At 33.4% G+C, this 144,179-nt stretch overlaps 8 protein-coding genes, 1 long non-coding RNA gene and 1 pseudogene across 23 annotated transcripts in view; 8 read left to right on the forward strand and 2 right to left on the reverse strand.

The window, feature by feature from the left end:
- Positions 1 to 3,883, reverse strand: part of LOC112028520 (TMV resistance protein N) — a 19,131-nt gene extending 15,248 nt beyond the window's left edge. For 11 of the 12 annotated variants that reach the window (XM_065770144.1, XM_065770146.1, XM_065770145.1 and 8 more), the window contains exons 1-2: positions 3,490 to 3,882; positions 2,889 to 3,394 (exon numbers count right to left, since the gene is read on the reverse strand). In XM_065770144.1, the coding sequence (XP_065626216.1) occupies positions 2,889 to 3,388 (500 nt within the window). In that variant the 5' untranslated portion in view covers positions 3,389 to 3,394; positions 3,490 to 3,882. Of the gene's footprint in view, positions 1 to 2,888; positions 3,395 to 3,489 lie in introns of all 12 variants that reach the window. The other variant, XM_065770152.1, reaches the window with a different exon arrangement.
- A 13,231-nt stretch (positions 3,884 to 17,114) lies between these two features.
- LOC136066196 (uncharacterized) lies at positions 17,115 to 17,459 on the forward strand. Its single transcript, XM_065770106.1, has one exon. The coding sequence runs from the start codon at positions 17,115 to 17,117 to the stop codon at positions 17,457 to 17,459; it is 345 nt and encodes a 114-aa protein (XP_065626178.1).
- Positions 17,460 to 25,918: 8,459 nt separating this feature from the next.
- LOC136066210 (uncharacterized) lies at positions 25,919 to 27,157 on the forward strand. The gene is made up of 2 exons (XR_010627659.1): positions 25,919 to 26,540; positions 26,639 to 27,157. It is a non-coding gene; the product is annotated as an uncharacterized LOC136066210 (long non-coding RNA).
- A 19,482-nt stretch (positions 27,158 to 46,639) lies between these two features.
- LOC112021048 (uncharacterized) lies at positions 46,640 to 53,491 on the forward strand. Of its 2 annotated transcripts, XR_002883836.2 has the most exons (3): positions 46,640 to 46,842; positions 50,968 to 53,068; positions 53,178 to 53,491. XR_002883836.2 is itself a non-coding variant. In XM_024053614.2 (2 exons), the coding sequence occupies exon 2, from the start codon at positions 51,056 to 51,058 to the stop codon at positions 53,000 to 53,002; it is 1,947 nt and encodes a 648-aa protein (XP_023909382.1). In that variant the 5' UTR covers positions 46,640 to 46,842; positions 50,968 to 51,055; the 3' UTR covers positions 53,003 to 53,491. The 2 variants fall into 2 exon arrangements, 1 of the variants encoding a protein (XP_023909382.1); XM_024053614.2 differs by having other exon boundaries at positions 50,968 to 53,491.
- Positions 53,492 to 63,482: 9,991 nt separating this feature from the next.
- LOC112021049 (protein tesmin/TSO1-like CXC 2) lies at positions 63,483 to 70,132 on the forward strand. Its single transcript, XM_024053615.2, has 10 exons — positions 63,483 to 63,866; positions 65,290 to 65,447; positions 65,588 to 66,350; positions 66,913 to 67,397; positions 67,578 to 67,652; positions 68,437 to 68,617; positions 68,700 to 68,795; positions 68,874 to 68,940; positions 69,347 to 69,503; positions 69,584 to 70,132. The coding sequence occupies exons 1-10, from the start codon at positions 63,816 to 63,818 to the stop codon at positions 69,927 to 69,929; spliced, it is 2,379 nt and encodes a 792-aa protein (XP_023909383.2). The 5' UTR covers positions 63,483 to 63,815; the 3' UTR covers positions 69,930 to 70,132.
- A 23,803-nt stretch (positions 70,133 to 93,935) lies between these two features.
- On the forward strand, positions 93,936 to 97,662 carry LOC112021021 (early light-induced protein 1, chloroplastic-like; annotated as a pseudogene).
- A 4,747-nt stretch (positions 97,663 to 102,409) lies between these two features.
- On the forward strand, positions 102,410 to 104,201 carry LOC112008244 (early light-induced protein, chloroplastic). The gene is made up of 3 exons (XM_024040580.2): positions 102,410 to 102,825; positions 102,964 to 103,047; positions 103,742 to 104,201. The coding sequence occupies exons 1-3, from the start codon at positions 102,661 to 102,663 to the stop codon at positions 104,084 to 104,086; spliced, it is 594 nt and encodes a 197-aa protein (XP_023896348.2). The 5' UTR covers positions 102,410 to 102,660; the 3' UTR covers positions 104,087 to 104,201.
- A 7,326-nt stretch (positions 104,202 to 111,527) lies between these two features.
- LOC112021052 (early light-induced protein 2, chloroplastic) lies at positions 111,528 to 118,699 on the forward strand. The gene is made up of 3 exons (XM_065770165.1): positions 111,528 to 112,007; positions 112,146 to 112,229; positions 118,355 to 118,699. The coding sequence occupies exons 1-3, from the start codon at positions 111,843 to 111,845 to the stop codon at positions 118,697 to 118,699; spliced, it is 594 nt and encodes a 197-aa protein (XP_065626237.1). The 5' UTR covers positions 111,528 to 111,842.
- A 12,449-nt stretch (positions 118,700 to 131,148) lies between these two features.
- LOC136061041 (protein NETWORKED 1A-like) lies at positions 131,149 to 139,892 on the forward strand. 3 transcript variants are annotated; one of them, XM_024030542.2, is made up of 6 exons: positions 131,149 to 131,292; positions 131,377 to 131,449; positions 132,046 to 132,122; positions 132,242 to 132,519; positions 133,827 to 138,064; positions 138,513 to 139,892. In XM_024030542.2, exons 4-6 carry the CDS (start codon positions 132,417 to 132,419, stop codon positions 139,647 to 139,649), a joined length of 5,478 nt encoding a protein of 1,825 aa, XP_023886310.2. In that variant the 5' UTR covers positions 131,149 to 131,292; positions 131,377 to 131,449; positions 132,046 to 132,122; positions 132,242 to 132,416; the 3' UTR covers positions 139,650 to 139,892. The 3 variants fall into 3 exon arrangements, with proteins under 3 accessions (XP_023886310.2, XP_065626259.1, XP_065626260.1); XM_065770187.1 differs by lacking the exon at positions 132,046 to 132,122; XM_065770188.1 differs by lacking the exons at positions 131,149 to 131,292; positions 132,046 to 132,122 and having other exon boundaries at positions 131,299 to 131,449.
- A 1,433-nt stretch (positions 139,893 to 141,325) lies between these two features.
- LOC111998450 (small ribosomal subunit protein eS1) lies at positions 141,326 to 143,185 on the reverse strand. Its single transcript, XM_024030547.2, has 4 exons — positions 143,073 to 143,185; positions 142,724 to 142,909; positions 142,069 to 142,269; positions 141,326 to 141,671 (listed from the first exon to the last, which is right to left on the reverse strand). The coding sequence occupies exons 2-4, from the start codon at positions 142,904 to 142,906 to the stop codon at positions 141,576 to 141,578; spliced, it is 480 nt and encodes a 159-aa protein (XP_023886315.1). The 5' UTR covers positions 142,907 to 142,909; positions 143,073 to 143,185; the 3' UTR covers positions 141,326 to 141,575.
- Positions 143,186 to 144,179: the final 994 nt, after the last annotated feature.

The raw sequence follows: 144,179 nt of genomic DNA on the forward strand, positions 1-144,179 counted from the left end.
CTCTTTATGCACATACTTCTTATTTATTGTATGCAATCTTTTATTTCTGTCTCACACTAAGATGTCGTGATGAGTTTTGTTTAAAGTGTTTCAGAAATACAGGTTGTCAAAGTCTTTCTTGTCATGAACTCTCTTCTTGCAAAATTTTTCAAAAGTTTGTGTTATGATAGATTTTATTGTATTCAACAAGTGAGTATGAGTAGAGTGATTTATGACTTCTCTCATATGTTCATTTGTTTGTTGTGGTTTTGTCACAGATTGCCGAAGGAGGCGCTTGTTAAGACATATGTGAATCATGTTATGAACATATGTAAATGTAGAATTAGCTAATCCTTTGGGTAGATCTAGGATGTGTTTAATATTTCAAGAAACAAGATTTCAAGTTCTAGTGTTAAAGCCATACAAATCTGTCCAAGAATCAAGTGAAGTGCTAGATTTTAAAGCTCGATAACTAGTATCTATCGAGATTTAAAAGGCTGTTTAAACTCAATGCTTGATAGCTCTCAACAGATAACCTATCTATCAAGATTTATGAAAATCGGTTTTTCATATCTGATTTCACTCCAATCAGTGGATACATGTTTAGGCTTTCTTTTCTCACAATCCTAAACATATATAAGAATTATTTTAAGGGCCGTCACAGTTAGTGCAACTCAATGCAAAAGTTTTTCACAAACATATTGTAACCAGAGACATATGCCTTAGTTCATCTTTCTTTTCAAGAAGCCATTACGTTTGTACGCCGTAGGGTTTTGTAACCAAGGAGTTTCATGATCTTCATTGTGTGATGAATTGAAGAACTTTGCCGCCAACATCTTTCTCAAGTTGGTGGTTAGTCACATACTTGAATCCATGCATTAAATTGGTTAGTCACGTACCGAGAGTCATGCATCAAAAGGATAGATTGTCACTACAGAACAAATCCAATTAGGTATTGAGGTAAGGATTCAACTGTAGGTTAGTATAAAGTATTGAGATTCCTTTACTTATAATCGCTTGTTGTGATAATAATAGATTCTCGAGAGTGGTGACCTTAAAATCACCCGGTAGGGTTTTTGTCTTTGAGGTTTTCCCATTCATAAACAAATTACCGTGTCAATTTTATTTTCCACTGCATATTAACTTAGTTAATGATTTGTTTGTGCTACCGCGCTATTGCATGTTAATTGGATTAATTAATTAACTTGGCTAAATTAATTGGTTAATTCATCACTAGAGGTCAATACATTCTTAACCTATCATATATGACCAAGGTTATTAGGATTGAGATCTCACACAAAATCAATGAGAGGGTTTGGGGATCAGATTGTAGAATCAGGACAAGGATCGTAATATCCTACTTTCTAATTTAAAAAAAAATAAAAACTAAAAAAATACCTATATTTATAATTTACAATTAATTTTTATAGGAACATAGAACAAAAGTACTTTAAACAACACAAAACAGATAACAATGCATAATGTTTCACATAAATAACATAAACTAAATAATAATGATTCAAACAACACCATAAACACACTCAAACATCGTGACCAAAGTTTTAGTTATCTTGACTAGGTTTTTCAGAGTAAGGTTGATCATCTTAAACAACATTCTCAACATTGTTAGAAACCACATGGCCCGCATCATCCATTGGATAATTATCAAAATCTCTTAATGTTGCATTTGGAGGTTCATTCACTTCACTTTCATTGACATCATCAAACACAAATTCATTACTAATCTCTAGTCCTTCATGCACTAGCTCTCTACTCTCTAGTCTCTTTCTTCTCTTCTCTTCTCTTCTATCTTTTGTGATTTTGTCGATTAGGTTAGGGTGCGGTGAAATTTTTTTTTTTTTTTTTTTACATTTTCATTTTTTTTTTAAATATAAATCTAGGCAAGGGTAGCTAGGTTGATCTATTTATTACGTTTTTTTTTAATTATCAGTTTGGGGCCTTTGGGCTCCATTTGGAGGCCGAAAATAAACAAGAAAAAATAATTGAATTTTCCTTAATAGCACAAGATCTTTAATTTCATTATAGGATCGCAATCTTATAAGAATCTAAGATCCAGACCGGGATCCCACACAAATCCCACTTTAGTATAGATCCTAGAGAGATTTAAAACGTCTTAATGATGTAAGATTTTAATATACTAAGGTTTGGATTGGGATCTTGATAACCATTTACATGACTAATGCTGTAGTGCTGCCTGTGTTCGATGTAAGTTTCATACTTAAAGTTTGATTTTGACTCTTGTTTAGCAAAGTAACTAGTAAGTGTATATTATATTTTATTAATTGATATTTTTGAAAAATCAGTGACCTAAGATCACTACACGTGTTGTTCAATGACGGAAAAAATCAGTACGTGTAGTAGTTATGGGCACTAGCTTATAAAATAGTATTGTGAACTTTATGTTATATTATTTTATATATAAATTTCATAATTGTGCTTTTTAATTGTTTTGTTAAATTGATGGTATTGTACTCGGATTCCCGTGGCTCTAAGTGTATTGTATTCCATTTCACTTAACAATAATAATAATTAATCTTAGAAATGATAATGAAGCTAATAGTATTAATAATGAAGATTTTAAGATATAAAAATTTGTAAAAAAAATTGTAAAATTTCATGTGTTTTGAGTTGTTTTTTTTTTTCTTTTTTGGTTTGTTTGATAATATATTCAAGTTCTTATTTTTTTTATTAGATTTTGCATAATTTAAGTTTCTTTAAAAAAAAAAAATTTAAAGCCACCGTTGTCCACTACCAATTTTGGAAAGAAATAATCAACAAAATTTTGGAAAAAAAAAAAATATATATATATATATACACACACACATGGGTGAAACTCTTAACTAGAAAGGTTAAAAAAAAAAAAAAAAAAAAAACATTTAGATACGTACCCTTCCTCATAATGCCATCCAGAGACACTAGCTGCTTTACTTAGGGCTTCCCTCCATCTCGGCATCTTCCCCATGTTATCCTTGAACTCCTTTTCATGGTTAGCTAGCGCTGTCTCAAAGTTTCCCAATTGATTACGTACTTCTCTTGGTTCTACATTATAAAAAATCGGTCGAAGTAGAACCATTTGGTCATTTTTCGAACACTCAACAATCTTAACAAGTTCGTTCAAACACCATTTGGACTCTGCATAGTTTTTAGAAAACACAATAACTAAAATCATTGACTCTTCGATTGTTTTGAGAAGTTCCGCAGAAATTTCTTCTCCCCTCGGAAGCTTATTGTCCATAAAGGTGTTAATGCCTTTTTGTTTCAAAGCCTCATATAAATAGGTAGTAAAACCTCTACGGATATCTTCACCTCTAAAGCTCAAAAAGACATCATACTTCCATCGGCAAGTGGAATAAGAGGAGGAGACTCCTTTGTTGGTCAGGAAATCCATTGGGATCTATAAGCAGAAGATTGAGAAGATAAGAGATTTGATAAAGTGGGGGAATTAAAAGAAATGGGAGAAAGTGAACGCATGGAAAAAATGAACTATACCTTTTTGACAGTAGGATCACGGTTTTGACAATTGAGTCTTGCACCAGAAGAGCCCCGGTTCAGTGAGGCTCAGACTTGATTGAAATGCTCTGAATCAGTGCGTTTGATTGCGAAATTGATAAAAGGAGTGAATTGAATCAGACAGAGAGATCAAAGTGAAATGGAAATTTGGAGTTAAATAGAAGAAAGTTTTAGAGTGAGAGTGGGTGTGGGTGTATGTAAAGGAATTGTGAGTTGGCATTTGGCATTTGTTTGACAACAGCAATGTAAAGTATCACGGGTCTTCGGCTTTCCATCCAAGAAAATTTGGGAAAGGAGCCTTTCATGTGTGAAAGCAGTCCCACGCTTTTTCAATTTCCAGGAAACTAAGAGCAGAAGTAAATGACAGAACATAATAGTTTTCTATTCTTACTTTTTCCTGACAACGCGCAATGCAATATACTAATTTATTCCATGATCCACGCTTTTTCAGTTTTCAGGGAACTAAAGGGTGGTCAAGATTGATAGCTGTTAAAAGAACTTTTAATCTCAACCATTAATTAGAGAAAGTTAAAAAAAAAAAAAGGTAACAATTTGGAAAGGGAAAGTGAACACTTTAAGAAAAAAAAAGCCTTTCATGTACGAAGCAGTTCCACGCTTTTTGAATCTTCAGGAAACTTAAAGCCTTTTAATTTTCACTTCATTTTTTATTAGTCTATTTTTTTTTTCACTTTATCCGTATAAAAAAATTATAATATTTCATGTATTTGTGTGATTTTTTTGTGACGTTAATTTATTCAAGTTATTTCTTTATTAAATTTTATATAATTTAAATTTCTTGATGATCATTTTAAAAAAAATTTCTAAAGTTACCGGTGTTGGTTCCCCACCATCACATTCATGGTGTACTACTGACATTTATGTCACATTATCACAATGAGGATATAAGCGCCATATGTCAGCCTACATTTACAGCTTCGATTAGCAAAATGTAAAGTTATATCTAATATGATTTTCGAATCAATTCCACTACTAAATAAAAGCTGAAGAATCATTAGGAAGGGGAATAGGAATGAAGGCCTTGAAAAAGAGCCTTTAAAGCAGAAAAATTCCTACGCACCTTCAGTTTTCCTAAGAAGTTAAGTAGAAATTGCAAAACAGTAACTTTTTGTTTTAGACTCACCCTCTTTATTCCATAGAAAAAGAAAGCAGTTTGAATATGCCACCAAATAAACAAAAAAACAAAAGCACTAAAAAGTAAGAAATCCCTCTTCCTTGAAGTTTCCGTGGTGCAATCTTTCCAACCAACAGTTTGAATATGCCACCAAAAAAACAAAAAAACAAAAGCACTAAAAAGTAAGAAATCCCTCTTCCTTGAAGTTTCCGTGGTGCAATCTTCCCAACCAACAGTGCCACGATGTTTCAGCTTTCCTTCCAATAAGTTAAAGTTGATTTGTTCCATTACATTTCACTCTAACGTGTAGGAAGATTCTTATTGGAAACTTGAAAGGTGACATAAATTAGTTGGGTTAAGATTGAAAAGTATTGACATAATTATTAATTGATTTTTCATTTCCAATAATATTAATAAGAGCAATGTTACCGTCAGAAACTATTTTACAATATTTTTACAAAATATTAATGTGACCATCCTCTTATTAGTTTTCATCTTAACTCATCATTAATATCATTTTTTTCATTTATTAATAATCAATTACAACATCAGCAGTTTGTAAATTTTTTTGTAAAATAATTTGTATCTCTAATATTATTCATATTAACAAATATATAGAAGATAGAGTATCAATTGTCAATGATTCTAGTCTTTATATATATATAGAGAGAGAGAGAGAGAGTATCAATTATTTTTTAATAAAGTTTCTCTCAAAACTAGTTTGGAAATAAACCTTTCAAATTTTTTTTATGTCTTTATATTAAGTGTGAATTTTAAAAATCTAGCATCTAAATTACATGTGCTTATTAAGGATAGAAAATGTTTCTCTCTTGCATGTTTGGTACCAAGGAGGGAAGGAGGAAAGAAAAGAACAGAATATACTAAACTTTTTTTTTTTGTTTGGGTTGCAAATAAAAGAGAAATAAAAAGAAAAATGTTTACTTTTTTAGGAAATGCTAACGGATGCCCTCAAGGTAATGATTAATAATTCATTTAAAAAAAGTTTTTATGGGAAAAGAAAAATAATAATTAATGTTTCGACAGTTTTTTCTATTTCCTATTAAAGTGGCGTTAAAACTTTCCTAAAATGAATTGTTAACCATTATTCTAAGGACACTTGTTAGCATAACCCTTTTTGCATTTATATCCTAATGAAATAGGGAAATTAGCACAAAAGTAATTTTTGGAGTTCAAAAAAGTCAACATTTGTGGCTACGAGAGATTTCTCTCCATTTCCACCCAAATTGGGCGGACACAAAATGTAGGCCCAGAGGGATTTGGTTTCCTTCACTATCAAGAAATTATTAGCTATAACGGAGGACCACGTGGATGTGCTGATGTGGTCCCCCCAACCAATGGTGATCTGCCATTTGGACAATTAGCAGATGTCAACTTTAAGCACGCAATAAATACAAACTTAACTCTAGTTTGGATTAATCTAACTAGCTTACCTCTTAAAACCAAAACCAAAGTTAAGCCACTAGCCACTTTAACCCAAACCACCAAAGCAAACCAAACCCACACGTTTTCATTATAATAGAATAGTTTCATTCCCTCCCTTGCATTCGCATACAGAATGCTAAATGTCATATGTTGCTTTTATTTAGCATTTGTCTCTCAAAGACCTCTAACATCCGGAATTGTAAAAGTAAAGAATTGTAAAAATTTTTCCAATACTGCTATAGTGCCATCCTACTTTTATGATGGCACTGTAGACTATTGTATTTGTTTTTTAATCTTTTTTATTCTTTCTCTCTCCTCTGTCAGACTTCTCAACTCTCTCTTTTTCCTCATTTCGTCTCCCTCTCTCTCTTAATTGCTCTTAACTCTCACTCTCTCTCTCTCTCTTTGTGCCGGTGGTTGGGCCTCCACCTCGATGTGTGGTTCGTGGGTTAGTGGATAAGTGGGTTTGGATTTCTGGGTTCCATGGTTTTTTTTTTTTTTTTTTTTTTACCGGTGCTTAAAGGAAGAGGTGGGTCTGGCTGAAGTGGGTCATGGGCTTTGGCTTTCTCAAGTCCAGAGTTTTTGGGTTTTGTTGGTCGTCGGAGATCATCGATGTTTGGGTCCGATTTTGCTGGGTTTGGGTCCGGTGTTGCTAGGTTTTTGTTGGTCATTTGTGGGTTTTGTTTTGGCAATGGTGGGTGGTGGGTGATGGGCAGTGAGGCCTTACTTGTATAATATTTGATTTGAATATTATTCTCTTTGTTTTGAATCAATTTTGAATAATTGGTGTGTGTGATTTTGATTTTTTGTGTGTTGTTGTAGATTCGGCATTGAGAGAGAGGCTGAATAAGATTATGACTTCGGACTATTTCACCACCTCGTCGGAAAATGAAGGCTCTGGTGGAAGTTGCAGTTGGAAGAAAGGTGAAAATTAGAGAGAGGAGAGAGATGGGAGAGAATAAATATGATTTTGGGATATATTATTTTAATGTGTTGCGTTGTAAAATAAAAGTTGAGATGCTAGGAATATTGTAAAATGGTATGGTATAATTGATTAAGTAGCTGTTAATGGGTTTTTCGCCAATAAGAATTCTATCTTTTGAATCCAAGTTATTTTTTCAAAAAGCACTAAAATTTTGATAGTCTTGAACTAAGTTTCACAGATCTAATTCATCATCATCAAATATCATCTCCCTACTTTTGCATTGCCGGATTGTTTTAGGTGGTTGTCCAAACTCCAACATTGCAGCTAACCATGATTGATCAAGGTATTTAACAAAAACTCATTTCACTCTTCAATGTTTATTTTTCTTGCTCTAACTAGTTTATTAATTGTTGTCTTCTATATATTTCATAAAAGTCCAATATGAGTATTCTAATGTGTGTGTGTGTGTTGTTTTCTTCCTATCTACTTTATAGATGTAAAGAGGATAATTTTTTATAAGTTTATGATATGTCTTTGTGTTAAAACGCATTCCCTCTCTCTTGTGTGTGTGTGTGTGTGTGTTTGTGGTGTTTCCTTTAACTATTTAATAAAATTCAAAAATGTGAATAGTAAAAAAATGAACTATTTCTTAGGGGTTAATAGTTTGTACACACCATTCTCATCACTCTTGTTTTTTAATATGCTTTTGATTTGAGTTCCCGTAGAAACATATTTTATGGTGTTTTATAATCACAGTGGTGTTTTATAATTATAGATATTAGAGTCAATGATGAAGACCTCCAAGATATTGAAAATTTGCTTGGAATGGTGATACACAATGAGGATGAAGCATATAAATTGTACAATGATTATGCCATATGAATGGGGTTTACTGTTCAAAAAAAACAAACTTAGATATTCAAAAGATGGTAAAAGACAACGAGAGTATGTGTGTTCAAAAGAAAGATTCCCCCAAGATAGTGACCATTTAGATGATAAGAAGTTCAAAAAATTACAAATTAGGACTAGTTGTGAAGCTAGTATCCGGTTTACAATGATAGATGGTGAGTAGAAACCACTCACTTTAATTCTAATCATAATCATGAGCTTGCAAAACCAGAAGAAAGACCATTTCTAAGGTTGAATAAAAAAAATAAATGATGCTCAATTGGGTGTAATAAAAACTTTCAAGGAATTGGGTATAAGAACAATAAGCGCACATTCCTATTTAGCTGAGGAAGTTGGAGGGTTTGAAAATGTTAGATTTATAAAACAAGATTGCTATAATGTGGTGAACAAGCAAAAGTTAATCAATGTTGAGGCTGGGGATGCTCAAAGTTTCCCTCTTCTATAGTAACTTGCCATTTTTGTTCATTTCCTTCCCTATTTTGTGTAGAACATTTTTAGATTTAGATTATTCATGAAATCTGGTATTTTTCTTATTAATTTATCACATATACAAGTTGACACTAATTATAGACTTCCAGGATGATTTGAGATATGAATTTTGTTTTCTATGGCAAACGATAGATTTGTTTTATTGAGAAATAGAATTTGTACAATGGGTAACTAAAAGAAAGAACATTCCTCTAATTCCCTACTCAAGCTCCTCCTTTGGACAATAAAATTTTATAAGCTCATGAGTTATATAGTTACAAGTTTTTCACAATACGTGAAAAAAAATATCATCCTAAACTAATCCTACCTCAGCGGAGTAATTTTCCCCATTTGCTAAAGCATTCACTAATTTAGCATCCTCATATTCAACATCTAAATGTCTGAAACCAACATTTCTACTCCATTAAATAGTGCAGAGAAATCTAGAAACCTATAGACATTGTTCCAGCCTGTTAAGGACAAGTTTACCTCACCATTCAAAGTTCAATTGTTAAGATTACACAGTTAGAAGATAACAGCCAAGATTACAACAACTCAGCTTATAGATAACATTTTAGCTTTTGTATATTTGAACTCAAACTCTTCATGTACATCTATCAAAACTAGGGGTGTGCGCAGTTCGATCATCTCAAATTTTTCTCAAATTTGTTACTGAATCGATAAATATTGGTTCTCTTATAATTAAAACTGATGCATACCACTTAGGGTTGGTTTTCCGACCTATAGCGGTGCGGTGTCTTGCGATTGATTTAATCAGTTTGGTTGGTTTGAAACATTAAAAATTCTATTTGTTTTTTTTTTTTTTTAATAAAAAAATCTGTCCAACCTGTTCACACATAAAATCTGTTAAAAAAAAAACAATAAAATCTATTCAAATTTCATAGAAACTTCATAAAAATAAATATGTTCAACTTGTTCACACATAAAATCTGTTCAATTTGTTCAAAAAAAACAGTAACAAAATTTGTTCAAATTTCATAGAAACTTCATAAAAAAAATCTGTTCAACCTGTTCACGCAAAATCTGTTCAATCTATTTAAAAAAACAGCAACAAAATCTATTCAAATTTCCACAGAAACTTCATAAAAAAAAAATAAAAAATAAAAAATAAAAAAAAAAAACTGTTCAACCTGTTCACACATAAAATATGTTCAAAAACCTATTCAATCTGTTCAAATCTGTTCACACATAAACAAACTGTCCAAATTTCATCATTTCATTCACACATAAACAATTTGTCCAAATTTCATCATAAACTTGTCCAAAAATGACAAACTATCCAAATTTTTTCTTTTCTTTCACCATGCAAAAATGTTTGGAAATTGCCTCAATAAGAATTCAACTCCCAAAATACTATCATGTAACATATATTATCATTAGTTTCATTGTGTGTGTCAGTGTTAATAACAATAAGCGTTAATTTATCCACTTAATAACGTATTACAGAACCATTTGTTGCTGTCCACAAATGCCAAAATAAAGATATACAAATTAAATTAGCATTTAAGCAAAAAAATGCTAATTGCTTATATCCTTAATGATAATCCCACCCATAAGTAACTAAATAACCACCATTAGTGAAAAGTCCACTACCAATAATATGTATAAATATAATTAGCATATAGGCAAAAGAATGCTAATTCCCGTAAGTCCTTTGTCCAGTAAGTCTATGCACTATGCATCATTCTAGAACTCCTACAAAATACTAAACAAAACAAAATAAACACGTTTTAATAACCATAAAACGTTTATCAACAATAAAATATTTATAATTAACACAAATGTGATAATAGCAAGTATACTTACATAATACTAACTACTAACTAACTCCAAGCAAAGAGCAACATATCACTTATCATCATTCAACACAATGGTGATTGGATCCTCCTCCATAGGCATTGGGCAAATCAATGCAATTTCTACGATCTCATTCAAAACAAAATGATTCTTAAGCATTGAGTAAATAAATAAACAATTGATGCATACAACAAACAAAATGAACATATATATATACACACCAGTGTCAATCTCAAAACCATCCATATCCTCCACATTATCCATGCACTCTTGAAGCTTTATTGGTCTTTTATTCTTTGCATCCTTCAACCAATTCAGGGTACAAATAAGGGTTTTAACAGTAGTAGAAGATAGTGAACTACGAAACGAATCCAAAACACGTCCACCCGTACTAAAAGCAGACTCGGATGCAACTGTAGAGACAAGAATAACTAACACATCACGGGCAATTTGGGAAAGGACTCGATATCTAGAAGAATTCATTTTCCACCACATCAAAATGTCAAAATCTTCCACATCAAGGTCCTTAGAATATTTCAACAAATACCTATCTAACTTAGATTTGTATTCCACACTATCCTCGTCCACCAAGTGTTGCTTAAACCTATCATTATAGCTTTTAATGCAATTAGACAATGAAGCATTACCAACACTTGGCCCAGAGTCCCTAGACAATGAAGCACTACTACACTACTACTACCACTACTGCTAGAATTTGAAGCTTCATTCTGACCCATTCTCTCCGTATACAACCTCTTCAATGCATCCCGAACCTTAAAGCTCATCGCATCCCCCTTGTCCTTTCCATACCATTCCCTGAACCAAAACTTGACATACTTCTATCTATACTTTGGGTCAAGAACAACAGCAACAAAAAGCATCAAATTGATATTATCTATACTTCCCTAATACTTATCATTTTTTTTTCATCTCTACCACCATACTCCTCAAAAGTGGATCCTCATCTACACTATACAATTGTTGCAATTGATATTCAATACTAATTAGCTCATTGAAGTATGTATTAGAAGTGACAAACAAGGACCCAAAAAATCTAAGTGTCGCCTCATAAAATATGCCAAGAAATTTTACAAAGGTCTTGACATTTTCCCAATCAAGATAGTTAGGAGGTCCAATGGGTTTTTTCCCATCTCCATCCGTTTCACAAAAATAAAGTTTATAATGCTCATCTTCCTCTTCCAACCTATCAAATGCTCTCACAAATTTCAAAGCACAATCTAACACAAGATAAGTTGAATTCCACCTTGTTGGCACATCAAGGGACAACAAACATTTGACTTTAATTTTCTCATTTTCAACACATTCTTGAAACTTCTCAAACCTTGCAGGAGAGGCTCTCACATACCACATCACATTCTGAACCTTGGCAATTGATTCATGAATGGACTTCAAACCACTTTGCACTATCAAATTCAAGATATGTACACAACAATATTCATGAACTCACCACCCAATATGCTACTATCTCTTTCTTTTGTTTTCTTCTTCACATAATCAATTGTCACACCATTAGATTTAGCATTGTCCGCGGTAATAGTAAACAACCGATCTATACCCCACTTCAACAAACATGACTCAACCACTCTACTTATGGTGTCTCCTTTGTGATTAGCTATAGGGCAAAAGTTCAAGATTTTCTTTTGGTAAGTCCAATCTATTAGGACATATGTGGTTCACTTGTTAAAAACATATGTATTCTTTTATATAATTGGCTAATCATTTGGCAAAACGCACTTTACTTGTAATTGGGTAGTTCTAGGTGTTTTTAATACTTCAAGAAATAAGGTTTCAAGATCAAGTGTTGAAGTCATCAAATCTGTCTAAGAAACAAGTTGAGAAAATGCAAGTTCATTAAAGCTCGACAACTGGCTCGACAGTTGTATATATCGAGCTTAAGAGAGTTGTTCAGTCCCGTGTACTCAACACCTACTCGACAGCTACTCGAAACCTCCTATCTGTCGAGGCTTAAGAAAAACAGATTTTTCTGTTCTGTTTTCTTAGGATCCATGTTAATGTGTTTGGGCATTCTTTTCTCCTAACCTTAAACATATAAAAGGATTGTTTTAAGGGCCGTCAAAGAGTACACAAGTTGCACAAGCATTGAGAAAAGTATGTTCGAGCAATTTGTGACCAGAGACAAAGTTTTGCCCTAATTCATCATTCTTGAAGAAGTTGCTGTGTACGTGCACCTTTGAGTTTTGTGACCAAGCATCTTCTTGATATTCATCGTTGGGATAAACTGAAGAACTTTGTAACTAACAACCTTCTACAGTTGGTGATTGAAGTCGTGTACTGGAATCCACTCATTGGTTAGTCACGTACTTGGGAGCCGTGCATCAAAAAGGAAAATTGTCACTATAAAACAAGTCCAATTAGGTATTGGGGTAAAGGTTCAACTGTAGGTTGGTATAAAGTACTTAGATTCCTTTATTTGTAACCACTTGTTGTGATAATAGTGGAATTTCAGGAGTGGTGACCTGAAAATCACTCGGTGGGGTTTTTGCCATTAGGTTTTTCCCATTCGTAAACAAATTACTGTGTTATTTATTTTTCGCTGCATAATTAGTTTATTGGTGATTTGTTTGTGCTACCACGCATTTGCATGTTAATTAACTTAATTAATTCAGTTGGCAAAATTAATTGGTTAATTTATCTTAAGAGGTCAATACGTTTTTGGCCTATTATAATCCCCATCAATGAAGTGTGCAGTGACTACCATGTAGTTCAAGTTTTGTATGGACATCCAAGTATCTATTGTCACACAAACCTTTTGCCCAACAAAAGCCATTCACAAAATATCCACCTTACTAGAATAAATCTTCTTACAAGCCCTTGCAATAGTAATGCGACGGGGAATAGGAAACCTAGGCTCAACTATTTCCATAAATTCTTGAAAGTCTTGAAGCTCTACTAATTTAAAAGGTAATTCATCAATAACGATCATCCTTGCCAACGCCAACCTTATCCTCTTTTCACTATAGTTTGCAACCACTAACACATTTGAACCACTTTCCCCTTCCCTCTTAGCTTGGAAAGACAAAGTTTTTTACTTATCATCATAGGGAAAATGCCACTTCTTACGCACCTTCGTGTAGGGCAATATGTCTAAAGTACCATTTTTCTTATCATGACAATTATATTGATTTTTACAATACTTGCTTTTAGACCTTAGCTTCTTGGGATCAGGACTAGCCAACTTAATGAAGTATTGTCATACTATAGATGGGTCCTTACCACCTTGTTTAGGTGGCAGTGGGGGAAGTGATGCACCAAGTCCAATTGGTGTTGCAAGTTTAGGTGGGTTAGGGTTAGTACTACCAGGAGGAGGTGGTTAGGGTCCCTAAGGGCACCAAATCCAAGTGGAGCATCGAAATTCATTTAGTAAAAAAATTTCCAACCAACAAAAACACAAAGTTTCCACAACAATGTCAAATTATAATTTTTCTAGCAAATACAATATCATATAGCTCATTCTCAATCAATGAATGTCACAACTAGATCCAATAATAGCAATAACTAATCAGTTTAGTTGCAACAAGGCAACAATAACAAACTAACAATCATTAGTCATTACTCAACAATTCATGTCACTAAAAAGTCATTATGAATTCAGTCAATAAGTTTCTGCTCAAGACCAAATTTATTTTTTCACAACCAGCCAACCAATGTATCATTCCAAATTCAATAATTAAATTCCTTCTTTTTTTTCACAATTTCCCCAAGTTTTTAACCAATATTGTATCATAAATTAGACACGACTTAATGCATAATTTTTTTCTTTTAAGTACAACTTAATGCATAAATACCACAATGATATAACTTGGCAATTCGTAAATGTCATAAATACAATGTGATAACTAACAAGCCTTCTTTCATGAACTCACAAACACCCCCCCCCAAACAAAATAAAAACCCAAGATCAAAATTTACCCTTAATCATTTTAAAATCAAACCAATTTATTCACAATTACTACCTACTACCTAAATTTTCAAGAAGTAAGATATCTACGCTAGTGTTATAGGAATTCTAACAAAAATTTAATATCATTGGAGACTCATATTTGCTCACAACTGCAAATGATGGGGAGCGTCATTTCTATGGTTGTGACATGCTTAGTAGATAACAAAATACCTATGGTACGCAAGTGATAGTACATTTGCATCAAGATGGAAAGTGCCATGAGTAAAATCATATGGAACACAATTAACAAACATACAATGCCCAAAAAAAAAAAAAAAAAAACTTCTCCACATAACAAACAAAAAGTTACTTCCCCAGAAAATTACCAAATCTTTGTCGTAGACATAAGACAAACAAACTACCAGAAATTTACTTCCGCAAGGCACACACACTATCAAGTATAACAAGACAAAAAAATTCAGAGGAGAATATTTAAATAATCAATGAAAATTACTGAGAAAATCAATTTAACAAAAAGCAGAGCAAAACTGGTTCAAAATAGGCAAGAACAGAACTTTTTACAAGCTACAAGAGTAACAAGATTATTAAACTGCAGTTTGATGTCCATTGTAAATTGGGTGGCAAAGTAAGCCCGAACCCATTTGCCCACCCAAACCCATCCATTCTAATTGAATACAAACCCACCCAATTATTAGTTGGGTTAAATGGGCATTAACCCAATTAAACCCAGTGATTATTTGCAATAACCATAAGTGACAAAATGTTGGTTTCTGGAGAAATGGTTTGGATATTTACAAGTCTTAATACCTCCATAATAATAATAGAATTTAATAAGGTACCATAATATTTTATATTTGGTGTATTAAAAAATATCTGAAAAATCTATATAGAAGTAGGATTATATTAAGGGTTGTGTTAACGAGCACCTTATGTTAACGGGCATCGTAAGATGCTCGTTAACAACACATTTTATAGCAGCTTTTCAGACTTTTGGGCAGCTTTTGGCATTTTTTTTTAATCTCTTTTGGCAATTTTTTTGACAACTTTTTCCCATTTTTTTAAGTGAGACCCAAAAAGGGAAATGTTAACAAGCACCGCACGGTGCTTGTTAACATTTCCCTTATATTAATTACATCATTAATAATATATATAATTATTATTTTGTAAACTTATTAGATATTTTTTAATATCCGAAAGCACCAGGATTTCTTCATATCTATTCATTGTATGTGCAAATGTTTAGGGATTGAGATTTGATGCAATTAACCCCCTCCATCTCACAACAATTATTTATTAATCTTAGTTTTTTACTTTTTCTCATTTTTTTTATATTCAATAGGTGAGATTTAAATCTCAGCCACTCATAGCAATTGCATCAGGTGCAATACTTAGAATATTACACATGATCTCAATCCAAAGTTCAATTCTATACTTCTATTATGTATGTAGCTAGATCTGGAAAAACTAAGGGATATCCAAGAAATGGAAATTCTTCATATCATGCATGTTGCTAGATTTGGTAGCACAAGGGGATATCCAAGAATTGGAAATTCGTAAATATAGTACCCTAATAATACATCTACTATTTGCAAACGACATATTCATCCTTTTCAAACTAAAACAAACAAATAATATATATATATTTTTTAAATCCCCAAAGAACATCAAGAAACACTTGACAACTTTTGTAACATTTAAAGGAGGATAAGAATGATGGAAAAGGGTACTAAAGAGTAAGGAGTATACAAAAAACCACAATGTATGTTTGTTCCTCGTCCGGGTCTTTTCTTTTACTAGGCACAATTTTTTTTAAACCCCATGTACACATTTATGAATCAGTGCATAATAGAATTTAATAGTCTACCATTCATGTGAGAGGAGGGAGTACGCATTTATGGTATTACGGGAGTGCACAATAATTTCTCTAGAGGATGAACCATTTGTAAGGAACACTGGAAACAAATTGCAGTCACACTTTTAATTATTTACAAAATATCTCACCTTATATAATAATTGAATATAAAAGCATTATGTTTCCATAAAAAAAATTATATAAAAATTACAAAATTTAAAACACTTTCAAATAACAAATATAGATAACTTAATTTAGAAAATCTAATAAATCAACTATATTTTGTTAGAAAATCATTTTGAGAATTGTTTGAGACTAACACTTATAAATCTGATCTAATATTTTCATTTTTCACTTAACAAAACAAACAAATTGTCAAATTTTTCAGCGCATCGCATGAGTCTGTAACTAGTAATATATAAAGATTAAAGTATAGCATCTAATGTTGTTATATTCCTGTTGTGCCATTATCATCCATATCCGTATCATCATTTTTCCTATCAATTTTTTTTTACAATGTTTATTATATTCAAACAACTATTTGGCTACTTTTGCCCACATTTAAAAATCTATACATACAATTACCGTTTCTTTCTTGGTTGACTCTCGGTATGCTGGCCATCTCTCAAAGTTTGTTCATCTTCTTCAATTAATTAGATGTTTTCACATTGGAGGCCTTCAATTAATAGTTTAATGGTTCTTATGGTATCTCCCCAAATTTGATTATCCATGCATGATGTTGTCTCTTCTTTTATTGGAGAAAGTATACTATGTTTCAGTAATACCAACTCTAGGAATGGCAACGGATCGGATTCGGGTCAGGTTTTTCCATACCCAGACCCGACCTACGGGTCTTAGCCCGCGGCCCAAACCCAACCCGTTTACTAAATAGATTTTTTTTCCTGGGGCTCGAACCTGCCCCTGTTGGGCTCGTTAGGCCCTGCTAGATTTGGGCTCAAATCGTGGCCCAACCCAAAAAAAAAATTTGAAGCACAAATTTATTCCTCTCCTAATCATGTTTCGAATCCTAAAACCCAACTCCCTAACATCATCATCGAGCCACCAACTCCTCCAAAAATGCGGTGTAAGCAAAACCGCAAAGGGAAAGTGCAAAATGAAATCAAGCCAACTATTGAAGCGAACAAGAACCAACACCAAAAAAGGCACCATCGCTACTGAATCACCCAAACCCGGAAAAGGTTTCGAGAGACAAGACCGATTGGAGCAACTATGTCTCAACGCTCCCACCCCTATTCGCTACTTAAACCCCAGAGAAAGAGCACGCGAAGCTCAGAGAGAGAAATTAGGACTCATCAACAAAGAGCACCAGCGTGAGCTCGATATCTTGAAGAAGCAGAACTGTAAGAAGTATAGTAGGGTTTTGATGAGGAGGCATTGTGCAAGGCAGGCCGCTGAAGCGATGGTGAGATGGAGTGTGACTATCCGTGTGACTGTGTGAGGTGTGAGGCCGTATGCTGTCAGCTATGTGAGGCCGTGTGCTGTGTGATGTGAGGCAGTGAAGGTGAGGAGGCGTGTGAGCTAAAGTGAGGGAGTGAGGGTGAGGAGGCAGTGATGAAAAATGAGTGAGTTAGGGTTAGTTTATGACTATATATATATATATATATATAGGGAGGGTTTTTAGTAATTTAGGAAAAACCGGGCCGGGTTTGGGTTCGGGTTTGGGCCAGGTTTTTTATAAAACCTGGACCCGCTTTGGGTTTTTTTTTAAAACCCATACCCGACCCTATTCCTTATCAGACTGGGTAAAATCCACCCCATTAAGGTCGGGTACCCGCGGGTCGGGCAAAAATTTTCATCCCTAACCAACTCAACATCTATTTTGGTATTTTCTACCCAATAAATGAGTGATACCTGTTTCAAAAAATCACATCAAATTACTTCAATAAATTAATCACAATCTTCTATACTATCGGGATGATAAATTAATCATTTATTGGAGTAGTTTGATGTGGTTTTTTTGAAACAGGTGTCACTCATTTATTGGGTAGGAAATACCAAAACAGATGCTAAGTTGGTATTACTGAAACATGATATACTTTCTCCTTTTATTGAGTCGCTAACCTGTGCATTGCATCAGATAATTAGTAAATGTTAAATATACTCACTTTATTCAATCATATAATTAATTAAAAACGAATGAAAATGAGTAATTTTAGTTCAAAGTAAAGGTTGAAAATAATGAGTTCCAGTTAGTTCAATTAGTAAAGTCTCTGATGGTTAAATAAGAGATCTGGGATTTAATCTCTGCCTACACCAAAAGCCAATTAGTATCTTGGTTTGATGATAAAAAGTTATCATTAGGAACAGACGTCATAGGTTGAAACTTTCTATAAAAAAAGAGTTGAAAATAGATATAAAAAATTGGTCATACATATATACAACTTTAATCTCAAGTATAATTTGAGAATGAACTTATAAGACACAACAAAAATATACACATTTTAAGGAAAAAAATCGACTTTTTTATAAGATGAAACAAAAACGCACCATTTATGTTTCTGCCATGCTATTCACATTAGTGCTCTAGTTGTTCTTTTGGGAAACCTAGAGTTTCAATGGGAAGTTTGGGCGATTTAACACCAAAGTTTCTATCTTTCCTTCTATTCACTTCAATTCCATCTCTCTCATTTAATCTTTAGAAGACTACCTAAACTACCATCTTCTTTCTCTAACAAACAGTGATATAATTCTTTGTATTTTGACAAGAATTTTGGATTTAAATTGATTAGTCCATACAGGATGAAGCTGCATTAAAGAACACCAAAATAGGGAGGTTAACATCAATCATTACTATTGTATCATGTAATTAATGAATACAAATCATTTGTACCATTTTTTCTATACTACTTTATATTCCACTAATCGCAACTTGTCATGTATTGATTTTTTTTTTCCCTATTTTAAACTTCAGTTATTTTATAAGAAAAGTAAAATCAATACATAATAAATTATAATTGATTGAACATAGAGTGATACATAACAAATGATACCGAGGATATGTATTCGTAATTAATAGTAGCGAAAATAATGTAGATAGTCGATGGAATATGATATATATACATAGAAATGAAATACAAATCTCAAATTTCTAAATGGGGGAAGAAAATATTGATGTTTGGATTTTATTGCATATATACAGCATCAAAAGAACTCTGACATTGGTTGGAGATGTTTGCATGGTTCGCATTCTGATGGTTCCTTGAATTCCCATTTATGGCACATATCAGATGCAACCATCCCCCTCAACCTGTTGAAACCATTTCAACCAATCCCATATACACCATGAGCATTCGATACCTTTTATATATCTCTACTGTCCATGGTACAAAATTTTCATCTGTGAGTGACAGAAATAAAACCACAAAAAAAAACCACCTATACATATTTTGGATATATATATATATATACATGATAGAATTTCAATCTGTAACATTCGCATAGAGACTGTAAAGGCATGTCTGTAATACCATAAAATAATAAAATATTATTGAATTATTGTAGGTAAAACTAGGTTAGGTATAAGGCTCAATGTTTATAATGAGAATAATTTTAAATTAACCCTGGCTATGTGTATTAAAGTTAAGATCCTAGTATAACTGGGATTTAAGACGTTATAATAATTCAACTGGCTTTTGGACCTTGAGCTATATTTCTAATGCTATCAAATGAATAAATGATACACGTCATTCTCTTGTTTCTCAAAAAAAAAAAAAAAGCGTCGTTCTCGCATATATTGATTTAAAATTGTTTCAGCCAGTGATACTCAAAAAAAGAGAGAGTTAGTGCTTACTGGTTGGAAGTAAAAGAAATTCTGAGGATATCTCTTCACAACAAATAATTAAATTACGTTGAAAGTTTTATAACTCAGTGGTATTTAGTTGATTGACTAGTCTATATTATGAGGATAAATATAATTCAAATCTTCCTTCTTACTTGTTGAAACAATTGAATTATTGGTATTAAGTGATTCTCTTTATAATTCAGTTTTTTGAATCTTTTTCTTTCTAAACCTCTAAACACTTTGTGCACGAGAAAATGTTGATTAATCTATAAGGTTCTTGGCCCCTTTTCACTTATTGTAGCAATTGAATTATATAATGTTCTTGGCCCCCTTGTGTGTTTGAGTTAAAATACTTAGTATTTTTTTTAAATTATATAAAAAATTAAATTAAAATAGCAAAAAATTAAAAAAAAATCAGTAAATGTGTTATTTTTTATTTTTTTGAGAAAAATGTAAGGAAGTTTTATTAGCGTAAATCAATTTGGAATACATTCTCGAAATCAAATGTTAGTTCTTCTATCCAAACATCTAACCCTATTACAAATGAAACTGCTCTTCTTACATGAGTATGGACTAAACAATTGCCCTCCATTTTAACACGGTTAAAAGTAAACCAAAAACCAAAAGTTTGGGTAGAAGATGTGTTGTTAGGTACAAAGGAAAATAATAATCCTATAAAACAACTACAGAGGATTTGTTAGGCAAGAAGATTAGTGGATCAAATAAACCTGGGTATTGTACAGTAGGATTCACTTTGGTTGTTCTAAGAATCAACTAGAACTAGATTGATTGATTTCCCTCAAAAGAAACATGTCCCACTCCACAATTGGAAAAACAAAATAAAATTGTATTTAATTGTTGTCCCTTACAAAAATGTCATCTGGACTTTGCCGTTGACTGGGTCTTAACTCGTAAGTCATAACTCGTAAGCAAGAAGCAACGTGCCAAATAAGGCAAAGTGGACTAATAAAAGTGCCCTTACTTAAAATATATATTACCAAACACCATAATCCTTTTTTATTGGGTTAATTACACATCGTAATCCACTTAAGAAGGTGTCAAACATACTTGTATCAATAATTCACTTTTGGTCAAATTAAGCAACTCAGGCAAAACTTCCTTATATAATGGACTACTTTTCTAAATTTTGCACACTTGTTCTCCTTTTTTTTCAAAACAATTATGCTCTTTTTTTTTTTCTTTTTCTTTTTTTTTTAAATTCTAATCTTCTGGATCTTTTGATAGACTGATGTCCACAAAACACCCGTAAAAGTACACACACAGAAGATCTTATATCTATCTACTAAATCTAAAATTTTAAAAATGTTAGAAAAATTATACAAAAATTAATACACTTTATACAAACACCATAATCCTTTTTTATTGGGGTAATTACACATCATAATCCACTTAAGAAGGTGTCAAACATACTTGTATCAATAATTCACTTTTGGTCAAATTAAGCAACTCAGGCAAAACTTCCTTATATAATGGACTACTTTTCTAAATTTTGCACACTTGTTCTCCTTTTTTTCAAAACAATTATTATTTTTTTTTTTAATCCTAATCTTCTGGATCTTTTGATAGACTGATGTCCACAAAACACCCGTAAAAGTACACACACAGAAGATTTTATATCTATCTACTAAATCTAAAATTTAAAAATGTTAGAAAAATTATACAAAAATTAATACACTTTAATACAAAATAAAACAAAAAAAATATAATGGAAAAAAAAAATAGTGATAGAAAGGGACACAATGGTCCATAAAAGAAGTACAAATAGATTGGTTAAAAGAGACAATCAAACAATGTTAGAGGAATTTTTGTTTTTAATAAAATTTTCATACTTTGTTGAGATAACAAGTTATGATTAATGGAACTTTATTTTTACATAGATCAATCATAAAAATGTTTTTTTTATTATACAAAAATTATAATATAAAACCTTATATGATGAATTGGTGTCAATGAACCTATCACTCTAGTTAATCCACTCCTCACATCACATGTATATATAAAAATAAATTGTAACTCTTTTTTTTTTTAGGGGAAAATAAACTGTAACTAATGTAACACCACTCTTATATAAACTTACCATATATTATTTTAATAAGTCATACTAATAAGTGCCTTTAGGGCATTGGTTAACAATCCATTTTAGAAAAGTTTTCTTTCTTAAAAAAAAAAAAAGTTTTGACACCACTTTTATGGGAAATGAAAAAAACTATCAAAACATTAATTGCTTTTTTTTTTTTCTATAAAAACTTTCTTTAAATGGATTATTAATTAATACCTTAAGGGCATTCGTTAGCAATTCCCTATTTTAATTCACCTAATATAACATGGGAAATTATTGTGTACTCTCAGAATACCATAAATGCGTACTCCCTCCTCTCACATGAATGATGGGTTCTACTAATTAAATTCATGGTGGGACCCACCATTCATGTGAGAGGAGGGAGTACGCATTTATGGTACTCCGAGAGTACCTAATAATTTTCCCATCCTCTATATGTTTTGAATGGCTTAAATATGAAGCAATTTAAGTAAATTCATCACTTATATTATGAACACACACACACACACAAAATACTTTATTAATATAAGAAAAATGTAACTTTATCAAAAACCTACTAACATTACACTAAAAAGATGGCACAATTGTCAATAAAACAACTCCTCTTTCTACAAAAACCTCTCTTTGAAAAGTATCAACATTAATTGTTAATTAGTAGTAAATTACTTATATTGTATGCTCAATAACTCATATTCATGTCTCTCCTGAACACACTATCCCTTTTCAACTCCAAGTTAGCAAAAATACCTGAAATGGCTGAGGAGAGGAAAGGTTCTTTTATTTAGGGTACTCTCGGGAACAAAAATACACATACATGTTTTGTACGCTCCTTTAGTACCTTTGTCCTTCATTTTGAATTTGAAACAGTCTCTCTCGCTCTCTCTCTCTCTGTCTTTATCTGTCTTTCTGTCTTGTCTCTCTTTCTCTCTCTGCCCTCAAATATCAGAAGCCCCGCGCTTCTCTCTCTCTCTCTCTCTATNGGAACAGATTTAGTGGAGATAGGGTGGGTCCTGTAGCTCAAAGGATTAGAGCACGTGGCCATGAACCACGGTGTCGGGGGTTCGAATCCCTCCTCGCCCACAACGGGCCAAAAAGGGAAGGGCTTTTACCTTGTAGGAAAATTATGATCAGGATAGTGGACCCAAAGCTATGGAACTTGGGTGTGGGTCTTTTGTTGAAATGTAATGGCCTTTCTTTTTCTTGAATTGTAGGAGCATCAAGATTGCTTACAAAATTTTGATTTCTCCTACATGTCATAATCATCATTTTTCTTGATTGTGCAAAATAAGAGGAGTTCATAGTACCTACAAACCATCATTTAAACCATCATGATTGAAACAAATTATATTATTAAAAAAAAAAAAAAGCCAAAAGAGGAAAAAAAATTGTACAATACAAAATGTAGATTATGTTTAATATATGTTGAACTTACAAACAAAAAGTTCTTATTCATCTCATTTTCCTTTTTATTGATTTTATTTTTTCTAACTATGTAGTTTGTGTTTTGGAGAGCAATTTTAGAATTTCATATATATATATATATATATTGTATTGAATCTTTGCTGCATTTTTTCTAGTTAATATTATTATTCTTTTAATATATTTTTTTCGAGTTTTAAATATTAGGGAGAGAAAGTTTTGATACAATTTTTTTTTTTTAATGCTTTTGAAATATGGATTCATTGTACCATCAAAGGTAACATGAGTGAAGAGTGGGTACCTAGCATGGTGGTCAAAAGGTTCGTACACAATCTTAGTGGTTTGACACCGTAATGTTGGGTTCATTTAATGGTGCTTCCCAACGTGCATTGTGTAACATTCTTCTAAGCAAGGTCCCTGAACACGGATACCTTATGATTCTTTGTTTTTGCATTCATCCAAGCATCGAAAAACGAGATCCAAATTTGGGTTGTATATATTGTTCAAAACGTAGTGACTAAAAAACTTCTTGAAACACATACTCCATGTTTAAAATTTTGATTTTTCGAATTTTTCAAATGTCTGCATACACATTATAAATTCACTCTCAATACAATTATGAATTGAGTAATAAACATAATCAAGTTTTGAAAAATGAGAGAGTGAGATTGGAGCTGAAAATGGATGAAAAAAGGAAGAGCCAAGGTCGGTAGCTTGCATTTCAAAGAGATTAAGAATAACAAACACCATTATTCCTAACAAAACTTTACTCATAAATTTCTTATTCATAGATTTGCTTCCACTCAGGATCTATTTGAGAATAGTTTATTTAACTGAAACTGAAAACATTTTACTGAAAATACTATAAATAAAACTAAAAGTTAACTGAATTAGTATAGTGAGACTCATAAATAGTACTAAAAAGTGCAATGGGACTTATGCATAATAGCAAAAATAAGCTAAATAGTAAAAAAAAAAAAAAAAAAAAAAAAACTATCCAATATAAGCTATCCAAACGCAACCTTAAGATTTATTTTTATTTAAAAGCTAAATTTAGAATCATAACTAACCCTTTAGTTCTTATACCTTATATACCATTGAAGATTGACATTTTTGAAACAAAGTTATAAAAATAAAACTATCTAGTCTTAAAATATTTTTGTTCAAATAAGTTTTTTTTTTTTTAATAATAATTTTGACTTATGGAATGTATAAGCAATTTAAAGTTATGTGACTTACACTTTCAGTAATGTCGTTTGGATAGGGTCAATAAGTGATTTTTCTCACAAAGGCTACATATGCTCTTAAGAGTGCAATAAATATCAAGTAAACATGTGAGAATGAATGAACCACAAATCGTAATATATAATATCAAAGAAACCATTTTAAAATTTTTGAATGATGATATTGGTTAGCAAAGCATCATACATATTAGAGTATATGAAGTTCAAATTATTCATTTATGAAAAGACAATGCAAATAAGCAATCTAAGCAGTGACGGAACCAGGATTCATACCTGGAGGGCCAAAGCTTAAAACCAAAAAAAAATTTATGAAAATAAAAACTAACATCTATTTCATATTCAACAAAATATTACATACAAAATAAGTGTTTCTTAAACATTTCATATTATAAAACACATCAACAAAGTATAACATACAAAATAAGTGTTTCTTATTTTGTGCACGATTTTTGTTTAGTCCTTTTTTTTTTTTTTGGTAGTTAAAGGGGCATGAATTTTATTTATTTATTTATTTTCTTGTAGGTCAATATCTAAATATTTTAGAGGATGAGAGACATATATATATATATATATATATTTAAGGGCAAATCTTAATTTTTTGTATACCATTTTTTTTTAGCTTATATGCATATATTAGTTTTTTTTGTTGGGGGGGGGGGGGGGGCATACCCCCCTCTGCCCTAGTGTAGGTCCGTCCCTGAATCTAAGTATTTTCTAATAATTTTGAATTTTGTAATATATAAGCAATCTAAAGTTATGTGATTTACACTTTCAATAATATCGTTTGGTAGGGTCAAAACATTTAAAATATGTTTTTATGTTTTTTATTTTTATATAAAATAGAAATTCTATTATAGCCTAATCTAAGTATATATGTGTATGAAACTCTTTTCTGGAGACTTGAACCCCAACTTTTGCCCCCATACCCCACAAGCACTTAACAACTAATTTTTTTCACAAGAGTCATATATGCTCCTATGAGTACAATAATTATCATTTTTTTTAGAAACCAATAAATATCAAATAAACGTGTAAGGATGAATGAACCACAAATTGTAGTATATATTATCAAAGAAACAATTTTAAAGTTTTTGAATGATGACATTGGTTGGCAAAGATTCATATATATATATATATATATATTAGAGTATATGGATTTCAAATTATTTTACTATTCATTTATGAAAAGACAATGTATATATATAGTGACAATTATATGCAAAATATTTTGCTCAAACTTCGTGAGAAAAATTATTCCAAATTTTGGTGAGAAATTTAATGTGAAGCTAGTAGAATAAATTGACTCGATCAAATAAAACTTTGTAACTTCGAATTGAAATAAAATAATTCAAGGAAGATGCTATATATTCTCTCTCTCTCTCTCTCTATATATATATATATATATATATCACGCATTCCTTGGTTTTTCTGGTCTTGGGTTTTTGCGTTGGACTTTACCTTTCTTTCAATTCTCTCCAAGACCCACCACGCAAAAACCCTAGGCTGGTCCCTCTCGCCGCGTAACCAAGTCCTGTTTTTTCGTTTACCAAACGAGCCCTCTTTGACAATTCGCTTTATTGGAATAGTTGAGCCCCTGCCTGATGACCACGATGATGATAATGGACTCATGGGACCCTGATGACTTTCTTATTTGCTTGCAAATTCAATGCCTATGGGTTTGATTTTTTGTATTCCCGGCCGACCCCTTTGTTCCTTTCCTTTCACTTTCCATCTTTCAAAGTCAACTTTTTTTTGGTGGGTTTTGTAGTTTGTACTTGAAAGTTCATTTTTTTATTTAAAAATTTGGGTCTTCGGTCTTGGCTGTGGAATGGTGGGAAATGGGTCGTTTTCTTTAGCTTTCTAGAATAAGGGTTTACTTTTATTTTATTTGTTTTTGTTTTTGTTAGTTATGCATATAGATATATAAATATTTTTAATTGAGAAAAAATGAAAGATGGTTGGTGATGAGGAAATTTGGGGTTTTGAACTAATAAGGTCAGTTGTTTTTTAATTTAAATACTAATTAAGAGCGTTTCTCTTTCTCTTTCTTTGATTTTCTTATTGGTGGGCTTTTTACAAATATTGATTTTTAGGTTGTCAGGTCAATATTGGAGGGAATTGGAATAGGAATTGGGTTGTTGAGACTGGGTTTTGATTGGATAATTTTTTTTCTTTGGTTGGTGTTCTTTCATCTGAGAAAAGCTTTGTTGCTTAAAGTTTATTGTTGATTGGAGGAGGGTTTGTAAATTTTAGAGCATTATAGTTTTTCATGATGATGATGATGAAGATTTAATAGATATTTTGATTTTTTAAGATAACAAATAGATAAATTTGTGTCTGGTTTTTGCTGTTTCTTTGTTTTTCTTTGGAATTTGAGGCTTCTGATTGGGTAGTTGAGGTTTTCAATTTGGGTTCTTTATGATGGATTTGAGGGCAAGTGAGGATATTGGAGGTATTAAGACACTAAAGAAGATGGATAATGAAGAGGCAGGCATGAATTCAAAAGTGAAGTGTACAGGAGGTGTTAGTAGCAAAGATATGATGTTCAGAGCAGATAAAATTGATTTGAAAAGCTTGGATTTGCAGCTGGAGAGGCACCTGAGCAAGGTCTGGTCTTCGACAAACGCTAATTCCCAAAAGCCCAAAGAAGAGTGGGAGATTGATTTGTCTAAAATGGATATCAGATATGTTATAGCTCATGGGACCTATGGTACTGTATACAGGGGTACTTACGATAACCAAGATGTTGCAGGTGATCTTTCTATTGTCTTTTCTTCTCATTTGTATGTTTTCTTTTTCTTGGTGCAGAAAAGATTAGGATGTCTGGACTTTCTAGCTTTTTTGGATTTTTATAATGTTCCCCGCCTTTGCCTTCCATACTTTTGATCAATCAGAGATGTGATTTTTGGAGCTTGAACATCCTGGTATAATTGCCTGTTAAAGGCATACATAGGTGCTATACCTTAGTTTTCTCACAACCATGTGGTTGCATTGGTCAATAATCACATGATTGAGTTTAATTTTATTTGGGAAAGATGACACTGTTTGTGTTGCATTGGTCAATGTGGCTATGCGTTTGAATTTATTTAGGGAATCTAAGGTACATCACCTAAGGAATTGTACCTAAAATTTGCCCACCTATTAATATATTTTATATTTTCCTGTCATCATGTTCTAGCTTTACATGCATATGTATGGGAAAAAATATGTGGACTTGTAGAAAGATCTTCTATGTAACACTGGTATCAGTTTGATATGACTAGCCCTTAGGATGAGCTTTCGGAGTTGTTTTAGCCTCCTCTGGTGGTAAATTGAGATTTATCAAAGAAACGTGAGAACAAAATTTAAAACATGTGTACCAATTTATTTTGATTTTCTTTTGAAATAGAGAGTGCTTTAATTGATAGACATCATCTTATTGTCTGGGGTTTTTAGTTTAAATTTGATCAACACATTAGTCACCTTTTTTAATTTTGAAATTAAGCTGGAGTGAGTTCTAGCTTCTAACTAATACTAGTCATGTGCTTTTGGGTCTTGTGGTTGAGATTGATATAAATGATTTAAGGCTGCGTTATTGTCTTGTTATGTGACTGGAAGTTGATGAGAACCTGAGTGGGTTTAATTCACTACTGAATTAGTTTATGTAGACTTGTAAATGTCCAAACCATTTCTCTAGAAACCAACATTTTTTCACTTATGGTTATTGCAATGGACATCAAGCTGCAGTTTAATAATCTTGTTACTCTTGTAGCTTGTAAAAAGTTCTGTTCTTGTCTATTTTGAACAAGTTTTGCTCTGCTTTTTGTTAAATTGATTTTCTCAGTAATTTTCATTGATTATTTAAATATTCTCCTCTGAATTTTTTCGTCTTTTTATACTTGATAGTGTGTGTGCCGTGGGGAAGTAATTTTCTGCTAATTTTTTTGTCTTGTGTCTTCGAAAAAGATTTGGTATTTTTCTGGGGATGTAACTTTTTGTTTGTTATGTAGAGAAGTATTTTTTTTTTGGCATTGTATGTTTGTTAATTGTTCCCCATATGATTTTACTCATGGAACTTTCCATCTTGATGCAAATGTAGTATCACTTGTGTACCATAGGTATTTTGTTGTCTACTAAGCATTTTGCAACCATAGAAATGACACTCACCATCATTTGCAGTTGTGAGCAAATTTGAGTCTCGAATGATATTATATTTTTGTTAGAATTTCTATAACACCAGCATAGATATCCTACTTCTTGAAAATTTAGGTAGTAGGTAGTAATTGTGAATAAATTGGTTTGATTTTAAAATGATTAAGGGTAAATTTTGATCTTGGGTTTTTATTTTGTTTGGGGGGGGGTGTTTGTGAGTTCATGAAAGAAGGCTTGTTAGTTATCACATTGTATTTATGACATTTACGAACTGCCAAGTTATATCATTGTGGTATTTATGCATTAAGTTGTACTTAAAAGAAAAAAATTATGCATTAAGTCGTGTCTAATTTATGATACAATATTGGTTAAAAACTTGGGGAAATTGTGAAAAAAAAGAAGGAATTTAATTATTGAATTTGGAATGATACATTGGTTGGCTGGTTGTGAAAAAATAAATTTGGTCTTGAGCAGAAACTTATTGACTGAATTCATAATGACTTTTTAGTGACATGAATTGTTGAGTAATGACTAATGATTGTTAGTTTGTTATTGTTGCCTTGTTGCAACTAAACTGATTAGTTATTGCTATTATTGGATCTAGTTGTGACATTCATTGATTGAGAATGAGCTATATGATATTGTATTTGCTAGAAAAATTATAATTTGACATTGTTGTGGAAACTTTGTGTTTTTGTTGGTTGGAAATTTTTTTACTAAATGAATTTCGATGCTCCACTTGGATTTGGTGCCCTTAGGGACCCTAACCACCTCCTCCTGGTAGTACTAACCCTAACCCACCTAAACTTGCAACACCAATTGGACTTGGTGCATCACTTCCCCCACTGCCACCTAAACAAGGTGGTAAGGACCCATCTATAGTATGACAATACTTCATTAAGTTGGCTAGTCCTGATCCCAAGAAGCTAAGGTCTAAAAGCAAGTATTGTAAAAATCAATATAATTGTCATGATAAGAAAAATGGTACTTTAGACATATTGCCCTACACGAAGGTGCGTAAGAAGTGGCATTTTCCCTATGATGATAAGTAAAAAACTTTGTCTTTCCAAGCTAAGAGGGAAGGGGAAAGTGGTTCAAATGTGTTAGTGGTTGCAAACTATAGTGAAAAGAGGATAAGGTTGGCGTTGGCAAGGATGATCGTTATTGATGAATTACCTTTTAAATTAGTAGAGCTTCAAGACTTTCAAGAATTTATGGAAATAGTTGAGCCTAGGTTTCCTATTCCCCGTCGCATTACTATTGCAAGGGCTTGTAAGAAGATTTATTCTAGTAAGGTGGATATTTTGTGAATGGCTTTTGTTGGGCAAAAGGTTTGTGTGACAATAGATACTTGGATGTCCATACAAAACTTGAACTACATGGTAGTCACTGCACACTTCATTGATGGGGATTATAATAGGCCAAAAACGTATTGACCTCTTAAGATAAATTAACCAATTAATTTTGCCAACTGAATTAATTAAGTTAATTAACATGCAAATGCGTGGTAGCACAAACAAATCACCAATAAACTAATTATGCAGCGAAAAATAAATAACACAGTAATTTGTTTACGAATGGGAAAAACCTAATGGCAAAAACCCCACCGAGTGATTTTCAGGTCACCACTCCTGAAATTCCACTATTATCACAACAAGTGGTTACAAATAAAGGAATCTAAGTACTTTATACCAACCTACAGTTGAACTTTTACCCCAATACCTAATTGGACTTGTTTTATAGTGACAATTTTCCTTTTTGATGCACGGCTCCCAAGTACGTGACTAACCAATGAGTGGATTCCAGTACACGACTTCAATCACCAACTGTAGAAGGTTGTTAGTTACAAAGTTCTTCAGTTTATCCCAACGATGAATATCAAGAAGATGCTTGGTCACAAAACTCAAAGGTGCACGTACACAGCAACTTCTTCAAGAATGATGAATTAGGGCAAAACTTTGTCTCTGGTCACAAATTGCTCGAACATACTTTTCTCAATGCTTGTGCAACTTGTGTACTCTTTGACGGCCCTTAAAACAATCCTTTTATATGTTTAAGGTTAGGAGAAAAGAATGCCCAAACACATTAACATGGATCCTAAGAAAACAGAACAGAAAAATCTGTTTTTCTTAAGCCTCGACAGATAGGAGGTTTCGAGTAGCTGTCGAGTAGGTGTTGAGTACACGGGACTGAACAACTCTCTTAAGCTCGATATATACAACTGTCGAGCCAGTTGTCGAGCTTTAATGAACTTGCATTTTCTCAACTTGTTTCTTAGACAGATTTGATGACTTCAACACTTGATCTTGAAACCTTATTTCTTGAAGTATTAAAAACACCTAGAACTACCCAATTACAAGTAAAGTGCGTTTTGCCAAATGATTAGCCAATTATATAAAAGAATACATATGTTTTTAACAAGTGAACCACATATGTCCTAATAGATTGGACTTACCAAAAGAAAATCTTGAACTTTTGCCCTATAGCTAATCACAAAGGAGACACCATAAGTAGAGTGGTTGAGTCATGTTTGTTGAAGTGGGGTATAGATCGGTTGTTTACTATTACCGCGGACAATGCTAAATCTAATGGTGTGACAATTGATTATGTGAAGAAGAAAACAAAAGAAAGAGATAGTAGCATATTGGGTGGTGAGTTCATGAATATTGTTGTGTACATATCTTGAATTTGATAGTGCAAAGTGGTTTGAAGTCCATTCATGAATCAATTGCCAAGGTTCAGAATGTGATGTGGTATGTGAGAGCCTCTCCTGCAAGGTTTGAGAAGTTTCAAGAATGTGTTGAAAATGAGAAAATTAAAGTCAAATGTTTGTTGTCCCTTGATGTGCCAACAAGGTGGAATTCAACTTATCTTGTGTTAGATTGTGCTTTGAAATTTGTGAGAGCATTTGATAGGTTGGAAGAGGAAGATGAGCATTATAAACTTTATTTTTGTGAAACGGATGGAGATGGGAAAAAACCCATTGGACCTCCTAACTATCTTGATTGGGAAAATGTCAAGACCTTTGTAAAATTTCTTGGCATATTTTATGAGGCGACACTTAGATTTTTTGGGTCCTTGTTTGTCACTTCTAATACATACTTCAATGAGCTAATTAGTATTGAATATCAATTGCAACAATTGTATAGTGTAGATGAGGATCCACTTTTGAGGAGTATGGTGGTAGAGATGAAAAAAAAATGATAAGTATTAGGGAAGTATAGATAATATCAATTTGATGCTTTTTGTTGCTGTTGTTCTTGACCCAAAGTATAGATAGAAGTATGTCAAGTTTTGGTTCAGGGAATGGTATGGAAAGGACAAGGGGGATGCGATGAGCTTTAAGGTTCGGGATGCATTGAAGAGGTTGTATACGGAGAGAATGGGTCAGAATGAAGCTTCAAATTCTAGCAGTAGTGGTAGTAGTAGTGTAGTAGTGCTTCATTGTCTAGGGACTCTGGGCCAAGTGTTGGTAATGCTTCATTGTCTAATTGCATTAAAAGCTATAATGATAGGTTTAAGCAACACTTGGTGGACGAGGATAGTGTGGAATACAAATCTAAGTTAGATAGGTATTTGTTGAAATATTCTAAGGACCTTGATGTGGAAGATTTTGACATTTTGATGTGGTGGAAAATGAATTCTTCTAGATATCGAGTCCTTTCCCAAATTGCCCGTGATGTGTTAGTTATTCTTGTCTCTACAGTTGCATCCGAGTCTGCTTTTAGTACGGGTGGACGTGTTTTGGATTCGTTTCGTAGTTCACTATCTTCTACTACTGTTAAAACCCTTATTTGTACCCTGAATTGGTTGAAGGATGCAAAGAATAAAAGACCAATAAAGCTTCAAGAGTGCATGGATAATGTGGAGGATATGGATGGTTTTGAGATTGACACTGGTGTGTATATATATATGTTCATTTTGTTTGTTGTATGCATCAATTGTTTATTTATTTACTCAATGCTTAAGAATCATTTTGTTTTGAATGAGATCGTAGAAATTGCATTGATTTGCCCAATGCCTATGGAGGAGGATCCAATCACCATTGTGTTGAATGATGATAAGTGATATGTTGCTCTTTGCTTGGAGTTAGTTAGTAGTTAGTATTATGTAAGTATACTTGCTATTATCACATTTGTGTTAATTATAAATATTTTATTGTTGATAAACGTTTTATGGTTATTAAAACGTGTTTATTTTGTTTTGTTTAGTATTTTGTAGGAGTTCTAGAATGATGCATAGTGCATAGACTTACTGGACAAAGGACTTACGGGAATTAGCATTCTTTTGCCTATATGCTAATTATATTTATACATATTATTGGTAGTGGACTTTTCACTAATGGTGGTTATTTAGTTACTTATGGGTGGGATTATCATTAAGGATATAAGCAATTAGCATTTTTTTGCTTAAATGCTAATTTAATTTGTATATCTTTATTTTGGCATTTGTGGACAGCAACAAATGGTTCTGTAATACGTTATTAAGTGGATAAATTAACGCTTATTGTTATTAACACTGACACACACAATGAAACTAATGATAATATATGTTACATGATAGTATTTTGGGAGTTGAATTCTTATTGAGGCAATTTCCAAACATTTTTGCATGGTGAAAGAAAAGAAAAAATTTGGATAGTTTGTCATTTTTGGACAAGTTTATGATGAAATTTGGACAAATTGTTTATGTGTGAATGAAATGATGAAATTTGGACAGTTTGTTTATGTGTGAACAGATTTGAACAGATTGAATAGGTTTTTGAACATATTTTATGTGTGAACAGGTTGAACAGTTTTTTTTTTTTATTTTTTATTTTTTATTTTTTTTTTAAATTATTATTGGGGATACAAGCAATTAGCATTCTTTTGCCTAAATGCTAATTTAATTTGTATATCTTTTGGCATTTGTGGACAGTGACAAATGGTTCTGTAATACGTTATTAAGTAGATACATTAACGCTTATTGTTATTGACACTGACACACACAGTGACACTAATGATATTATATGCTACATGATAGTATTTTGGGAGTTGAACTCTTATTGAGGCAATTTCAAAATATTTTTGCATGGTGAATGAAACGAAAAAATTTGGATCATTATGTGAACATATGTTTTGCACAGGTTTTGCATAGGTTTGAAATGAAAAATACAGTTTTGAAATTTTGGATCATTATGTGATCATTATGGATCATTATTTGAAATTTTGCACAGGTTTGAAATTTTGGATCATTATGTGATCATTATGAAATGAAAAATACATTATTTGGCATAGGTTTTTTGAACAGGTTGATATATTGATATTAGGCTTGAAAGTCCAATTTTTTTATTATTAAAAAAATAGTTTTTTTTAATATTTCAAACCGACCAAACCGACTAAACCGCACCGCAAAAAACCGCACCGCTATAGGTCGGAAAACCGACCCTAGGTGGTGTGCATCGGTTCTAATTATAAAAAAACCGATCTCTATCGGTTCGGTAATAAATTTAGCAAAAAACCGCCCTTACCGAACCGCGCACACCCCTACATTGAGGTGACATGGGTATTCAATGCAAGCAGAAGACTAGTCTTCTAGACTTTATAGAATCTCAGCCGAGGAGAGAAACACTCGGGAAAGCGACTTAAAACAAGCCTCCTCCTTCTCCTTAAAACAAACTTCCTCTTCCTTCTCAACCTGCCTAGCCCGTCCAACCTGAATTTGCTGGATTGAAGAAAAAAAGAGACGCGAAAGGCAAAGAGGTGATGGATGCTGGGAAGAGTCAGCTCGCCCAAGAAGAAGAGGCCCAAAGGATAGCTAAACAGTCCAAAGTGGGGCAAAGAGGCGTTGAGAAGAGAAGTGGTCCTCCTACACCTCCAGTATGGATCCTTGCTTCCATGTTGGATGGGGAACCCTTGCTAGCCAATGCCTCCATCCATGACTATCAAGGAGGGAAGGCCAGCTATGTGGCCAATGTGGTGGAGCAAGGCCTACTATTCCCCAACGACATGGGACATGGTAGAGTTAAGGAACTTGAGGAGGCACGAGGTCTTCCTTAGTTTGAAGAGGTACTTAGGCATGGCAAGGCTTTTAACTTACTTTTTTTTTTTTTTAATTTTTTTTACTGTTCACCTTATGCTCTCAATTTACCTTGTGTTTCCCTTACTTGATAGGCTGTTCAATCAAGGTAGAAGAGGTAGCCAGCCCCTGCCATAAACAAATGATGGAAGAGGAGGCTAGGCACAACGTAGCTGTTGAAGCCTCTGGGGTTGCTGATAAGACTATCAAGGACCTCAGAGACAAGCTACTAGAGGAGGAGAGGGAGAGAAAAAGTGCTACTGCTGCTTTGGAAGGTGCTGAGAGGCAAGTCGAGAACCAAAGAGTTCTCTTACACAATGCCGAAGACCAGCTAGCTGCTACCAAAGCGCAAATTACCTCTCTCAAGAAAAAATTAGTGGAAATGGGGAAGGCCAAAGATGATGTTGAAAGGGCTCGGGAAGAAGCGGAGAGGGCTCGGGAGTAGGCTGAATAGGATGGATATGACATAGGGATGGCAAAAATTGAGGCCAATCTTAAGGCCGAGGTCCCAGCGGTATGCATGCTTTACTGCTCCCAAGTATGGAATGAAGCCCTCAACCAAGTTGGGGTTGAGGTTTCATCTATACTTAAGAAGGCAGAGAATGTGTATTACCCCCCTGCCATCTGAGTGTGTGTTCCTTCTGGCTCGGGGGCTGATACTGCACCCAAGGTGGTAGAGGAGAGCACAAATAGTGCTACCAATGCTCCAGTTTCTTTTGATCTGTTGAGAAGGCCGAGGAGACCGAGCATTCTAGAGTAATAGAAAAAGAGAAGAACATTACTCAGGGAGTAGCCCACAATGCTGTGAAGCCTTCAACTGATACCTGAGTTCCTTCTGTCGAGAAGAAAGCTCCTGAAACAATGGAGATTGTCCTAGCTTCCCTCACTGTGCCTGTTAAAGCTGATTTGGCAAGCAAAGGCCCTGAAGCAGCTTCTAACCAACCTGTCCATGGACCTTCCAAGGACAAGATTGTAATGAAGCAGAAATAAATTGTAGTGTAGTAGATTTTTTTTTTTTTTTTTACCCTCTGCCCTAGTGTAGGTCCGTCCCTGAATCTAAGTATTTTCTAATAATTTTGAATTTTGTAATATATAAGCAATCTAAAGTTATGTGATTTACACTTTCAATAATATCGTTTGGGTAGGGTCAAAACATTTAAAATATGTTTTTATGTTTTTTATTTTTATATAAAATAGAAATTCTATTATAGCCTAATCTAAGTATATATGTGTATGAAACTCTTTTCTGGAGACTTGAACCCCAACTTTTGCCCCCATACCCCACAAGCACTTAACAACTAATTTTTTTCACAAGAGTCATATATGCTCCTATGAGTACAATAATTATCATTTTTTTTTAGAAACCAATAAATATCAAATAAACGTGTAAGGATGAATGAACCACAAATTGTAGTATATATTATCAAAGAAACAATTTTAAAGTTTTTGAATGATGACATTGGTTGGCAAAGATTCATATATATATATATATATATTAGAGTATATGGATTTCAAATTATTTTACTATTCATTTATGAAAAGACAATGTATATATATAGTGACAATTATATGCAAAATATTTTGCTCAAACTTCGTGAGAAAAATTATTCCAAATTTTGGTGAGAAATTTAATGTGAAGCTAGTAGAATAAATTGACTCGATCAAATAAAACTTTGTAACTTCGAATTGAAATAAAATAATTCAAGGGAAGATGCTATATATGGGAAGCCTAAATAGATTTATATCTAATTCGAGAGATATTAACAATTTTAAAGTCTGATAGAACATGATATTTTAAGTTAAGTGGACTTGTTTTTTTAAAGTAATTATGTATCTTGCCCATAAAAACTTTAAAAAGAGTTATAATGAAATTAATAAGTAATTGAAGCTGTGATTCACAGTGGCTAAGTGGTGGTCTTAATAAAGAGGACTTTGCGTTTCATGGATTTTCTTGCTATCCTGTTTTGGCCATCTGAAATATGAATCAAGAAAAATAGAAAAATTGGGAAAACCCTAATTTCACTTGAAACACAAATCAAACCCCCAATTCTTCTCCAACCTTTCAACTTGGCCAAATCTGGTCAAATACTGTGATCAAGAAACCAGATCTAAAGTTTGATTGAGTTAGATCAAGGTTTGACCAATTAAACATTCAAATTAGACAACTTTTGTTATTAGAGTTGAATACATTATAAGTTCTCCTAAAAATTATCTTGTAAATATATATACATCAAAGTTTTTAATTTTGGATACAATTAATTATGAATTAACGCTTACTTTAGTAATAAAGTTTATATATATATTAGTATTACAATTTGACCCCTCAAACAAAAAATCCTAGCTACACTTCTGGATACAAGTCATTGTCTCTGCCCTTAAAGAACTTTGAGTTCCTTGACCGTAAAATCTCAATGATTCTTTCACCAACGTGAATGTTTTCCAATGATCTTCCAATTCAACAGTGGATTTTTTAATCTGAACTAGCTCAAGATGGACACAAGCCTTTGGAAACTTTGATTTCCTTGACCGCAAGATTCAACTGTCAAATTTCTATGATCTTTTATGCAAATGAGCATCTTCGATTCCCTTTAGAATTGTTAATGCTAGATTTAGATGGCCAACACCCCAAACCACTTGATGCCTTGATGGTTTCTTGGTGAGACAGGTTGTGATATGTGTGTGAAGTGTGTGGACGCTTAAGTGATGTGTGCGCATTAATGAGTCCATTTATTATTTCTCCATTTTATCTACGAGTTGCCACCAACCATACAGTTTTTTTGATGTGATTGATCACATATGTCTAGTTGCTAACCTATTTTATCGAAATGGCAAAATCTTGTAGGTCAATAAACGATGTTTGCTTTTCTTTGTGAGGAGAAGTTTGGCTAAAATCTCTTCACACCCACTTATTTACAAGAGGGAAAAAAAAATGTCTAGTTTGATATATTTGTTGTTAAAAGGAATAAAATTGTTTTTTCATTATATACAATAGTTATAACAATAGGGTAGAGGGATTTAACCCATTAACATCTCCGTTAGAAGTATTAAGAAGTGTCAATTGAGCTGTAGGATTTTGTAATGCATTTCCCTTTAAAAAAAAATCGGCTTTAAATTTGGTATTCAAATATACATTTTTCTCCACACACATATATATCATAAATGTTTTCATAGGCATATTTCCAATAGATTAGGGTTTTTTTTTTTTTTTTTTTTTTTTGAGAAGTTCACTTACATACTAACTAAAACTAATTATGATTTTATTTTATTTTAAATTGATAAAAATTTAATTGATTTTGCAATTTCGTTTTACTTTGTATTAAAACCGAAACAATTATGTGATTTCCAAACACCCTTCCCATATTATCTTATTTTCTTAGGTCTCTTAGTACATTCACTTCTCCGATTAAATTCAAACACATATTTGCATGGACCAATCAATTACAAATAGGGAAATGTTAACGAATGCCCTAAGGGCATTGGTTTAAGGACTATTTTCAGAAACGTTTTATGAGAAAATGATAAAGCAATTAATTATGTTGACAGCTTTTTGAGGAATTCTTAGGTACTCCTAGAGCACTGAGAATGGTGTTCCCTCCTCTCACATTCATGGTGGAGTCTGCTCATTAAATTCATGGCTGGGTCCCCCATGAATGTGAGAGGAGGGAGTACCATTTCACTATACTCCTAGACTACTTAAGAATTTTCCTAGCTTTTTATATTTCCTATGAAAATGATGTTAAACTTTCCTACTATGGTTTATTAATAGTTGCCCTAAAGACATTCGTTAACATGATCCTTACAAATAATGTTATATTTCAAAGAACAATTAAATTCAATACAGTTAGGTGTTTAAATTTATTGTATTGAATTTAACTAGGAATTATTACACCTAAGGAACTACAATTAATTTACCATTTAGGGCGGGGGGATTTTTTTTTTTTTTTTTTTTTTTGGGTTAAAAGGTGGGGGGAAATTTTAGGTAAAGCTGTTGTACACTAGATTTTTCAATTAAATTCAAACTAATGCTTGCATGAACCAAAAACAATGATATATTTTTGAAGAACAATTAATTTTAGTTCAATTATGTGTTTGAAATTCATCGGGAAGCCTAATGTACAACACTTAAAGAATTATACATAGTTGTTACCATTGGAAACAACTTAATTGCAGTTCATTAGGAGCAATATATTAAATTTCCCAATTAAATTCATACACATGTTTGCATGGACCAACGAGCACAAACAATGTTTTATTTTCTTAAAACAATTAAGCTATTCAATTCTATGTTTGAATAAAATTGAGAAATTTAATGTACTACACCTAAGGAATTGTAAATATTATTTACCCCCTTTGAGGGCAAAACTTAGGAATTATACCGTTTATGGGCATGAGCATTGGTGTGTGCCTTAGAGGATGGGTGTCCATGCGCGCAATGGTGAAGTTGAGATCTCTCTATTTGAAATGGATCCATTCCATAGTTCATATTAAATATTATAATTCTATTAATGGACTCAATGCCACTCGTTTATTATTATTTTTTATATAAGTTTACAATTTTAAATGATGTGGCATTTTGTACAATATCATATACAAGAAATAAAATTTTAACCATGAAATGGAGCCTCCACATTTCAATTGAAATGATGAGGAACCTATTCCATAAATTTATTGGGTGTCTAGCTCAAGTTTGGTCTTGTCAATCCTGAAATTGAAGGAAAAGTAAATTAAATGATGAAAATAACAAAAAATAGTGAATAAAAACATGTAATGCATTTATAATTTGTAAATTTAAATAATGCCCCTATATTTTTACTAAAAATAAATTACATGTTTGGTCCCTAAACTTTGCATTGTGTGTTAATTTAGTCCCTGACTTTTTAAATATGTTAATTTAGTCTCTAATCTTTTTGTATTGTGTCAACATGGTCAATGATGTTAATTGATGAATGAAAGATGTTGTATGATTAACGGTCAAAATAAAAAAGCCACATCATGTGACACATATACTACTACGTGGAATAAAAAATAAAACCATTTTGCCTAACCGACTAATTTCAATTTCAATTAATTAATTTAATTAAATTAAAGAAAATTGAAGCCGGTCTTATATTAATTATAAGCCCTAGAAAATATGGAGACTTGGAGGATTGAGATTCGGTTGATCAGTCATTGTTGATGTTGTTGCTGTCCTTGAGGTTGGAATTTACACTTTTTCTTTCATCTTTTTCCCTTCCCTCTAAATGTGATTATTTATTGGAATAGATGAGTCATGCATGCCATAATTGGATCAGAAGTCTCATAATTGCTGAACGGAGTTATATGGTATTTGAATTGGGAAAAGGTCTTAATTTTGCGTCAATGGATTTTGAATAGTATACAATTTATTTTAGGCTATGTTTAGTAACAGTTTTTGTTTTTTTGTTTTCAAAAACTTGTTTTTGAGAATAAAAAGAAAAAAAAATTCTTGTATTTTCAAAATCAAAAACATGTTTGGTTAGTTGAAATGAAAAAAACTTGTGTGAGAGAAGAGAGAGAAAAAAATACTGAAATTTGTTGTTACTAGAATTCGAATTTTAGTGCTAACTCATTAAAATGGGAAAATTCATTAAATTAGCCTTGTGTTTCATTAAGTTTTCAAAAATACAAATTGAAATCAACTCTTTACCTATTTTCAATTTTCTTCACAAATTGAATTTTGAAAACAATTTTTGTTTTCTATTCATTTTGGACTGCCAAACAAGTTTCTAGTCTAAAAAATAGAAAATTATTTTTGAAAACAGAAAATAAGGAAAAAAAATTGTTAACAAATCTTTCTTTATTTTTCTTTTCATAAACAATTATACAATTAAACATTGGAATTTCTTTCATTTTTATTCCACATGGTAATTAGGAGTCATCTAATGTGGCGTAAAAATAATTTTTTATTTTAACTGTTAGCCACACACATCAATATTTTTCATCAATTACTTAACAGCAGACACCATTTTGACCCAATACCAAATTGTTAGGGACTAAAGTCACTAAACTGACACATTTGAAAGGTTAATAACCAAATTGATACACAACACAAAGTTTAGAGATCAAATACGTAATTTACCCTCTTACTAAAAAAATGTATTGCATTTGTATAAATGACTAATACATCTTTATTGTTCCTGTAAGAACTCAAAAAAATCAAACAGCCTAAACCCACTTAGAATAGTGAGGTTTGTACTATTCAACTAGGCCCAAATCAATACATTTGTAAGAAAGTGGATCAAACAAAAAGGGAGGGCTTAGCCTGAGGATAAAAAAAGGGAAGAAAGACTAAGGATCATGGATTATGTGTATAAATGGCTTATCATAAGCTTGCCCGAGGAGGCATATAATACGCAGAATGATGCACTGTTCACTCTCTTCTCTCTATGTTATTGCTCTAACTCTTATCTTTCTGATACTTGTGCTTGCCTCCTCTTTTTCTAGAAATTTCTTTTCCTTTATATACTCATTTTTACTTCACAACTTAGCCGCCCATCTTTACCTAACCCAATTCCCATCATGACACTTGTCCTCTTAAACATCTACTGAAGGTGGTAGAATGAGCTGCTTAGCTGTAAACTATACTGTTCAAGTCACTTCCTCATTAATGCAGCTAATAACGTTGTTACCAACCATTTAATGCAAAGGCAGCAAGCTATTTCTCGTTGAAAACTTCCCCTACCCTCCTTGATTCTCTCTTCTCACCCTGTCCTTCACAACTGGATCTCCCAATAGTCCTTTGCCTCTTCCCTTCCTGGGGTAGATTCCCTCTTCGGGCTAATGATGCCTTAGTAATAATAATAACAGCCCAACAATCCCTTCCTCGGTCCTCGGGCCCCCACGGTTCCATTTAATTACTCTTATATAATACATAACTCATTAAATTAGAGTGTAATTAATGTATATTTTCAATAAAATAGATAAGTTTATAAATTATTAATACACTATTATCTACCTCTAATTACTTTTTTTTTTTTTTTGGGAGAAATGAATGTATTTTAAGTTCTAAACTTCTTCAAATATTTGAATATTCCATTAAATGTGAGATTTTATTAATGTTAGAAGAAAGTTTGACTACAAATCCCACTAAAAAACTTAACATGACCACATATTTTGAAAATCTAACCATTAGATTGTATCATGTTTTTTATGTTCTTAACACGTATGTTAAAAATTTCATATCAAGTGGATGTTATTTATTATTCGATTCATAAATTGATTTTTTATGCATAATTACAAAAACTTGAATTTTAAACATTTGATTCATGACATAGTTATTGATCTTTAATTTTTTGAAAATTTTGCAAGTATAGAGGATATAAGGATATAAGAAGAAATGATTTGTTAAAATCCACACCCAATAAAATACATATTGAGTGGAATTGTAACTACTAGCTACAACCAAGTTTTTATTTTTATTTTTAAAAGATATATATATATATATATATATTGTGGGGGGAGTAAAAGCCCAAAACCACTTTACAGGCCCAGGGCGCCCCGGTAAGGACTATTAAATTTCCGAGGAGCAAGAGGTGGTTGACGCGGCCCATTTGAAGGCAGGAAGCCCAGAAATGAAGGGGGAATGTCGTCCGAAGAGGTCATTGCTAGTCCGAGGACGTCCTTCTCCTCGGTCATTAATGGCCTTGATCAGGCAAACATGTGGAAGATCCAAATAGCCTTCCTCACAATCCCAATGATAGTGATAAATCCTGAGTGGATCCAGGGATGATCAGAGCTAAAGAAAATATCTAGGGGAAAAGCTGCTACCACCGCATTTAATGTGATGCAACAGCTTTTCTGGCCGCATTTATGTGGAGAAGACCCCTGAACAGTGCAACCTCAGCTACCGCCACTCATAAAGAACTAAAGTAGACACACGACATGACATGCACTCGAGTGGATGCGTGGATGAAGAACAAGTGGACGATAGAGATGATAGGAAGGGATGCTATATAAAGAAGAAGGGTCCCTGATAACGGGGGATCGGAAAAAAGAAGAAGAAAGAGAGAGAAAAACTTTACTGTAGCTCTGAGTATGGTAATCATGGTTCATTCAATAAAACGCCTCCTCGGACATTCATTCATAGAGTTATCTAAGCCTTAGTTCATGTTATCAGCACTGTACGTAACCTAGCCCACTGCTCTGTGCTTCATAACCAGCCCAGCTCTTTCGCCCACTCTCTACAAATTCATTGTTTTGGGTCCGTTGGGCCTTTAACCTACATCCTGTGGGCTCGGGCAACAAAAGCCGACCCTACATATATATATATATATAATCAAGTAAGTCTTTATATATCAAGTAAGTTTTTTTTTTTTTTTTTTCGGTAAACCATGATTTAAAATTAAAACTAAGGATTTACAAGTCTATTACAATACATATTAGCTTTATCAATAGCCAAAATAGCCTCCACAAACGGTGGGTTACAAAAAACATCAAAACTATACAATGATTGTGCTCCCAATTTAGCCAATGCATCAGCGCATTGGTTTGCTTCTCGAAAAGCATAGATCACGCACTTGCAGGGAAAATCCTTCAAAAGGTTCCTGCAATCGGTTAGAAGTGGTTCCATTAATGAATTTTCAGTGTCATTGTTCAAAAGGATCACAACACTCGAAGCATCAAGTTCAATTATTAGCTGCTGAATCCCCATCTCCTTAGCAAGAATCAACCCATCTCTAAGCACCCACAATTTAGCCAAGGCCCTGCTAGTGTACCCGAGCCCCTTGCAAAGCCTTTAAGCCAAGCCCTATCATGATCCCAGATCAAAAAAAAAAATCCCAGATCAAAGCCTTTTAGCTACAAAGCTCTTAAATAATACGAAGTATCATAATTAGTAATATACGGGAACAAAATAGATAAATTTATACTTATGTTATCCTACTATAAATTTTTAAGATGCAATAAAAGTTAAACTTGTCTCTTTTAATATGTATATACATAAAATACTTAACAAACGTCTAATATATACACATACACAAAATACTTAACAAGTTAAATGCGATGATGTTTTGTATGTTCCTTCATTCACTTATTTTTATTTTCGTAAATCTAATACCATACTATTATGCATGAGAATAAAATATAATCATTTTACCTTAATAATAATGACTTACCTGTTTCTCAAAAAAAAAAAAAATTATATAAAAGCCTTAATAAATAAGAAAAACAAATAAAGAAGAGAAAGAGAAAGAAAAGAATCTAACCATTTGTAAACCCAACCTCGGACAAGACCCGAGGTCCAACACTTGTATTTTTTCTTAACCAGTTCTTAAACTGTGAATTAATAAAAAAGGCACCCTTTCTTATTCAATTCCATGATGTAAACATTCTGAGTTCGCACACTAGATATCATAATCAAATTTGATTTCCCATCTCTAAACAAATTAATTGTGATAGCAAGCATTAAAACCTTCATTTATTTCCATTTGTTGACTAATTGCTTTTTTCGCCGTTACAGTTTTTATTTTATTTTATTTTATTTTATAATCGCGTATAAGTATAATAAGAGAATTGCTTATATGTGTTCTGTAGGGTCTAATTTGGCAGCCCAAGCCTAAGAAGGATGGGTTACGAGCCCAACGAACCCAAGACAATGATTTTGTAGAGAGTGGGCGAAAGAGCTGGGCTGGGTGCGAATTAAACAGTGATTAATTATAGTGTTTAAGGATTCATTGACACAAGACCATGCTCATCTTCCTTGACAAATGTCTATCTGAAGAGGTATGTTATTGAATGAAAGATGATTACAACTCTTGGAGCTACAGTAAAATTATCTAATTCCTCTCTCCACCTTTTTTCCGATCCCTATTATCAGAGACCTCTTTTGCTTATATAGCACCCTCTCCCATCATCTTCATCATCCACTTATTCTTCATCTAAGCATCCACTTGAGTGCATGTCCCATCAGGTATTCTCTTTACCCCTCCGTGAGTGGTAATAGCTGAGATTACACTGTTCAGGGGTCTTCTCCACATTAATGCGGCTAGAAAAGTAGCTGCAATGCATTTAATGCGGTGGTGGCAGCTTTTCCTTGAGATATTTTCTCGTTCTAATCATCCCCAGACATGCCCAGAGCTTATCTTTGTTGATGGGATTGCTTGAGAGTCCATTCGGATCTTCTATTCGTTGGCTGGGTCAAGACTATTTGCGTCCAAGAAGTGTAACCTCTTCGGACAAAAGGTGACTTCCTCGGACGCTACTCTTCCTTTACTTCTGGGTTGGCTGCGTTCAGATGAATTCTACCCCGACCCGCTATTATTCTTTGGACGTACAGTACTCCTCAAGACAGGGCCCCCAGCCCAATAGGTATGTCTGGGCTTTTACCCCCCACATGTTCTATATGCGTTTAAATTGTGGATTTTAAATGATAACCTAATGGTAGTGGTATCTTTTATACACACACACACACACACACACACACACACACACACTAGTCACTAATCTGTGCGATGCACCAGATAATTAGTGATTGTTAAATATATTCAATGTTACAATTAGTTAAAAATGAATGAAAATTAATATTTATAACACTTAAGAAAGATATACATATTTTGAAAAAAATAACCATACTGTATATTTCTTATAAGCTGAAACCAAAACATATTATTTATGTTTTTATCACGTTTAAACTTTTATGAAACATTAAATAACCAAATACAACAACTTAATGGAAAAAAAAAAGAAAAAAGGTTCCACCTAGGCTTTTAGGGGGGAGGGGGGGGAGTAAATAGAGTGATACAAAAATAAATAGCACAAAGTATTCATCTAATAAAACTAAGATGTCAAACATGAGAATAAAAATATTAAGATACTTTAGTGATATCTATTACCTCCATGGTTTTTAGACTCAATCTGTTCAAAAAACTGGTAAAGGGAGAGTTTAAGGTTTTTAAGATTCAACAAAGGTCAAACTATAATGATATCATAATTAATTTAGTAATGAATTAAAATGAAAACAAAGGTATTATATTTGTAAATATTAGCAAAATTAACTAAATATATCTAAAAAAATTGAAACAAGCTTTCAAATAAATTTTCATAATATTATAGGGTTAATAGAAAAATAGTACATTATAATGTTAATAGAAAAATAGTACAACATATATAAGCATAAAACAGTTGTATAATAATCCTTTTTGTAGAAATCGTTTTGATTAAATAAACATAAATAGTAAATTCTCTCATGCAAAGGTAATATTCTTAAATCACAAGTAAATTTAGCAATAAAAACAAATTTAGTGATATTTAACATATTGAGAGAGGGAGAGAGAGAAGTTGAGAAACTATAAATCAAATAGAAATTGAATAATACTTCATTTTTGCTCCCAAGGAGCTTACTTGGTCCGTTGGTCATGGTATCAAGTATCAACCATAATGCATAGAAGGTAAGTCGGTTTGGTTTAAAACTCTCTACATTGCTGAGTAGTAGTTGATTTAAAACTCTTAAGAGTAGTAATTGACTAGATGTTTTAAAACTCTTAAATTTGCTGACTATATGTTAAGTAGCAGTTGATTTAAAACACTTCAGTTTATTGAGTAGTAGTTGATTTAAAACTGTCATTTTAACATAATAAATAAATAAATATAAAAATGATGATTGAAGTTTTTTTATTTATTTTTAGAATCTAGTTTGGATTAAACTAAATTACCAAAATTAAGGATAATGTTGGTAATTTAGTTTAATCCAAACTAGATTCTAAAAAAAAAAAAGAAAAGGTTTTAATCCACATTTTTGTTGTTTGGTCGCTTACATATGGGTCTTTCCAATAAAGTGGGGAACTCAGTTTGGATAGACTATCACGGATATACGCAAGTCCCCAAAAGTCTAAACAAACAGAGGTTAGGGCAAACTTTGCAATCAATTTTTCATTTAAAACATTAAAAGCTTTGCCAAACCAAAACCAAAACCAAACCCAAACTCCCTTCTCTTTTCTCTTCTCGCTTCTCTCTCTCTTTCTCTTTGCTCACCACCGCCATCACTGCCGGAATCCGCCACAATCGGTCACGATAAAGGCTTCTTCTCCACCGCCTTTTCGTGGCCGTAAAACCCAAGTGTTTGCTTTCTGAAGCATCGGCTATTGCAACAACTAAGGTAATAAAAATTTGCTGAATTTTCAATTTCAAGCTTGGATTTTTTTTTTAATAGTTATAATCGATTGAATTAGAGGCGGTTGTACTTGAATTTGATTGATGGATTGATTTTAATGGTGGGTTTTTTTGTTTTATGTGTTTTTTATGATCAAAAAATGGATTTTGGGGTTTTGATTCTTTTTGGAATAGTTATTTTGTCTGTTTGTGCAATGACTCTTAAGGGTCCTCATATGGCTGAAACTCGAATGTTTATTTAAAGGGGAACATGGGTTTTGTTCGTTTTGTTGTTTTGAGCTCTGATTTTGATGATCAATAAGCTATTCGAATCATGTTAAGCTTTTATGGGGGTGGGAAGTGACTTTTGAGTTTAAGCTTTAAGCTTTTATGGGGAAAAAGAAGTGCGTTTTAGCTAGACCTCATTGGTAATGATGGTATTAAGCATGGCTTTGTGGATTTGTTCGGATTGGATTTTTGGATTTTTTAATAAGGATTTTGGGAATTTTGTTGTAGCTATGAATTGGGTAAGGGACTATGGAGGCCATGGCATGATGACGACACTCTTTAGCACTCTTCGGAATATGTATAAAGCTATATTGTCTCTGAAACTTATGGGAAGTTGTTACTTTGGAATATATATATATATATATTTATAAAGCTATGTTTGGTCTGAAACTTATGGGAAGTTCTTATGTGGTTGATTCAAGGGAAACAAGGCTTCCAAGTTTGATCAAATGGGATATTTGAGGGGGTCTTAACCTCCTACACTTAAGAGTTTGTTTAGAAAATAAAAAGGTGATACTTTTTATTCAGTTTTGTTGCCCTGTATACAACTTGAATAATAGCAAAGCAAAAAAAGTAGGACATGTTAACTCACACAAGCTAGAGAATACAGACCACTTACCACTTAAGGTTTGTTGTTGATTTGATAGATTCATGTAATTTGCGTGAGTGATTTTATGGTCCCCTGCTGTGTACATCCTGTATTCTTGGGAGTTGGAGTCAATCTTGTCTTTCTTGTATCTACTTTATTTTACATCTGTGCAATGTCATGGAGAGCTTAAGCTTTGTTGGAAGAAATCTGCTGAGAAAGGAGTCCAGATTAGATCTTATTATACCGCATCCCTATTGGAGCTGCAAAATTCCTTTGGAAAAGAATTTGGAAGTCTATAAAGTCTCCAGATTGCTTCTTTGGGAGAAGCTTATCTGCAAATAACCTGAGGAAGAGAAATACTTTTCTCGGTGAGTTGGGGTTGCAGTGCAATGGGGATGGGGAGACAGTTTGTCACTTGTTTCTTCATTGTCCTTCTTCCTGAGAGTTGTGGGATATGGTTTTTGCCTATTTTGGGGTTTGGTGGGTGATGTCTGGAGGGTTTGTAGACTTGGTAGCTTGTTGGCAAGGCTGATGTGGGTGACACTGGAACAGCGAGATCTAGAAGGAGAAGGCCATCCCTCATTGTTGGAAAGAAGTGCCTTTGATGGAAAGAATTGCTAGAAACTTTGAGGGGTGTGGGGGGACGGTTCTAGACCTGAAATTGCAGTGTTCAGAAACCTGTTTGAATGGTTGACAATGTTAGGATGCTTTTATTTTTCTAACTTATTAGAGTTTATTGGTTATGTTCATCTAGTATATGTCTTGTGTACTTGGGGCATTCAATTTTTCTAATAAAACTCAAGTTTCCTAAGTCCAAACTTAACTAGATAAGTTCCTTGACAATTTCAAATACTTCATGGAGATAGATATCCTCCCCCTTAAAGTCAACTCCTGTCCTCAAAGGCATAATCTAGAAATTGTTGTTGCATTTAGGTTGATTAAGAGTTATTGGAAAATTTTCAAAAGTGACATGAATATTCTTCTGCCTAAAATGTATCACTCATTTATCATTTGGCTTTCTAGACAACAAGACAAAGGTAAGTATGGGTCCTTTTCTTTAGTTTTTAAAATTACTTCTTTTTGGATTTGATTTGCTTCCCTTTCATGTGTTCTTCAAGCTTGTTATATTGCAATAACAAGCATTTGGCTTTCTTAGGTGAATGATGTAGAGGTTGGAACCTTTTTATTGATATGTTACCATACTTGTCCAGCCTTTTGAGACCTTTTTACAACTTTTTGGTTGTGCTGACCTGCAATCCTTGGAGGTTTTTTTACGCTTTTGGGACTGTATTTTCCCTCCTTTTATGGCAGTATTTTGTGATACTCCATGCCATTGTTTTTTTAATGGTTGGCCATTGCATGAGCTTACAATGTTGAGCTTGCTAAAATAGCTTGGTGATTCTTTCCAAGATCTGCTGCTGATCAGAGATGAGGAAGCTAACTGTTTTGCTCCTCTTGCTGGTCTATGCCCAGATTCTAATATCCGTTATTATGTGCACTAATTTTTACTGGTTGCTTGGAGGGGACCAAGGCCTCCCAAGTTTGAAAATCGACTGCATCAAGGGAGTCCTAACTCCTAACCTCCTACACTTGAGTGTTTCTTCAGAGAATAAATGCTGATACTTTTATTCAACAAGCTAGGATAGGGACCACTTACCACTTAAAGACTACACGTACAAGTCATAACAAATTGGAACAAACTTGGACACAACAACTCACTAAAGACTCAGTAACTTCCCCAAACTAGGCTCAACTAGACAAGTTACTTGACATTTTCTAATACTTCATGGAGATAGATACACAATAGAAGTCGAGGGTTCTCATTTAATACTCCAAGCATCTCAAGCTTGATTTTGTTTCTTAGTACACTTATCAAGCTTATTTTCCTTTCTTTAGACAAAACCATGATTTCTATGTGTATTATGAAACCAAATAAAGCTTGCATAGAAAAGATATGTCATGGTAGACATTCAGGAGGGTCTCTTTTTAAACTCTTTATTTCTTTGTGTAATTTTATATATAAATAGATTTGAATTTTGCAGATTAAATTGGTAAAAAAAAAAAAACCTATACCAGTAATCCATTTTGTATGTCCGACTTCTACTGACCTTTGAATGATAAGGTGTTTGTGGGGAAGTGGGAAATGCAAGTCTTTTATTACCTCTCCATTCCACGTCCATCCAACCAATAAAGCATGACCCTTCCTTCCGTCCCTCTTCCTTTCTTCTTTCCTTCTTTTAATGGAGGATTTGACTAATATATTAGCAACTGTAACTTTAGTCCCCTCAGGTGGTGCTATGGTAGGTTTTCAAGTACTGTCTTCACTACATTATAATTTTGAGTGTCAAATTCCAATGCTTTTTTAAAAAAATATTTTTTATTTTAATGTGTGCACACGTGTGTGTATGTTAAAAAGGCTTGCCTGCTATTCTTAGTTTTGTAGTAGTTCTGAACTCTTTGGACCAGAGAACCTCTAAATGTTAAGAGATGATTTTATTAATAATCTTGAACCAGTGTTAGATTTTTGTGAGTAGGCTTCAGAACTTGCCTTGATATGGCAATGTTTCCAGTCTCTGTTTCACATAAAACTCAAGTGGTTTGTAGTTTCAGCATGGTTGAACATGCAAAGCTTGTTAGATTCTTAATATAAATGGCTGCACTTAACTTCCCACTTAAATTTTGTGACGTGAAAGTGATGCAAGGAGCACCAAAATAATTTAAAATTTAATTTTTGATTTTCAATTTGGGTTTTTAGTGCGGAGGGTTTTATGGGATTTAATTGAATGTTTCCATGAGTGTAATCCTTGAAACCCTATTTAACTAATGCTCTTGGAATGATGAAGGACATCAGAATTTGAATAAGAATTTTATGAGTTGAGAATGTGTTTGTCCTTTGTTTGGTGCTGATTCTAAGGGTTTATCATTTTTCCCTTTATCACCCCATTTGATATTGTCTGGCATCAGAAAGGGCTGTAAGCATTGTCAGTTTATGTTTTAATGTGTCTTGCCCTACACTCTGGTCAACTTTGTATTAATTTTTTGGCTATTCCATCTAACTGGCCAGGACTCTGGTTTTTGTGGGTTTGTAACCTGCTACTTACCTCCTCCCCCAATTACGTGCCTTAAATCATCTATATATGTTCCTGTTCTTCCACTAAACTGTCCAAGTATTATTGTTTCTGTACTGTTGTGACATGCTGCATTATCTATAATTTTACATGAGATGTTCTTATAGAAGTTTTCTTTCTATTGCAGTGGGAGATTGTTAGAGTTCTTAATAACAGGATACTGAACTGAAGTGAAGCTATTTCTGGATATTGATATTGGCATCGTTGACAAAATTATGGCTGTCTGCAAAAACTTTCAGTTGATTGCGTATTCGCAAGAGATTGTAGATGGACAGCCAATCTACGTTTCCTCAAATTGCCTTCCTAGCAAGGCTTTAAGATATGAACCAGCTGGGCATGCTTTTCATGCTGCTGCTCTTAAATTACGTGGTTATGAGGAGGAAGATGCAGATGTTGATGATAAAAAGGTGGTTGACGATAAGGAACAGATGTATTTGCCATCATCTGATTCATATAGCAGCAAAGGTAAAAAGAAGTCTGGTGATGGAGCAAAACAACAAGATCACTATGCATTATTGGGTCTAAGCCATGTAAGATATCTTGCCACGGAGGACCAGATAAAAAAAAGCTACCGTGAGGCTGCTTTGAGGTTTCATCCTGACAAACAGGCGGCCCTCCTCCTTGCTGAGGAAACAGAAACTGCAAAACAGTCAAAGAAGGATGAAATAGAGAATCACTTTAAGTCCATCCAGGAAGCATATGAAGTTTTAATTGACCCTGTCAAGAGAAGAATTTATGACTCCACAGATGAGTTTGATGATGACATCCCCACTGACTGTGCCCCACAGGACTTCTTCAAGGTGTTTGGTCCAGCTTTCTTGAGGAACGGTCGGTGGTCGGTTAGCCAGCCAATCCCAACTTTAGGTGACGACAATACTCCTTTAAAAGAAGTTGATAATTTCTATAACTTCTGGTACACCTTCAAAAGTTGGAGAGAATTCCCACATGCTGATGAGTTTGATCTTGAGCAAGCTGAGTCTCGTGACCATAAGCGGTGGATGGAAAGGCAGAATGCAAAACTTGCAGAGAAGGCTAGGAAGGAAGAACATGTACGGATACGTTCTCTTGTTGACAATGCCTATAAAAGAGACCCAAGAATACTGAAGAGAAAGGAAGTGGAGAAAGCTGAGAAGCAGAGGAAAAGGGAGGCTAAGTATCTGGCAAAGAAGTTGCAGGAGGAAGAAGCTGCCAGGATTGCTGAAGAGGAGAGACGTCGGAAAGAGGAGGAAGAAAAACGTGCTGCAGAAGCAGCTTCACTGCAAAAGAAGGCTAAGGAGAAGGAGAAGAAACTCTTGCGCAAAGAGAGGACTCGTCTTAGAACAAGTTCAGGGTCTGTTGTATCACAGCATTTGCTTGATCTTTCTGGGGATGATGTTGAAAGTCTGTGTATGTCACTTGATATTGAGCAGCTGAGGAGCTTATGCAACAGGATGGAGCGCACAGAGGGACTAGAGCAAGCAAAAGTTCTCAGAGATGCACTAGGATATAATAGTGATTCTAAGGGTAAGAAAGTAGATGAGCATCCTCCACAGCAGAATGGTTCTGTAGTGGCTAATGGTAATGTTCCATTAAGTAGCTTTGAGAAGAAAGAGAAACCTTGGAGCAAAGAAGAAATTGAGCTCTTGAGAAAAGGTATGCAGAAGTATCCCAAAGGAACATCTCGGAGGTGGGACGTTGTATCAGAATACATTGGTACAGGTAGATCTGTGGAAGAAATTCTGAAGGCAACCAAAACGGTTCTCCTCCAGAAGCCTGATACTGCTAAAGCATTTGATTCATTTCTTGAGAAGAGGAAACCTGCTCCATCCATTGCATCTCCACTTACAACTAGAGAGGAAATAGAAGGGGTATCAACAACTCAGGTTTCTCAAAGCAGCAGTGCTTCAAAGATAGATAATCCAGAAGGTTCTCCAACCAGAAGCACAAACGACCAGAATCCTTCTGATTCTAGTGCTGCAAATGGGGTTTCAAGTCCGGAGCATGATGTGTGGTCTGCTGTACAAGAAAAGGCATTGGTTCAGGCTTTAAAAACCTTCCCAAAGGAAACCAATCAGCGTTGGGAGAGAGTTGCAGCGGCAGTTCCTGGGAAGACTGTGAACCAATGCAAGAAGAAATTTACATCGCTGAAGGAGAGCTTTAGAAACAAGAAAACTGCGGTTTAGATCATTGTGTTTCTATTTGACGGTGCAGAAAAAATTGACAAATGTGCATGAGGAGACTATTTTTGGGTACTTATCTTATTTAGTTCTTTCAGTGTAGGAATCAGAATCACGCAGTAGTGAAGCTACATTGTGCTTAAGATCAGATAAATTTCTTCTTCTGGTTTCTGCTTTGCAGATTTTGTCGCAATGTCACATAGGCTTTACAGAAAATTATTTTTGGAGAGGAAAAGCCCTTAGGTCTTTCACAGAGTTCCAAATCCTATTCATCTACTACTACTCGAGGTGCTTTATGTTGATGGAGATCTATTTTTGCATTCAGACCTTAATTTATATTTACCATATGGTACTATTTGCAATTCATGGCTTTGTATGGGGAGAGCTAATTTTATATGAAGTAGAGATAAATGATATTAATTTACTTGGAAATTGGTTTCTTGTAGGGGTTGATTATTTTTGTTTTATGTGAAAATATGATTATAGTTACACCAACTCCTGTTCAGATGTCTTGTTTTGATGATGTGGGATTGCCTTTTTGAAGACAACTGTCAATTAAAGTTATATTTTCTATTCTCCTAAACGCTATAAATGATTTTGTTAATTGATTTGTCATTGTTTACAGCCAACCTTCATCCAGCAAAAGAGTTCAATGCTTTGAAGAAATTATATGTTTTTTCTGGTTTACAAAATTGGGCCTGCAAGCTCTTCCACACATTGAGAAACTTGACTCGTTTTGGGATTAACAAATTTGGACGGGCAGTTGCATCTGATTCTGCCCATCATACTTTGAAAGGACTCGCATCTAAATTTCAGGCCGAATCACTTATCTATGCTATTTATATTACACTTATGGACACAATATAAAAGAAAAAGGGTTTACTCTTATAGATATTCTTTTACGAGATTATTGTATTGTAACTAGCTACTTAATTAGGATAAACTCAATGGTTTATATGATTTTGTTTGTGTTTGTTAATGATGTTTTATTTGTGGTGAATGGCGATGGACAGGGATTCTATCCCCTATCACTTAAAGTGGTTTTGGTAGTGTGAATTTGTTGATTGGACTTAAAAAAGCATAAGTATCAAATAAGAAATTTGGGATCAAATTCTACCTACACCAAAAAAAAAAAAAAAAATCTTATTAGCATTTTGACTTTATTACAAAGAGCAATTATCATGAACTTAAACGCTATCAGCTCAAATCCCTATCATATCAAATATATCATATATGATGGTGCAATTAGTTGTGATGGGGTGGATCTTTAAGAACACATAGTACAATCATAATAGCCAAATATTAATAAATTTAAATAATCTCTCTCTCCTAGCATGCACAAGGGCTTCTATATCTATGTAGACACGGAGTGGGAATGGAAGACATATTATTGGGCGAGTGAGGTATCATCGGGTGAAAAGTCTTGGACGAATTTATTTGTGTGTATGTTGAACGAACAAGTGGAGTTATGTTGGGTATACATATATGAGTGAAGTCATGATTGAAAAATGAAGAAAAGAGTGAGTAGTTAATATAGCATAGTTGGGTCCAAACTCATAGGTTTAAACCTTTTGGGTTAAGTGATGTTTCTATATGTTATATTAACTACTCAATTGGAGATTCCTCAAGGTGCAAATTCCAACCAAAGTTCCCTACAATTTTGCCTCCAAAAAATTATTCTCTTTACAATCTCCAACAAGCTCCCTCTAGCGATTTTCCTCTCTATCAAATTCGGCTCTAATGACTCTTTTGAACCTTAGCTCTTTTATTTACTTAATTTATATTGACACATCCTTAACTGTTTTTTATTCCTTTCCTTCAAGAGCTTATTTGATTAAAGTAATTTTACATGAAAGATTGAAGCCTAATCGGAGCCTCAAATTCATTCAACTATGTCTTTCAACAATAGCTCTATCATGGTTTGAGAAAAGGTAATTGATAGGTAGTCTTACTCTTAATTTTCCTTTCTTTTAAACTGATTTCTGGGCTGAAATCTACGCAATGTTTACTTTAGATAAAAGGCTCTTGCTATTGCACAAAGCCCGAACTCTACTCTAAAGACTATAGTGTAATGTCAAAAAACTAGTACACCTAATCATGGCGCAAAAGTCATTTGGTCCTCTCTTTGTAGCAATTTGAGTCAGGCAAGCAAAATAAAGTATTGCTTGGAACCAACACTTTTTTTTTCTTTGACAAAAGCAATACAGATAGGTAGTCTTCTTCAACCACCCAAGGGTCTAATTTATGCATATTTTAAGATGTGAGAACCTAACTCTTCGTCATCATAAAAGAAATGAGACAAATGACCTTGCATATTTATAATCCAAGAAGTTCCATGGAGCAACATAACATAAAGAAAAACAAAACCCCTCCCAAATCCCAAAAGCTATAACATTACTTGGTCACCCAAAAAAAAAAAAATTCAAAGAGGCCAGAAAAAAGTGTATAATAGTGACCCACTGCACAACATATAAATTGGCCATATTTCCATGTAGTATCTACACTGTTATCCATCATTACTTTAATTCTGGCCTTTCTTTTGGTTACTTCCATGTTGCAAGAGCATCCTGAAATAAAGAATTAAGTCTCAAGTTCTTGGTCAACTACAATTTCATATTCTTTTAATCCTCAATCTGACATGCACAAAAGGTCTCGAAGACTTTACTCATTTCTAAATCACATATGGTTATCAAATTTCCAATGTAAAAACATAACCATATATTTTTATTTTTTACCACCCTACATTTCATGAATTTTTATGTTTATCGAGGTCTCCGTAGTTATCGGCTAATCTTGTCATTTGACAAATAACTATACAAAAACAAACAAGTGATGCTAAGAATACTATAAATTAATGTACGTCAATCACAAAAAAACAATCTAAACATTCATTTATTAGACTATAAAATATGAATGTAAGATTTAAGTAATTTATAATACTTTCAACAATTTCCAAACAAAAAAAACCTACTTGTTATAGAAAATATTAACACTAAGACAGTCATGTAGGCACGTGATAAAGTACGCATGTATTCGACAGTATGATTAAGCATGAACTTTCCTCACTCAGAGGGAATGTGGGAAAGAAAGTTTGGAAAAGAACAAACTCTGAGAGTCATTATTTGCTGAAGCAGCTAGCAGGATTTTTGGTGTGTGAGTGAAACAAATAGAGATGGGTGTATCACGTGACACTTACATTTATATTGCTTAAAGGGACCACTGAATGGTCACTAATAAAAGGACATATATATAGTGTATAGTAGTGTATTGCATTTACAAACTTTGGAAAAGTCGAAAAAAGTAGAAAGGTAAATGAATATGATATCTAGGACTTTGCATTGCATTCACATATTCTGCTATGCCATACTTACTTTTACAAAGAGGGACATAAATGATAAATGTTCATCTAAAAAAAACACAAAGTGGGGCATTAATTTGAGTTGATGATGGGGGTATTATCACACCGTACACGTGTTATGGTGACTGATCATTAAATCAATATCCATCTCTATGTGGGTTTCGTCATGGGTAACACCTAAGAGGATTTAAAACTTTGAGGTAATAAAGGGTAATATAATTATATAAAGGAAAATATCAAAAAGGACGACTTTGATGTGAATGGCCACCGGAACCAGACACAAACCATGTGAATGTCCTATGCTAATGTTGTCTTGTGTTTAACTTTAAGGAAATGAATATAAATTCTAAGGGTTGAAATCCATGTTTTTGTGTGACTCCTAAATTCGATCACTTAAAATAATACTTCTAATAGAAAATTGAAATGTTGCTTAAAATATTGGGGTACATGCATGATTATGGAGCTCTTTTAACTTTTGGGGCATAAAATATATATGTGCTGTTCAAGAATTTTTTTGAAAGAGTCATTAAGAAATTTAAATTAAATCAAATTTAATAAATAAAAAATTGAATATATCAAGTTATTGACAACAATAACAAAAATTGTAAATACATAAAGTTTTACAATTTTCTTTTATGAGTTTTCAAAATTTGAAATTGTTAAATGATAGTTCATTATCAATTGTTATTATCTACTAGTTTGTAACCCTATGTATATGTATGGATATACATAAAAGAAATATATTAAAATGTATAGTATAATTCTTTTATATATATATATATATAATTTAAATACTATTGATATGTAGTCATTCTTATATTTTGTTAACTCTTTAAAAAATCTTGTAATAATATTATTAGATAGAAAATGTAAATTGTCCATATTTTTAAATTTTTTTTTTATTAATTCTTAATTTTTATAAAAGAAATATATTAAAATGTATAGTATAATTCTTTTATATATATATATATAATTTAAATACTATTGATATGTAGTCATTCTTATATTTTGTTAACTCTTTAAAAAATCTTGTAATAATATTATTAGATAGAAAATGTAAATTGTCCATATTTTTAAATTTTTTTTTTATTAATTCTTAATTTTTGATATTGTGAAGCATTTTTTTTTTAAATTCTAGACTCTTTGATTTTTGTACTCAATAATTTATTTGGATGAATATTTATGATGTGGTCCCACATTTGGCTCTAAAATTAAGAAATAAAACTTTATAAAATTGGACTTCAATTATAGAATCTAATTGGATTTTTTAAGTTTTACCTATATATATATATATATATTGCCAATATGGGTAGGTATGACCATTTTATTTTGTTAAGCTTGTATAAAATTTTTATTTTTATGTAGTTGTCATTATCCATTTGTCATTTTTTTATAAAATTATTTTTAAACTAAATCACAAATTTCAACCCACTGACACTTTATTAATTATTGACCCACATGGCCACACTCACATTCATACATTGGACTTCAATTATAGAATCTAATTGGATTTTCTCTAAGTTTTACCTCTATATATATATATATATATATTGCCAATATGGGTAGGTTTGATCATTTTATTTTGTTAAGTTTGTATAAAATTTTTATTTTTATTCAGTTGTCATTATCTATTTATCTTTTTTTTTTTATAAAAATATCTTAAACTAAATCACAAATTTCAACCCACTGACACTTTATTAATTATTGACCTGCATAGCCACACTCACATTCATACATAAATAATACACTAAGTCTCTACTTAACCAATCAAATGCTTGAACAATCATTAGTTTTATATTTTTTTCTTGAATCACTAACTTTATAACGAAAAGTTATTATAATATGATAACTATACACAAGTATGTAATAAAATCTCTTTGTTTCCTAATTATTAAATTATATAAAGTTATATTATATTTACATTGTACACTCACACATCCACACACATCACAATTCACATAAATAATATTATAACAAAATAATAATAAAAATAATGCATACAATCAGTATCAGGCACACACACACACACACACACACACATATATATATATAATATAAATTTATAATAGAGAGACATTCACAGCTCATAAATACTTACTCTTTACTCTTAAAGTTGGAGATACCTGTGATCATGGAGAAATGAACCTCGGAAGAGAGTGTAGCGCTACCCCTATATATATATTAAAATGCGAGGATGAGAAATATCACAATAAATCTCATTGATATATGTAAAAGAAAGTTCATAGATAGTTTGATATTCATTAAGACTTGGCTTGGATCCAATGCTTCAATGCATTAGACCATCAAGATCATAACATGTGACCAAAAATAGACATATACCATAATCTTAATGGGTCTAGTACTTAATTTTTGCCCTAATCATTATGTGTCAAAGTATTGTTTTTATGGCAAACTTAAAATTTATATTTATAAGATGTTCATCTATTTTTCTTTTTAAATTAATTAACAAAAGAAAAAAAAAATACAATTTTTATCATGTATGGCATGTTACGATGTGAAAAATGTGGTTTGGGCAAAATTTAGGTACAGTACTTAAGTGTTGTTCCTTAGGTTCACTTTTTAAGATTCTGTCATGTAAATATTTTCTCATGAGATGGAAGTTTATTTATTAATTAAGTAGCCATATGACTGAATATTAAGAGGGAAACCTAAGAAACAGCACCAAAGGTACTATACATAAGTTTTATTCATATAATTTTATATATTAATCAATAGACTTGGATTGAGTTTAATATTCATAGATCCATGAAGATCATGAAATGTGATAAAAAATGAACACGAGTTATAATCTTGAGAGTTATATTATACAATAGCAGGAGTGGAGCCAATTTTTGGCCTTAATCAAAGAAGTTAAGACGGTCCAGTTAAAGTGAAGCATGCATTACGTGGGTGAATACCCGTGGCTTGCGGTAGACCTCCAACGTACAAATCCAACTTTCAAAAGCCCCCGCGCGCCAAAAACAATGTACCTACTGGCTGTCATTATGTCACTCACATGAATATTTTCTAAAGGTAGGTGCTATTATAAAGTGAAATAAATTAGTAAACTGGAGTGGAGATTGCTTTCTCTTAAATATCCTTGTAACATACCACACAAGGAGTGTGGTTTAATGATAAAAGTTTTTGTTCTAGCATCTATAGAGAAGCGGTTCAAGCGATAGTTCCAACAAGACTAGTGCGATACACGTAATATTACCCATTACAATCATATGGCGTGAGATTGATGAGTCCACACCGAAAACCCCATTTTTTATTTGGAAAAAAAAGAAAAAAAAAAAAAAAACCCTTGTAGCATATTTATTTATATGGGAGTAGTTCTTTCACTATTTGCTAATTTAAGGTTTCCAATTTCCAAAGCTAAAATAATAATGAAAGCAATACATAGCAAAATGAAAGAGGCACTTGGGCTTATTTCAATTTTGCTACCTAGTGTTAATGGGAGGTTTGGTCATAGCAATTAATCACTCCTTTATGTAATATTTATATGATCTCCTTGTTTTTAGCAGCACATGGTAAATATTTTCATAGTAATGTGTCCAAAGTCTTATCCCAGCTACATTATTAATGTTAGACTCTTTCACCCACTATTTGCTTATCTCTATTAATAAAAAAAACTACTAATAAGGTACACATAATAATGCCATCATGAATCCGGATTCTTCCTATAGAAATTAAGATCTTTAATGCCATTAAGCTAAGGCCCTTGACATTTCCTGTGTCTTGTTATTTTAGGTACAAAATAACTTCTGTAATCTAAAGCTGTAATTTGATGTGGCTATGATGAATAACATGTCATGTTATGGTCATCATATTTAATAATTTCTCCTATTTTTTAAATTTTTTATTATTTATATAATTTAATAGTTATAATTTGAGAAACGAAAATTCAAACCCTATGTGTCTTTGTCAAAAACACCAAAAAGTGTTGATTGAGGTACAAGACTCTTGACTACCTCTCATCATTTTTAAAACATATACAGTATTATTTAACATGAATATATATAGGATCTATAAGCAATTTTGATAATGTCAATAACTTTAGTTAAAATGACACATTCTACTTGCAAAGCATTAAAAAAGAAAAATAAAAAGAATTTTGATCATGGCATTTATATTCACATCTGTAGTGAGAAAAACATAGCAGGTTCATAATCCAATACTCCCGAGATAACATCAAACGCATTGTAGTGATTATGGTAAATTTGTTACCTTGAGTTGTAAATTATTCTTTATTGCAAAATATGGAGACAAATGAGCAAGATAAACGATAAAAACTTCTATCAATAATTAATCTTTCATTTCTTTAATCATTTGTTAGCTAGGGACCTCACAATTTGGATGACGATAAATCATTCATGTTTAATTAGACGTTATATATAATTATGGGGTAATTACATATAATATATTAGAGAATTCAGGATTAACTTTTGTTAACGGTTTTGTATCTTTGGTGACCTCAATTATTTGTAATAAACTCCTTAATTTAGCATTTAATTATATCGGTGGTTTTCTACTAATAATTGGACAATTTGGATTAAATATTACTTGATCTTTTTATTTATTTTTGTAGAAAAAATATTACTTGATCAGTTAATTGTCTTCTTTTCTCCCAATATCCGTGATTTTCTAATAATATGTTGGCAAACTAATTCTGGGTCTACGGTTTTGTGTTTTGGGTGGGACAACAATTTAATTAAACAAAATAAAACCCAAATGAAAGTTACGATTGGAGACCCTTTTTTTTTTTTTTTTATTTTTGGCATAAAGTAAGAGTATTATATGATATCTAAGGATTGAAAGATTTTATTGAAGAATTTTGTGGTGCTATCGTTAGTAAAATGCACATATTATACAGTATATTTATATGCTTTTTTAATTATAAAAAAGTCCCCTAATTTAATGTATGAAAAAAGATAATATGAAAGTAATATTTCTATGATTAAAAACATTAAAATATGTATTATTTATTTATTTTTGTGTGTGCAAAGAAATGTGTTAAAATTTCCAGTATTATACTTATAAAAAAAAATAAAAATTTAGTTTCATGTTTCACTATTAACGTTTAAACACTTAAACATCAATAATTTCATATTTTTATTGTACTTTTGAATTTTTATTTAATTTATAAAGATTTTCTATAAATTGAACGGTCTTATTTTTATGGTCATATATATTACGTGTGTATTAGATTTTACTTAAATAAAAATAAAATCATTAAAATATAATGATGTGAGACAACAAATACATTTTGTTGTTAGATTATCATCTTCTTCATTCAAGTGTTATTAATTTGCCTTCTCCAAAAAAAAAAAAAAAGAGTTATTAATTTGCTTGAATTACAACTATTTTTATATAAGAAAATAATAAATATACGCTTAATTAGTTTTTTTTTTTACAAGGTATTATGAAATTATAATAAGATAACTTAAATATGGTACTAAATTAGGAATATGATCAAAGAGATAACAATATATAACTATTTGTTTAGTTTCAATTTTCTAAAATCTTAAACATAATGAAATCCATACATATATACTCTGTACCATATATATATTACTTACTATGCCTGATTATAAAATTAAAAAAAAAAAAATCATTTTAATATATTTGCTTATCACTACAATGTAGGTGGCAAATTAAGTTGTAGTGGGCCCTCCCCTTAAATTTGCTGCAATCCTATTTAACCCCCACCAAAAACATGACAAAAAGTGGCTGAAATATTATTTTTAGTTTGTAGTGATTTTAAACCCACATTATTCCAATCAACAGAAAGAAGATAACTAAAAAAGGGAAAAAAATAAAAAGACACCATACAGCCTGTAGTATTTAGATGTAACTGGCCAGGAATTAAGACCAAATAACCACAAGATATCAGCTGGATTAAAACAGAATCTGAGAAATTCAATGAGGACAACTATTGCAATTATGGTCTTTTTGTAAGTTTTCATTCTATGCTCATAAAATATCAGAAAATGGTGGTTAAGTTAATTAATTTACTATTTGATGCAATCAGTGTATGACTTTTATTGCTTAATTAGGCCACTCATATTTGGTAGCCTCAACTATAGTTGATTTTTGTGTATAGTTGACCAGGGACAAAACCAACCTAAACTAAACGCACCAAGTAATAAAAAAAGAAACTTACCTATCAGGGGAAAAAAAAAAAAAAAAAGCTTAAAATGGAAATAAGTGATTAACAGTGAAACACAAGGGCATTTTGTTACATATAGGCATATAGCCCCAAATGAAGAGGTTTGTTTTGGAAAAAAGCAGAATATTACAAGATCCTAAAAGGAGGATCAACACCAATATTCAACTCTCATTACGTTACTTTTGTAAAAGCAAAGGATTTGGCTCTTCCTTTTTTTTTTTTTTTTTTTTTTTAAAGAAATTAAGAGGGTGTACCTTTAGAATTAGAACACTAACTAGAATTAAGCTTGATACATCAAAATGGAAAATCTCAAACTTAATGACTAATATGAAAACAACTTTAAGATTAGTAGTAGAATTTAATATTTTATTTTTGACCCCCACACAAAAAAAGAAAAGAAAAAAGAAAAAGAAAAGCTACATGGTTCTATAGTTATAGATAAGAACACTGAGTCATAATATTATCTAGGGCATCCGTTACACTCTCCTCTCACATACACTTGGGTCATACATGTAGATTCAGAAACAAAAAAAAAAACCTACTCTGACATCCGTTACACTCTCCTCTCACATACATATGGACCTCATGCATAGGTTTGACACATAAAATCTATATCCTCCCACATACATACGAAATCCGTGCATAAGTTCGGCATATAAAACCTATATCCTCTCACATACATATGGATCTTATGTATAGGTTTGGCACATAAGACCTATCTTTTATATAAAAGGAAGGTAGAGTCTACCTACCGACTATACCGAATAATTTCTTGCCACGACTTTTTACTAGCAATATTCAACTCCTACGTTACTTTGTAAAAGATAAGGGTTAGAAAATAACTGCCTACAACTACATATTAGTCGACACAACTAAAAAGAAAAAGAGAAAAAGAAAGAAAGCACAGAGACATAGACATAGAAATATTGTCTAGGACTAGGGAGTAATTTATATATAGTCCCTTCCCATAATAATAGACAAAAGAGCTTTGGGAGTGTGTGTGTGAGTGTGTGTGTGGGGTGTGGTGGTAGGGTCAGGTTATCCCCACGAGAAAATCTACTTCCACTCCCGCCTTCCCGCTTCTTCTTGAATCTCATTCTCTCATCTTCTATACTATACCCCATTTGTTTTGTTTGTACGCAAACAGAGAGAGAGAGAGAGAGGCAAACAAAGTCATGGAAAAGAGAGGGAAAGTTACAGAAAGTACAAAGAGATAGGTAGAGAGTGAGAGAGAGAGAGAGAGAATAGTAGGAGCAGTTGAGGTATGTGAAGGAGTTTCTTCTCTGGACATGGACACCCCAGAGAGGAACCAGATCGGAACTCCCATATCTAAATTTGAGGTCAGATTCTGTGACCCATTTGGCTTTTCTCTTCTGGGTGAATTGGGTTTGGTTTTTTGGTTTTCTTGGTGATGACAAGTTCGGAATTTTAATTTTGATGGGGTTGACTTGGTTTTTTTTTCCATTTGGTTTGCTTTGCACCACTCTTCACTCACTGCATGTGTTTGATTTGGCTTCTGAGTGGTTTGATCTTTGAGTTCAGTAGGGTTAAGGATTTTTCTTTGTCCAATTGAGTGTTTTTCTTTTACTTTAAAGTGATGCATTTGATCATTTTGTTTTTTGAAGTTAATTCTTGACTCTCTCTTCTTCTTCTTTATTTATTTATTTTTTATTTTTAAAATTTTTGGAAAATATGTTTTGAATTTAGTCCACCTTGCTTAGATCTTCATGTTCACTTCAGTTTTTGTAATTTTACTGGTCGTTTTTTTGATCTCTGGTTTCTGGTTTATTTTTGTGCTTTTAAAGTTTGGTCTGTGCTTATAATCTAACAAAATTAGTTTCTAAAAGTCTCTAGAAAGACAATTAATTCACTTGTAAAACTTAATTTTTGAGATTTAAGTTTATAGCGTTTATTTTTCTTAAAATTCCCCTCTTTTTTGTAAAATGTATGTGTGTTGGTTGTGTTTAGGTTCAATATTTCAGGAAAACTTCTATTTTAGGTCAGTTTTTGCAATTTTAATGGTCATTTGTTTGATTTCTGGGTTATTTTATGCTTTTCAAGATTGGTGTATGCTTATAATCTAACAAACTTGGTTACTGCTAGTCTCAAAGATAATTAATTCACTTGTAAAACTTAATTTTTTAAGATCTACGTTTCTATAATTTATTATCATAAAATTTCCCCCTTTTTTGTAATATGCATGTGTGGTGGTTGTGTTTAGGTTCAATGGATCAGGAATACTTCTAATTTAGGTCAGTTTTTAATTCATAAACCATTTTAAACAATACAAATCATACTCCTCAGAAGGATTTGAGATTGTATGAGGGCAGGATTTTGTTACACTGCAGTTCTAGTGAAGCTTTTAACAAATATTCTTTGTTGTTTCTTGTAGTATAAATAGAAAGTCTAGTAATTTGGACTAGACGTTCATCTTTTCTGACCCTTGATTTATTGCTAATATTTACTTAGCCGAAAATTTTGCATGTAACTTATTATTGGTTTTGTACCATATTTTAATTTCCATGGGCAAATCTTTGTTTGATCTAGTGCATCTATGCATTTGTTTCTTTTTCCTAGTTTCCTTTTATGTTTGGGGGGACAAGTTTTGATATGTATGTATCTAGGGCATTTGATTTAGAGAAAAAGGTGTGTTGTTGGTAACAAAGGCTGATGTTTGAGGACATTTGAATGTTTATTTTTGAACTTGAATTGATTCACTTTCTCTGTTTATTTCTCTGTTTAATGCTCCAAGAAATTTTGCAGGATTCCCCTGTCTTCAACTATATCAATAGTCTTTCTCCTATCAAGCCAGTTAAGTCCACACATATCACCCAGACATTCAACCCACTTAATTTTTCATCTCTTCCATCCGTTTTCACTTCACCCCATGTCAATTCTCACAAGGAATCTAGGTTGAAAAGGTAATTAATTGTTTATCATTACATCTTTCATTTTTTTAAGAAGAATGTTTTATTTAATTATTCCTGCAAACTGTAAGCTATGCTATCTGAAATTTCACTTTATTGGCCCATTTCTTTATGTTAATGATTATTATTTCCAGGCATAACTGTTCAGATCCATCAAAACCCGAGTTTTCTTCTGAAAATGGGAATAAAGTCTGTACAAATGAAGGAATTGGTGTGGATGCTACTCAGTTGTATGATAACTCAGCTGAGCTACAGGATAATTTTGATTCAAGGGTTTCTGATGGAGAAGCTTCTGTTGAGCCATCTAGTGAACATTCAAAGTTTGCAATTGAGCTACCACGAACCTTAAAATATGATTGTGGCAGCCCTGTCTGTGACCCAACACCTTGTTGCGGTACTGAGGCAGGTTGTATGCCAACATCACTTGTTCAATGTGGTCAAGAGGCCTCTGCAAAGGGTTCATCTGAAGGTGAAGTGCATCTCTCTGAGATGTGTCGAACTGACCAAACAAAAGAAGGGTTAGAATGTGACTGGGAGAGTTTGATTTCTGATTGTCCTGATATATTAATATTTAATTCTCCTAATGACTCTGAGGCTTTTAAAGGGATAATTCAGAAATCAGTGGAGCCCTTGACAAGATTTTGTTCTTCTCTTATGTCACAACTACCTCTAAATGAGTTTAATGATGTACATAAAATGCAAATTGTTGATCCAGTTGATTCTGGTGAACTAGAAACAGAAGATCTTTCTGCTAAACCTGGAGAAGCCAGCGAGCTTGAGGAAATAGACCAGTTGCAGAACAACCCCGCTGATACAGTTCTATATAAAGGCATGTCAAGCAATGCAAGTGAGAAATTGGATAATGAGGTTGGGATGTATATGCCAGATGGGTCTAAGGTAAGAGACACCACTACGTTCTATTGCCAACTTCTGCAGCATTAGTTGCATGGCTTTCATTTCATTTAGTAGCCTAGTTTTTTGGTTGTATGTTCTCTATGTGCATGCATGAGTGTGCATGTGTTTTCTTTTCTCAGCTTTACCCTTTGGTTTGAAAATCAAAAACCTTGAAGTTATAGCATGAGTGTTATACATATCATATGTAGTTTACTTGACAATCATTAAAGTTATAGGTTTCCGTAATGATGAAATCTTATAATTAAATTGAGATTTTGACTGTGTACTATAGCTTACAAGCATAGTTCTTTTCTTCTCCTTCTTCTTCTTCTTTTTGATTAGTTCAATTATGTAATTTCCATGTCATCTAAAATTTTGTTGCACATGCAATTATTTAAACACCGGTAAATTAAGGTAATATTTACTTTTTGTAATTCTATACATTCTTGTTTAGTCTTTTACACAATGTCGTTACATCATTTTCTTTTCACATGACTTAATATATTTCTATTTAAAAAGAAATCTGGATGGTCCAATAACCATACATTGTTTTGTCCGTCTATAGGCTGTCACTATTTTGCACCGTGGTATGCGAAGGCGCTGCCTAGATTTTGAGATGGTGGGAGCTCGTAGGAAGAACTTAGGTGATGGGTCAAATTCTAGCTCTTCTATGCTATCACAATCTGATGAGAATATTGCCTGTCATGATAAGCAGCTGGTACCATTCAAGCCTGGGGGAGATTCCTCTCGGTGCATCCTACCTGGAATTGGTTTGCATTTAAATGCTCTTGCAACAACGTCAAAGGATTACAAAAATGTCAAGCATGAAGATTTGTCCTCTGGAAGACAGTCATATTTGCCCAGCTCCACAGCTTCCCTTCACTCCCCTAGTAACAGTCAAGAACCTTTTCTGCAATCCCTGGCTACAGCCTCTTCTGAAAGAGAAACAGATCATGGTGAAAATGGGGCTGCTCCTGTTGAAGATGCTTCTCAGGCATCTGCTTATCAAGTTAGCGATGATTTCAATCAGAATAGCCCCAAGAAGAAGAGGCATGTGCACCTTATTAGAGAGAGAGAGAGAGAGAGAGAGAGAGAGAGAGAGATATACATATTTATATATATATATATATGTGTGTGTGTGTGTGTATATATATTATTCATTTCATTTTGAATTTAGTTTGGTAGATTTTTGGTTTCCTTGTTATCTGATAATTTGTACTGGATTTGCAGGCGTAGGTTGGAACATGCTGGAGAAAGTGACGCCTGCAAGCGTTGTAACTGTAAGAAATCAAAGTGTTTGAAACTGTAAGTTATATATAACTTTCTCTCACAAATCAAATCTTGGATGTAATATTTACCATGCAAGCTGATAGGTAGTGACTGGACTAAACTTTCATTTTTAAGTCCTAGTATATCTGATTGATTTTGTTTGTTTGTAATCAAGGTGAGAAATATTGTCTAAGTTGATAATATATCAAATTAGTTATGTTGTCAGTGATGGCATGATTTAAAATTAAGCTTCCAATGTTGTTTTCTCGAGCTTTGAGGGGCTGCCCTGGTCAGGATAGTAATGGCCCAAATGGCCAAATTGGGCTACAAAGGCCACAGGAGATCCCAAAAGGGCATACCAGTGGTTTAATATGCTTGGAAGAAGTTGATTTTTTTTTAAGAAGGTTAAGTGGGGAAAAAAAGGAAAAGAAGAAAGAGAAGTTCAGTAATGACTAATGAGGGAAAGTTAAGAGAAACTAGGGTTCAATTGATAGCCCAGTGGTAATGGCATCCTTCGTGGTATCCCAACTCTCATGTCTATGGTTCAAACCCCACCTCCCCTTCCCCCGCTATCTACCTGTCTCAAACTGTTGTAATGAATAAATTAACTCCACAAGAACCCTTGTTTTCAATGCTTCCCTTCCCCCCTCTCCCCCCTGCCCTTTTCTTCTATTCCAGTATTGTTGTTTATATGTTTGCATTCAGTGTTAATATATATATATATATATATTTATCATAGATGTTTTAATAGAAAAGAGTGGGTTTTATATTTTATCATGTGTCATGCCTTTTATTTTGCTCTTCATACTTTTCCATGCAGTTACTGTGAATGCTTTGCTGCTGGTGTATACTGCATAGAACCATGTTCATGTCAAGATTGCTTCAACAAGCCTATTCATGAAGATACTGTTCTTGCAACTCGCAAACAAATTGAGTCTCGCAACCCTCTTGCATTTGCTCCAAAAGTGATAAGGAACTCTGACTCTGTAACTGAAATCGGGGTTAGAGAATAAGTCTGACCTTACTCTTTACTTGGTAAGCAAGCTGGCCTGCAATGTAACCTGAAATTTTTTTTTCTTGCAGGATGAATCCAGTAAAACCCCAGCTTCAGCACGACATAAAAGGGGATGCAACTGCAAGAAATCAAATTGCCTCAAGAAATACTGTGAATGCTATCAGGTTTTTTCCCTCAGCAGAGTATGTATTCTTTTAGTGTCCTGTATAGTATAATTCACATATGGTGGTTTCCTTTTGAAGGGTGGTGTTGGCTGCTCGATTGGCTGCAGATGTGAAGGGTGTAAGAATGCATTTGGTAGAAAGGATGGTGAGCTTTACCTTAATATATGTTGCTACTCTCTTTTTTTAATGAATAATAATGATTATATAGAAAGGAAACAGAGAGTGGTCCCAACCCATCTCAATCTTCAGGGGGAAAAACCCAAGGAGGAAGAGAGGAGATGGAAATGGCCCATCCAGTTACAAAAAGCAGTCCAGCGGGCTAAATTGTGTGACAAAAAATTTACATTTCTGTAAACGAAGGAGAAATCCCAACAAAAGAGAAAAATATACATCTTTGTAATCTATATTGCTACTTACAACCATCATAGACCCTTTTTCCCATGATTGTTGTCTTATTTATTAGTTTATCCACAAAGTCCTGTAATTGTGCATGGTGATGTTTTTTGATTTTCATATTTCCATGTCCTTAGTTTATTTCTTTTGAAATTCAGGATCTGCTCCAATAGGAACAGAAGCTGAGCTAGAAGAAGAAACAGAAGCATGTGAAAATAGTGCCGTGGACAAGGTTTTACAGAAACCTGAAATTCAGAATAATGAAGAGCAACATCCAGCTTGTGCACTTCCCATGACTCCATTACGGATTAGCAGGTGTAATTTTTGAACCTTTTGTTGGCTAATGAAGTTCACATTCAAGTTATTTTATCTAAAATGATAAATTTATGTGCCAGACCGATGGTTCCACTGCCCTTTTCTTCAAATGTCAAACTGTCCCGAGCTTCTTTTATTACCGTGGGTTCCTCTTCTGGATTGTATACCAGCCAAAAACTTGGAAAACCAAGTATTCTCCGATCTGTACCCAAATTTGAGAAGCATTTCCAAACAGTTCCAGAAGATGAAATGCCAGAGATACTTCGCGGCAATTGCACTCCTAGCACTGGTGTTAAGTCATCTTCTCCAAACAGTAAGAGGGTCTCTCCTCCTCAGAGTGACTTTGGGGCATCTCCTAGTAGGAGGAGTGGCCGGAAGTTGATATTACAGTCTATTCCTTCATTTCCTTCTCTCACTCAGCACTAAAATGTTGATTTTCCCATGAAGTTTAAATTTATTTTTCTTCCAATCTTCTTTCTGTTGAAAATATGTTTTTGTAGTTGATGTCATATGAGCTTGCCTAGTGTACCTGTGTAATAATATGGTATCTTCAATCTTGCCCTCATAATGTATACTTCTCTTGTATGATATGGTATTTCAATTTAGTGCTTATGTTTTTCCCAATCTAATCTGGTAGTTTTTGTTCAGTTCCTCACCATCTTTATGGATTTTTCTTAGCACTACTTAAATACTAGCTGCTTATTCATAACACATGAATCCCATCACGGCTTTTTATTTTTTTATTTTTTATTTTTTATTTTTATACCTTTTAAGTGGACGGGAGGACATTCAAACCCTAGACGACTATATGTCTTTGTTGGAAACATCAGAAAACACCACGGAGAGTTGGAAACATTAGGAAACACCATGTGCATTCTTGTGCATGTGAATTTGACCTCTTTTACTTCCAACTCTTTCTTTTTTACTACTTTTACATCTAGTTGTATTTGGGCGAGTGATTTACTAGACTAATTGTTTTATTACCATTTCTATTTGACCATTGGACTTGGGCCCGTGCCACTTATGCAGCTTATTTTGTGAGATAACATCCTTGTCTGCAAAAACTAATAAGTGCAGTTTATAATCAACATAAAAGATAAATTGCTCTTTCTTCATCTTTTTCTTTGAGTTATGTACTTTGAATTATTCTAACAGCCAGCTTTGTATTTTAAAGTTTCTCTTTTGGTAAGGAACCATCAGAGAAGGATGGTTCATTTAAACTTTCATACCTGGAAGTGCATCCTTACAGAGGTAGTCTAATCTTGAAGGTTGCATGTCAAGAAGCCTAATCTCATCTAGCTAATAACTTGGGTTTGGATATCAGAATGCATGATTTTATAGCATTGAGAAATCATAACTCACCCTTATTATTACTTTCGAGACTAATATTGTTTAATTAGTAATAACAAAATTTTCACCATCAAAACTATTTTCTCAAAAAAAGTGACATTGCCCTGGCTTCATAATGTAAAGATAAAAGTGAAATTGCCCAACAAAATCGAAAGATGATTCAACCATAGCAATATAAGAAGAGTGTTGCCAAGAAAAATGGTGTGTTTGGCTTTTTTTCCGTTAATAATTTATTTGCTTATGTAAAAGATCTGTCCAAGAAAGGTTCAAAGTTTAACACTCAATTTGTCCAATTTCATCAGAAAGAACGCAATGGTTCCGGGGATGTAACAATTAAGCATATATGTAAATGATAATTTGCTCTAGTGTGCTGTAAGTTACTGCAGTGGGGTTCAATTACATTCTTAACAAGACATCTCTTCCAAAGAATATGACTATGAGTAGCTTCCTCAAATCTGCAAACTCTTCCTATTAGACATCAAGGTTCACGATCAATACAAACGACTTTGATGCTGATGGATTCAAGTCCTGAAGCTAACCAAATCGCATCTCTTTCTGGTATTTTCCTTTATATTCACCAGCTTCTTATCTTTTTAATATTTAAAATTTATGTCCTTTTGTTTTTATCAAGGATCTAGTTTATTCATAGGGAAATTAATGATACTTTTTTGCAAAACAAAAGCATTACCTGTTTATAATTGAATGTGATGTTGTAATAGATGTCCATAAAATAGTACAATAGCCTATAGGAACCTCTCGTTTTTCTTGAAAGTGAAGAACTTACATCAAAATGCTGATCAAAGTGAAGTCACTAGTTGTGAATTCTTTTTCCCCATAGGTAATAATTATTTTATTGAAAAGAAATGTGGGTGAAGTTTTGGTGCAGTGAGGACTATTTATTTATAACGTCGAATCTTGCTAAGACTTGGAGCTATCTTTAGGGAGTAAACCATGGATACACGACCCTATCTGCCATAACCATGTATTAAGTAATCCACGAGAACTCTTAATAGGGATCATTATGTGTAAAATATGAAAGACACGAATACTGTCCAGAACCCCTTTATAAAACTAAACTATATAAAGGAGAGTGGAATCAATGTATTGTTAACTAAAGCAGGTGATATATATAATTTTCGGTGCAAAATTGACCAAAGAGTGATAGATATAGGTTCTTTCTAAATCACACTGGCAGCTTCAACCTATCAAACCAACGTACTAGACAAGTGAGCAAATTAAACCTATCATGGGAGTAAAGAAAAATGAGACAACCGTCCCCTGCACCCCAGTGGCAGTGTCAAAATAGATCTAAAGAACAATAGACCAACATCAATTGGGAATTAACCAATGAACAACTTATGAGCAAGTTATAAAATTCAGAATCTTCAAAAAGTTGTGCAATGAGAAAATTATGGCCAACCAAATCTGAATTAAAATGTGTTTTTCTTCCCCAATAAATTCTAATCCCAAATTTATCACTTTATATATACGAGAAAACTCATATTTATCAACTTCAATAAAAGTAGAGAGCAAAAGCGATTATACTCAAACGAAATAGAGAAAGAGAGAGATTAGTGAGATTATACCCATTTCCATCTTTTAGATTTGTAGACTTTTATATACACACACCATACTAAGAGACTAAATTAGGCAAGCTTAGTTCCAGTAGGTCTGCATTTCTATCAAATTATGCTCTTTTCTATTGGCCCTTCATCCCTTCTAATCACATCTGCTTAATGTGCAGACCCCATCAAGAGTCTTGGAGTGGTCCTTTGGCCTCCCCCAAATGAATTTACTAAGGATGGAAGTGTAACCATTGGACTTGGGCCCGTGCCACTTATGCAGCTTATTTTGTGAGATAACATCCTTGTCTGCAAAAACTAATAAGTGCAGTTTATAATCAACATAAAAGATAAATTGCTCTTTCTTCATCTTTTTCTTTGAGTTATGTACTTTGAATTATTCTAACAGCCAGCTTTGTATTTTAAAGTTTCTCTTTTGGTAAGGAACCATCAGAGAAGGATGGTTCATTTAAACTTTCATACCTGGAAGTGCATCCTTACAGAGGTAGTCTAATCTTGAAGGTTGCATGTCAAGAAGCCTAATCTCATCTAGCTAATAACTTGGGTTTGGATATCAGAATGCATGATTTTATAGCATTGAGAAATCATAACTCACCCTTATTATTACTTTCGAGACTAATATTGTTTAATTAGTAATAACAAAATTTTCACCATCAAAACTATTTTCTCAAAAAAAGTGACATTGCCCTGGCTTCATAATGTAAAGATAAAAGTGAAATTGCCCAACAAAATCGAAAGATGATTCAACCATAGCAATATAAGAAGAGTGTTGCCAAGAAAAATGGTGTGTTTGGCTTTTTTTCCGTTAATAATTTATTTGCTTATGTAAAAGATCTGTCCAAGAAAGGTTCAAAGTTTAACACTCAATTTGTCCAATTTCATCAGAAAGAACGCAATGGTTCCGGGGATGTAACAATTAAGCATATATGTAAATGATAATTTGCTCTAGTGTGCTGTAAGTTACTGCAGTGGGGTTCAATTACATTCTTAACAAGACATCTCTTCCAAAGAATATGACTATGAGTAGCTTCCTCAAATCTGCAAACTCTTCCTATTAGACATCAAGGTTCACGATCAATACAAACGACTTTGATGCTGATGGATTCAAGTCCTGAAGCTAACCAAATCGCATCTCTTTCTGGTATTTTCCTTTATATTCACCAGCTTCTTATCTTTTTAATATTTAAAATTTATGTCCTTTTGTTTTTATCAAGGATCTAGTTTATTCATAGGGAAATTAATGATACTTTTTTGCAAAACAAAAGCATTACCTGTTTATAATTGAATGTGATATTGTAATAGATGTCCATAAAATAGTACAATAGCCTATAGGAACCTCTCGTTTTTCTTGAAAGTGAAGAACTTACATCAAAATGCTGATCAAAGTGAAGTCACTAGTTGTGAATTCTTTTTCCCCATAGGTAATAATTATTTTATTGAAAAGAAATGTGGGTGAAGCTTTGGTGCAGTGAGGACTATTTATTTATAACGTCGAATCTTGCTAAGACTTGGAGCTATCTTTAGGGAGTAAACCATGGATACACGACCCTATCTGCCATAACCATGTATTAAGTAATCCACGAGAACTCTTAATAGGGATCATTATGTGTAAAATATGAAAAACACGAATACTGTCCAGAACCCCTTTATAAAACTAAACTATATAAAGGAGAGTGGAATCAATGTATTGTTAACTAAAGCAGGTGATATATATAATTTTCGGTGCAAAATTGACCAAAGAGTGATAGATATAGGTTCTTTCTAAATCACACTGGCAGCTTCAACCTATCAAACCAACGTACTAGACAAGTGAGCAAATTAAACCTATCATGGGAGTAAAGAAAAATGAGACAACCGTCCCCTGCACCCCAGTGGCAGTATCAAAATAGATCTAAAGAACAATAGACCAACATCAATTGGGAATTAACCAATGAACAACTTATGAGCAAGTTATAAAATTCAGAATCTTCAAAAAGTTGTGCAATGAGAAAATTATGGCCAACCAAATCTGAATTAAAATGTGTTTTTCTTCCCCAATAAATTCTAATCCCAAATTTATCACTTTATATATACGAGAAAACTCATATTTATCAACTTCAATAAAAGTAGAGAGCAAAAGCGATTATACTCAAACGAAATAGAGAAAGAGAGAGATTAGTGAGATTATACCCATTTCCATCTTTTAGATTTGTAGACTTTTATATACACACACCATACTAAGAGACTAAATTAGGCAAGCTTAGTTCCAGTAGGTCTGCATTTCTATCAAATTATGCTCTTTTCTATTGGCCCTTCATCCCTTCTAATCACATCTGCTTAATGTGCAGACCCCATCAAGAGTCTTGGAGTGGTCCTTTGGCCTCCCCCAAATGAATTTACTAAGGATGGAAGTGTAAATAAGGCAATTGTTGTTTGATTCATCAAGTCAAATAGGCTAGTCTAAACCTCACTTGTTATAGATGAGTTGAATTCAGATTGACTATATTTTATGTGGAGAAAAATAAAAAAATGAACTTAATGTGGATTCAAATTTTCAAGACGAAAACAATAATTTAACTAAAGATTTGTTAGCTTAAGTAACACACAGCATTCAAACCACCACTCCCCTATACACTAAATTTATTACATATCTATTGAAAAAAAAAATTGTAACATGTCTTGATATAATCAAAATTGGCTGGGACAGTCATATTCAAGCCTAATTAGGAATGATGGCACCATGGCAAAAGAAAATGCACATTCATTAACTATGAGTTATGCAACCAAAAGAAAAAGAAAAAAAATGGATTCTAATTAGCTCAACTGGTAAAGTCTTTTAGGGTTGTATAAGAAATCTGAGATTCAATCCCCGTCTATAATAAAAACTGATTGATGTTTTAATCTGATGATAGATGATAAAAAACTATTATCAGATACAGACACCATAGATTAAAACTCTCAAAAACAAAGAAAAAAGAAAAAGAAAACTGTGAGTTCTTACAAACTTTTCCTATCAAACAAAAACGTTAGGATAGTCTAACCCAATCAATTGCGTTTGCGTATCAAACTTTGGTAGTGATCAAAGTTAAAATCCGTGGCACAATGTGAGAGGTGAGTCGTACGTAGAACATAGAAATGTGGAATGGTATTGGTCTCTTCAAAAATCAAAGAGTGAAAACCTCGAACCATTTGGGCCGTAAACTCACTAATGGAAAGTTCTGATGAGCCCAAAGTGCCACGTCCATTACGTACCGACACCACCATGTGTGGACAACTGAGCCCATGTCAACCAATGACCTTTCGAGAACATAGGATGCCTATTGTAACAAAAAACAATCTTGATGCATGGGCAGTAAACACTAGACACTGCCATAATATGCAAGACGTGGATCCTAAATATCCACTGCTCTACTTGCTTATCCTCCAAAACTCTCTATATATATCACTCCGAGACCAAACATAAATGCCACAGCCACTTACTACATTTTCTACTATACCTACTTGTTCACTCATAGTCTATTAGTGAGTTCCATATATAAAAGCTCTTTGGTAATAATGGCAGCCTCATCTGCAATGTAATCCATCTTGGCAAGCCCTTTGACCCGTGTAGTTTCAAACAGGTCTACTAGGGTAAACCAGTTTCTAATTATTCCCACTAGTTCTGTGTCACCTGTGCCAAGAAATGCTAGCATGCGAGTGCGTTGCATGGCAAAGGTAATGAAATCTATGCATCATGATAAATTTTTATTCTTATTTTTGTCGAAAACTCAAAACCTGATGGAAATAATTTAATATTCATATGATTATGATATGTTGATTTATTTGTAAGTAAAGTTCATGACCGTAAGATTCATTTTCTTTACACTTTGTAGAAAGAGCAATTAGAGTCTGAGACAACTTCTCCTCCTCAATCAACACCCAAGGTAGCTACCCTTAACCCAAGAGACACTTCATCTCTTTTTTCTTATTCTTTTTTCGCTCATTAACCCTAGATATACAATGAAAATATTTCTTGAAAATCCATAGTTTTAAAAATTAGTTTAAGCACAAAAAATTATTCATTATTTTTTTCACAACTTTCTAAGCAAATTATAACTAGAGAAAAATTACTTTAACATAAATTTATTATTGATCCAAATTTAATTATTCATAACTTAAAATATGTCATCTTGATTTTGTGAAAAAAAAATTCTTTTGAGTTTATTTATTTTTTACTTTCTTAGTAATACTATGGACACAATTATAACCAGTAACATGACTTCTTCATATGGAAGTAACATAATTCTTAATTGGGTCTACCAAATGATCCTACTTTTATTAAGAACTAAGCACGATAAGTTATTTCAATAGTTATGAAAAATGTTGTTGACGGTTATGTGTACAACATTATTTAAGATTATTTTTTGACAGGTGTTTCACTATGATTGATAGGTCAGCACAAACTTCTATGACCTGTTGGCGTTTAGTGGACCTGCACCGAAGAGGATCAACAGCAAGCTAGCAATGATTGGGTTTGTTTCTGCAATGGTAGTGGAGTTATTCAATGATTAGGATGTGTTCGCCCAAATATCCAATGGTGGGATCTCATGGTTCTTAGGAACTAGCATTGTGCTCACTCTTGCATCTTTGATTCCTTTGTTTAAGGGAATCAGCGTGGAGTCCAAGTCAGATGGGCTCATGACCTCAGATGCTGAGCTGTGGAATGGGAGGTTTGCCATGTTGGGTTTGGTTGCACTAGCCTTTACTGAGAATGTTAAGGGTGGAACCCTTATTTAGGTTTTTGATGTGCTGACTCAGGCCAACTTGTGTAAATGAATAATTAATTTCCATGTAATTTGGAAAGCAGCTTATGTAATCTATTTTTCAGTAAATTATATTTCAATTTTATAAAGGAATAGCAGCTTATATGCAAATAAGTCTATCAAAAGTAGTGGTCCTCTCTAAATATGTTTACCTATTCTCGTCGTTGTTGTATTACATTGTCAAATGACCATGTCCAACTTGTGCCTTATTAACCATATATCATCACTAAAATATAAAAGGACGTGGTAAAGTTGTGGTTTTTCTTGGAAAATTAAGGTATAAAAAAGGAATTGAGCATCGTCTTTTATTCATTACGTTAAATATTTCAAATTTATGTGTGGGAAAGGTCTCTGCAGTGTAGCAAACATATGAACAGAATGAATTTTTTTTGATGAATATGAACAAAAAGAATTAGAAGCATACATTTACTCTTTCATATGTTTACATATGCACCAAGAGCATGAATCTCTCTGGTCTTAACATTATGCACTGCACCCATTATGGATCAAGGAGAAGTCCATGCATGCATGCTCAATCACCATTGTGGTGCTTATGGATTACCCCTCCATTAGTGTCTTGTTTCTGCAAACAAGTAAAGAATTGTGTTATTGAAAATGATAATCACTCTTACATTAGAGAAAGCAAATCACAATATTATTTTATATTACTATATTCCCTTGCACCTCGCCATCTGCTTCAACAACTAGTTAGACATAATTTGTACTAGCTAAAACACCATGCATCACACTTCCCTAGTGAAACAACATATTTAAAGAGCTTCTTGCTAAGAGTGGATCAGGAAAAACCAAATACAATTGCCTCCTCAAGAATTAATGACCAAACACTGCAAGGTTGGACTAAATCTAATTTAATACTCTATTTCATTATAAATAAAATAAAATAAAATAAAAATATATTTAAGTAGGATACCTGAAACTTATGAATACTGTTACGTTCTATATTTTATCTCAAAAAAATAAAAAAACTGTTACATAATACTCACGTGTGCCACTATATATATATGGGGAATATTTATTTATGACTTATTATTTTATGAATATTACAATCCATATTAACAAAATTACAATTACGTATTCTGGTTCAAGCTAAATTCAAATGGATTTGCTCTTGGATGTCCTAGGCTTGCTGGAGGTGGTGGTCTGATAAGAGATCATCAAGGGAGATGGGTGAGCTGTGGGCATTAAGGGATGGCCTAATCCTATGCTTGCAATTACAAGTCCAAGTTGTTGAAATTGAGTTTGATGCTAAATCTGTGATCCAACTTCTGTCAAATAATAATGTATCTTTTGCTGACTATGCACCTATTACTGATGACTGCAGGAACCTTCTGAACCGGCTGCCTTTCTAGAAAATCCAACACTGCTTTAGGGAGGCGAGTGCCTATGCTGACGCTCTGGCTAGGAAAGCTGTATCCCTTCAACAAGATTTTTGTATCCTAGACTCTCTGCCTGTGCAGTTATCTTACCTTTAATGCACAACCTCTCTAGTCTTTTCTGTAATATACTATGTAACACTTCTTCTACTATGGCTAACTCTTAGTTTCTAATATATATCCTTTTAACCAAAATAAAAAATAAAATAAAAACACCTATACTAAGCAAAAGTGGGGAGCTGGGGCTGTTTGCTGGTTTAGACAAATGTATGGGCCATATTAATGGGTTTTGTTTGGGACCGAGACTGCTGGTGAATGATGCTTATGGGCTTGAGTTATTAATGCATAATATTCATGGGCTTTGGGTTGATCACGTAAGACCAAATTTATGGCTAAACCAATGGATTTTGGGCTTTGTCTTATATTTGGAGCCGAGTGAAAGAGGCTTCACAGGAAGAAGCTCAATGAGGACGCTGACAAATTATTGGGCCGTTGGTGATGAATGATGATGGGAACGGTGGTGTTCGACAAAATGCCACTGAGAATGAGAATGTTGGTTTTACAGAGTGACAAGTCAGTTGAGATTCACAAACGCTAACCAAAAAAACTTCTTGATTATAATGATTTGATCACTAATTTGTTCACAATTATAAAGAGAAGAAAAGAAAAGGCTGTAGTGTTTATATGGAGTTAGGAATACTATCTTGTACATCTAAGCAAACAAAGGGCTTGTAAAGCCTCACATTTCCTTCTCCTACCAGATTTTGTGAAAAAAAAAAAAAAAAATTCTTTTGAGTTTATTTATTTTTTACTTTCTTAGTAATACTATGGACACAATTATAACCAGTAACATAACTTCTTCATATGGAAGTAACATAATTCTTAATTGGGTCTACCAAATGATCCTACTTTTATTAAGCACTAAGCACAATAAATTATTTCAATAGTTATGAAAAATATTGTTGACGGTTATGTGTACAACATTATTTAAGATTATTTTTTGACAAGTGTTTCACTATGATTGATAGGTCAGCACAAACTTCTATGACCTGTTGGCGTTTAGTGGACCTGCACCGAAGAGGATCAACAGCAAGCTAGCAATGATTGGGTTTGTTTCTGCAATGGCAGTGGAGTTATTCAATGATCAGGATGTGTTCGCCCAAATATCCAATGGTGGGATCTCATGGTTCTTAGGAACTAGCATTGTGCTCACTATTGCATCTTTGATTCCTTTGTTTAAGGGAATCAGCATGGAGTCCAAGTCAGATGGGCTCATGACCTCAGATGCTGAGCTGTGGAATGGGAGGTTTGCCATGTTGGGTTTGGTTGCACTAGCCTTTACTGAGAATGTTAAGGGTGGAACCCTTATTTAGGTTTTTGATGTGCTGACTCAGGCCAACTTGTGTAAATGAATAATTAATTTCCATGTAATTTGGAAAGCAGCTTATGTAATCTATTTTTCAGTAAATTATATTTCAATTTTATAAAGGAATAGCAGCTTATATGCAAATAAGTCTATCAAAAGTAGTGGTCCTCTCTAAATATGTTTACCTATTCTCGTCGTTGTTGTATTACATTGTCAAATGACCATGTCCAACTTGTGCCTTATTAACCATATATCATCACTAAAATATAAAAGGACGTGGTAAAGTTGTGGTTTTTCTTGGAAAATTAAGGTATAAAAAAGGAATTGAGCATCGTCTTTTATTCATTACGTTAAATATTTCAAATTTATGTGTGGGAAAGGTCTCTGCAAACATATGAACAGAATGAATTTTTTTGATGAATATGAACAAAAAGAATTAGAAGCATACATTTACTCTTTCATATGCTTACATATGCACCAAAAGCATGAATCTCTCTGGTCTTAACATTATGCACTGCACCCATTATGGATCAAGGAGAAGTCCATGCATGCATGCTCAAATCACCATTGTGGTGCTTATGGATTACCCCTCCATTAGTGTCTTGTTTCTGCAAACAAGTAAAGAATTGTGTTATTGAAAATGATAATCACTCTTACATTAGAGAAAGCAAATCACAATATTATTTTATATTACTATATTCCCTTGCACCTGGCCATCTGCTTCAACAACTAGTTAGACATAATTTATACTAGCTAAAACACCATGCATCACACTTCCCTAGTGAAGCAACATATTTAAAGAGCTTCTTGCTAAGAGTGGATCAGGACAAACCAAATACAATTGCCTCCTCAAGAATTAATGACCAAACACTGCAAGATTGGACTAAATCTAATTTAATACTCTCTTTCATTATAAATAAAATAAAATAAAAATATATTTAAATAGAATACCTGAAACTTATGAATACTGTTACGTTCTATATTTTATCTCAAAAAAATAAAAATACTGTTACATAATACTCACGTGTGCCACTATATATATATGGGGAATATTTATTTATGACTTATTATTTTATGAATATTACAATCCATATTAACAAAATTACAATTACGTATACTGGTTCAAGCTAAATTCAAATGGATTTGCTCTTGGATGTCCTGGGCTTGCTGGAGGTGGTGGTCTGATAAGAGATCATCAAGGGAGACGGGTGAAAGGTTACACTAGATTTATAGACTGGGCTAACAGCATTGAAGCTGAGCTGTGGGCAGTAAGGGATGGCCTAATCCTATGCTTACAATTACAAGTCCAAGTTGTTGAAATTGAGTTTGATGCTAAATCTGTGATCCAACTTCTGTCAAATAATGATGTATCTTTTGCTGACTATGCACCTATTACTGATGACTGCAGGAACCTTCTGAACCGGCTGCCTTTCTAGAAAATCCAACACTGCTTTAGGGAGGCGAGTGCCTATGCTAACGCTCTGGCTAGGAAATCTGTATCCCTTCAACAAGATTTTTGTATCCTAGACTCTCTGCCTGTGCAGTTATCTTACCTTTAATGCACAACCTCTCTAGTCTTTTCTGTAATATACTACGTAACACTTCTTCTACTATGGCTAACTCTTAGTTTCTAACATATATCCTTTTAACCAAAATAAAAAATAAAATAAAAACACCTATACTAAGCAAAAGTGGGGAGTTGGGGCTGTTTGCTGGTTTTGTCAAATGTATGGGCCATATTAATGGGTTTTGTTTGGGACCGAGACTGCTGGTGAATGATGCTTATGGGCTTGAGTTATAAATGCATAATATTCATGGGCTTTGGGTTGATCACGTAAGACCATATTTATGGCTAAACCAATGGATTTTGGGCTTTGTCTTATATTTGGAGCCGAGTGAAAGAGGCTTCACAGGAAGAAGCTCAATGCGGACGCTGACAAATTATTAGGCCGTTGGTGATGAATGATGATGGGAACGGTGGTGTTCGACAAAATGCCACTGAGAATGAGAATGTTGGTGTTACAGAGTGACAAGTCAGTTGAGATTCACAAACGCTAACCAAAAAACTTCTTGATTATAATGATTTGATCACTAATTTGTTCACAATTATAAAGAGAAGAAAAGAAAAGGCTGTAGTGTTTATATGGAGTTAGGAATACTATCTTGTACATCTAAGCAAACAAAGGGCTTGTAAAGCCTCACATTTCCTTCTCCTACCACTTCATCTGGTGCCATGATCATCTTCTCATCCTCAAAGCACCAAAAGAAAGCAAAAGAAAACGGGTTTGCCACCCTAAAAATCTCATAAACCGATAGTGTGATAGATAGACTCTGAAATCTTTGAATTTACGTCACGCCTCAGATTTGTTAGAAAAACAGTTTTGTTTTGGAGTCTCACATTCTCTAATGCCTCACTTGAATCAAATCAAGTGTGAAAAATCAATTAGACGATAAACATTTAGAAATACATTATTATAAACTTTCTTCTTCTTTTTTGAAAAATTAGTTTAACTTTAAATATTTATAATAAAACCAAGTTTGTGCAATCATGCAATGTACCAAAGTTTAACTATCTAGGATTAGTAAAAACATAACTAATAAATTTAGAATAAAATTGTAAAATTTATCAAGTACCAAATGAAAAATCTCTCCACAAATGTTAGGGAACATTGGAACAAGAAATAAAGAAAAATTAATTCTCGATCCTTAATAAAGTTCTTTTAGGAGAGTAAGTCCCATATTTGTGACTTGTTGCTTTTAGTAAAAGGTACTTTATCATCGCATCAAGGCTCGACTTCAACATATATATGTTAAGCCCAAACTCAATAGGTTTACTCTTTCATATATTTACATATGCATCAAGAACATGAATCTCTCTAATGGTAACATTATGCGCTGCTCCCATTATAGATCAAGGAGAAATCCATGCATGCATGATCAAATCACCATTGTGGGGCTTATGGGTTACATGTTTGAGCAGATGATAGTCATTCTAGGATCCTCTTTTCTTCTTCTTTTCTCGATGTATTTGATACCTTGTTTGTTGGGCTTCAAATTTTGATCGTTTTTAGTTTAATATTGAATTATTGGGCTGGTTTTTACATCTTTTATGATCTTACATATCCTTTAGTTTTACAACATCTTCAGAAAAATCTTACTAAAATTCTTCTTTTTCTAAGAAGAAGTACATGTGAGATGGCAAGTCTTTTTAAAATTAAAGACAATAAGATTTGATTGTCTCATCCTTTTGGTTTATCTCTCTCACACACACACACACACCAAAAAAAAAAAAAAAAATTTGTAAAGGTTTGAATGGTTTAAGCGAAGAAAAATAAATTTCTTGCAATTTTTAAAGTGGCAAACAATAGTTTAACTTTAGCCTAAGATGACACAGTTAAAGTAACCTATATATCTCTTTATCATTAATGATGTCATTATAGGCCATTTTGGATATACACTACTGTCAGTTTCTTTAAGACCTTCTCATTTTTCTTTGTATGTGTGTGTGTTTTAAAATACTTAGTATTCTAAAAAAAAAAAAAATTAATGATGTCATTATGATAAAAGGAAATGCATGCAAGTTCATTAAAATTTTGAAATGTATCACCGTGCACCCTTGGTGCAATGGTCACTCTACAAGTATAAATGCTTATGGAGTGTGGGGGGCAAGGGCCGGGATTCAAGTCTCTAGAAGGGGGCTTCACATATATATATACTTAGATTAGGTTAGAGTAGAAATTCTATCTTGTATAAAAATAAAAATAAAATTGAACTATGAGTTTAGCAAAATTATATATATATATATATATATATATAAGTGAGTTCCATCGAGTTTTTCCTATCACAACTGTAAACTAGTATCTACCCAAATGATATTCAACGAGAAACTGCACTCAGACAATGGCGTAGAAAAGAACAATGAAATAGATGATGGACTAGCTAATTGACAGAATTTTTATACATGAGTCTTGCTCGAATTTTGTGTATGAAAAGTATTTCTGAATGTTTGTCAAGTAGGCACCCTTAATTAGAAAGCTTTGTAATAAATTATGTGCTCTCTTAAACTGTTTATTTTATTAAATAAAATTTCTCCTTTATACCAAAAATAATAAAGAAAATAATACAAATAGTCCACGTTGCTTGTTTAAATGAATCAAATGGTATATCTTTTGCATGTCAAAGTTTGGTAGTGAAAGAGTATAGAATCGTGGCACAATAAATAATCATATGTTTTTCTTATTATTATTAAGTCAACACAAGGGAAAACTTCCATAGTACCCAAGACATTATGGCATTCATTATAATAGCAATAAGAAATGACTAAACGCTTTATAATTACAAGTAAAAGAGGAAAAAATATGATGAAATGAAGGGAGAGAGATTCCAGCTCAATGCAACAGATATTGAATTAAGATTCTTGGGGAATATATATATATATATATGAGGCATGAATAGAGTAGTATAGGCTATTTTGAGTGAGAGGGTATTTAAGCTTGTGGTGGTATGATGAAGTTAATGCTGAAGATAAGTCTTTAATGGGTAAAGGGTTGTTTATGACTGATTAGGAAGCGTTTATGGGCTTGGAATATGCAGAAAATGAAAGGGAATGTTTGAGGCTAAGTGAGTGTGGGCTAAGAGGAATGATTTATGAGCTTGGGGAGAGTTGAACCACAAGCAAAGTGACAAGAAAATCAGAAATTTCAAAGGGGTTGGTGTCCATTTTAAGGTGCTGGAATTTTTTGAGAAGATGGTGTTTGTTTTTAGACCCCTTAAAACACAAACAGATTAACCTAGTTAATTAGCCAAGTGATTACTTAGTCAAATTATGCAGTTCTAGGTTAACACAGATAAATCATATCAATGTAAAGTGCGGAAAATAAAGAACACAAAGATATGATGACCCAGGAAAACCAAACCAGTAAAAAACCTGGAAATGATTTAACCTAGCTATCCTCAAGGTAAACCGAATCCACTATGAAAGAATTGAAGTTTATACAATAGCGACTTAGACCACTAACATCCTATTACTACCTCGAGTAGGAAACTTACTATCATGACCATGTGACAACTCCGAGTCCATGAACTACTTCTTTCTTGGATTCCCAACAAGTATAAGCACTTCCGCTTGTGTATCTTTAAGCTCTTGCATCTACAACTGAATGATCACTAAGTTCTTGACATAATCTTGAATCTTGGAAACCCTAAGTATGTGTGAAGGTAACCACCTCTAGATCTCACAGAAGATTCATACACACAGCATAAAGAGCATCCTCAAAACGTGGCTAGGGTTTTCCCTTTTATATTAAAAACAAAACATAAAACCCTACACGTTAAACAGGCTTGGGCTGAGTTGAAAATTCTGCAGAAAAAACAATCTGCATGACTTTCGATCGGTCAAGGCTAATTCTCAATCGATCGAGTTAAACAGATTTACACAGTAAATCTTGCAGTAACTCGATTTTAAAAAACATATACTTTGAGCAAGTCTAAACAAGACTAAAACGTTTTGATCATGGTTTGCCAACATTACAAAATGAAGTTCTAATACATTAGTTCCTAATTCCTTAGAACCTAATAGATGGAATGTGATATTTATGGGTAAGTGTATATGAGCATTTATTGACTAAAGGCTAGTTTTTGAACTAAGGGATTGACTTATGGGCTGAAAATAGCATGATGGGTGAGGAATTTTATGATAAGATTTGTTATGCTCCATGAGTTGATGGTAGTTCCCTTTTATAGTGAAGCTTAAGGGATTAATTAGCAAAAGTCCAAAAACGTAGAACTGATCAGGGGCAGGACAACAAATTTAATTATCCTAGGATTTGGCCTAAAATGGGAGATTTGCTTTTGGGGTTGTTTTGCTTCTTTGGTCAATGTCACACATAGGTAAAAATCAGCATAATCTTACATTAAATGTTAAGAATTCTAAGATTGTGTTCAGCCAATGGGATTAAGACATGTATTAAAGAGGAATTTTAGTGCTATAATTGAGATTCGGACCCTAGGAAGTAGGATTCAACACCCTAAGCTAGGTGTCAAAATTTAAGTCGACTTCAGAGAGTTCTGCTGGAGATCCCTTTATGCCCTCCAAACCGCATGTTCCCAAATTTTCTCCTTTAGGGTTCATGGGCTTGGTTTATGAACCAATTACATACATTTTTAGTAATAAATTATTCTATTTGGTTGAGGATTTCATGAGCTTGGAGGACTTGGTTATGGTTTCCTTGAGTTGTGATCAAAACATGGGGAAGAAGGGTATTTATTGCCCATTAGCCTTTAGGTGTTAGCATCTGGTACTGTTCACGTTAGAGTTGATAGTGGGACTAGTGGCCAACTCCTAATTTGGTTTGGGATCTTAGTTGCTTTTTGAGGTGACCTCCAACAGAAGACAGAACTAAATGAAGTTCTCCAGTGGGGTCAATTTGCACACATGGGTTGTTTTGGCTGAGATTTCATGTTGGGCTTGGCCATGAGGGTTGAGTGTTTTGGTGGGCCTCTGACTTGGTAGTTCTCTCCACTTGGGCCTATCATTTTGCTTTCTCATTGTGAGCCCTACAAAATGGACAAAGCTACCATATATTGCCATGGATTTTTATTCCACATGGGTTTTAGTTGTTAGTAGAAATAAAATGAATCCATGAGATTTAATAAATATTTATGAATTATGATAGGTTTTGGATATTAATTTCCATGAGTTTTAAATAACAACTTGTATAGTTTCTCATAAATTTTGCTATAGATTATTTTGTAAATGATATTTTCTTTGGAGTTTTTTAAATAATGACCTCCAATATTTCTTGAGAATAATATTTACCATGGGTTTTAAATAGAGGCAATATCCATGGGTTTCAAATAAAATATGGTAACTGCCACTATAATAAAATAATGTGATATTCTCATGAGTTTTTCTATAGATAATCATAATGGGCTTGTAGGATAAATAATTATCATGAGTTTTGGAAATAGATATTAAGAATGTTGTGATATAAGATAGATAGTGAACATATGTTCTTATATAAATTCCATGAGCTTGTAGTATGTTATGAAATAAATAGATGTCATGGCTCTAAAATAAATAATCATAACTTTCCACGGGCTTTTATATTAGTAACACAAATTCATTATTCTTCATGGGCTTGATATATGTTTGCCATGGGTTTTGAAAAAATGAATGGTGTTACGTAACATAAATGGTTATCATGGGTTTTATAAGATAGATTTCACAGACTTTTAGTATTATAGTAATATGTTTAAGAACTCAAAACATTGTTAATCATTGGACTTTAAGTGAAATACTTATGATATAGTATTTTGTCAAGTATTGATAATTTTGGGCTTTTTACTAGTTTGGGATTTTAATAATGCCAACATAAATTGAGCTTTTGATATTACCAATGAAAATTGAGCTTTTAAAATATTGCCAAGCATAAATAGCCTTGGGTTTTAAAAAAGAATGTGATGTGTGAATTGGGCTCATAGGGCCAGTTTTGGGCTTAAAAAAATAATGATAATAAAATTAGATAAGATATGAGTTTTTTGAGTTTTTTGTGATAGTTTATATTGTGACCCAATTTAGATAATAAGATATGAAATATTTGTGATTAACATAATAATCGGGCAAAAAATATTTGGAAAAGCCCAATAACTTATTAGTTGTGTTTGAAAATAAATAAGTGATATTTAAATAAAATTAGATGTAAAAAAAAATGTACCCTAACAACATTCAAATTATTATGATATGCTGATTGATTTCTAATTCCTGACCATATGATTCCTTATCTTTGCACTTTGTAGAAAGAGCAATCAGAGCCCATGACAACTTCACCACCTCAACCGACACCCAAGGTAACTACCTTTAACCCAAGAGATAATTCATCTCTCTTTTTGCTCATTAACCCTAGATATACAATAGCAATATTTCTTGAAGATCCATTTTTTTCCCAATTAGTTTAAGCACACAAAAGTATTCATTATTTTTTTTTTTTCACAACTTGCTAAGCAAATTATAATTAGAGCAAAATATGTAACCTTGATTTTGTGAAAAAATTTGACTTTTAAGTTTATTTATTTTTTGCTTTCTGAGTAATACTATTGACACAATTATAACTAGTAACATTACTTGTTCATACGGAAGTAACATAATTCATACTAAGGTCTCTACCAAATGATCATACTTTTATTAAGCACCAAGTGCAATAAGTTATTTCAATAGTTATGGAAAATGTTGTTGACAGTTATGTGTATAACATTAGTTAAAAGATTATTTTTTTGACACGTGTTCACTATGATTGACAGGTCAGCATAAACTTCTTTGACTTGTTGGCGTTTAGTAGGCCTACACTGGAGGGGATCAACGGTAGGCTAGCAATGATTGTCTTTGTTGCTACAATGGAAATGGAGTTATCCGATGGCCAAGATGTGTTTGCCCAAATATCCAATGGTGAGATCCCATGGTTCTTAGGAACTAACATTGTGCTCTCTCTTGCATCTCTGATTCCAAATTTGATATGCTAACTCAGGCCAACTTTTGTAAGTGAATATTTAACTTCCATCTAATTTGGAAAGAAACTTATGTAATCCATTTTTTAGTAAATTAGATTTCAATTTTATAAAAGAATAGAAACTTATATGCAAATGAGTCTATCAAACTAGTGGTCCTCTCTAAATATGTTTGTCTACTCTCATCGTTGTTGTATTACATTGTCAAATGACTTTGTCCAATTTGTGCCTCATTAACCATAAATCATCACTTCAATATAAAAGGACAACCCAAATTAATTACTAGACATGGGAAAGTTATGGTTTTTCTTCGAAAATTATGGTATAAAAAGTGAATTGAGTATTGTCTCTTATTCATTATATAGTGTTGATGCAAACACAATAAAAATAAAAATAACACAAAGAGAAACTGACTAATACTTTTGAATATTATTAATTTGAAAAAAAAAAATTACACAATAGTACTTATTTGGATTAAGGCATGACACTCGCTCTTTTTAAAAAGATTCAAACCCTTGGTTGGCTAATCTTTGTAACTGGTGTAGACCTTCTTTGACCTGTCTCTCCTATGGTACAACAGCCTAACAAATGTCGTATGGCTAAAACAACCTTTACACAAAGTGTTCAAGCCCAAAACTCCACCAAAAAGAACATCCTTCCTTACCAAGAACCTTGTAAAGGTGAAAATTTTGCAACCATTCACAAAGCACCACATGCTACTTAGTAGGTTCCACTATCATTATTTAGAGGCCAATGGAAATATTCCATGTGTTTCTAAATAAAAAATTGTAAAGAATACTTAAGGGTCAATCTCACATCTACACATATTAATTTAAATGACATAAGCAATCAAATTAAATACTGTCATGTTTTATTTTAAATTAGAACACTTTGACTAATCAAATAATGCCATGTATCCCTTGGAGAAAAAGGCATAAAGTCTCTCCATTTAAATTATGACACATGTCACTACTCATAGCCAATCACGTGTGATCGCACCTCCCCAAGACTCCTATAAATAAAGAGCTTTTTCAGCCTTATGGGGGGATTCGGAAACATTCAGAAGTCTTGAAGCTCTGCCGAAATCAAGATCCAAAGCCTCCAAGAACATCAAGAACTTCAACCTTTGAATATGAAGAACATTTGAAGCAAAATCATTCAAGTCATCATTCTAGATCTCAAAACTCATTGGAATCAAGCTCAAAAGCCTTCATAAATACATATAGACTATAAATTAGTAAAGCTCTTCATATCCAAGCCTCCAAAGCCACAAAGAACTTTCACTACAAATCTTTGAAGATGAAAAACATTCATCAAAATCATTCTTCAAAATCTCAAAGTTCTACTAGAATCAAGCTTCAAAGCCTCTAGAAACTTCAAAGATTTTGATCCATCAAAGTTTCATTAGATTTAAGCTCTAAAGTCCCAAAGAACTTTCACCACAAATCTTCGAAGATCAAGAAAATTTGAAAAACCCATGAAGAACGCGAAGAATAAGAAATCTCTAACAAGCACACATCTAGAGATTCATTGCAATTTCATTCCAAAGATCTTTCAATCCACTTTCCAATCCAAGTGGAGGACATCTTGTGTTCGAGTCAAGACTACATCGACGCAATACTTGAATTGAAGACTTTTCTAAGGAGATCGAATCAAAGGATTATTCTATTGTATTAGAATCTAAATATAGAGAATTGTACCTATAAATTCATCAATACAAATTTACACTTGTGAAATGTTTGCTTGTTTAGACCACTTTAAAACAGATTGTTTAAACCTAGTGAATTAGCCAAGTAGTTACTTAGGTTAATTATGAGATCTAGGTTAAACAACAAAATATCATATCATGTAGTGCAGAAAACTAAATAAGACAACGATATGATTACCCAGGAAAACCAATGAAACAAACCGCTTCAAGGTAAAAACATGTGGAGAATTTGATCTAGCTATTTTCAAGGTAAACAAATCCACTAGAAAGAATTGAAGTTTACAAAAGATTTAACCCTAAATTTAATGCTACCTTTAGCAGAACTTACTAACACGACCACATGCAACTCCGACTCCACGGACTCTTCTCTCTTGGATTTGTTGAACACAAGCTCTCTCGCTTATGACTTTGAGATCTCCCTTAAAGGTTTAAATCACCAGTTATTGATTATGTAGTAGCAACTAGATTCCACCAGCACTTGATTGTAGATCTCATTCCGGTGGACATTTGTAAAGTTAGAAAGTTACAGAATCTCACAGATCTCACAAGAGTAATTCACAAGTCTTTCAAGAGTCGTCAAAACATAGTTAGGGTTTTCCTTTTATACTTAGAAGTATTGGACTGAAACCCTAAATGTTTTTGCGGGCTTAGGCCTGATTTAAATTCTACAAAATGCGATTTATTGCGATTTTCAATCAGTCAGATCTAATTTTCGATTGGTTGAACTTCACATAACTTGAACTCTCCTTTCTGCAGCTTGAATGTTATTGAATCTTGATTTGTACAATCTTGAGCAATGTCTAACACCTAATCTAGACATGTTTTTGTTCTCGATTTGCCAATGTGCACAAAATAGGAATCTAAACATTTAATTCTAAATCTTTAGTACCTAACATGAAACGTATTCAATTGTTTGATTTTCAAACTTGAGATTTTGTGTTCACAAACGTCTCTCATGTTTAGTGTATAAGAATGCTTGTAATTGCCAGATTTTTTTTGGTGTAATGCAAACTTGGATGAGTCTGAATGAGTCTATTTATAGGCTCAATGGGTCTTACGAAATTATTACCCAAAATAATCTGATTAATTAGGTCCATAATGCTGATGTAGTGGGTGTTACAAGATTAATTGCTGAACATAAATCTGATGGGCTGGAGTTACACAATTAAATGAATGAGATAAGGAATTTCTGAAGAATGAATAGGCCCAAACAGCTAGTCCATTAAGTGAGTGAATGACTCTTTATTTTTCCATAATAAAAATGTCATTTTTACTCACTAATGAATATGGAAATAATTTCTGAATGTATCTAGCTCAATATTTGCTCCAATACATATCAACCCTTTAATCACCACAATTAAAAATAATAAAAGTGTCTCTCTCATTTTCAAGTGAGATTAAACATTTCATTAAGGGCACATTTAGTAGAATGTAACGGTAATTATATAGAAATAGGAATAGGTATTACAAGGAATAAAAGATGATGTAATGTAATACTTATTACTATTCATTTGTTTGGTAACAACACAATAATAGAACCCTTGAAGACAATGGAATGAAAGCATTTTAAATCAAACTTAAGATATATTTTAGGAAATATCTTACTCGTATAATTATATTTTCTAACAAATAATATCTTTTCAATTTGAAAGATAGATTAGTTATTCTTTTATGATTTTTTATTTTTATAATTTTTATGTGCATATGGAAAGTTTGTTCATTTGGAAATATATTAATTTTAGAAATTAATACACCTACTAAGAAATAACTATTATAATCCTTTTAGAAATGAATGGTTATTTTTTATTTTAAATAATAACTATTTATAAGGAATGACTATTCTCTGTAATATAAACACAACAAAACTACTGAATAACTAAATTATAGGAATAACTATTACATTATAACGCTTATAACAGTCTACCAAACGTATTCTAACTCTTTATCTTCCATATTAATTCTCATATATTTATATTATCATATTTATTCATTTTAATTAAATAATATTAAAATGCTTCAACACATTGAATTTTTCAAATTTATGTGTGGCAAGGACGCTACAGTGTAGCAAACATATGAACAAAAAGAATCAAGAGAATACATTTACTCTTTCATATATTTACATATGCACCAAGAACATGAATCTCTCTGGTCGTAACTTTATGCGCTGCACCCATTATGGATCAAGGAGAAGTCCATGCATGATCAAATCACCATTGTGGGGCTTATGAGTTACATGTTTGAGCAGATGATAGTCATTCTAGGATCCTCTTTTCTTCTTCTCTTCTCGTTGTATTTGAATAACTTGTTTGTTGGGCTTCAAATTTTGATCATTTTTAATTTAATATTGATTTATTGTGCTGGTTTTTATATCTTTTATGATCTACATATCCTTTAGTATTACAACATCTTCAAAAAAATCTTACAAAAATTCTTCATTTTCTACGAAGGAGTACATGTGAGAAGGCAAGTCTTTTTAAAATTAAAGAGAATGAGATTTGATTGTCTCATCTTTTGATTTATCACCCCAAAAAAAAAAGTAAAGGTTTGAATAGTTTAAGCGAAGAAAAATAATTTCTTGCAAATTTTAAAGAGGAAACCAATTGTTTTAACTTTAGCCTAAGATGACACAGTTAAAGAAACTCATATATCACCTTGTGATCATGGTAGGTTCGGACAATCTAATTCGACCCTGATTAGGAATGATGTCGTTATGGTAAAAGGAAATGTATGTTCATTAAAATTTTGAACTATGAGTTTAGCAAAATTATATAAAAAAAAGTGAGTTCCTCCGAGCTTTTCCTACTACAACTGCAAACCAGTATCCACCCAAATGGCATTCAACGAGAAATTGCACTCAAACAATGGCATAGAAAAGAACAATGAAATAGATGACGGACTAGCTAAAAGGGAAGCTTGCAAATTGGCAGAATTTTTGTACATGAGTCTTGCCTGAATTTTGTGTATGAAAAGTATCTTTGGATGTTTGTCAAGTAGCTAGGCAATCTTAGAAAGCTTTGTAACAAATGATGTACTCTCTTAAACTTTTTATTTGATTAAAAAAAACTTCCCCTTTATACCAAAAGTAATTAAGAAAATAATACAAATAGTCCACGTTGCTCGTTTAAACGAATCAAATAGATATCTTTTGAGTATCCAAGTTTGGTAGTGAAAGAGTACAGAACCGTGGCACAATGTGAGAGGTGAGTTAGACCATAGAAATGTGGAATGGTCTGGTCCCTTCCCTTCCCTTCCCTTCAAAGTGAAAACCTCGGAATCAATATGGGCCTCAAACTCAGTGGTAGAAAGTTATGGTGAAGGAGAGCGCCATGTCTATTGCTTACACCACCGTGTGTGGACAAATGAACACACGTGAACCAATGTCCATTTGAAAATATGTCGGGAAAGACGTGGCTCCTTAAATATCCACTGCCATAATATGCAAAAAACACTGCTCTACAAAAAACAATCTTGATGGGCAGTAAACAATCTTGCCATAATATCCTTAAATATCGACTGCCATATTGTAACAAAAAACAATCTTGATGGGCAGTAAACACTAGACACTGCCATAATATGCAAGACGTGGATCTTAATATCCCCTGCTCTATAAGCTTTCTCCTCCAACACTCTATATATATCAACTCCGAGACCAAATATAAATGCCACAACCACTTGCTACTTCATTTTCTATTACCTACTTGATCACTCATAGCCTATTAGTAAGTCCTATAAAAGCTCTTTGATAATGGCAGCCTCATCTAAAATGCAATCCATCTTGGCAAGCCCTTTGACCCGTGTAGTTTCTAACAGGTCTACTAGGGTAAACTAGTTTCTAATTATTCCCTTTAGTTATGTGCCACATTTGCCAAGATATGCTAGCATCCAAGTGCGTTGCATGGCAAAGGTAACCAAATCTATGCATCATGATATTTTTATTCTTATTTTTGTGGAAAACTCAAAATTTGATGGAGATAATTTATCGTTCATATTATTATGATATGCTGATTGATTTCTAAGTAAAGTTCATGACCATACGATTTCTTGTCTTTGCACTTTGCAGAAAGAGCAACTAGAGTCTGTGACAACTTCACCACCTCAACCAACACCCAAGGTAGCTACACTTCGCACAAGAGATATTTCATCTCTTCTTTTTTGGCTTATTAACCCTAGATATACAATTGCAATATTTCTTGAAGATCCATTTTTTTTCCCAATTAGTTTAAGCCCACAAAATTATTCATTAATTTTTTTCACAACTTGTTAAGCAAATTATAATTAGAGCAAAATTACTTTTACATAAATTTATTATCAATCCAAATTTAATTATGGACAACTTAAAATATGTCACCTTGATTTTGTGAAAAAAAAAATTGACTTTTAAGTTCATTTATTTATTTACTTTCTGAGTAATACTACTAGCACAATTATAACCAATAACATGACCTGTTCATATGGAAGTAACATAATTCATACTTGGGTCTCTACTAAATGATCACTCTTTATTAAGCATCAAACACAATAAGTTATTTCAATAGTTATGAAAAATGTTGTTGACAGTTGTTGATGCCCATTTTTGCAAATTCGTACCTAAAGACCTATGAGGAAGAAAGCCTAAAAAGTTGTAAGACGCAAAGGCTCATAAGAAAGAAAGTCCAATGAGAAACAAGGCCCAAAAACCCACCAAGAAGACCGAAGAGCAAAGAAAGAAGTGCAAGTGAAAGCAACTTTACAGCAAAACACAAATCTGCTGCAGAATACAAATCTGTCGCAAAATATAGCTTTACCGCAGAATATAGTTCTCTGGCAGAATGGCTTCGGCAGATGAAGACACAAGTCCCTATTCTTCGGCAAAAAGCTTTACTGCCGCAGAATACAAATCTGCCGCAGAATACAGTTCTTCAACAGAATATAGATCTGCTGCAGAATACAATTCTCTGGCAGAATGGCTTCGACAGATGAAGATAAATTGAGCCCAATACCCTTTTGATCCAGTCAACATTATTTGGTTCACAAAGGCCCAAATCATTTTGTATAAAAAAGACAGGCCTGAAAACTGATATGAAAAAGAACGATGAAAAGAAACAAGGAGCAGCAAGAAGTGTTAGCAACAGGAAACGTGTGAAGGAAAGAAAAGTCAAGCTAAAGGAAATGACAAACACAGCAGAAAATGTGTGAAGAAATAAGACAGAGACATGTAGCAGAACGAATTAAACAGAACTAATCTACTATGGCAGGAACGGTGTGGGAATGAAAGAAAACAAAAACAGAAAGGCCGAAGCCCCACCAACCTGTACCCAGCCAATACAAGGGAGGTGGGCCCACGGTCAAAGGGATTCAGAGGGCGTGGTTTGATGGTGGGGGGAAAAGGGAGTCTATATTTGGTTTCCTGCCATAACTTCTTTTGGGAATATATCCTGCTAGGATGGTATCTTAACCAAAAGAAGTAATAAATGGTTGGGATCATCTGATGCATGCCATAGAGTTAGGTAGTGAGGTAGCCCAATCCTTATTTTTGAACCTAGAGGTAGAGGTATACAGCAAGAACAAACAAAAGGAAATTTTGTCGTGAAATGAGTAGCGTTGCAGCAAACATGTACTGAGCAATGGCAGGGGCAACCAATGGGTGAGTGGGTAATCTTGAAAGGATGCCCATAACAAACCAAAAACAGTTGGTGAAGCCCTAGGGCTAAAAGGGCGAAATCCCATTGAATCAGTTTGCTATAAAAGGAAGGTAACCACGGCAGAAAAAAGGGGGACCGAGGTAGAGAAAAAAAAAACAGGGGAAAGAGTGAAAAACATGGGAAGAATAAAAACACCCAGGGGGAGACCCGAGAGAGACCGAATGGGAAAAGCACCTAAGGAAGGAAACTCATGATAAGAGAGTAGTAAATACCCAAAGAGAGGAACCCAAAAAAAGGGAAAAGACCCAAGTGAGAAAAACAACCCACGGCAAGATAGTAGTTAGAAACCAAGAATAAAAAAAGGAACACAGAGAAAGAAAAAGAAGAGAGAAAACGTGGCAGGAATAGGGGCATGCATCAATAGACAATCTTTTCCCTCCCTCTTAGCAGACTCACTCTTTGAAGTCTCCAAAAGTAATAGCTAGTAGCCATTTAGGCCTATTCTCCAAAATGAACAACTTTTATGGCAGGAGCCTATGATAAAGTTGTTCAAGTTGGAGTTTGGGTTCCTTCTTGGTTTATTTATTCTATGAGCAGATTCAATAGTTGATTTTAATTGCAAATATATTTGATTTCTCTCATTATAACTTATATCTGCTGTATTTAGTCATCCTGCTGTAGCACGTTTTTATCACGTCTACCACATCAGTTGTCCTGCTGTGGTGTCTTTACTTGCTGTACTAGTTATTCTGTTGTAGTACCTTTTTATTATATTTACCGTGCTAATTATTATACAAGCTAAACCTTTCCTGCCGAAGCTTTCTTCTTTATTTGTTATTACATGTTTTACTGTTGACACAAACTAATCATTATCCTGCCATAAGTATATATATACATGTATCTTTATTTACGAACATGTGTACATATTTGAGAATATACTAACCCATTTAAACTAACATTTGTTTGATGAGTATTTTCTTTGGGTTTTAAATTTGTTTATGTGCAGGAAGTGGAAAAGTATTTCTGCAGTAAAAATGAAGAGTAGTCATTCACACAGCAGAAGGCTTTAAAGCACAGTAAATAGCTTTAAAGCACAGCAGACAACTTTATTGCACAGCAGAAAGCTTTACGGCAGGAAGTTTTACTGCACAGCAGAAAGTTTTGCTGCACAGCAGACGGTTTTACTACATGGCAGAAAGTTTTGCTGCACAGTAGAAAAGTTCCTTCTGCGGCAGAAACTGGAGAAAAGTTCCTTCTGTGGCAGAAACAGAGGATAAGCCCACTTTGTAGCGTCTTCCCTTGGACTTGGACTCAACGTTTGCACACAAGCCAAACCAAATTGAGTTGCAGTTGGACCAGTCTCAACTCCCTTACTTAGAATACTTGGGCCTACTACTGCGGGAGGCAGCCCAGCCCAACGCACAACAAAAAGGCCCCTACAACAGTTATGTGTATAACATTAGTTAAAAGATTATTTTTTGAAATGTGTTTCACTATGATTGACAGGTCAGCATAAACTTCTCTGACTTGTTGGCATTTAGTGGGCCTGCACCGGAGAGGATCAACGACAGGCTAGTAATGACTGGCTTTATTGCTGCAATGGCAGTAGAATTATCCAATGGCTAGGATGCGTTTGCCTAGATATCCAATGGTGGGATCCCATGGTTCTTAGGAACTAGCATTGTGCTCTCTCTTGCATCTTTGATTCCTTTGTTTAAAGGAATCAGCGTGGAGTCCAAGTCAAATGGGTTGATGACCTCAGATGCTGAGATGTGGAATGGTAGGTTTGCCATGTTGGGTTTGGTTGCACTAGCCTTTACCGAGTATGTCAAGGGTGGAACCCTTATTTAGGTTTTTGATATGCTAACTCAGGCCAACTTTTAGTAAATTAGATTTCAATTTTATAAAGGAATAGAAACTTATATGCAAATAAGTCTATCAAACTAGCGGTCCTCTCTAAATATGTTTTTCTACTCTTGTCGTTGCTGTATTACATTGTCAAATGACTCTGTCCAACTTGTGCCTTATTGTTGATAGTCATTTTGGAAGCCAAAAAAAGGAAAGAGGGAGCCCAGCAACAAACTGAGAAGAAGCTGGCAAATAGATTAAAAAAAAAAAAAAAAAACCATTAAGCCTAAGCGGCAGGAATAATGGATCACAGATCCATAAAATAAATAAATGGGTCTTGAGGAAGCAAATGGGCTCAAAGGAGCCCGGAAAGAGAGAACTAGCAAATAGCAAACCCATGGGCAGTGTATGATGTAGAAAAGTGAGAATGGACCGCGGCAGGCTCAAAGCAATGCAAGCAAAGAGAGTAAAGGGTTGATAGCAGGCCCACAAACCCTAAAGATGAGTATGAGGTAATTGGACCGGGGAAGCCCAATGAAGTTAGTAAAAACCCATGGGAACACAGAGTTAGCAAAAGGGCCGAGGAAGCCCAAGAAAAACAAATGGGTCAAGAATGTCCAAGGGAAAACAAAAGGGACACAAAAGCCCATAAGTAAGAAAACCCCATGGCCATGCTAAGCTAATGGAGAAAGAATAAACGGCAGGCCTAAATAGACCCAACAGGATCGAGTCATTACAGTAGGAATGATAAAGTGATATGATAGGACATGATGGCAATCAAGGAATAGGTTGAAAGAAATATAAAGTCTAGTATCAAATAAAGCTCAGCTCCTAAAGGGGAGCAGGAAATCGTAAAACAACCCACATAAAGGGTCAAAGAAGAGCGGCAGACTGTACAGGCAAGCCTCCAGACCACAGCAAACGCATGAACAACAAGCAGATTTTGGACATACATGAAAGGGAGGTATGCGCAAGGCCCAGACACCACCAGTTTGTACCCAGCCAATATGGGACATGGTGGGGTTATGGGTCAGAGGTGAGAAGGCATGGTTTTGCGGTGGGGAGAGAGGAAAAAACCTATTCTGCAGTTCCTGCCCAAGCTCTTTTGGAGGGTACGTCCTGCTGGGATGACATACTACCCAAAAGAAACAAGGTTAAGTGGGAACTGTTAGGTGCATGCCATGAGGGATATAGAGAGAGCATCCATACCGTGGCAGGAAAGGGTGTCACGGCAGACTAATAAATAAAATAGCTCTCCTTTGTCTGGAAATGGGGGGAATGGCACATAGACAGATCAGTGGTGGTTGACAAGTACACCTAGACCAGACAAAGGTAGTTAAGGGTTAAAATAATAAAATCTTGTCACGACAGGCACTATACAAGGAGACCTTTGTCGTGCCCAGAGGGAGGGGGGGGGGGAGTGTAAGAATCGTCTCTGAGGAATCACAAAAAATAGAAAACAAGTGTAAAAGAAAAGAAAGAAAAGATAAGAGGAAAAACTAAAAACAAAGAAAGAAGAAAGGAAAAAATAGAGAGTTAAACCGGCAGGCATGCACTAGTAGGTTGATTTCCCTCTCTCCCTCTCAAAATTCTGCTCCCTGCCAAAAGCAAGAAAAAAGGGTTTTTTCTCTGGGCACCAACCATTTAGATCCGCTTCCCTCAAAGTAATTAACTTCCACGGCAGAATCTTCCCTGGGAGGTTGATTGCGTTGAGAGGAAGCGTTCTTCCCTCTCTGGTCTTGGTCCTACAAATTGGATTTACTCTGATTTCATTCTTCCATTAATTAACCCATGTGCTGACCATTTATTAACTTACTGTCTTTATTAAAAATAGTTATCATTATTGTGATTATCTCTTTTAAATTAAAGATTAATTGTTTACTTTATTTGAGAAGCCGAAGTATTCCTTTTTTGTTTTATTATCATGTATGCATGTCATAACTCATCTAAAATAGTTCTACCTATCGTAAGCATGTTCCTGGCAGACAAGTCATAATTTGCGCACAAGCCAGACCAAGTTAAGTTGCAGTTAGACCGGTCTCAACTCCCTTACTCAGAATATTTGGGCCTAATACTGTAGGAGGCAGCCCAGCCCAACATAACAAAAAAAGCCCCTACACTCATTAACCATAAATCATCACTTAAATTTAAAAAGACAACCCAAATTAATTACTAGACATGGGAAAGTTGTGGTTTTTCTTCGAAAATTATGGTATAAAAATGGAATTGAGCATTGTCTCTTATTCATTATATTTTGTTGGTGTAAACACAATAATAATAGAAATAACACAAAGAGAAATTGAATAATATTTCTGAATATTATTAATTTGAAAAAAAAATATATACAACACTATTTGGACTAAGGCACAACACTCGCTCTCTTTCAGAAGATTCAAGCCTTTGGTTGGCTAATTTTTGTAATCAGTGCAAACCTTCTCTGATATGTCTCTTCCAGGATACAACAGTTCAACAAATGTCCTATGGCTAAAACAATTTCTATACAAAGTGTTTAAACCCAAAGCTCCACCAAAAAGAACATCCTTCCTTACCTAGAACCTCTCTCATGTTTAGTGTATAAGAATGCATGTAATTACTGGATTTTTTGGTGTAATACTGTTGTATTGTAGTAACATGGATGGGTCTGAATGAGTCTATTTATAGACTCAATGGGCCTCACTAAATTATTACTCAAAATAATTTGATTAATTAGGTCCATAATGCTAATGTAGTGGGTGTTACAAGATTAATTATTGGACATAAATCTAATGGGCTAGAGTTACATAATTAAACGAATGAGATAAGGAGTTTGTGAAGAATGGATAGGCCTAAATGGTTAGTCTATTAAGTGGGTAAATGGCTTTTCATTTTTCCATAGTAAGGTCATATTTACTCACTAATGAATTTGGAAATAATTTTAGAATGTATCTAGCTCAATATTTGCTCCAATATATATTAACCCATTAATCACCACAATTAAAAATAATAAAAGAGTCTCTCCCCTTTTCAATGTGAGATTAAACATTTCATTAGCTCCTTATCTTCTATATTAACTCTCATATATTTATATTTATATTTATATTATCATATTTATTCATTTTAATTAAATAATATTCAAATGCTCCAACACATTGAATATTTCAAGTTTATGTGTGGGAAGGACTCTACCGTGTAAGAAACATATGAACAAAAAGAATTAGGAGAATACATTTACTCTTTCATATATTTACATATGCACCAAGAACATGAATCTCTCTAGTCATAACATTAAGCGCTGCACCCATTATAGATCAAGGAGAAGTCCATGCATGATCAAATCACCATTGTGGGGCTTATGGGTTACATGTTTGAGCAGATGATAGTCATTCTAGGATCCTCTTTTCTTCTTCTTTTCTCATTGTATTTGAATACCTTGTTTGTTGGGCTTCAAATTTTGATCGTTTTTAATTTAATATTGATTTATAGGGCTGGTTTTTACATCTTTTATGATCTACATATCCTTTAGTTTTACAACATCTTCAGAAAAATCTTACAAAAATTATTCTTTTTCTACGAAGGAGTACATGTGAGAAGACAAGTCTTTTTAAAATTAAAGAGAATGAGATTTAATTGTCTCATCTTTTATTTTGTCACACACACACAAAAAAAAAAAAAAAAAAATTTGTAAAGATTTGAATAGTTTAAGCGAAGAAAAATAAATTTCTTGCAAATTTTAAAGAGGAAACCAATAGTTTAACTTCAGTCTAAGATGACACGGTTAAAGTAACCCATATATCTCTTTGTGATCATGTTATGTTCGGACAATTTAATTCGACCCTGATTAGGAATGATGTAATTATGGTAAAAGGAAATGCAAGTTCATTAAAATTTTGAACTGGGAGTTTAGCAAAATTATATATAAAAATTTTCCTGCCACAACTGAAAACCAGTATCCACCCAAATGGCATTCAACGAGAAACTACACTCAGAAAATGCCGTAGAAAAAAACAATGAAATAGACGGACTAGCTAAAAGGGAAAGTTTGCAAATTGATAGAATTTTTGTACCAAAAAATAATAAAGAAAATAATACAAATAGTCCACGTTCCTTGTTTAAACGAATCAAATAGAATATCTTTTGCCTATCAAAGTTTCGTAGTGAAAGAGGACAGAACCGTGGCACAATGTGAGAGGGCGAGTAGTACATAGCTAGAGAAATGTGGAATGGTCTAGTCCCTTCCCTTCCCTTCAATGTGAAAACCTCGGAAGCATTATGGGCCTCAAACTCAGTGGTAGAAAGTTATGGTGAAGGAGAGCGCCATGTCTATTGCTTACACCACCGTGTGTGGACAAATGAACACACGTGAACCAATATCCTTATGAAAATATATAGACGTGGCTCCTTAAATATCCACTGCTCTGCCTAGTGCTTGCCCCTCCAACACACTCTGTCACTCTCTATATAATGTCATTTCGAGGCCTAACATTAATGCCGCAACAGCAACTTTAGTACCTCATTTCCTAGTGCTTATAGCTATAGTCCACGTTCCTTGTTTAAACGAATCAAATAGAATATCTTTTGCCTATCAAAGTTTCGTAGTGAAAGAGGACAGAACCGTGGCACAATGTGAGAGGGCGAGTAGTACATAGCTAGAGAAATGTGGAATGGTCTAGTCCCTTCCCTTCCCTTCAATGTGAAAACCTCGGAAGCATTATGGGCCTCAAACTCAGTGGTAGAAAGTTATGGTGAAGGAGAGCGCCATGTCTATTGCTTACACCACCGTGTGTGGACAAATGAACACACGTGAACCAATATCCTTATGAAAATATATAGACGTGGCTCCTTAAATATCCACTGCTCTGCCTAGTGCTTGCCCCTCCAACACACTCTGTCACTCTCTATATAACGTCATTTCGAGGCCTAACATTAATGCCGCAACAACAACTTTAGTACCTCATTTCCTAGTGCTTATAGCTGCTACTTGATCATCCATAGCCTACTCCATTAAGCTAGCTCTAATTGGCAATGGCAGTCTCATCTGCAATGCAATCCATCTTAGCAAGACCACCTTTGAATCTTGTAGTTTCAAACAGATCTACTAATAGGGTGAACCAGTTTCTAATTCCAACTAGTTACGTGCCACATTTGCCCAGATATGCTAGTAGTATGCAAGTCCGTTGCATGGCAGAGGTAATGAAAAGTCTAGTTTGTTTTTCTTTTTGTGGAAATCTCAAAAGTTTGATAGAAATTATTTAATAAACATGATCTGCCAATTGATTTCTATGTAAAGATTCTGACTGTATGATTCCATGGCATTTCGCTTTGCAGGAGGACCAGCAGGAGCAACCAAAGCCTGTAACAACTTCACCTTCACCACCTCAACCACAACAAACCCCTCGTCCTGCACCTAAGGTACCTAACCTTAACCCAAAAGATACTTCTTTCTTTCATGAACTTTTTTGACCTTGCTCAGCAAATTATAATTAAAGCAAAATTGCTTTCACATAAATTTGTTATTGCTCCCAACTCTATTATACACAACTTAAAATATCTCCCCTTGATTTTGTGAAAAAATTGTGCCTAATTTATACATTTTAAACTTATTAAATATGTCAGAGACTTAATTATAACCGTTAAGGTATCTCTTCGACTAAGAAGTAGAGATACGTCTTCAGGTATAGGTACGCTACAACGTTCCCTAAAATTAAATATAAAAAAGTACCATATAGCATGTATTAATTAATTATTAAATATATTTTTACTTATATTTTTTATATATTGTTAAGTGAAATTTAATTAAAGAGTAATAATAAAAATAATAAATAAATAAATAAACTAGATAAGTGTTCATCATCCACTATCAAGGGATTAAAAGTATCGGGTATAGATTCAAAATTCAGGTATTTGATCAAAAATGAAGTATCTGCATTTTCTAGCTATTGACATGACAACATGCCACAAAGTAACATAATTTTTACTTGATTCACTAAAGATATTGCTTCTATTATGCTAAGGTTGTGTTAATTGTTGTGAGAAATATTGTTCTACTTATAACTATGTTTCACAATATTGTTAAGAGTATTTTGACACGTTTCACTATTGGCAGGTCAGCACAAAGTTCTCAGATGTGTTGGCATTTAGTGGGCCTGCACCAGAAAGGATTAACGGCAGGCTAGCAATGATTGGCTTTGTTGCTGCATTGGCAGTGGAGTTATCCAATGGCCAAGATGTGTTTGACCAGGTATCTAATGGTGGGATCCCATGGTTCTTAGGGACTAGCATTGTGCTCTCTCTTGCATCCCTAATTCCTTTGCTCCAGGGAGTCAGTGTGGAGTCCAAGTCAAAGGGGTTGATGACCTCAGATGCTGAGATGTGGAATGGGAGGTTTGCCATGTTAGGTTTGGTTGCACTAGCCTTTACCGAGTATGTCAAGGGTGGAACCCTTATTTAGGTTTTTGATTTGCTAACTTAGTCCAACTTTTGTAAATGAATATTTAATTTCCATGCAATTTGGAAAGCAACTTATGTAATCCATTTTTTAGTAAATTAGATTTCAATTTTATAAAGGAATAGAAACTTATATGCAAATGAGTCTTATCAAACAAGTGGTCCTCTCTAAATATATTTGTCTACTCTCATCGTTGCTGTATAACATTGTCAAATGACTCTGTCTAGCTTGTGCCATCATTAACCATAAATTATCACTTAAATATAAAAGGACAACCCAAACTAATTACTAGACATGGGAAAGTTGTGGTTTTTCTTGAAAAATTATGGTAAAAAATGGAATTGAGCATCGTCTCTTATACATTGATATTTCAAATTTATGTGTGGGAAGGACTCTACACTGTAGCAAACATATGAGCAAAAATAATTAGATGAATACATTTACTCTTTCATATATTTACATATGCACCAAAAACATGAAGCTCTCTGCGCCCATTTTGGATCAAGGAGAAGTCCATGCATGCTCAAATCACCATTGTGGAGCTTATGGGTTACCCCTCCGTTAGTGTCGTGTTTTTGCAACTGAGCAATTAAATAATTGTGTTATTGAAAATGATAATCACTCTTACATTGGACAAAATTGGGAAATGCCCCATTTGGGTAAAAATAGCAGCATAATGCCCTTTTCTCGAAACTATATAGGGAATTGCCCCTCTTTTGTAACTCGATTTTCTCAAAATCGAGTTATAAAAAAAAAATTCTGGAGCCCTATAGCGGCGTTTTTAAGGACCTATAGCGACATTTTTAGGATCTATAGTGACGTTTTGTAACTCAATTTCCATAAAATCGAGTTATAGGCAATTTTTTTAATTTTTTTTTACCTATAACTCGATTTTTTATAAATCGAGTTAAAAAACGCCACTATAAGTCCTAAAAACGTCACTATAGGCTCCTTAAAAATGCCGTTATAGGGCCTAACTCGATTTTGAGAAAATCGAGTTACAAAAGAGGGGCATTTCCCTATATAGTTTGGAGAAAATGGCATTATGCTGCTATTTTTACCCAAACGGGGCATTTCCCAATTTTGTCCCTCTTACATTAGAGAAAGCAAATCACAATATTATTTGATATTACTATATTCCCTTGCACCTGGCCGTAGGCTTCAACAACTAGTTAGACATAATTTATGCTAGCCCAAAACACAATGCATCACACACACTTCCCTGCCTATAAACTAAAAACTAATTGAAACAACGTATTTCTAGAGCTTCTTGCTAAGAGTGGATCAGGACAAACCAAATACAATTGCCTCCTCAAGAATTAATGACTAAACACTGCAACGTTGGACTGAACTAATTTAACACACTATGTTTTTTTTTTTTTTGAAACCAACACACTATTTCATTATAAATAAAATAAAATAAAAATATTAATATATTTAAACAGGATATCTGGAACTTATAAATACTGGTGTGCCACTATTTATTATTTTGTTTGCCCAATACCATATATATATATATATATGTATGTATGTATGTATGTATAAATTATTATTTTAAAAGCAAAATTGAGAATATTTATCTATGACTTATTATCTTATGAATATTACAATCCATATTACCAAAATTACAATTACGTATAAGCAAAAGTGGGGAGTTGGGGCTGATTGCTGGTTTAGTCAAATGTATGGGCCATATTAATGGGTTTCGCTTGGGACCGAAACTGCTGGTGAATGATGCTTATGGGCTTGAGTTATTAATACATAATATTCGTGGGCTTTGGGTTGATCACGCAACTCCAAATTTATGGCTAAAACAAAATATTTTGGGCTTTTTCTTATTTTTGGAACCAAGTGAAAGAGGCTTCACAAGAAGAAGCTCAATGAGGATGCTGCAAATTATTGGGCCGTTGGTGATGAATGATGATGGGAACCGTGGTGTTCGACAAAATGCCACTGAGAATGAGAATGTTGGTGTTACAGAGTGACAAGTCAGTTGAGATTCACGAACGCTAACCAAAAAACTTCTTGATTATAATGATTTGATCACTAATTTATATATTCACAACTATAAAGAGAAGAAAAGAGAAGGGTGTACTGTTTATATGGAGTTGGAACACTATCTTGTACATCTAAACAAACAAAGGGCTTGTAAAGCCTCACATTTCCTTCTCCTTCCACTTCATCTGATGCCGTGATCACCTTCATCCTCAAAGCACCAAAATAAAGCAGGAGAAAACGATTTGCCACCCTAAAAATTCCATAGATCAATAGTGTAATGGATTAAACCTGAAATTTTTGGGTTTACATCATGCCTCAGACTTTATTAGAAAAACAATTTTGTTTTAGAGTCTCACATTCTTTAATGCCTCACTTGAATCAAATCAAGTATGAAAATTCATATAAACAATAAACATTTAAAAACACATTATTATAAACTTTCTTTTCTTTTCTTTTTTCAAAAATTTGTATAACTTTAAATATTTATAATAAAACCAAGTTTGTGCAATCTTGCAATGTACCAAAGTTTAACTTTCTATGATTAGTAAAAACATAATTGATAAATTTAGAATAAAATTGCAAAATTTATCAAGTACCAAATGAAAAATCTCCCCACAAATGTTAAGGAACAAGAGATAAAGAAAAATTAATTCTTGGTCCTTAATGAGAGTTCTTTTAGGAGAGCAAGTCTCATATTTGTAACCTGTTGCTTTTGGTGAAAGGTATTTTGTCATCGCATCAAGGCTTGACTTCAACATATATATACATATATGTTAAGCCCAAACTCAATAAATCCTAATCTCAAATTTATCACTTTATACATACAATAAAACTCATATTTATCAACTTCAATGAAAGTAGAGAGCAAAAGTGATTATACTCAAACGAAATAGAGAAAGAGAGATTACTGAGATTATACCCATTTCCATCTTTTAGATTTGTATACTTTTATATACACACGCCAGACTAAAACACTAAATTAGGCAAGCTTAATTCCAGTAGATCTGCATTTCTATCAAATTATGCTCTTTTCTATTGCCCCTTCATCCCTTCTAAACACATCTGCTTAATGTGCAGAGCCCATCAAGAGTCTTGGAGTGGTCCTTCGGCCTCCCCCAAATGAATCTACTAAGGATGGAAGTGTAAATAAGGCAATTGAGGTTTGATTCATAGAGTCAAATAGGCTAGTCTAAATCTTACTTGTTATAGATGAGTTGAATTTTGATCGACTATATTTTATGTGAAGAAAAATGAACTTCATGTGGATTCAAATTTTCGAGACGAAAACAATAATTTAACCAAAGATGTGTTAGCTTAAGTAACGCATAACATTCAAACCGCTACTTCCCCGTACACAAAATTTATAACATATCTCCTGATAAAAAATAAAATAAAAAATAAAAAAATTGCAACATATCTCAGTATAATCAAAATTGGTTGGGATTGTCAAATTCGAGCCCAATTAGGAATGATGGCTCTATGGTAAAAGGAAATGCACATTCATTAACATTTTGAACTATGAGTTATGCAACCAAAAGAAAAAAGGAAAAATATAGGTTTTAGTTAGCTCAACTGGTAAAGTCCTTGATAGTTGTATAAGAAATTTAAGACTCAATATTTGCTTACACCAAAAACCAATTGATGTCTTAATATGATGATAAAGAGCTATCATCAGATACCATAAATGAAAACTCTATAAAAATAATAAAATAAAATAAAACAAACTGTGAATTCTTACAAATTTTTCTTATCAAACAAAAACGTTGCTATAGTCTAACCCAATCAATTGCGTATCAAACTTTGGTAGCGAGCAAAGTTAAAAACCGTGGCACAATGTGAGAGGTGAGTCGTACGTAGAACATGGAAATGCGGAATGGTATAGTCTCTTCAAAAATCAAAGCTAGAACCAAAGTGCCACGTCCATTACGTACCGACGCCAGCATGTGTGGACAACTGAGCCCATGTCAGCCAATGACCTTTCGAGAACATACGATGCCTTTTGTAACAAAAAACAAACTTGATGGGTTATAAACACTAGACACTGCCATAATATGCAAGACGTGGATCCTAAATATATATCCACTGCTCTCCTTGCTTCTCCTCCAAAACTCTCTATATATATCACTCCGAGACCAAACATAAATGCCACAGCCACATACTACTTCATTTTCTACTACCTACATGATCACTCATAGTCTATTAGTGAGTTCCATATATAAAAGCTCTTTGGTAATTATGGCAGCCTCATCTGCAGTGCAATCCATCTTGGCAAGCCCTTTGACCCGTGTAGTTTCAAACAGGTTTACTAGGGTAAACTAGTTTCTAATTATTCCCACTAGTTATGTGTCACCTGTGCCAAGAAATGCTAGCATGCGAGTGCATTGCATGACAAAGGTAATGAAATCTATGCATCATGATAAATTTTTATTCTTAATTTTGTTGAAAACTCAAAACCTGATGGAAATAATTTAATATTCATGATGATGCCGAAAATATCAACAGTGAGTTGCACAATGCTCGTACCCTCGAAACGACACCTGCACAGAGAAAAGAGGACCTAACAGAGAGCACCGGTGTGGTGCCGGCCAAATACCCTCCGAAGGTCAAGTTAGAAAGTATGCTCACAACTCTAGAGTGCTAGAAAGGGTTAATTATGCGTACCTTGGCTTGTGAGGGTATTGGGGCTTTTATAGTGGCTTGAGGTTGACATTCCTTCCTTGGCACGGAAGTCTTTTCCTTATAGGACTCTTCTTGTAGAGTCCTAAACGTGATGAACAAGCCTCTTCCTTACGCGGAATATTTTTACCAAGTATATAAGATTTCCAGAATCCCACTAGCGCAAGGACTCTATTTGGGCCCTTATGTGAATGGGTCTAAATAACTCCCATTAGGGGCTCAGCAGGCCCGTGGACTACTAGCCCACCATTATTCACCCCGTCCATATCCGGCCCGTTCACATCAGGTCCGCCCACTGGGGGCTCATGCAAATGATGGATCCGTTCATCAGGAGGCAAGCGGACCACGTTAAGGTCCGTTCAATCACATAAGTAGATGAAGCACCAACAAAATGTTTGATAATAGTATAAATCAAGGTATTAACACCGTCAGGAATACCTCGACCAATACGATCATCAAAAATAGGCAAACCTTCATCATTCTTTTTAACAGCATGTTTAATAGAGTCTCTGGAGTCTTCTGTGAGATATGAATCCCACCATCCACGAAGAGTACCAGAAAAACCAGTAGCAAGCAAGTCAACAATTTCAGGCTGATCAAAATCATGATTATTTTGATAAGTAATACCAACCATGGACATATGTCCCATTTTGTTAATAATTTCTTGTTCAGAAAAACCATCAATATTTCATTCATAACTTTTATCAGCAGAAACAGAAAATTGAGTTTGAAAAGGTCTCTCTTCAAACTGCATATCAGGAGGAGTAGGTCTCGAATACCAATTTTTTGTAAGAAACATGGGTTTGGAAGAACTTCCAACAAATCTTTTGATTTCTGGGAAATCATTATCAAAAACCTTTTTAGCAGAAACAGAAGAAACAGTATTAGAATCTGTATTTTCATCAGAAACAATTTCTTTTTCATTTCTTGAAATAGTGCAAGCAGTATGAGTACTTGTAGAAATACCCTCAGTTTTGACTTTTAAATCAGCAAGCATTTTTTCAACAGTATCCAGAGCTTTGGATTGAGAAGTCTTGAACTTGAATTTGTTATCAAAACTGGGTAAATTAATCAAAGGCTTTTCAATTTTAACAGAAATAGGTTTTTCAACAGAAGCAGACTTTTCAACAGTTTTTTCAACAATTTTTTCGTCAGTACGGTCAAGCTGTTGACCAATAACATGCAAAGATTCATTAACAAAATTGTTTTGTTCAATAATACTAACAATAGGAGTTTTATCATCAGCAATTTTGAAAGGAGTAGCTTTAACATCAGTTTTTTCAGCAGTTATCAAAATAGTATCAAGAGGTCTATATATATATATATATATACACACATACTGTTAAGTTTTGTTAATAAAATTTTATGGTTAATAATATGAATTTAGACTTAACTGAGCATTTTAAACATGAATAAACTCATGATTAATAATATATTCATTTCCATGTGGTAGCATGGGTTACATACTAGTATATATTAACCCATTAATCACCACAATTAAAAATAATAAAAGAGTCTCTCCCCTTTTCAATGTGAAATTAAACATTTCATTAGCTCCTTATCTTCTATATTAACTCTCATATATTTATATTTATATTTATATTATTATATTTATTCATTTTAATTAAATAATATTAAAATGCTCCAACACATTGAATATTTCAAATTTATGTGTGAGAAGGACTCTACCGTGTAAGAAACATACGAACAAAAAGAATTAGGAGAATACATTTACTCTTTCATATATTTACATATGCACCAAGAACATGAATCTTTCTAGTCATAACATTAAGCGCTGCACCCATTATAGATCAAGGAGAAGTCCATGCATGATCAAATCACCATTGTGGGGCTTATGGGTTACTTGTTTGAGCAGATGATAGTCATTCTAGGATCCTCTTTTCTTCTTCTTTTCTCATTGTATTTGAATACCTTGTTTGTTGGGCTTCAAATTTTGATCGTTTTTAATTTAATATTGATTTATAGGGCTGGTTTTTACATCTTTTATGATCTACATATCCTTTAGTTTTACAACATCTTCAGAAAAATCTTACAAAAATTATTCTTTTTCTACGGAGTACATGTGAGAAGACAAGTCTTTTTAAAATTAAAGAGAATGAGATTTGATTGTCTCATCTTTTATTTTGTCACACACACACAAAAAAAAAAAAAAAAAATTGTAAAGATTTGAATAGTTTAAGCGAAGAAAAATAAATTTCTTGCAAATTTTAAAGAGGAAACCAATAGTTTAACTTCAGTCTAAGATGACACGGTTAAAGTAACCCATATATCTCTTTGTGATCATGTAATGTTCGGGCAATTTAATTCTACCCTGATTAGGAATGATGTAATTATAGTAAAAGGAAATGCAAGTTCATTAAAATTTTGAACTGGGAGTTTAGCAAAATTATATATAAAAATTTTCCTGCCACTACTGCAAACCAGCATCCACCCAAATGGCATTCAACGAGAAACTACACTCAGAAAATGCCGTAGAAAAAAACAATGAAATAGACGATGGACTAGCTAAAAGGGAAAGTTTGCAAATTGATAGAATTTTTGTACCAAAAAATAATAAAGAAAATAATACAAATAGTCCACGTTGCTTGTTTAAACGAATCAATTAGTATATCTTTTGCCTATCAAAGTTTGGTGGTAGTGAAAGAGTACAGAACCGTGGCACAATGTGAGAGGGCGAGTAGTACATAGCTAGAGAAATGTGGAATGGTCTAGTCCCTTCCCTTCCCTTCAATGTGAAAACCTCGGAAGCATTATGGGCCTCAAACTCAGTGGTAGAAAGTTATGGTGAAGGAGAGCGCCATGTCTATTGCTTACACCACCGTGTGTGGACAAATGAACACACGTGAACCAATATCCTTATGAAAATATATAGACGTGGCTCCTTAAATATCCACTGCTCTGCCTAGTGCTTGCCCCTCCAACACACTCTGTCACTCTCTATATAATGTCATTTCGAGGCCTAACATTAATGCCGCAACAGCAACTTTAGTACCTCATTTCCTAGTGCTTATAGCTGCTACTTGGTCATCCATAGCCTACTCCATTAAGCTAGCTCTAATTGGCAATGGCAGTCTCATCTGCAATGCAATCCATCTTAGCAAGACCACCTTTGAATCTTGTAGTTTCAAACAGATCTACTAATAGGGTGAACCAGTTTCTAATTCCCACTAGTTACGTGCCACATTTGCCCAGATATGCTAGTAGTATGCAAGTCCGTTGCATGGCAGAGGTAATGAAAAGTCTAGTTTGTTTTTCTTTTTGTGGAAATCTCAAAAGTTTGATAGAAATTATTTAATAAACATGATCTGCTAATTGATTTCTATGTAAAGATTCTGACTGTATGATTCCATGGCATTTCGCTTTGCAGGAGGACCAGCAGGAGCAACCAAAGCCTGTAACAACTTCACCTTCACCACCTCAACCACAACAAACCCCTCGTCCTGCACCTAAGGTACCTAACCTTAACCCAAAAGATACTTCTTTCTTTCATGAACTTTTTTTACCTTGCTCAGCAAATTATAATTAAAGCAAAATTGCTTTCACATAAATTTGTTATTGCTCCCAACTCTATTATACACAACTTAAAATATCTCCCCTTGATTTTGTGAAAAAATTGTGCCTAATTTATACATTTTAAACTTATTAAATATGTCAGAGACTTAATTATAACCGTTAAGGTATCTCTTCGACTAAGAAGTAGAGATACGTCTTCAGGTATAGGTACGCTACAACGTTCCCTAAAATTAAATATAAAAAAGTACCATATAGCATGTATTAATTAATTATTAAATATATTTTTACTTATATTTTTTATATATTGTTAAGTGAAATTTAATTAAAGAGTAATAATAAAAATAATAAATAAATAAATAAACTAGATAAGTGTTCATCATCCACTATCAAGGGATTAAAAGTATCGGGTATAGATTCAAAATTCAGGTATTTGATCAAAAATGAAGTATCTGCATTTTCTAGCTATTGACATGACAACATGCCACAAAGTAACATAATTTTTACTTGATTCACTAAAGATATTGCTTCTATTATGCTAAGGTTGTGTTAATTGTTGTGAGAAATATTGTTCTACTTATAACTATGTTTCACAATATTGTTAAGAGTATTTTGACACGTTTCACTATTGGCAGGTCAGCACAAANCCAATATCCTTATGAAAATATAGACGTGGCTCCTTAAATATCCCACTGCTCTGCCTAGTGCTTGCCCCTCCAACACACTCTGTCACTCTCTATATAACGTCATTTCGAGGCCTAACATTAATGCCGCAACAACCACTTTAGTACCTCATTTCCTAGTGCTTATAGCTGCTACTTGATCATCCATAGCCTACTCCATTAAGCTAGCTCTAATTGGCAATGGCAGTCTCATCTGCAATGCAATCCATCTTAGCAAGACCACCTTTGAATCTGTAGTTTCAAACAGATCTACTAATAGGGTGAACCAGTTTCTAATTCCAACTAGTTACGTGCCACATTTGCCCAGATATGCTAGTAGTATGCAAGTCCGTTGCATGGCAGAGGTAATGAAAAGTCTAGTTTGTTTTTCTTTTTGTGGAAATCTCAAAAGTTTGATAGAAATTATTTAATAAACATGATCTGCAATTGATTTCTATGTAAAGATTCTGACTGTATGATTCCATGTCATTTCGCTTTGCAGGAGGACCAGCAGGAGCAACCAAAGCCTGTAACAAGTTCACCTTCACCACCCAACCACAACAAACCCTCGTCCTGCACCAAGGTACCTAACCTTAACCCAAAGATACTTCTTTCTTTCATGAACTTTTTTTACCTTGCTCAGCAAATATATAATTAAAGCAAAATTGCTTTCACATAAATTTGTTATTGCTCCCAACTCTATTATACACAACTTAAATATCTCCCCTTGATTTTGTGAAAAAATTGTGCCTAATTTATACATTTTAAACTTATTAAATATGTCAGAGACTTAATTATAACCGTTAAGGTATCTCTTCGACTAAGGAGTAGAGATACGTCTTCAGGTGTAGGTATACAACGTTCCCTAAAATTAAATATAAAAAACTAAATATAGCATGTATTAATTAATTATTAAATATATTTTTACCTATATTTTTTATATATTGTTAAGTGAAATTTAATTACAGAGTAATAATGAAAATAATAAATAAATAAATAAACTAGATAAGTGTTCATTCATCCACTATCAAGGGATTAAAAGTATTGGGTATAGATTCAGAATTCAGGTATTGATCAAAAATGAAGTATCTGCATTTTGCTAGCTATTGACATGACAACACCACAAAGTAACATATTTTACTTGATTCACTATTTTTTTTTTTTTAAACCAACACACTATTTCATTATAAATAATATAAAATAAAAATATTAATATATTTAAACAGGATACTTGGAACTTATAAATACTGGTGTGCCACTATTTATTATTTTGTTTGCCCAATATCATATATATATATATGTGTGTGTGTGTGTGTGTGTATGTATGTATGTATGTATGAATTATTATTTTCAAAGCAAAAATGAGAATATTTATCTATGACTTATTATCTTATGAATATTACAATCCATATTACCAAAATTACAATTACGTATAAGCAAAAGTGGGGAGTTGGGGCTGATTGCTGGTTTAGTCAAATGTATGGGCCATTAATGGGTTTTGCTTGGGACCGAAACTGCTGGTGAATTATGCTTATGGGCTTGAGTTAATAATACATAATATTCGTGGGCTTTGGGTTGATCACGCAACTCCAAATTTATGGCTAAAACAAAATATTTTGGGCTTTTTCTTATATTTGGAACCAAGTGAAAGAGGCTTCACAAGAAGAAGCTCAATGAGGATGCTGACAAATTATTGGGCCGTTGGTGATGATTGATGATGGGAACCGTGGTGTTCGACAAAATGCCACTGAGAATGAGAATGTTGGTGTTACAGAGTGACAAGTCAGTTGAGATTCACAAACGCTAACCAAAAAACTTCTTGATTATAATGATTTGATCACTAATTTATATATTCACAATTATAAAGAGAAGAAAAGAGAAGGGTGTACTGTTTATATGGAGTTGGAATATTATCTTGTACATCTAAACAAACAAAGGGCTTGTAAAGCCTCACATTTCCTTCTCCTACCACTTCATCTGATGCCTGATCACCTTCATCCTCAAAGCACCAAAAGAAAGCAGGAGAAAACGATTTGCCGTCCTAAAAATTCCATAGACCAATAGTGTAATGGATTAAACCTGAAATTTTTGGGTTTACATCATGCCTCAGATTTTATTAGAAAAACAATTTTGTTTTGGAGTCTCACATTCTTTAATGCCTCACTTGAATCAAATCAAGTATGAAAATTCATATAAACAATAAACATTTAAAAACACATTATTATAAACTTTCTTTTCTTTTCTTTTTCCAAAAATTTGTATAACTTTAAATATTTATAATAAAACCAAGTTTGTGCAATCTTGCAATGTACCAAAGTTTAACTTTCTATGATTAGTAAAAACATAATTGATAAATTTAGAATAAAATTGCAAAATTTATCAAGTACCAAATGAAAAATCTCTCCACAAACGTTAAGGAACAAGAGATAAAGAAAAATTAATTCTTGGTCCTTAATGAGAGTTCTTTTAGGAGAGCAAGTCTCATATTTGTGACTTGTTGCTTTTGGTGAAAGGTATTTTGTCATCGCATCAAGGCTTGACTTCAACATATATATACATATATATTAAGCCCAAACTCAATAAATCCTAATCTCAAATTTATCAACTTCAATGAAAGTAGAGAGCAAAAGTGATTATACTCAAACGAAATAGAGAAAGAGAGATTACTGAGATTATACCCATTTCCATCTTTTAGATTTGTAGACTTTTATATACACACGCCAGACTAAAACACTAAATTAGGCAAGCTTAATTCCAGTAGATCTGCATTTCTATCAAATTATGCTCTTTTCTATTGCCCCTTCATCCCTTCTAAACACATCTGCTTAATGTGCAGAGCCCATCAAGAGTCTTGGAGTGGTCCTTTGGCCTCCCCCAAATGAATCTACTAAGGATGGAAGTGTAAATAAGGCAATTGAGGTTTGATTCATCGAGTCAAATAGGCTAGTCTAAATCTCACTTGTTATAGATGAGTTGAATTTTGATCGACTATATTTTATGTGAAGAAAATGAACTTCATGTGGATTCAAATTTTCGAGACGAAAACAATAATTTAACCAAAGATGTGTTAGCTTAAGTAACGCATAACATTCAAACGGCTACTTCCCCATACACAAAATTTATAACATGTCTCCTGATAAAAAATAAAATAAAAAATAAAAAAATTGCAACATATCTCAGTATAATCAAAATTGGTTGGGACTGTCAAATTCAAGCCTAATTAGGAATGATGGCACTGTGGTAAAAGGAAATGCACATTCATTAACATTTTGAACTATGAGTTATGCAACAACAAAAAAAAAAAAAAAAAAGGAAAAATGTAGGTTTCAATTAGTTCAAGTGGTAAAGTCCTTAATGGTTGTATAAGAGATTTGAGACTCAATCTCTGCTTACACCAAAAACCAATTGGTATCTTAATATGATGATAAAGAGCTATCATCGGACACCATAAATTAAAACTCTCTAAAAATAAAAATAAAATAAAACAAACTATGAGTTCTTACAAACTTTTCTTATCAAACAAAAACGTTGCTATAGTCTAACCCAATCAATTGCGTATCAAACTTTGGTAGCGAGCAAAGTTAAAAACCGTGGCACAATGTGAGAGGTGAGTCGTACGTAGAACATAGAAATGTGGAATGTGGAATAGTCTCTTCAAAAATCAAAGCTCGAACCAAAGTGCCACGTCCATTACGTACCGACGCAAGCATGTGTGGACAACTGAGCCCATGTCAGCCAATGACCTTTCGAGAACACACGATGCCTTTCGTAACAAAAAACAAACTTGATGGGCTATAAACACTAGACACTGCCATGACATGCAAGACGTGGATCCTAAATATCCACTGCTCTCCTCGCTTCCCCTCCAAAATTCTCTATATATTTCACTCCGAGACCAAACATAAATGCCACAGCCACTTACTCATTGGCGGCTATACAGCCAGCCCAGGGGTTCAAATGAACCCCTGGCCTGGCCAAAAAAAAAAACTATATATAAAATTTTTTATTTTTTATTTGTTTTGACTCTAAACTAAAATTTTGAACACTCTAATCTTAAATTTTGTTTAATCCCAATTGAAATAACCTTGAATATGATCATCCTAATTCTACTTTCACAATATTATTTTCACAATAATTTTATAATAAAAGTTAAGTAGCAAGTTTTAATTGATTTTTATCTAGATCCCACAAATGACGTCACTTTTTTACATATTTTTAACAACTTGCCACCTAGATTAATTTGTTGTGAAAGTGTTGTATCAGTGGCTCTATTTTTAAAATTGCTACTTCGCTTTTAAAAAGAAAGAAACCTTCCCTCCAACTCTAGCTTAATTTGCCATCAGCCGCAGAATGAAATTGTTTTTCCTTGCACTTTCCTTCTTCATTAGTAAAAAATTACACCACTTTTAGCATACAAAAATTACAACGCTATTGACCCCCTAAAAAAAAAAATCTTGGAGTCGCACTTACTACTTCATTTTCTACTACCTACTTGATCACTCATAGTCTATTAGTGAGTTCCATATATAAAAGCTCTTTGGTAATAATGGCAGCCTCATCTGCAATGCAATCCATCTTGGCAAGCCCTTTGACCCGTGTAGTTTCAAACAGGTCTACTAGGGTAAACCAGTTTCTAATTATTCCCACTAGTTATGTGTCACCTGTGCCAAGAAATGCTAGCATGCGAGTGCGTTGCATGGCAAAGGTAATGAAATCTATGCATCATGATGAATTTTTATTCTTAATTTTGTCGAAAACTCAAAACCTGATGGAAATAATTTAATATTCATATGATTATGATATATTGATTTATTTCTAAGTAAAGTTTATACTGTAAGATTCATCTTCTTTGCACTTTGTAGAAAGAGCAATCTGAGACAACTTTACCACCTCAATCAACACCCAAGGTAGCTACCATTAACCCAAGAGATACTTCATCTCCTTTTTCTTATTCTTTTTTCGCTCATTAACCCTAGATATACAATGAAAATATTTCTTGAAAATCCATTTTTTTTAGCCATTAATTTAAGCACAAAAAATTATTCATTAATTTTTTCACAACTTTATGAGAAAATTATAACTAGAGTATTTTACTTTCACATAATATTATCGATCCAAATTTAATTATACACAACTTAAAATATGTCACATTAATTTTGTGAAAAAAAATTTTCTTTTAAGTTTATTTATTTTTTACTTTCTTAGTAATACTATGGACACAATTATAACTAGTAACATGACTTGTTCATATGGAAGTAGTAATTCTTACTTGGGTCTACTAAATGATCTTACTTTTATTAAGCGCTAAGCACAATAAGTTATTTCAATAGTTATGAAAAATGTTGTTTTGTGTACAACATTATTTAAGATTATTTTTTGACATGTGTTTCACTATGATTGACAGGTCAACACAAAGTTCTCTAACCTGTTGGCGTTCAGTGGGCCTGCACTAGAGAGGATCAACGGCAAGCTAGCAATGATTGGGTTTGTTTCTGTAATGGCAATGGAGTTATCCAATGGTCAAGATGTGTTCGCCCATATATCCAATGGTGGGATCCCATGGTTCTTAGGAATTAGCATTGTGCTCACTCTTGCATCTTTGATTCCTTTGTTTAAGGGAATCAGCGTGGAGTCCAAGTCAGATGGGTTCATGACCTCATATGCCGAGATGTGGAATGGGAGGTTTGCTATGTTGGGTTTGGTTGCACTAGCCTTTACCGAGTATGTTGAGGGTGGAACCCTTATTTAGGTTTTTGATGTGCTAACTTAGGCCAACTTGTGTAAATGAATATTTAATTTCCATGTAATTTGGAAAGCAGTTTTTGTAATCTATTTTTCATTAAATTAGATTTCAATTTTATAAAGGAATAGAAACTTATATGCAAATGAGTCTATCATAGTGGTCCTCTCTAAATATGTTTGCTACTCTTGTCGTTACTACATTACATTGTCAAATAACTTTGTCCAACTTGTGCCTCATTAACCATATATCATCACTTAAATATAAAATGACAACCCAAATGAATTACTAGACATGGTAAAGTTGTGGTTTTTCTTGAAAAATTATGGTATAAAAATGGAATTGAGCATAGTCTTTTATTCATATTACATTAAATATTTCAAATTTATGTGTGGAAAGGTCTCTACAGTGTAGCAAACATATGAACAAAGAGAATTTTTTTGATGAATATAAACAGAAAGAATTAGAAGCATACATTTACTCTTTCATATGTTTACATATGCACCAAGAACATGAATCTCTCTGGTCTTAACATCATGCACTGCAACCATTATGGATCAAGGAGAAGCCCATGCATGCATGCTCAAATCACCATTGTGGTGCTTATGGGTTACCCCTCCATTAGTATCTTAATTCTGCAACCAAGTAAAGAATTGTGTTATTGAAAATGATAATCACTCTAACATTAGAGAATGCAAATCACAATATTATTTTATATTACTATATTCCCTTGCATCTGGCCATCTGCTTCAACAAATAGTTAGACATAATTTATACTGGCTAAAACACCATGCATCACACTTCCCTGCCTATAAACTAATTGAAACAACATATTTAAAGAGCTTCTTGCTAAGATTACTGGATCAGGACAAACCAAATACAATTGACTCATCAAGAATTAATGACCAAACACTGGAAGGTTGGACTAAATCTAATTCAATACTCTATTTCATTATAAATAAAATAAAATAAAAATATTAATCTTTATATATTAAGAGAATTTAGAAAGTTAGTTATTGTTTTTTTTTTTTTTTTTTTTTTTTGTCAAAAACACCCCCAAATCAATTAACCAACAACTTAAAAATTGGGTTAAAATAGTAAATTGGCAAAAGAAAGTGTATTTTTTTTATTGTCAAAAATACCCCTACTAAAACTTAAAAATAGGGTTAAAATAGTAAATTGACAAAAATAATAAATTCTACTTCTACGTTGAAATGTCTTCATGCTTCTAATAAACTCCTATTTTACGTTTATTTAAATTCTTATTTCTACTCACAACTCTTACAAAATATGATCACTCTTTTGTTATTTTTAAAACTTTCCAATTTACAAAACTTACCCCACTTTTTTTTTTTTTTTTTCTTTTTTTTTGTGATTGGAAAAAGTAAAAATCTCAAATTATAATAAATGCAAATTATTAATATTTATCCCAAAAATAGAAGAGCCTCTGAGCACACGCGTAAGCGCGTGCTTAGGGGCTAGTATATTTAAATAGGATACCTGAAACTTATGAATACTGTTACGTTCTATATTTTATTTCAAAAAAAAAATATATACTGTTACATAATATATATATATAACGGGAATATTTATTTGTGACTAATTATTTTATGAATATTACAATCTATATTAACATAATTACAATTACGTATACTATAGTTCAAGCTAAATTCAAATGAATTTGCTTTTGGATGTCCTGGGCTTGCTGGAGGGTGGTGATCGATCTGATAAGAGATCATCAAGGGAGATGGGTGAAGGGTTACACTAGATTTATAGGCTGGGCTAACAGCATTGAAGCTGAGTTGTGGGCGGTAAGGGATGACTTAATCCTATGCTTGCAATTACAAGTCCAAGTTGTTGAAATTGAGTTTGATGCTAAATATGTGATCCAACTTCTGTCAAATAATGATGTATCTTTTGCTGAATATGCACCTATTACTAATGATTGCAAGAACCTTCTGAACCAGTTGCCCTTCTAGAAAATCCAACACTGCTATAGGGAGGCAAATGCCTATGCTGATGCTCTGACTAGGAAAGCTGTATCCGTTCAACAAGATTTTTATATCCTATAGACTCTCTGCCTGTGCAGTTATCTTAGTTTCTAATGCATATCATTTTAGCCAAAAAATAATAATAATAATAAAATTACGTTTACTAAGCAAAAGTTGGGAGTTGGGGCTGACTGCTGGTTTAGTCAAATGTATGGGCCATACTAATGGGTTTTGTACGGGACCGAAACTGCTGGTGCATGATGCTTATGGGCTTGAGTTATCAATGCATAATTTTCTTGGGCTTTGGGTTGATCACGCAAGACCAAATTTATGGCTAAACGAATGGAGTTTGGGCTTTGTCTTATATTTGGAACCAAGTGAAAGAGGCTTCACAAGAAGAAGCTCTATGAGGACGCTGACAAATTATTGGGCCGTTGGTGATGAACCGTGATGGGAACGGTGGTGTTCGACAAAATGCCACTGAGAATGAGAATGTTGGTGTCACAGAGTGACAAGTCAGTTGAGATTCACAAACGCTAACCAAAAAACTTCATGATTATAATGATTTGATCACTAATTTATTCACAATTATAAAGAGAAGAAAAGAAAAGGCTGTAGTGTTTATATGGAGTTAGGAATACTATCTTGTACATCTAAGCAAACAAAGGGCTTGTAAAGCCTCACATTTCCTTCTCCTACCACTTCATCGGGTACCATGATCACCTTCTCATCCTCAAAGCACCAGAAGAAAGCAAGAGAAAACTGGTTTGCCATCCTAGAAATCCCATAGACCAATAGTGTGATAAATTGAATTTAAAATCTTTAAGTTTAACGTCACACCTCAGACTTATTAGAAAAACAGTTTTGTTTTGGAGTCTCACTTTCTCTAATGCCTCACTTGAATCAAATCAAGTGTGAAAAATCATTTAAACATTAAACATTTAAAAATACATTATTATAAACTTTCTTCTTCTTTTTTTGAAAAATTAGTTTAACTTTAAATATTTATAATAAGACCAAGTTTGTGCAATCATGCAATGTACCAAAATTTAACTATCTATAATCAGTACCAAATGAAAAAATCTCTCCACAAACATTAGAGAAATTCTTGGTCCTTAATAAGAGTTCTTTTAGGAGAGCAAGTCCCATATTTGTGACTTATTGTTTTTGGTGAAAGATACTCTGTCATTGCATCAAGGCTTGACTTCAAAAAAAAAAAATATATATATATATATATATATAGCAAAAACTCAATAAGTTGTCCTTTGGTTCAAGTAGTGTTGCTATATGTTATATTATTAACTATTTAAAAAGAATCTCCAAGATGTTATCTCCCCTAAAATATGTATACACATGCATCCAAACCCTTAACCATAGAATTAAAGTTATAAATGGCCTGCCTGGCTGCTGCACATGGGGAGATTTGGACAGATATAAAAGTTAAGGCCTTTTCTATTCAGCATGGTAGGGATATATAATATAACATGTAAAGGAATAACATATTGCAAATTACCATTTTATCTTTTCACTTTCTACCAGAAAATCCCCGCACAATCTTATGATAGCGTTGTCAACTTTTCAGAACCTTTCACGAATAGCTGGCTAAAGACACTAAAAAACGAAAACACAATATGAGTTCTATCTTTTTGGTTGGGCCCATGATATGGGATCTACTCTTCTCTATTCTTTCTCTCCACATTGCTTTTTGGATGTTAAGACAAGTTGTTATTGTGGTTGGTGGGAGGTATTAGTTTCGCAAGTGTGAATTAAGGGACGTAGATATGGGCCTTAGTCTGTTCCACAAGATCCATTGAGATATGTCTCTTGTTGTACTTGTTCCCACTAAGTAATGTTAGGATATGATATTTTTCATAAATATTGATATGGTGGAATGTAATTGGACTATTGGAGTACATACTTTCCTGTCTTATTTCATCTATGTGATCAATTTTTACTATGTATCAATCATAATTGATAATGTTAGTAAGTAATTAAAAACTAAATACTAAAATTATTACAAATTTTATTATAAAAAACTTACAAAATTACATGATAACAAAGGTGATTATCATCCTTTTTAAATTACTATTATTTGATTGATGACACGTTTATTTATATGATTTATATAATAAGATTTGTAATATTTATAATATTAATTAAGTTGTGAAAAATATTGTGTATGTATATTTGCAGTTTGCTTTAATGAATAAACAGGGAAGAGATCACATCACATCATACGGGTCGGTGAGTTACAGCTCTAGACTACTGTCTTCAAAGCATTTCAGCTTTGGTGGGTAGTAACATCAACTCATAGCACTTGGATAAAGAAAGAAAGAAAGCAATATATACAATTAACCATAAAAGCTTCTTGCTTTCTCTTGTGGAGTTAGAACTCTAGTGTCTTCAAAGCGTTGTAGTTTGCCTGGGTGTGTTGTAAGTTGTAACATCAATTCAATAGTGGTGAGAAGAAGAAACAAAATGTACAATAAAATTAAACTACAAAAAGGTCTTTTTCTTTGTCTTGGTGCCATCAACCAGAGCATCTTAGCTATAGTGAAAGTTTTTGGTGGTTGCACCGCAATTTTAGGTTGCAACTTTTGATAAGGCCATTGTTTGTTTGCCTCTCACAAGATCAAAGCAAGCTTTTTTAGCTAAATGACATTAAACAGGATTTAGTCCTAGGTTTTTTTGTACAATAACAAGGCCTGCCCCTGAATAAAGACTTATATAGTCTAAATCTAATTTACTATTCAATATTTTGGGAGTAAAAAAATTGATATACCATCCCTTTTACATATATAATAGTGACTCTCACTAATTAAATTTAGGTTGAAACTTATTTTCATATAAGAGAAGGGAATACTTCATTTTATACTCAAAGTATTGAATAATTTTTCCTCTAAACCTTACTTGTCGACTTTGTTTTATATTCACACATTATAAGTGTGGCACTCTTTTTTCTTTAATTTAGCCAACTTCATACTCATTCATAGAGTTTTAACCTGAGAGGGAACAAACAAACAAAAAGAATTATAAGTGAGTGGTCCGGCTTTTGGCTATTTGTTCATGAGAAAAAAAAAATCTAAACTTGATGTTAACATTGTTATTTGTTAGTGGATGGCCTAAACTGAAGAACTAGAATCTTTTTCCTTTTTATACATATATAATTCTTCTGTGTGACTGTGTCTACTTTTATTCTTAATAACTTTTCCTCATTCGTATTATTTGATTGTGATATGATATCTTTCACAAGCCATGTTAATGTCCACAAGACCAATGTGAATTGTGAAGTACTTTAAAAGGCCCTCGACTCAGCAGATGGTATCAGCCACTGATTTCCTTACATATTTACTCAGCAAAAGTCTTGTCTATGTGAAACATTTGACAAATGCCTACTAGGGCTGGAAATGCCAGAATTGAAGATTCATTATACACATGCATGCTTGTTGTCAACTACCTAAGATTTTTATAAGGAGGGATAGACACATCTAGAGAGGGAGATAATTAAAAGAATTAACAACGCCGTCTCTAGAATGCAAAATCACCTAATAGGATGACAGAAAGCTTAGAATTTTAGGTGCATTAGACTTCTAAGTTCTACTATCTCTTCAAGTTAATCTTAAATGATAAGGGGTGCAATTGATTTTACATTAAAATCAATACCCCTAATGTTAATTTTGGTAATGGCTTAAAATTAGTAGTTTAAAACATGCTCCTTATTACTCTAACAGTTGAGTAGCAAGAATTATACACAAAAAGTAGCAAACAATTATTTGTTAAAGTTTATAGGGAAATGTTATATGTACAACATTTTCACACCAAATCCTAAATGATAAGTTGTTATTGGTTGTTATGGGTGGGTTAAAAAGTAATTTAAGTTGTGGATTCAAATTAAAACCAATAACAATTTTGGCGAAACTACACTATTAGTCCCTGAAGTTTGTCCTGTGTGCGCAATTGGTCCCTTAAGTTTGAAACAAGCACAATTAGTCCCTTAAGTTTTAAAACTGAGTTGTATTGGTGCTTTTACTAACTGCTATTAACGGTGTTACTTATGTAACTAATAAAACAATGACTTGGCATTTTTTTTAATGATGTGGCATGTTTTTAATTAAAAAAAAAAAAAAATAGGTTCCACGTTAGATGAAATTAAAATCCAACCTCCTCCAACTCCTCAATCCAAAGCCACATCGGCAGCCATGGAAGCCGACCAAAGTACCACCATGAGCACCAGCACAAGCACAAGCACAAGCAGCAGCGGCCCTTGCCCACCCATGAATCTCTTGTTTGTGGAAATGAGTGTGGGCTACGATCAACATGGGTACGTACTCCATGCCCATTTGGCCTTTTCTAAGTTTTCTTTATTACTCTGCTAGTTTTTGATTAAGAACACCCATTTGTCAGATTTTAATATTGAATCGTAGGATTAGTGAGTTTTTATTTGGAAAAATAATTATCAAGATGAATTTTGTGATGCCCTTTTGACTCTTTCTCAATTACTATCCCAGTTATTGATGAACACCCAGTTGCCAAATTTTCATATTGAATGGTAGAATTGGTGTATTTTTATGAAAAAAACAAAGAGTTCCGTTAGCCATGAACACCCAGTTGATTTTAAATATCAACTTTTTTTAAAAAAAAATTATGGAAAAATAAATATCAGATTTGTTTTTAATCGGGTCAATATGATTTCAATTTCATCTCACGTGGAAACTGTTTTTTTTTTTTTTTTATTATTAAAAACATGCCACATGTTAAAAAAAATGCCACATCGTTAAAAAAATGCTAAGTTATTGTTCCGTTAGCCACATAAGTAACACCGTTAATAGCAGTTAGTAAAAGGACTAATACAACTCAGTTTTAAAACTTAAGAGACTAATTGTGCTCGCTTCAAACTTAAGGAACCAATTGCACACACAGGGCAAACTTCAGGGACCAATAATGTAGTTTCGCCAACAATTTTCTACGTATGATTTGTTGTGAACGTAGTACTTCTTATTTATAAAAGAGCCAAATGAAATGTGATAGAAAGAAAATGAGTAAGTGTGATTCTCGTTTATAAAATAGCCAAATGGAATGTAATAGAAAAAAATGAGCAAGTATAATGTTTTTTTGTGTGTGTGTGTGTGTGTAGTGTATTTGATATTTTAAAGGGGGGGGATAAAAAAAAAAAAAAAGAAAAAAAAAAGAGTATTCCTCCAATAATTTTTGGAAGGAATGCTCAGAGTGAGAAGAGAATAACATATTTCTCGAAAATCCTCCAATACATTCTATTGTCATTTCCTTGTCCCTCCAAACAACTCTGTTACCCACCAAATGATGTTGGAGAGGCTTCTCCCATTTATATTGAAGAAGAAAACGACATTTCTTTCCTCTAAATTCCTTTTGGTACGAAGTGATTATCTCAAAGTCTCTCCGGCATTTAAGTTATTCACATTTCTTAATAGTTAATTTAACTTAACAAGCTAATATACATTAACAAAACTCGTTATCCTAATGATATCTATAATGTCCTGGACCCATTGAAAGCATGCTTGCTTTTATTAGCAAGGAACCCACAAAATCTAAACTTGATGGGAAAATAAGAGAGACAAGAGTAGAGCAAGATTTTCTTCTCACTTTCTATATATATTGGATATTTAATTTCTAATTTCTCAAAAAAAATTCTAATTATTTTTTTGAAGGTATGATAATGATATAATATCAATATTGAAAGATTAAATCTTTATTATAAAAATGTTCTATAAATTTGATATCATTTTAGTAGATTAGTAGAAAGATTGAAATTTTAGAGAAAACAAATAGAGAATGCCATATTTACACAAGGATAATACTTTGAAATAAAACATTATTCCAACCCAGGTTACCAACTCCTCTGCACAATAGTGGTCCAAGACAAGAGGACCAGGACAAGTACATTCATGTTAGGATGTTTGATTCAACTTAAACAATCACCCACGTGGTTTGTGGACCCTAATGATTCTGATTTTTCAAAGTGGTAGTAAATGTGAGGAACATGGAATCAACGGTGATGATGCAAAAACCAGCCAGATTATCATGATTCATGACCACTCTATATATATAACCAAGATTTTTCTTGCGGTACATAACATACAAGGACTAATAAGCTGCCTAAACTAGCAGGAGCTCATATTTCAAAACTACCTTGTTGATCATAAGAATCATCCATGGCCCATAGGAGAAATCAAATCATATAATCATCATTATCTTTAGAGATAAAAAGTATTAATACAACAACAATAATAGTTGTTGAGTTCTTGATTCTTGAAGTCATAGTAATGTTTTCAATTTCTTACTTTAATTTATTCCTCAACCGCAATTATGGTTTTCTTTTCTCGTTTAGTTAGTACTAAGCAATAAGTTCCTCTTGTCATGTCATACTCATATATCCATGTAATATTGGTCCATCAAGAAAAAAAAATTCTTATTCTTGTTTATGTTAGAAAAACATGTGATCCTCCTTGGAGGGAAACATCTTATCTACGAGCAAAGCTAATGATTGTGTTGTGCCGACAAATTTGTTGAGAAGAGTGGTGAACCTTTTGAGTTTACTCAAACTAACAATATATGCTTCAAATTTCTGTACTATAATCTTGTCATAAAAATGATAATTCATTGTGTTTAAACTTAATCTAATAAAGTATTTTTTAAAAAGAAAAATAGGTGATGATGATTTCTAAAAAAGTGGTGATATATTCGCTTAATCTTTAAAAAAAAAAAAAAAACTAAGTTATTTTTTCCTTTCACGCCTCTTTTCAGTTATGTTTGGCTTAAGTTTTTCCTTTCACGCCTCATTTCAATTACGTCTAGCTTAATGTATGCATTTGAGAGCCTTAGGTGAAAATTGAATTGATGCCTTTTATATATTTAAATGACTTTTTCTACAAAAAAAATAATAATATTACTTAAATATATTACCTTATTTTAGAAGCAAAGTTATGTAGATTTTTTTTTTTTTTTTTGAGAGAGTATATATATACAAAATATTTGACAAAACTATTCAAACCTATTGATGTGGTTTTTTTTTTTTAATTTTAGGGAACTTGATATGGTAGATTGATAATAGTAAATAAAAATATGATGTTAATGATGAACTTAAATAAAAACTAGTAAAAATTTGTCAACTCAACTGTTGTGAAATTTTTTGTATATTGCTCTTTCTTTTTTAGAAGTGTTACATTCACAAAATTTCCCAACAAATCTTAGATGTTGAGTTGTTACTATCTCTAATTTGAATCTACTATTGAAATTACTTTTTTGCTAATCAATGATAGTCAATAATAACCTACTACTTAGGATTTGTTATGAAAAATATTGTGGATGTAGTATTTTTCTCTCATTTTTTTCTTCTTTTTCATTTGATAAAAAGATATTATTTTGTTTATTATTTAATATTTGGGCTTAGAAATAATCTTATAGGTTAAAATTTGAAGACCTTTTTTTCATTTAGGGCTTTAGGCGACCGTCTCATTTGCTTATACTATAGAATTGGCACTGCTTTCAGTCAATTAAAAAGGGTTTAGTTTGTGAAAAAAAAAAAAACAAAAAACAAAACAAAACAAAACAAAACAAAAAAACAGAGAAAACAACACAAGTTTTCAACGTGGTTCAACTTATTAGGCATACATCCACAATTTTGTATTTTTGTCTGCATATATTTTCTATTACATATGTGTGTTTTTAACTTTTTATACATAAGCTTTATTTATAAAATCCAATTGTTATTCATTGGATTGTGTATTCTATATATAGTCCTCACATGACCGTTGTACAAACAATAAATAAAAATCTCAAAAGAAGAGGTTTTGGCAATATGCATGCAAAAGAGCTTTCCAAAATATAATTTGCAATACTCAAAAAGGTTAAGTAAAATAATAATAATAATAATAATAATTGTAGCAAAAAAAAAATCACACGAGGTTGTGGTCATAGAAACAACAAAAATTGTGTAGGCACCACTTTTTGTTTTCTTATAATGATATGATTTGAATTCATGATATTCCCTCATAATGACATATTGCAGTCTCATTGTTCATTTCTCTAACTTGGTCTAAAGTCTAAAACTTTCCAGAATTTTGTAATAAAAAGATGGTTAGGTTAGAAACTTTTAAGTTTTGAATTTTCTTAGTAATGTGCCGACAGGGGTGGCACCACCGTCCAAAGGGCGGGCCGACCAACTAAAAGGTGATGGGCTTATGGCCCACACTGGAAAGGTGACTTTATTATATCCAATTTTTATTATTATAATATTTTTTTTTTTTTGAGACTGTTTTTATTATAATAGTTGAAAGACTTAATAATAATAATATAAAAATATATCAAGATTCTAAATTCCAAATTTCCAATAATTTAACTGAAGACCAATGTGATAGAGAATCTAAATTCTAATGATGTGTTTGCATTCGATTAAATATAATATAGAATATAGCTCCTTGATCTAAATCATTCATTTTGGCTGCTTTCAACCCACACATTATTAATTTATTACAACTACAAATATATATACGTGTATATATTAATATATTATATCATATGCTCACAGCATGGAGTGTGGATTGAATTGCATGTGGACTTTGATTAATAAATTAGAATTTTATTTTTTATTTTTTTTCCATTGAAAGGAATAATATATATTTTTTGTGTAATGAAAGAATACCAACAATTATTAAATTAGAATTAATGATGTAACCACTCTGTTGATAGGGATGATGAATAGGAATGTTACATTTATTTTTATCAGTCTTTAAAGCATTTTAGATTCGGGAAATCCTAATCTTTTGTGAAGTTTCTAATCGAAGCATAGCAAGAGGTCAATGGTCAATTAGTCATCAAGTCCTTTGATTAAAATAATTATTTTTCGAATGTAATCCTAAAATTGACTAGTATATATATTGATGAACTAGTAAATATATTTTTAGTTTAATTATACTGAATCCTTTTATTATAAAAATAATTAAAGTTATAACAGTAATTACATAGGAATAAGAATACTCATTACTATTCATTTATTTGGTGACATCACAATAATAGAATCTTGAAGATGATGGAATGAAAGTATTTATATAAAATTTAAGATATATTTTAGGAAATATCTTCCTCATATAATTATATTTCCAAAAAAAAATATTTTGTAAATTTGAAGAGAGATTGATTATTTTTTATTAAAGAGAGATTGGTTATTTTTTGTGTTTTTTATTTTCATAATTGTTATATACATAAGGAAAGTATGTTTATTTGGAAATATATTAATTTTAGAAATTAATACACCTACTAAAGAATAATTATTACAACATCTTTAAAGATGAATAGTTATTCCTCGTTTAAAGTTTAGTTATTCAAAAGGAATGACTATTCCATATTCCCTATAACAAAAGTATAACCAAACTATTAAATAGCTAAATCATAAGAATAACTATTATATTATAGTGTCTATTATAGTTTAGGCTTATTAATGTCTCTTGTAAGTCAAATTTTTTGAACCTCAAGGCCCCCACAGAAGGAAAGGTTTGTGGTTGTAGCCTTCCTTTTTTTTGGTGGGCATAAAAAAAAATTGTGTACAGTGAACAATCAGAAATGTACAAACCCACAAAATATTGAACCGTCTTATTATAACCTTAACCTATAATAATAAAAAATTGTATTATGATAAACCCCAAATGACAAAAGTAAAACAAAGTTTTAAAAGCCCAAGAAACGACATTATTGAGATCCTAAGCAAGGGTGTGACAAGAGAAAAGGATGTTAATGAAGGGTGCATCAGTCATTTGAGTTCACCAAGATAACTTTGCACCCACCAAACATGTACACTTGGAAGTAACGACAGGACTGAGGAGACAGCAAAGACACTAAAGAGTAAAGAAAATGAGCGTGTACTAGGTCTATCTCATTCATTACAATTAAATAGTTAGTAGTTACAATATTAATTAGGCAAGTAAAGTCTTAATCTCCTAGATTTGGATGCACACAACATTACACACACCTGCAAAGTATAACAATAAGATTATTATTCAGCCAAAAAAAAGTAGTATTATGATTTCAATTTCTCAAAAAAAAAATATATTAGAAAAGTAACAAAAAAGTCAAACATTTTAATTATATATGAGATATAAAATAGATAGAACAACAATACTATCGACACAATTTTTATTTAATTTTATAATATTTAAGGTGATAAATTGTGATTATTAATAATATTATTAATTTATATGTTATTTTAATAGTTATGAAAAAGAAAAGAAAAATTGTGAGTTCACAAAAAAAATTGTAAATTTGTTCTATATTTAGACTTATAATAAATATAAATATATATTAAGATTAGCAAATTCCTTCTTTCATTTCTATAAAGTAAGAATAATTCCAATATTTCTTGGTACTGTTTTTTGTCAGTGTCTGTATTCTTTTTACAGTTGACGGGTCATCAGTGACTGTGACAAATCTCAGAATATAATGCAAAAGACCCATTTGAGACAAAGAGAGAGAGTCTGAGAGTAATAGAGAGAAAAAAAAATGGGGTGAGAAGGATGATAGGCAGCTGGAGTTTAAGCATCACAGCTGCGGGCTAAAATCCCATTAACAAGTTTCATTCTTCTGGTGTGTACTTGATCCAAATGCTTTCCAAAATATTCACTTTTTGCAGTTTTGGTTGATTCCCATTTGCTTAAAATATGTGTGTAGTTTTGTTCCATTGGATGGTTGCTCTGGTTGCTGGATAAGAATTAAGAACCCATCACTGGATTTCATTCACTTGGTAAGTTCTTGATCTTTTGGTTCATAAAGGTTCAGTCTTTTTGTAGTTTCTGCTGAGACAAGTCTGCTCATAATTATTGCTGATCTTGTGTTCATATCTGATGGTAGTTTCAGTTGCTGATCATGAAGCAGCACTGTAATTCATATTTTACGTTTTTATTGAGATCCATATGCATATATATATATATATACATATCTACTAGATTCACTCAATGTACATAGTTTTTCTGTTCACTTAGTCTCTCCTCTTGTTAAAAACTCTCTCTCTCTCTCTCTCTCATACATATGTATGTGTGTGTGTATACATATTTATTGGTGTACTTATTGATCAAAGTAATTTTAGTGATGCTTTTTACTGGATTGTGGGTAGTTCAAGTTATGCGTTCCTGGTGTTTGTGTTTTGGGTTGCCAGCACTCCCATGATTTATCTGTTACTTCATGCTGGATCAAGTGAAGGAGAAGAATACATGTGATCAGCCCAGATTAGTGTGTTGTGAATCCAAGCTGATCCCAAAAGTTTTGGGACTAAGGCTTTGTTGTTGTTGTTTATAGTTTTGAAGATATGATATTTATTGTCTCTTTTTTTCTGTGGAGCAGTTGATTTGGTTGTTTGAAGGCTACTGAAGTGAGGGGTTGCAATTATTCAAGCATTGTACTTGTGTCCAATTAAGCAGGTGGTGATATTGTCCTTTATAATCTGAAGAAGCTTATATGAACTGAATAGGATTTTGAAGAACAAACTCTAAAATTTGCTTACACTGATTTTTTTTTCTTTGATGATCTTGCTGTCTAGGTGCAAGAAGTGAGAGGTGTAAAGCTGCAAAGCATCATTTAGCATATAATTGGGTGTTGTGCTTTGTCTAATTGATATTCTGGCCTGGATCCATTACCTAGGAGTTTGTTACTGGTATAAAGACCAAGCTTTTGCCAAGTCAAAACCAGTTGCACTGCTGTTCCTTGCTGGAGTCATGGCAACCTTGTTACATTCTGAGTCTAGACGCTTATATTCTTGGTGGTGGGACAGCCACATTAGCCCAAAGAATTCAAAATGGCTTCAGGAAAATCTTACAGGTGTTGATTTTTTTTTTTCCTTACGACTTAATTGGCTATCACTGTGTTCTTGAAATTTTTGTTTCTTGCTCAGATCTGTTGTTTTTCATGTTTGTTGATGGCGGTTGCTTTCTAATTACTAAAACTGGTTATTGCAAATCAACTTAACACAAATCTTCAACTAAGCATCCATAAGAACTTAACCATATGATGAGGAACGCTTGTTGAACAATTCTTTATAAGAATACACTGTATTCAATTTGTTTTAATTTTGAATATATTAATCATTCTTGTTGGTACATTCTTATATATTGCCCTTTCTTTCTTGTTACTTTCTTCATAACCCCAGTGCTTATTGAAATGGACTTGAATGACAATGTCTCTTTTTCTAATTATACTGCAATTTACTTCACCTCATCTTAAAATATATAATTCTCCCCCTTGTTAGACTTTAAAAAGTTTTAATTTAAAAAACTGAACTTTCTTAATAGTTTCAACACCCCCCCCCCCCCCCTTCTCCTTTTTTCCTCTCGGTGAATCACAGTTGGCTAAAAGTTACAAAAGTTAACATTAAGTATACTTAAAATCTACCCCAAAAAAAAAAAAAATCTTTATAGGAATTGCAGGTGGCATTTTGGCATAAAAAAAGCTTAGAAAATGGCTAAAATAACCCAAAAGATAAACATAGTTTAATGAAAATGCAACTTTTTGTGAGTTCTTTTGCACTAAAACACCATTTGGCATTTATATGATGGTTTGTTAGTGTCCAAGGTAAGTCTCAAGTACACTTTACTTGAGTTCTTGTGAATTTTAGTTTATAGTCATTCATTAAGGAAAAAACTTATATTGGTTTGGAAAATTCAAGATTTAACTGAAACATTTTAAATTCTAAGGTTTAACTTGAAACCGCCTCTAAGCTATAAGCAGAATTACATATTTCCCCTTCATTTTACATTTTACTACTGATAATTTTGAAACTTTGTAATGTCCCAGATGCTATTACAACCAGGAATCCTCTTGTTTATGCTGGCACATGTTATGCATACAAACATAGATCTTAATAATTCAATGAATAATCACCCTTGAGTTGTGCATCATAGAAATTAATAGGCATTTAATCCACTTTTATAATTTTTAAGAGGTAGTAGTCATGGTTCTCCATGGAACATGATCTAGGAAGGTTTGATGGCATTATTAACCATGAAAAAAAAAATTTAAGATGGCTAAACAAGTGGACGTGCTGCTCTATGCATGTTTGTAATGCACATGCATCATCTCTATGCTATTTTAGGCCACATTCTTAACAGACCCTAAATCTGTTGATACAGACATGGATGCCAAGGTCAAAGCAATGATCAAGCTCATTGAAGAAGATGCAGATTCTTTTGCAAGGAGGGCAGAAATGTACTACAAGAAACGTCCAGAACTTATGAAACTGGTAGAGGAGTTCTACCGAGCCTACCGTGCATTAGCTGAGAGGTATGATCATGCAACTGTGGAGCTTCGCCAGGCCCATCGAACCATGGCAGAAGTGTTTCCCAACCAAGTACCTTATGTGCTGGCTGACGATTCACCCTCAGGTTCTTCAGGCCCTGAGGTTGATCCCCATACACCAGAAATGCCACATCCAATTCGTGCATTGTTAGACCCAAATGACTTGCACAAGGATGCTCTAGGACTCTCTTCAACCAGCTTACAAACTATGAAAAGGAATGGGGAGCGTTCAGAAGAATTTGACACTGGAATAAGCAAAAGGGGTCTTAAACAGTTCAATGAGATGTTTGGGTCAAGAGAACTAGTGGCACAAAATTCAAATGTTGCTGAAGGAAGGATGAGAAAAGACCCAAAAGTTCATGAAGCAGAAGAGAGTGAACGAAATTTGCAACATGGTTTCTTTTCCAAGTCTCAGCATGCTGGGGAAGCTGAAAGAGAAGTTGAGACCTTAAAGAAAACCCTAGCAGAGATACAGGTTGAAAAGGAAGCTATCCTTCTTCAATACAAGCAGAGTCTGGAGAAGCTATCTCATCTTGAGAGAGAACTTAATCAAGCCCAAAGGGATGCTGGAGGGCTTGATGAACGAGCAAGCAAAGCAGAAATTGAAATTAAAATACTGAAGGAAGCCCTTGTTGAGTTAGAAGCTGAGAGGGATGCTGGTCTTCTTCAATACAATCAGAGTTTAGAAAGGATATCTAGCTTGGAGAATATGTTATCTGTCGCCCAAGATGATGCAAAAGGACTCAATGTGCGAGCTGTTAAAGCAGAAACTGAAGCTCAATGTTTCAATAAAGAACTTTCTAGATTAGAGGCTGAAAAGGAGGCAGGTCTTCTTCATTACAAACAATGTCTTGAGAAGATATCAGTTCTGGAGACTAAAATATCACTTGCTGAGGAGAATGCTCGAATGCTAAATGAGCAAATTGAAAGAGCTGAAACTGAAGTTAAGGAACTAAAGAAAGCTCTTACCAAACTAAATGAAGAGAAAGAATCTGCAGCATTTCAGTATAAGCAGTGCTTGGAGATAATAGAGAAGATGGAGAGAGAACTTTTTCATGCCCAAGAGGATGCCAAACGACTGAATAGTGAACTTCTGAAAGGGGCTGCAAAATTAAAGAGTGCAGAAGAACAGTGTTTTCAGTTGGAGAGATCCAATCAATCTCTGCGGTCAGAGGCAGACAATCTGGTGCAGAAGATTGTGGTGAAGGACCAAGAACTTTCAGAAAAGCATGGTGAGTTGGAAAAGTTACAAAATCTAATGCACGAGGAACACTCACGGTTTGAGCAAGTGGAAGCCACTCTCCAAAATTTGCAGAAGTTGCACTCTCAATCTCAAGAGGAGCAGAGAGCTCTGGCATTGGAGCTTAAAAATGGGCTTCAGATGTTCAAGGACTTGGAGATCAGCAAACGTGGGATGGATGAACAAATGCAAAGGGTTAAGGAAGAAAACAGGAGCCTGAATGAAATGAACTTTTCTTCCACCATATCAATAAATAATCTGCAAAATGAAATCTTTACCTTGAAGCTAATGAAAGAGAAACTCGAAGAGGAGGTTACACTAAAAGCAGACCAAAGCAATGCTCTCCAGCAGGAAATTTGGCATTTAAAGAAGGAAATCAAGGGCTCAAATGGAAGATACCAGGCTATTATGGAGCAAGTAGCATCTGTAGGTCTGAATCCTGAATGCCTTGAGTCATCCGTGAAAGACTTACAAGATGAGAATTCAAACCTGAAAGAGGTCTGTGAAAGGGAAAAAGACGAGAGAGAAGCCCTACATGAGAAGTTGAAGCATATGGATGAAATTTCAAAAGAGAATGCTGTTCTGGAGAGTTCCCTGTCAGGATTAATGGCTGAGTTGGAAGGGTTCAGAGAGAAAGTTGGGAACTTGCAGGAGTCCTGTCAGTTTCTCCAAGGAGAAAAATCCACACTTGTTTCTGAAAAAGCTACTCTGTTTTCACAGTTACAAACTGTCACTGAGAATCTGCAGAAGCTCTTGGAGAAGAACACCTTGCTGGAGAATTCACTCTCCAGTGCAAATATGGAGCTTGAAGGTTTGAGGGCAAGATCTAAGAGCTTAGAAGAAGTATGCCAGTTGCTTAGTAATGAGAAGTCCAACATCCTAAATGAGAGAGACACCCTGGTATCTCAGTTGGAAAACGTTGAACAGAGATTGGGTAGTCTGGAAAGGAGGTTTACAAAATTAGAAGAAAAATATTCGGATCTGGAAAAGGAGAAAAAATCCACGTTTTGCAGGGTAGAAGAATTGCAAGCTTACATCTTCATGGAGAAGCAAGAGCACACAAGTTACGTGCAGTCAAGTGAGGCGCGATTGGCAGGTTTGGAGAACCAAGTGCATATCCTGCAACAAGAAAGTAGGTTGGGGAAGAAGGAATTTGAAGAAGAACTTGATAGAGCTGTCAATGCTCAGGTTGAGGTTTTCATCCTTCAGAAGTTTATAGAAGATTTGGAAGAAAAGAATTTATCTCTACTAAATCAATGTCAAAAACAGGTTGAAGCATCCAAATTTTCAGATAAACTGATCTCAGAGTTGGAGAGTGAGAATCTTGAGCAACAGGTAGAAGTAGAATTCTTGTTAGATGAAATCCAGAAGTTGAGGATGGTAATTCATCAAGTGTTCAGGGCTATTCAAATTGATCCAGATAATGGGAATGTAGATAAGATTGAGTATGAGCATATACCTGTACCGCGTATTTTGGATGGTATTGAGGATTTAAAAGATTCTCTGTTGACAAGCAAGGATGAGAAGCAGCAGCTGCTGGTTGAGAACTCAGTTCTCTTAACTTTACTTGGGCAACTGAAATTAGAGGGTGCAGAATTTGATTCTGAGAAAAAGATCATTGAGCATGAGTTTGAGGTCATGACAGAGCGGTGTTCTATGCTGCAAAAGAACAAGCACGAACTTCTAGAGATGAACATGCAGTTGAGATCAGAAATGGGCAAGAGTGAGCAGCGGGAGGAAGTTTTAAATGCTGAATTGGAAACTCTACGCATTTCTCTGGCAACTTCGAAGGGGGCTTGCCTGGTATTGCAGAAAGAAAGTACAATGTTGCTTGAAGAGAAGAAATCCTTGCTGAAGAGTTTTTCTGACCTGAAAGAGGAAAAGCATATTCTTGAAGAGGAAAATAGTTCTATTCTTCATGAAGCATTAGCTCTCAGCAATATGGCTTTAGTCTTTGAGAGCTTTGCAACCGAGAAATCTGTGGAGCTAGAAGCACTTTCTGCAAATATTGACAGTCTCCATGTTGTCAACGTTGACCTCAAGGAGGAGGTTAGTATGTTGGGGAAGAAGGTGGAAATGAAAGAGGAAGAAAATCTATGTCTGAATGAAACAGTAGTGAAGTTAGGGAAAGAGTTGAGTGAAGCCAAAGACTTAAATGACCAATTATGCATTCAATTGTCCGTTGAAAAAGATTTTCTGAGACAAAAGGCAACAGAGCTTTCAGAAGCAGAACAGAAGCTTAAGGCTTCAGAGAGCTTGAATGTTGAATTATGCAGAACTGTTGAAGACCTGAAGATGGAACATGAAGAATCAAAACTAATCAGGGAAAATCTAGAGAGACAGATTCTTGAAGTATTGGATGATAGTGCAATTCAGAAAAAAGAAATTGAATGCCTTCGTGAGGTGAATGAGAATATGGAGTCTAAAGTAGCAACATTAAACAAAGAAATTGAAGAACATAGGATTAGAGAAGAGAATTTGAATTCAGAGCTGCAAGAGAAGAGAGATGAATTTGAACTATGGGATGCTGAGGCTGCAACATTTTATTTTGATCTCCAGATTTCTGCCGTTCGTGAAGTTCTACTTGAAAAAAAGGTTCAAGAACTTGCTGGAGCTTGTGAGAGTCTTGAAGATGAAACTGCTGCAAAAGGTATGGAGATTGCACAGATGAAGGAAAGAGTTAGCTTCTTAGAAAGTGAGATAGGAGGACTGAAGGCGCAGTTGTCTGCATATGTTCCTGTCATAGCTTCTTTAGGAGATGATATAGCCTCTCTTGAGCAGAATGCCCTTCTTCACACAAAGCTTTCTGTGGCACGAAATCTAGAAACACAGGTATTATTTTTCATTTTTTTGAAAACATCATGTTAATGTGATTGGCTTCTTGATTCTTGGTGCTAACTTTTTTAGGGGCCAAACAACAAGCCCAAATCTATGATGCCAAACCAACACGCACCCACGCCTGTGTATTTCATTTTAGTAACCTTATTGAACTGTATAACATGAAGAACTTGATATTCAACCACTTCAGTTTTTACACTTGGTTTCAAATCCTAACCCCTCCCCCCCTCCCCCTCTCCTCTTTTTCCAAAATTTAATTTTAAACTTAAGGATAATTGGAAACCCTGCTTTTTCTTGAAATTTTCTGCATGCAGAAACAGATACATGCAGGATTGCAACTCATGCAAGTGGACTTGAAGTCCTTAGCCCTTCAACATAGATATTGTGTGTATAATGCCTTTTTGCTGAATCTCATACTTATTTAACGTGCATATTTCTGTAGGACAAGGAAATGGAAATTCATCCTTATGAAAACAGCTGTCAAGAGCTTAAAGAAGATCAAAGGACTGCGATACCAGATGGAATCTCACATTTGCAGAAGATGCAGACTAGGATTAAAGCAGTAGAAAAGACTGTTATGGAAGAAATGGAAAGGCTTGCAACACAAGAAAGCATAAACACCAACATCAAAGTAGAAGATGTAATGAAAGAGACTGAAGACTTCAAACCAAAAGGCAAATTGCCTCAAGAGAGAGGCCTGGAATCACAGAGGACTAAACCTGAAAATGGGATTTTGATGAAAGATATTCCACTTGATCAAGTCTCAGATACTTCATTCTATGGGAGAAGCAAGATAGATAATGGTAGAGCTGATGATGAGATGCTTGAATTATGGGAAACTGCAGAGCAAGAGTGCGGCCAGGGTCCAATGGTCAATGAGACACAAAAGCATGCATCTGCACCAGTAGAAGATGTTAATGCATGCCACAGGCTTGAAGATGGGGAGAAGAGTCAGGATCTCCCTTCAGAATTAGAGATTGAGAAGGAGTTGGGCATTGACAAGCTAGAGGTATCTGCAAGTGTTAGACAGCCAAATCAAGATGTCAACAAGGGAAAGTTCCTGGAGAGACTTGCTTCCGATGCTCAGAAATTGACGAGTCTTCAAACAACTTTACAAGATCTGAAAAAGAGAGTGGAGATGAACAAGAGAAGCAAGAAGGCCAGTGACATTGAATATGAAACAATCAAAAGACAGTTACAGGAAGTTGAGGAGGCTATTTTGCAGCTGGTGGATGTCAATGATAAATTGACAAAAGATATTGAGGAAAGCTCATCATCTTTGGATGGAAGACCTTCAGTAGAGCTGGAGGAGGCTGGAAATGTCCGCAGAAAGAGAGCAACAGAACAGGCAACTAAAGGGTCCGAAAAAATTGGACGTTTGCAGTTTGATTTACAAAACATTGAGTATGTTCTGCTTAAATTGGAGGATGAAAAGAAAAGCAAAGGAAAGCACCGATTTCCTGAAAGTAGAACAGGCAGTCTCTTGAGAGACTTTATTTACAGTGGAGGGAGGGGTAGTGAGAGGCGTAAGAAGTCTTGTTTTTGTGGCTGTACAAGACCTTCAACTGATGGAGACTAAGGTAATTACCAAGAGGAAAGCATGTTTCCATCAGCTGTAAGTTTCACTCCTGAGATGATCCTAATATTATGTGTAGGGGTCATTTCTTGGATTAATCTGTAAAAACTGTGCCTTTTAGCTTAGAGGAACCGTAAGAATTTAGGACCAAACTAATTATAATAAGCTGCTTTTCCAGCATTTTATTTGTTAATTTATAAGACAATCAATATCAGTAAAGGAACTCGGTAGTATAAGTTTCTTATATATGGTTGATAGTTTTCTCGAATGGCATTGTTTGACACCAACTCTGGTAGAGAAGCATGGACTTGAACAAGTTCATTTTGACTTGACTACACCTTGGAGATGGGAAGTCCTCGCATATGGTCTTATACAACTTTAACGAGGCCAATATGTGCTAAAGAAGGAAGCCCACTTGGCCAAAAACAAGTATATTAACTAAAAAGGCCCACTTCTATTAGTACTTGTTCTAATAACTTAAGAATTTGATGTGCACAATTTATCTATTTTGTGGCATACATTTTCAACAGTGTTGTAAACCGGAGGATTTTGAGTTTGTTCTCATTAACTAAGATTGTGGATGCCTCATGAAATAACCCCTTACTCAGAATGATCTGATTAGCAGAATTATTATCAACATGGTCCTCTATTTCCTTGTAATTGAGACTTGGTTGTCCAATTTGGCCATCTATTTGACATTAAGAGACTCAAATGTTGAATAATGATTAAAAACATTGAGTACAGAAGTCAGTTAATGGCTTAATGCTGGGATCTAGATTTTACACGACTTGAAGCATGTTAAGCCCTGCAATAATTTTGTGTTCTGAGATAAAAGTTTTAGCAGGTGGAATTGATAGCTTTGACAGTCAAGCAGGAGAAACAGTCCCTTAACACCAACCTACAACCCTATAACTTTCAAGGTTGGAGACTTCGAAAAAGAAAAAAACTTAATGATTTTTCTAGAATCTGAGAGCTGCTCAAACTCCACTCCAGGTTGATAAATTGTTTATAAAAGTTTCTCAAGTCCTTAAAACAGTGACAAAGGACGAGATTTGAAAATTAGAAAATCCGTCTCTATAAAGTTTTTAAAAAATGTCGGCTGAAATTAGTGCTATTATAATTCAAAATTTCAAGAAACTAATATACACTAAAAATTACTAAATAATATGGGCATCAAACCATATTAGAAAATGACATTATAGTCCGTTTAAATTGAAGAGAAGAAGAATAAAGTAAAATATATTTAACACAAAATTAGCATATTTTTAAATAACACTACTTTACTCCCCTTCCTTCTCCCCTCCATCCAAACTGTCAATTATATATAGCCACTTCAAGACTTGAATTTAATTTTTTTTTTTTTATAAAAAAATACTACCTTGTATAATGTATACCATCAAATTTTTTATAGAAAAATACTAGATTAGCCCATCGTCAAATAAAGAACAGTTAGATAAATTAGTTCATGGTCACTTCAGATGATCCCGTAGATTTTGTAGCAATAGTTTCAAAACAAAATATTCAAGAAGTTTTAACTTCAAATGACCTAACTTGGTAGATGTAAAGCTTTATCCTAAGTAAGTAGTTTAACTTAAAAAGTGTTTCATGTTATTGCACATGGTGGTGGATGTAAAGTTTCACCCACCCTTAACTTCTTTTCAGGGATGAAAATCTAGGGGTTTATCTGAAAATAAGTGTTTCATGCTCATTACATACGGATTTGGTTGGTAAAGATAACAAAATGTCGACTAAATTAAACGGACAAAAATGTCTCTTAATGACAAAATCACTCTCATTCTGACAGGTAGGAACAAAATAGGAGGAATGTTTAAATAAACTAGTTCTCCATAAACAGCGAGCAACAAAATCTCAGAGCCACCAAAAAAAACAAGAAAGTTAAAGCTAAAGGGCAATTTCAGAATCCTTCATTCAGGCTCCAACTAGTTCAGCAGGGGCTTCAGCCATTGTCTCGTCAGCAGGCCTATCCACCTTGACACCAACATCCTCTGAATAGTCACCATGAACCTGCATAGACAAACCACAGTGGACACATTTACATGAGTGCTTCAAAAGATCCTAAAACACAAAGGAGGCATATCAAGATGTCAAATATTGACACTTGAAAATGATCAAAAATTTCAGAAAGAGATAATAAACTGGATAGACAGGCATCAAAGTTGCTTGATGAAGGCAACTTAATTAAAAAAAAAAAAAAAAAAACACTAACAGGGTGAGCATAAGTAAATCTGATCATCCTGAAAAATCAGAACCTAAATTTAGGTGTGGCTTAGGCATTGGATTTGTCTGGGGCATGAAGTAACTGATTTCAGAAACAAAGCTAAACACAAATGCCAAAGCTCTAATTGTTAAACTGGTATAATGTTATGCGCACAAATAAAGAGAGGAAGGTAGAGGGACTTGCCTCCATCAACTTTCCAAGGTCAAATTTTGGAGCTTTCAAGATTTTAACTTTCCGGATAAATACATTTTGTAGAGGGTAGATGCTTGAGGTTGCCTTTTCGATATCCTTGCCAATTGACTCAGGAATGAACTTCTTCACCAATTCCTTCAGATCACAAGATGATGCCGAGTTGATCATGATCTCCCTCATCTTGCGGCGGATCTAACAGATCACACGCAACATTATTTGTTAAACGGTGGTAAAATTTATATTAGAATGCAGCAATTTAAAAAGATGAAACAATCATCAAAATACTTTGCTGTTCAACCTAGTGAAGTTCACGAACAATCTTAGTTAGGAGAGAAGGCATTGGACAACGAATTATTTAGGATGTAAAGCCAATTATAAAGCATCATTTGGCTCAATTAATTTATCTGTTATATTCTCCACATCTACACTATTCAAGCAGTTTAAAAAATATAAAATAACTTGAAAAGAAAAAAAAATTCTCTTGTTTAGATCATTGAAGTTGGAAAACATTTTAATTAGATACTATTACACGTGCACACACACTAGAACAAATCAGTGGTCACATATAGTACACAGCCATCTTTGCTCAAATTGTAAATTAATTTCTATAAAACAATTTTTTTTAGTTAAGTAACAGTATACAAACCTGTCTAATTTGGCTAGACTGGGCATAACAGGTCCTCTTGACTTGGTTTTGGCGCCTCTTGGTGAATCCAATGCAGAACATCCTCAAGGTGTAATTGTCTGTAGTCTTCACATCCACATGAGCTTCAATCAATGTCTGCCATTTCCTCACCAAAGACCTCAACTTGTCTGTTGTAAAATCCATTCCCTGAAATGTTTTATAAAGTAAGAACATAACAGAAGTGACATATTTTTCATTAGAAACATTCCTGTTTTATAAAGTACGAACATAGCAGAAGTGACTGATTTTTCATAAGCATCATAGCATCAACAATGTTGGAAGCAGATGAAACCATTTAAATTCCACACACCCAGAAATTTGTCAGAACATTCCTCCCTTGAACATCTTCAGCTCTCAATCTGATCTTCCTGTAAGCATGCTCCTCATCATCCTGAAGGTCAGCCAATGATATCTCAAAGACTCTGTGTTTGAGTCCTTCTGAAGCAATCTGTTAGGAGACAAAGCAGAGGTCATGTTGTATGCACGAACACATAAAAATCTGGAAAATATTAAATACATTAAAATTTCCAGGTTGTGGAAGAAGTATAGCCTTGGTTCAATGGCAAGTGCATTCCACCAAAAGGAATGGTTGCAGGTTCGAGCCCAGGAATTTGCCTCCCCAAAAAACTATTGTGAGTAAGGCTGCCTACCAATAACCTCTCCCAAACCCATCAAAAGTGGGAGGATTTTGCATTGGGTACACCCTTTTTTTAATTAACAACAAAATAAATGCAACAAAACAATCACTGCCGTCACATTAATGAACAGCAGCACATAGATCTGTTGACTTCGTCTCATAATTTTATAAACTTTTGTTTGACACACAAAACTAAAAACCATAAAAAAAAAAAATTTAAAAAAAAAAAAAAAAAAAAAAAAACAAGGTTCTCACCACCAAAATTGTAGTCAAAGACTGTAGAACTAAACAAGCAAAATAAAATTATAAAAACTAAACACCTAATATGGGTAATAAAGGGCAGGAAAGAATTAGAACAAGCTCTTCAAAAAGAATGAAAAGCAGGCCATGCTAAAGCAATCTTGCCACTACAATCAATACTTCCATAAACTAGATCTCATACTTTCATCCACCTTACAATGAGAAAGGAATGCGGGTTGGTTCACAAACTTGAAACCCTCACAAAAGATTTGAACATCGTTTGTCATGATACTTTGAATGCAAAATGCACATGTTCCAACAACAATCCGTAACCAAACAACAGATTTCAAAGTCGCTTATGACACAGAATGTCATTTGGCCACACCAAAGCAGCTCCTATCCATTAAATCCAACCGGATCATCTTATAAACAAAGAAGGGTTAAAATTAAACAACAATTACCATCCAAACCACTATAAGAACCCATCTAGATTAGCTTTAACCAATCACATCAACCAATCAAGCAAGCAACAACAAACAA

This window comes from Quercus suber, unplaced genomic scaffold (assembly GCF_002906115.3).
Source record: "Quercus suber isolate HL8 unplaced genomic scaffold, Cork oak 2.0 scaffold_3B, whole genome shotgun sequence".
Taxonomy (NCBI): domain Eukaryota; kingdom Viridiplantae; phylum Streptophyta; class Magnoliopsida; order Fagales; family Fagaceae; genus Quercus; species Quercus suber.

What these genes read in the sequence shown, in the direction of transcription:
- LOC112021048 (XM_024053614.2), top strand. Translation starts at nt 51,056, where the DNA reads ATGGCTGTCTGCAAAAACTTTCAGTTGATTGCGTATTCGCAAGAGATT.
- LOC112021049 (XM_024053615.2), top strand. Translation starts at nt 63,816, where the DNA reads ATGGACACCCCAGAGAGGAACCAGATCGGAACTCCCATATCTAAATTT. An exon ending in ATATGCCAGATGGGTCTAAG is followed by an intron (nt 66,351 to 66,912) that starts GTAAGAGACACC and finishes GTCCGTCTATAG; the next exon opens with GCTGTCACTATTTTGCACCG. An exon ending in AATAGCCCCAAGAAGAAGAG is followed by an intron (nt 67,398 to 67,577) that starts GCATGTGCACCT and finishes CTGGATTTGCAG; the next exon opens with GCGTAGGTTGGAACATGCTG.
- LOC136061041 (XM_024030542.2), top strand. Translation starts at nt 132,417, where the DNA reads ATGGCAACCTTGTTACATTCTGAGTCTAGACGCTTATATTCTTGGTGG. An exon ending in GCTTCAGGAAAATCTTACAG is followed by an intron (nt 132,520 to 133,826) that starts GTGTTGATTTTT and finishes CTGTTGATACAG; the next exon opens with ACATGGATGCCAAGGTCAAA. An exon ending in CACGAAATCTAGAAACACAG is followed by an intron (nt 138,065 to 138,512) that starts GTATTATTTTTC and finishes ATATTTCTGTAG; the next exon opens with GACAAGGAAATGGAAATTCA.
- LOC111998450 (XM_024030547.2), bottom strand. Translation starts at nt 142,906, where the DNA reads ATGGATTTTACAACAGACAAGTTGAGGTCTTTGGTGAGGAAATGGCAG. An exon ending in AGTCTAGCCAAATTAGACAG is followed by an intron (nt 142,270 to 142,723) that starts GTTTGTATACTG and finishes GTGATCTGTTAG; the next exon opens with ATCCGCCGCAAGATGAGGGA. An exon ending in ACCTTGGAAAGTTGATGGAG is followed by an intron (nt 141,672 to 142,068) that starts GCAAGTCCCTCT and finishes TTGTCTATGCAG; the next exon opens with GTTCATGGTGACTATTCAGA.
- LOC112021052 (XM_065770165.1), top strand. Translation starts at nt 111,843, where the DNA reads ATGGCAGTCTCATCTGCAATGCAATCCATCTTAGCAAGACCACCTTTG. An exon ending in AAGTCCGTTGCATGGCAGAG is followed by an intron (nt 112,008 to 112,145) that starts GTAATGAAAAGT and finishes TTCGCTTTGCAG; the next exon opens with GAGGACCAGCAGGAGCAACC. An exon ending in CCCCTCGTCCTGCACCTAAG is followed by an intron (nt 112,230 to 118,354) that starts GTACCTAACCTT and finishes TATGATTGACAG; the next exon opens with GTCAACACAAAGTTCTCTAA.
- LOC136066196 (XM_065770106.1), top strand. Translation starts at nt 17,115, where the DNA reads ATGAAATCAAGCCAACTATTGAAGCGAACAAGAACCAACACCAAAAAA.
- LOC112008244 (XM_024040580.2), top strand. Translation starts at nt 102,661, where the DNA reads ATGGCAGTCTCATCTGCAATGCAATCCATCTTAGCAAGACCACCTTTG. An exon ending in AAGTCCGTTGCATGGCAGAG is followed by an intron (nt 102,826 to 102,963) that starts GTAATGAAAAGT and finishes TTCGCTTTGCAG; the next exon opens with GAGGACCAGCAGGAGCAACC. An exon ending in CCCCTCGTCCTGCACCTAAG is followed by an intron (nt 103,048 to 103,741) that starts GTACCTAACCTT and finishes CACTATTGGCAG; the next exon opens with GTCAGCACAAAGTTCTCAGA.